The sequence below is a fragment of the Xenopus laevis genome, chromosome 9_10S, assembly GCF_017654675.1.
Source record: "Xenopus laevis strain J_2021 chromosome 9_10S, Xenopus_laevis_v10.1, whole genome shotgun sequence".
NCBI classification, from domain to species: Eukaryota; Metazoa; Chordata; class Amphibia; order Anura; family Pipidae; genus Xenopus; species Xenopus laevis.
In genome coordinates, this window is record NC_054388.1 from 4,764,967 (window position 1) to 4,907,546 (window position 142,580).

A 142,580-nucleotide genomic window follows, 5' to 3' on the forward strand; every position below is an offset into this window, starting at 1 on the left:
CCACCCCTAATTTGCATATGCAAATTAGAATTTTGGTCCCTCCAGCCATAATACCCTCTTCCAGGGGCGTAACTATAGAGGAATCAGACCCTGCGGCTGCAGGGGGCCCAGGAGATATAGGTGCCTCATGATGCCCTAATTCATATACAATTTCAATAAATATTGGTAAAACAAGTCAACCTCTAGACATTTAGGGGGCCTGAAATATAATATTCTGTAGGGCCCAGTAATATCTAGTTATGCTGCTGCCCTCTTCCTCCTGACTATATGTAACTATACCCTATATATATAACTATAACCCAAAATGGAACTATGTGTAACTATATATCTACACAAAATGGAACTATATATGTACTCAAAATGGAACTATGTGTAACTATATATCTACACAAAATGGAACTATATGTAACTATATATGTACCCAAAATGTAACTTTCCAATCCACTGGCTGCATTAGGCCCACATTTTTGGGAGCTATCATTCTAAAAAAAATATTAAAAGAAAACAAGTTCATACAAAATCCCATTTAAGAGTGAGCTACTATCAGCTGCTGCTCTCTCCTTGTGTCATATAATGGGACTGTTGAATGTGAAATTCCTCCTCTGTTCTGGCTCATTTTGTCTGTCAGTTCCAATAAGCAGACCCAGCTGGTTCACATCCAGTAGGAACATGTGTGTGTGGATAAGAGAGGAGTAAGCTGTGACTGGTGAATGAGGAAGGCATGCAATGGTTAATAGAGCAGAGACTCAGTATCATACTGAACCTGTATGTTATCAGTTATAGGTACAGAAATACCCAGTTGCATTTGCTTAAAATTAACCAGGATCTAGGATTCCTACTCATGTTACAGGTTCCTATAAACAAGTCTGACCATGTAATATAGCACTTCATTTGTTACAGTACCATGAGCACCCTGCTGTGTTGTTTAAAATCCTCTCTCCAACCTGAACGTCCCTTTAAAAAAAAGAGCAGAAGACAGAAGGGAGAAAGCCAGACAGCTATTCTTCATACATTTACCACCATACATAAGAGCATGATCTCCCGTCAGCTGGTGCCTTTAGGAGAATGCAGGTTGTTGTAGTTTAACAGCAGTTAGAATTCATCCTAAAGTTCTTAATGATATATATAAGCTAAGAGTGTGAACTGAATATTTCTTCTCTACTACGTACCCATCGAAAAGACCCGATTGAATAGACTGTGACCTACCTCAGAAAGGATCCAATCCTGATAGGGTTGCCATCTTTTCCGGAAAAAAATACCGGCCTTCCTATATATTTATCTTTTTTCCCTATTAATGACATTTGGATCAACCATAATTTTTACCGGTAAAATACCGGCTAGGTGGCAACCCTAATTCCTGATGATGGAGGGAATCCTGAATAGGTAAATGTCTCTGTTGGATATTCTCCTCTTTTGGTGTAAGAGACACTTAATCCCACTTCTCCATCTGAATATTCCCATATGGTGGATCATGTGGTTTCCTAAATAGGAGGACAAGAATTGCCAGACTGTAAGTGTGAAAATGCCAGAGGCTATGGCGAACTGTGATATTTTAAATAAAATCTACACCCCCCCCCCCCAAAAATGAACTGATTTAAAACTACAGAAAATTACAGAAAAGTTGTCTCCCATGGATGCCATTTTAATCAAATAATCCAAATTTTTAAAAAGAATTCCCTTTCTCTCTGTAATAATAAAACAGTAACTTGTACTTGATCCCAACTAAGATATAATTAATCCTTATTGGAAACAAAAGCAGCCTATTGGGTTTATTTAATATGTATATAATTTTTTTTCGCAGACAAAGTATGAAGATCCAAATTACGGAAAGATCCTTTAACCCGGAAAACCCCAGGTCCCGAGCATTCTGGATAACAGGTCCTGAGCATTCTGGATAACAGGTCCCATACCTGTTATTTACTTGACCAGCTGCACAAAAGGTGGCAAGACTAGTTGATGTGTTGCTGTGGTTGTGGAAGAGCGATAGAGCAAATGTTCTTACCTTTTCGCTGCACATTTATGGTGTCAAAACTCTGCTACACAGGACTCTGAGGGCTGGAACTTCACAGCTACAATTACAAGAGAAAAAAATATATTTATAAATACAAACCATAATCTTAAGGCTTGCCACCACACCTCACATTTCCTAGCACCCCTGTCCTCTTAAAAAAAAAAAAAAAAAAACATCTCTAAGACCATAAACTTTGATTTTTCACTAGATTCATACAGTGTAAAGTATCTGGAAACGGGGAACTTTATACAGATTTTGAAGGATGTGTGTCTTGATCTGTAAAGAGGTCTCCCCAACATAGAGGAGGCCACAAGGAGAGGCCAAGACATTCATTGCAAAAATGTTGTAAAACGTGTTTGATACCACCTTATCCTCAGGGCGGTGTTTACCATACAGGCACTCAAGTAGACGTGCCTAGGGCAGCAGTTGTAGGCTAGGGTCACAGTTTTAGGCTAAAATCCACAGGCCGATTTAAACCCTTACCGCTGGCAGCAGCCTCCTTCTCCTTTTGCGTCTGGAACCATTGTGTCAGCTCCAGGACAAACACACTCAGTGGATATATATATATATATATAAGGGGTCAATGAAGTTCCTTTGAAGAGCATGAACCTGAAATGTAAGGCGAGCTATTACTAACAGAAAGTAAATGAAATTCTATTTATATTTCCATGAACCAGGGTTGTTCCTGTTCATCCCAGTAGGAAGCTGCATGTGACTCATGATCCCTGTGGCAAAACAAGTAAAATATGAGGTTGGGCAGCGGCGAGTAGAGGCAATGCAGCGGGTGGATCTCACGTGAAAGGCTCATGGGCCGCACACCCGCCACACCCCGGGGACCGCTCCCCTGAGCACCTCTTGTCAATTTCCTTTCACTCTGAGTCAAATGAAGGTTTAGGAGGAAGGATTGGGCCCAGTGTGAGGCAGGTCCGGACTGAGAATTAAAATAGGCCCTGGCATTTCAGGTACATAGAGGCCCAAACATCTCCCACCAGCCGACTAAATACTGACTTTCTATGGGACCTTATAGCAGCCCCTCTGGCATTTGCCAGAACCCACAGTTTGCCAGTCCGGCCTGGTGTCAGGGAAGAAAGTGAACTTTGTAGCTGTAAAGCCTGTGCCATGGTACAACTCCCTCAGATATTGTGTAAGTTGGGGCCAGAAACCCATGTCTCAATAAAGGCATTTTAAACAGCATAATCATAATCTATGGCTGGTGCTGTCGACATCTGTAAATTGCAACTCCCTCAGATATATCAGCTGTCATAGGATTCTGGGAGTTTGAGTTTCACCAGAGGGGGGGGGAGAGAGAGAGAGAGAGAGTGTGTGTGTGACACAATTGTCACACAAGTCATGTTTTATCAGGACTGACTCCTCACTCCTACGGAACGCATTTTAGGACATCATGCGTCTACTTACGTTTGCGTCATGCGTCGTCCTATGCCTTCTCCGTTGCGCATCGCTTGCCTTTGAAGTCACGGATCATCCAAATGTGCAGTCGCACCTCCGCTCTGTAGCCTCCCTCCTCAGACGTCGCTCATCAACGCTCCGCCCTCAGACTTCCTCCTTGAGCTGTCAGACGTCGTCCATCAGGAATCAGTCGTCCTCCATCAGGCATCCTCCATCTGGCATCAGGAATCCTCCATCAGGCGTCCTCCATCAGGAATCCTTCATCAGGCGTCCTCCATCAGGAATCCTCCATCAGGCATCAGGCGTCAGGAATCCACCATCAGGCGTCAGGATCAGGCATCAGGCGTCAGCATCAGGCATCAGGCGTCAGGATCAGGTATCAGGCGTCAGGATCAGGCATCAGGCGACTCTCTGTCCTGGGCTGCTGTATTCATTTTTTTTTTTACTTCCGGTTTTACATTTGGCGCATTTTTTCCCCAGCCAATAGGAGTCTTAGGTTTCGACCAATTAAATTAAAGCTGCCACTTGTAGGCGTCGCCATTTCGTCCCACAGACATTGTTTGGCAAGGCACGCTGTCTGGCTCCGTTCATCTACCCCCGCATGATTTGTGCTGGTAATTAGATAATTAATTAACTGAAATGTGGCATATACTTTAATTAGTTCGTGTTTATGTTGTTTTTTTTATTTATTTTTTTTAAATCATTTAGCTTGCTGCTTACAAATAATTTACACTGCACAAGAGAGAGCAGGTTTCTCTGTACTTTAATTACCTTCCATGGCTTTGTGTTTTAGTTTAATATTTTAGAATATATAATATTTTTCTGGTTTTATTGCATTAATTTTATTTATTTTATACGTTTTTTTTATTTTATTTATTTTATTGCTATTATTGTCATTACAGGTATTTACCATAGCTTTGCAGCTTGCTCGTTTGTTTGTTTTATAAACCAGTTTTTACCCATGTTTGTTTTACTTGTCCTTTAGCTTCTATTTTTTTTTTTTGCTCTATTCTAACTTTATACTGACCACATCTAAAAAAAACATGCTCTGTAAGGCTACAAATGCATTGCAAAGGCTGCGTTTCGATTACTCCTTTTCCTATTCAGGCATCTCCTATTGATTTCCCACCTTTTACAATGCATGGTTGCTAGGTGTATTTGTACCCTAGCAACCAGATGGTTGCAATAGCAAACTGGAGAGCTTCAGAATTAAAATCTACATAACCAAAAAAATAAATAAAAAACACGATTAAAAAATGTAAACAAATTGTCCCAGAACATAACACCCTACATTATACAGCTATAGGATCCCATATCCGGAAACCCGATATCCAGAAAGCAACTAATTACGGAATCGCTGTCTCCCATAGACTCCATTTTATCCAAATAATCCAATTTTTTCAGAATGATTTCCTTTTTCTGTGTAATAATAAAACAGTAGCTTGTACTTGATCCCAACTAAGATATAATTAATCCTTATTGGAAGCAAAACCAGCCTATTGGGTTTATTTAATGTTTAAATTAATTTCTAGGAGACATAAGGCACGAAGACCCAAATTACGGAAAGATCCGTTATCCGGAAAACCCCAGGTCCCGAGCATTCTGGATAACAGGTCCAATACCTGTACTAAAATTTAAATTAAAGGTGAACAATCCATTTAAGATATTGTAGTGTCCAGGCCCTGACTGGCAATCTGTGGGTTCTTGCAAATGCCAGAGTGGCTGCTGCAAGGTGCCATAGAAAGTCAGTATTTGGTGGCCTGGTGGGGGCTCTTTGTGCTTCTGTGTGGGCTGAATTGGTCTCTGCATACCGGAAATGCCGGTAGAATTTTTTTTATTTGATTTATTTTATTGCCATTATTGTCATTACAGGTATTTACCATAGCTTTGCAGCTTGCTCCTTTGTTTTATAAACCAGTTTTTACCCATGTTTGATTTACTTGTCCTTTAGCTTCTATTTTTTTTTTGCTCTATTCTAACTTTATACTGACCACATCTAAAAAAAACATGCTCTGTAAGGCTACAAATGCATTGCAAAGGCTGCGTTTCGATTACTCCTTTTCCTATTCAGGCATTTTACAATGCATGGTTGCTAGGTGTATTTGTACCCTAGCAACCAGATGGTTGCAATAGCAAACTGGAGAGCTTCAGAATTAAAATCTACATAACCAAAATAGTTTTATAGTTTTTGGATTATTTGCTGCCTTCTTCGGACTCTTTCCAGCTTTCAAATGGGGGTCACTGACCCCATCTAAAAAAACAAATGCTCTGTAAGGCTACAAATGTATTGTTATTGCTACTTTTTATTGCTCCTCTTTCTATTCAGGCCTCTAATATTCATATTCCAGTCTCTTATTTAAATCAATGCATGGTTGCTAGGGGAATTTAGACCCTAACAAACTGGTAAGCTGCTGAATAAAAAGCTAAATAACTCAAAACCCACAAATAATAAAACATTAAAACCAATTGCAAATTGTCTCAGAATATCACTCTTTACATCATACTAAAAGTTAACACAAAGGTGAACAACCTTTAACAAAATTATATCGGGGGGTCTTTTTACAGTTTGGGGGTCTTACGGCACATAACACACAGTTGGGGATCTGTACAAGTGAGAAATCTCCATAAAACTATATACATTTGGTATCGCTGCGTTCAGGAGACATTTTTTTCATTTTATTAGACACTTAGAAGCCTATTTTTTTTTTTTTATTTTTTTTTTTTACAGAAGTAGAATAACGCCGAAATTCTTACATATTTTCAAAGCTCAGGTTGTCTTGGAAAAAAAAACTATATTATTTTCCTGGGTAAACTAAAACCAGGAAAGGCCCTTAAAGTGAAAGAGTACAAAATGTCTAAAAACTTCTTGCCAGTAGAGGTTTTCAGCTAGGACAGAATGGCTGGCAGGGAAAAGGTTAACTTATGCAAGTTAGGTAACATTGTCTAAACAATATATATGATCATTGGCAGAGGACTGCATTAGGTCTCCTTTTTTCTCTAATATGTTTAATAAGGTGCAGTTCTAATTTACATTTTTTCATTTAGTATATTCACTTCTATATATAAATTAAGTGCTATGCATGCTGTGTTCATAAAGATACTGAGAGTGTAATTAACTGTATCATGAACAATTGTTTTAGTAAAATATAAAGCTTTGTTCATTTATTGCATTTTGTTATCTATCATTTATTTTGTCCTTGGTTAGTGTCAATTTACATTAATCTTTAAAGGTTTATTTATGTTAAACAATCTTACATATTTTTATTGAACAAATTGTTCAATCTTTGTTCTGTATTAACATTTTCCGATAATTTTTTTTTAATGTTTTATACATATATTTACAGATTATACATGAAACTTCAGACATGGAAAGTAAGTGTTTATATTTGTTTGTATTTGTTTAATTGTCTGTACCTTTTACTTATCAACACTTATTTTTATTTGTAGGAGAAGAGATCATCAGAGGCCTATTTTGCAATGGACACACACAGAAAGAAATCATTTGGATACTAGACAAAGTTTACAGCTACAGAATATCGTTAGTAATAACTGTGTGTCTGTGTATGTATGTGTATATATATATATATATATATATGTGTGTATTTATATATATATATATATATATATATATATATATATATATATATATATATATATATATATATAATCACACACACAATTTTGTTGTTTTTAGTCAAATCTAGATATTCATATATTCATATATTTAAAATTTTTCTACATCTGTTTAAAGTGACCGTCATTTACGCCGAATTTTAAAATCTTATTCCTTGTGTCGTCGTGCACTCAATAGAGACCATCAATCTATTTTTAATGCTGTTAAAGTAAGTACTTATTTTTGCACACATTTACTATATCTTTATCACAAATCATTTATAATCACTTTATAAATCCGCTACCGATGACTATAAATACTATATTTTAGATTAGTAAAGTTAAACTTTTCCCCCACCTCCTATTAATTTTTACAATTAATTTTCACATTTTCTTTCTGTCAGCCCTATTTTGCTATTTTATAGTTAATAGGAGAAGTGATTCATGTCTTCAATTGCTTCAGGTGTTCAAGAGTGCTTCTGTATAGCTGTGCTTCGTTTATCAATCAATATATTGCAAATATCTAACTAGAACTGTGCTGCAGTTTGTAGAGTAAGTTGTCCTGGCAACCAAAGACATGCGCTCATATATGAATACATCCGATATGTCACTGCACTCCTTAGATTCCCCATCCCGCCATACACTTTTTATAATTGTATAGGCAGGGTACCATGCATGGGCATTAGGTCATCCATTCTGGTGCAGATTTTGGGTTGCTATACAACTTGCATTGTCCACAAAATGACACTTGCCTGCTTACTATGATTCATAATTCCAAGACTGAAGGAAACAAAATTTAAATAATAAATATAGCGTAAGTAAAGTTTATTTTGCTCAATTAAAATTTGAAGTAATTTCTTAGTGACAGGTCCCCTAAGCTTAAAATAGTATCACAACTGAGATGAACTGGACCTTGCATTGTTTACACCTCAGATTCATGCTGTAATTTTTCACACCTGTACTGCTCTCTTTTACACATGCTCACATGTTTACATGTCAGGCAGACTTTATGAGCAGCACTGGCAACGTAGAAACAGAACACACCGGCACAACATGGGTACTGCTAGCAGGTATAACCTTGCTCGTTTATTGCGGATGCAACGTTTTGGGGCGTAACCCCTTTCTCAAACATGCTTGAGAAAGGGGTTACGCCTTGAAACGTTGCATCCGCAATAAACGAGCAAGGTTATACCTGCTAGCAGTACCCATGTTGTGCCGGTGTGTTCTGTTTCTACGTTGCTTCTGAGGTTGCCAAGTTCCTCTATCGCCGAGCACCTGGGATTCGTGTTTGTCTGGATGGCCAGGGTGTGCGAGTGTAAGTTCTTTCTTTCTTTCTACAGCACTGGCATAGTGTCACTGTCCATAGTATACGATGTACTGTTCATGTTAAGGTGGCCATATATGTTAAGATTTTTAAAAGTTCTTTGTTATCCGAAGACAAAGCTTATCTTGAAATTATCTTTGAAATGTATGATTTGTTCATCAACAAAAACAACGATTTCAAGCGATATTGTATATTTCAATCTAGGGGAAACTGTGGGTAGCTGCCTGCTTGGCCCTGCAAACAATAGTACAATGGATACATTTCTCTCACCTAGTTTGGGGGGGGGACACAGGCACCATGGGTATGGAGATACTACAAATTGGAGAGTGGACACTAATAGATAAAGTTGACTCCTGCTCTGGTCTTCATCCCCTGCCTCCTCCTACCCTCTCCAGTTTCTTTTAGTATCCTCAGAGGAGAAGAACATGGACACTCCGTGGCAGGAGCAAATGACCTTAACTACAGCGCAGGTCATGCCACACTTTGGCCAGAGATTAGCTACTCCAGCGCCTCTTCAGCCAGATGTTTTCAGCTGCCTTCCCGCTCCACTGAGGCTGCAAGCAAGAGCTCCCATATCCCTGAGGCTGTTGTTCGCGCTCTACGGAAGACTGAACCAGCCTGATTTTACAGGGAAGTTTCCTCTAAGGCACTAAAACATTGGCTGAATAGGTAGGACACCTTTTTTCCTACCTCCCACCCCATATAGCAGCATAGCAACCCTTGGAGCAAGTGCCCCGTCTTAGGCTCTCTCCCTCCCCCAGTACTCTAATCTGGTGCAGCTGGAGCCTTCTTAGGCGCACCACGACCTTACACAGTCTCTTCCCAGCTGCACTCTTCGCCCCTCTTCAATTCTCCACTGCCATTTTGAACATTGGCACCCTTTGAGAGTGCAGCGACCTTACCCCACAGCACTCAGACATAACTAGCTGGTTGCGTCTCTATGCACCCTTCGCCCACGCTGGTGGCCATGCCTCCCATTGCCATCTTGCGTATCTTCCAGGCTCCACAACGTGGGAATCAGAGCAGATGATTAGGACTTAATCAGGGAAGTCCTATTTTCCTAACGGGATCTCTGCTTATATCATAATACACCCCTAGTCTAGAGATATACACACATATATCTATATATCTCTATCTCTACAGACATGCCTGAGGCACCACACGTCATCAGCACTGATACAGCGGGGACCCACATCTACCCCCTGCCTATCCATCACGCAGATCTCTCTAAGGGAGATTGGCCATGACTGACACAGCGGAGAAGGCAGTTCTAGTCAAACCTACTTTTGATTACCTCATCTTTCTCCTGTGTCCCCCTGTCGACGAGAGAAAATCTATATTTTTGACCAAACATTTCTATTGTGTTTCCCACATAACAATACATCTTATTGTCTTCTTAGAATGAAATTCAAATTTGCTCCCCCATGATTGGTGTAAAAGCAATGCATAGGAAAATCAGAGATCTCAAAGGCATTCGACCATGCTACAGGTTGGTTTTTCTGAAATTATAGTTACTTCTATCTTTCACATTTGTAATCATGTTCTGCTAAGATATTGTCTTGATCAATTCCTTTTGTTTTAATGAAAAGTCCTTCAAATATGATTGAGTTTCTGATTTTTTTATATACAGGTATGGGACCTGTTATCTAGAATGCTTGGGACCTGGGATTTTGGATAACTGATCTTTCCATAATTTGGGTCTGCGTGCCTTATGGCTACTAGAAATTAATTTAAACATTAAATAAACCCAATAGGCTGGTTGTGCTTCCAATAAGGATTAATTATATCTTAGTTGGGATCAAGTACAAGCTACGGTTTTATTATTACATAGAAAAACGAAATCATTTTTAAAAATTTGGATTATTTGGATAAAATGGAGTCTATGGAAGACTTTCCGTAAATCCGAGCTTTGTGGATATCGGGTTTCCGGATAAGGGATCCTATACCTGTACTATAAAATGTTTTAATTTTTTTATTCATGTTTGGGGAAAAATAGATATAAATTTCTTTGCACATCCATGTTTGTGAGATCGAAAATCATATTTATAACAAATTAGTTTCTTTCTTGGATATATTTAACAGTAAATGTTACTGTTGAAGACTGTTGGGGAAGACTAGTAAATATTAAAGTTAGCTGTGATAGAAAATCAGAGCAAGCAAGAGAATTTTTTTTATTGAAGTGTCATTAATTTACAGTTTTAATTAAACCAATAGGAATGATGTATATCAGGTAATGAGAGTGCTCGACCCATATGGACTACAATTTCGGCGTCCAGGACAGTGTCGTATCCCTCGAATTGTTTATAGCTGCAGAGGCCCAAACGATGTCTGGCATATTGATGGTAAAGTGTAAGACATTTTTCACGTTTCACTGTGTACATTAAGGGGCAGATTTATAAGGGTTGAATTTCAAAGTAGAAAAAGCTCCGAAATTCTACCATCGAATTTGAATACTTTGACTTTGAATATCAAAGTCGAAGTTTTTTTACATCAAATTTGGCAATTTGCGGTCGACTTAAAATCGTTCAAACAATTTCATCCATCGTTCGAACGGTTTTTCTTGATTTCCAAAAGCTTAGTAAAGTGCTCTATAAGGTCCCTATAGGCTAACCTAGCACGTCGGCAGGTTTAATTTGGCGAAGTATTGAAGTCGAATTTTTAGTTGGTTCTCTACAAAAGTTCAATTTTGGGTCGGATTTGTAAATTGTAATCATTTTTTCTTAATAATCTTGAAATTTTTTTTTACTGTCATAGCCTGTATAAAAAAAGTACTCCATCTCAAAAATGCAGAAGTCAATGGCAGATTTCCCCTTTACACTTGCAAGATCTGATCGCACTGGGTTTTGTAAAATTTGAAGATATCTTTTTCAGTCAATATTACAGAAAAATCACACAATTCAGATTTTTTTACTCTTAACCTTAGTGATTAACTTATTGATTATATTTATTGATAAATATTGTGCATACGAGTTTGTGCATACGAATTTGCACAAAGTGGTTTTAAGAAACTAGTGAGACATTTTCTGTTTTTAATAAATAACCCCCATAATGTATTTTTATTAAAAAAAACAAAATAACACTACTTAACAAACCTTTATTTCAATATAATTTTTTTACAAAGATTTGTAAAATATTTATAGATCTTTAGTTTATTGTACAGAAAAAGAAGAATAATTAAATATTTTTATTTTAGGAAATGATAAATTAAAGTTCTATGGAATTTGGATTCACTTATGTATTGATGGGTAAGCATGTTATTAACCAAATTTGTAAAGAAATTCATTCTCATATGTATCTCTCTATTTCATTCTGGATGTCCTAAAGTATATTCAAAATCAAAATAATGTATTACAAATATTTTAAGCCACCCCTAATTTATTATAACTTTTACATGTGTAGTGTAACTAATGTTTTAATAAAAGTATTAATGGCCAATTTAATGGATGATCCAGATTAAAAAGGATGGCCCTATTATTTATAACATACAGATTTAAAAATGTAAAGTTAAAATCAAAATATACTGGTATTATTTTTAATTATAGTCATGTAAGGAAAATAAACATGTAAACAGCTATGTACTGCTTCATCTTAATTATGTTTATTTTGATAGTTTTTCCAGACGTGTTATATGGCTTAATGCGGGTACTACTAATAGAAAACCGGACATAATTGGACGATATTTTCTCAATGCCGTTGATAGTGCAAATGGTACAAACCGGTTTACTTTCATATTTGCTTTATAGTGATTAATAATACTATTAATTGTTAATGTTCAGATATTAAAATTGCATCCAAGAACTGAAACAAAATTACATATATTTTTTTAGGTTGTCCAAGACTAGTAAGATCGGATCGTGGGATTGAGAATGTCCTGGTTGCTATATTTCAGACATCTTTTCGGTACTATCATAATGACTCATGTTCTGGTTCCAAGAGTTTTCGCTTTGGAAAATCTGTTCACAATCAGGTAAGCAATCAATGTTGACATTAACGCTGTACGTATGTAATCTGCAAATACAAGTCTTATGACCACTTTATGTCATCAGTGTTAAAAATGCACTGTTAAACAATGTAATGGCAATATATTAATTTCAATAAAATATTTATTTATTTGTAGCGCGCAGAATGTTTTTTTGGCCATCTTAAGAAGTCGTGGATATCTATGTGGCAACAAAATTTTGAGGTACTGCTTTAATTGTAACAAAATTTCACAGTGTAAACTAGATAGGGTACACAGGGCCGTTTCTGTAGTGCCGCCACCCATCACCCACTTAACTATCCTGTGTGGGGGCCGGGGGGAGGCTGCAGCACTTGTACGGAGAGCTTGATTGTGCTCTCACACTAGTAAAGCTGAATTTTCAGTTTTAAAATGGAATTCGGCTCCTGAATTTACCAGGATAAACTTTTTTTCGCACCTTTTTTGTCGCTGATGCCTGAGTAGCGTTTTTCAACTTGCCTCATTGGAGCAGTGTCCCTGATGGTGCACTAGGATTTCAACTAGATAATACAGGTCTGACCTGACCTGAGGCTGCACTGACATATTTTTCAGTCCATGGTGGAGATTTTAAATAATGAATGGCACGTAAGAAAATTGTAGAAAAATGTCATTTAATTCTAACATATTTTTTACATATTTCTGATTTTATATTCCTAATGAGGCAGTACTATTTACAGTTAGGGTGCATGCAGAGAATAAAGTTATAAATAGTATGTGTATATATGACTTAAGCTGAGGGAAGATGGAACATTGGCTCCCCTCGCCAAAAAGTATGGCTTCTGATTGCATACAAGCAAACACAGTGCACTGGAGCAGGTGCTGGCCTTAAACACGATAGCATTTTCTGTGCTGACCTCCATTCTGCGACACGTTCCTGCATACAAGTATATTTTTGACTTTTAATAAATCAACAGATTTGGAGCACGGAGTGGATCCTCTTCTTTTGGCTGCATTAAAAATAGCATTTAAGCCAACAGTCTGTGTGCCCTGGTCCTTGTGGAGCATGTAGAGCTTACATTTTTTCCCTGTGGATTTCCTAAAATCATCATTTTTATGCTTAGCATTACTATAAGATGCCTATGATTAAGGGAGTGATTCCAGAAACGCGTAGGGCGTTGGATCCTTGCAGGAGTACGTAATAAATCTGTATTCTTTTGTTCGGAATGCTGTCCATCTTTTTAGTGCTACACGGATTTCGGGCAGTGGGGACGCTGCAGACAGAGCACCCAACAGGAACAGCAATGGGGGGGTGAACTTTGAGCGGTCCGTTGTTTTCAAGCGACATGAGAGAGAGAGAGAGAGAGAGAGAGAGAGAGAGATGTCTCTACACAAAAAAAAAATTGTGAATTATTAAAGTCCATATATTTTATAATATATATATTATTCAATACACAGCAATATATGTATACTGTTTGCATTTGTGTTCTATATGATGTATTCACAGAATTAATATTTTTTGTTACTGTTGTATTAATAATTTTAAGCCAATTTGTATTCCACATTTTTTCATTAAAAATCATTTAGAATCTAAAATGATTGGTATCTTCCTTCAGATTGTTAGGGGGGTTCTTAAGATTAACAGGATTATTTCATGTATTGTAGTGTACCTTACAATCATTTCTTTCCTGTACATTTATACTTTTTTTATTCCATATTTTTTTAATTTTATGTCTAATTTTTATTTTTTTTCCTGTAGACAATGGTGGCAGCAGAGATACTCGATTTGTCCAATCCAGTTAATATGCAAGTATTTTTTTATTTCTAGTTAACCAGTGCTGTGCCAAGTCAGCCAGGCTTCTGTCACCCCCCTTCTAATGCGTGCAGACGCAGAAACGCACATGCGTATTTGTGTCCAAGCGGACAGCCAGAAGCTGTTTGTGTATGCAGAAGAGCACATGCAGCTTTTGCAGGTGGGGGAACCAATCCCCTGAGCTTGGGGAATGCAACAAAGGTATACAGACCACAGTTTTTTCAGTGTTACCCTGTTTATAGTTCCTGTTATACAAAGGTGCTTTTGTACATTCTTGGTAGTTCCAGGCCCCCAAGGTGGTGTAGCCTGGTCCCCTGGCAGGGCTGACCATTTTTTTTTTCTACTATTCGTGTCCTTTACTCCCAGAAGTTTTTGTTAACCCTTCGGTGCCTGGGTCCAACTTTCGAAGACTATATTCTACATTTCAATAGACCCTATGAGAAAAACCCATCTTCATTATTTTAAATGTTCTTAATTTTTATTTTATAAAACAAACCCATTAAAGTCATTAGATTTCATACCTATTAACTGTTCTTATATTACATAATGGACTGTTGGCCTGGCAAGGTTAAAGGGGTTTGCGTAGGCACACAGGTGTCTTCACTTTCTCCCCTCCACATCCCTCCATTGCAATTCATTTTCCTAATTGTTGGATGGTGTGCATAATTTTTAATTGTGTGCTCAGAGCAGAGCACAGTGTTGTAGTTTTGGGAAAGAAAAGCAGTACTCTTGTACTGTATGTACCAATTATACCAAATTGCTCTTGCATGTGTGTCCCCTGTAAAAGATGCACAATGTACATTGTAAATGTCAAGCATAGTTTCAAGTATAAAAAAAGAACTGTATGTGAGAAACTACACTGTACTTCCTTGACTTACAAAATATTGTTGTTTTTTTTATTGATACAGACATTGTCTCCAGTTCTGTTTTCTTCCTCTAATTGATCAAGAATTGAAATTTGAACAGTGTGAATGGAATGGACACCTAATTAGAAAGCAGAGAGGATTTCACAATTTTTGTGCAAAACCAGATGTGCTTTACTTTGCTCCACCCAACGGTTAGTGACTTACTTATAAAAAAAATAAATGTATATTTTTACAACTGTTATAGTAATATAGAATTTTTTAAAATAGTCCTATCGCATGCATTATTTCTTCATTTGTATACTATATTATGAACTCTATATTAATTTTTTTGGCTACAGTTCACTCATGAAAAACTATAATAAAACAGTGGCGTGTTTCATATAAGTTTGTCATGTTGCTCACAGTTTAGTACATGTCACAAAAGAACATGGATAAAGTTTTGTTTTAGCATAGGATGCAAATGTTAGGCACCTCCAGTGAAAGAAATATTAAATTCTTTTCATAGGGGCTCTCATTGAACTTCTCGTGTTAAAAATTAACCACCCATGTATTAAAAATCATGTTGAATTTTAGTGAACTAGTTCAGAGCACTGACACTATGGAGTTGAGAGCACTGACACTATGGAGTTGATTTATCAAGTGTGAGATTAAAATTAGAGAGAAAAACTTTCTATTCATTCGTATATGATAAAAAAAATCCCCTAGGAATGAATACAAAGTAAGTGAGTTTGATTTTGATGAGTTATAATCTCACAATTTAATAAAGCTGCCCTTATATTTTCAATAGAAGAAACGTATCAGTTTACTCTACTATAAATCCAACAATTATTTTTAAAGGAGAAGGAAAGGTAATTTTTAATAGCTATTCTAAACTGTTGGTTGCATGCCCCCCTCCTGAAACGCCATACTTGAATTTCCCAATTCGAGGTGGATTTCTTGTACTTACAGAAGTAAATCCCAGATGCTGAGTTTATAGCCGTCATTTTGATGTATGCGTCACATCCTGTGCCTATGTTCCGAAAGTATGCATGCGCAAAATTTATTCCTCCCCCGCGTCAACTCGCGTCATGCTTTCAAAGCTCCTGTACGCTTGCCTGGGGGATATACAGAAACTGTTTGTACATGCGCAGGGCTTGGATGATTGATTCTGTGCATGTGCAAGCCCTTAGAATATTTGGATTGGCAGAGGGATGTCTTCTATTTTATTAGCACTTTACAATATTTTTGACATATCTCTTGGAATACAGCTAAAGGGGAAATCATATAGCAGCAGCATTTCCGTAAGTAGCTCTTCACTCAAGGCGCAATATATATAACTGTATTTGTATTTTACCTTTCCTTCTCCTTTAATTAAAAAAATGGCACTCCTATTATTTTTCAACTGTCAGGTTTAGTATTCTATTAAAAGCCCTTTGCAAAACATATAAATATTACTAATATTTGAGATGTTTACATTTTAAAGTTTAATTTAATGTGAACTAGATTTCACACATGCAGATTACATTAAACTTAACACGATCTTGTAATGCACATCCACATTAAAGAAAATACTTATGAAGTGGCAGCAGAGACATCTTATCTGTGAGGGTTGGTAGGGGTGACCCCTATGTGCCTCACGCATTTACCCCTTAAAGGGGAAGGAAACCTAGTTGTCGCAAAAACCCTCCCCCCCCCCCCGGCCTACCCGTCCCGCTGGGCAAATGCCCCTAACTTGTTACTTACCCTTCTGCACAGGTCAAGTCCAGGGAGTTCACAGGCGACATCTTCTTCCACGCGATCTTCTTACTGCTTTGACCGGCGCATGCGCAGTAGGAGCATTTCGCCGGCACGATCTACTGCCGCATGTGCCAAAAGTACATTGTGACTTCTGGCGCATGTGCAGTAGATCAGTACCGGCGAAAGGCTCCTACTGCGCATGCGCCAAAACAGGAAGAAGATCGCGTGGAAGAAGATGGCGTCTGTGAACTCCCTGGACTGGACCTGCGCAGAAGGGTAAGTAACAAGTTAGGGGCATTGCCCAGCGGGACGGGTAGGCCGGGGGGGGGGAGGGTTTTTGCGACAACTAGGTTTCCTTCCCTTTAACAATACAGACCTACACAACTTGTCCTATTGTTTTAGGTAAGGGAGCCTCAGATCTCCATTCTCTAGTGTAATTTGTTTATGTTCACCATGTGGTTATTGTCAATAACATAATTTAAATGTTTATAATGCAATTAGTTCAATAACATTTGTTTTCTCTTTTTTTATTTAGGGAAGAAAACAATATTTGTTTGTTAGATCCAGAACTGAGAAATTATGCTGAAAACTTTGCAGCAGTAGCGGACAACATCTTCTTGTAGCCAGTGAAGAGTTTAGAAATTTATCTTGCCAATTTTTGCTCCAGCGTGGATATACTATGCCAAAGACACGTAGTCAAGCTTTGACTGTTATCAAATACTTTCTGCATCTTTTGACTTCATTATAAATAGATTGCAAACTGTGTCCACCCCAAACTTTTGTGCAAGCTATTGATGTCTATCATACTATCTTTCATTCATTTTATTGATATGATTGGTCTCTGACATCTAAAGGCTGCTATTCAACTATTCCTACTATATAATCAATAGTGTTGAATCCTGTCAAATATTTATCTTACAATTATTGCTCTCTTTAATGTAGAGGGATTTTGTATTCACCGCAAATTCCCCTTTCTAGTAGTCCCAAACTGTAAGTGCAGACATTAGTGGTCTTGTCTTCATTTACCTCTGGAGGCACTACAGAGAATTAATTTTTTTCTTGTACCTCCTGGTCCCTCACACTGTGTATATATAGTTAAGTCTCTACCTCCTCATATCCTTTCCGTTGTCAAGCTCAAGATAGAAAGATGTCCTGTGGCCAGACTAAAAATCAGCCTGGGTGGGACTTACTGCACTCAAAGTTTGTGCCTACTAAAAACGTTTTTTTCTGGTGAGAACAAAATTCCGTTTTATATAGTCGACCCTACTGTCAATACAGATGTTAATGGCGATCCAAAATGCTGTCTTCGGTAGTTAATTTTAATTTGTGGTTGGATTTATGTTTATGTGCCACTGTCACAAGTCAGGTCCAAATAGGGACTCTCCTGTGAAATTAAGAGAAGTCTAAAGCTGGCCATAGACGCAAAGATCTCATTGTACGAATCAAGGATTCGTACGTTTTTCTTAACGTGTGTGGAGAGTCCCGACATTTTTCGTCCGGCTGAGATCAGACAGGTTAGAAAATTTCTGTCGGCTGTGGGGTAATATCTCCGTATGTATTGCCGATCATACAATTTTCAGTGGGAGACTCAGTAGCTTGTCTATCGTACGATTGCTGTCAGGGGCAGAACATCGGCTGATCTGTTCTAAACTACTGTTTTTTTGGTCGGAATGGTAAGACTTTGATCTGAATGGTTAGTGGCAGGTCGGGAGATGGGAAAGTCCAATTGTACATTGATTCATAAGATCGGATCTTTGCGTCTGTGGCCAGCTTTAGTTTGGATGCGGTTTCTCCTGCCCAGTGTCTTAGACACAGGGCTCCTGATGCCACCCACATTTGCTTTGGTTTAGGCTAGCAGTTTGGTGACCTCCATTGCGGCCTCTGCTAGAAATGTTAAGACAGCAGATAGCTTTGCTACCTCGTTTTGTAGTTGCTGTGTCGGTGGACATTGGGCTAACTCTTGCACCCAATATCTGCTTCTGCGGGTTAAGCCAATCCCACTTCTTTTGTTGTTCCTCGGGTTCCAGATACGTTTCAAAAGAATTTCTTTGTCAAAGCGATCCTGTGTTCTGGTTGTGACCACTCTGTCAATCGCATGAGTGATGGAGTTCAAAATTTGAAAGGCTTGTTTTTTTTCTGAACTCCTAGAAGTCTGGCTGCCCTTGACAGTGCAGCTGTCTCGTCCTTCATCTCTAGCGTCTGCATCATCTCCCTTTAGTAGCCTTTTAGACACCTCAGGGGTTGCCACTGCAGTACCCCTCCCTCCTCTTCCTGTCTGTCTGAGTCTGTTTGGAAGTACTGTTGTTCTGAACTATCTGTATCCTGATCTGTATCTGCCCCTGCTGTAGAAGCCAGTCCCTTTTCAGATTCTGAGGAAAGAGTGAGTGTGGTTGTAGCCCTGTGTTTCACATTATCGCACTCTGCTTTGGGCCCTCCTTTTCATAACCCATTGGAGAAATTTACCTTGTCTGATGTTTGGAAAATCGGATCAGTCTACCAGGCTATTGTTATAGGGCTCTCATCTATAGGCCTCTGGGGGGCGTTTTGTGATGAGGCCAACTCCTGTCAAGGCTGTGTCTGAGTAGTATGTGGTGAAAGTACAGGAGGCTCTGGTATGGTTGCTTCCTTTGGAGTATGTTGCAATGAGGGCAATAATTATGTTTTGATTTTTTGGGGGAATGTCTGCACACCCTACATGTAGTTAGCTTATTATGTTTCTCTTGCTTTTTAGCTGACTGTACTAACTCCATGCTGTCTTTTTGTGAGTCTGTCTCCTCCAGGGTTTGACATGTTGCCCAGCAATGTTTGCCCAGCAACACGATTGTGTAGTTTTGGCATTTTCACACCACGTGTCTCTAGACTACGAGCTTTCTTTACTTATTTACCGCTTCCTGTGCATTCTTTAATGCATCTGGTGTCAGTACCACCTATGTTTTATATTACAAATATTTTCCTAGTGGACAGCTCTTTCTGTCCATGACCGTCCAGGGTGTCTTATTCCACTCGCTCTTATGGATACAGTTCTAGTAGCACAGCTCTGCGTGCCCTTCACTCAATCCCACACTCTCTAAGTACTCCATTATGGGATAGGTGCTATTAAGACAGTTCGGCATGTCCCTAGTACCCAGGGAAGGTCTCAATCCCTTCATGATCCTGACTCTGTTATGAAGTAAACTTCTGCTTGTCCCCTGTCTGAAGTCCTTTTTGTGCCAGCAGACACTTGTTTTAAAAAGGTCAGCACTGTGTGACACTGAACAAGTCCTTGTTAAAGGAAATTATGAAAAGAAAAAATTACTGTCCTTTGCCTCTAAAACAAGACAAAGCACTTATGAGGCGTTGCAGACTAACTATATTTACAGTGTGAGGTATCAAAACTCAATTGTCTGTCCTTCCTACAGAGGTGAATGAAAAACAAACACCTAACATCTGGACTGACACTAGGGCAGACAAGAGAAAGCTGTGCACCTCTAACATTGTCTTAAAATAGATCTCCATGCATTAAATTAATGAAAATTTGTTTAACACAATAGTATGAATTTCTGTATAAGGATAAATACATTATTCTAATTGAGTATGCAGTGATGGAAGCAATATGCACTGAGATACTAGTATGTGATATGTAGATGCCCCAAAATGTACCTTGTGCATACTAATTTAATGGGTCACATCTACCCTGCTCCATAAAGACAACACCTGATCCACGTGTGGTAAAAGCCCAAAAAAAGTACTGCAAACTATTTTAGTAAAACATTTTTTGTATACTTGTAAGAGTTGGTTTACAGTGTGTATAAGTATGTGTTTAAATGTACATAATGAAAAAAAAGAAATATTTAAAATAAAGTCAACTTAGACCATTCCTGGAGCAGGAGTTACAATTGCATCGGCAACAGGGTCATGGATGTCCATGAGTGCAAAGCTGCTGTTTGAGATTAGGCCTGCAAATATTAAGTTGCAGGACATACATGACAGCCACCAGACTCGTTGACAAGGATGCAGTCACTGCTGTTTCCTCGGCGGCTGAAGCCACCAATGAAGAGAGAAACACTCATCTGAGTGAGAACATTAATAGTACGTTCTTGCCATATAGACCACCAGCCTGTCAGCAAGTTGTGCTTGGCAGTAAAAACTATAAATTGAATGTAACAGCAAATACAATCCCTCATTCTAATTTACTACTTATAAAGAAACCACTTCTCTGTAGAACAGATGTTACATTGGCAGGAAAAGATTGTTCATGATAATTTCGGGTTTGATATTTCACAGAAAAAACAACCACCCCTCTTTCCCAGGCTTGCAAAATACTGCATGACTTCATTCTGTGCAGAGCAGCTGGATGCCATCTACAGAAACTCTGCAGCATTCAGAGGAAGTAAGGGAAGGAGAACCAAAAGTAAAACAACTTAATTTTAAAAAAAAAAGTCTAGAAGACTGGGTTTATTTATAGGTTGAAAATTAGAAAATGGGGATTTTTCTCTTTACTTAGTCTTCAAAAGGTACAGCTGCAATTAAGCTGTAGCAACTGTATCAGTAGTGTTGCTAACACAAATGCATTCATTTCCTTTTGATATTCTTGCATAAAAGGATTTTGCGTTTCAACTCTAGCCTCAAAAATGTTCCTGGGTCGTGCTAAATAAGTGCTTTTATTAGGCCATGTAGGAGCTCCTATGTGGAATTGCAGCCTACAGGAGGCTTTATTTGACAGTACACCTATACACAACAAATACTTGACACCAAGCCTGTAAAGTCTTAGAGATCATACAAATAATTGCTGAGAAAAATGTTACAATCCACTGGCTGCAGAATTGTTTTAGATGAGGACTGTTTTATGCAATATAAATTTATATAGACCTACATTTTAAGGGTACTTATCTGTGCTGAAATTTTGTTGTCAAACAGTCTTTATGGATTGTACTACCACTTTTCAAGATAATTGAGGCAAATCAGCTACAGTACGGATCTATTCAAAGTTGGTACCTAACACTGGTTTCCTTTCTGTCATTTTGTTAGTGACATCATTATGAAGGGTATGCTCTATATCAAGGCATGAAAAGACTCCCCCAAAGCACCAGCTTTTTTAATGTAAAATTTCAGTAACATTTTTAAAATATTAATCAACATTAGTGCTAATTGTTGTATTACCACATTTAAACGGTCAGATGCTCTAAATCCATTATTTTTGAATGTGTTCTATGTTTGACAGTAATCCTATACATGTAGTGGTAACTAAAACATATAGTAACATGCTAACTAAAATTGTGCTCTCACCGCAATTTTTTTTAGACCAGTTAATCATCATCTAATCGTATATGATAGGGAACTGAAACCAGTATAAAGCTTTTGTAAATGCAGGTGTATATTCCAGTGATATTGCATGTATATCGTCTTGCATCAGACCACTGACCAATGCAACATGTAGCTGTACACTGGCTTATCTACCATGACCGGTAATCATTCATCCCCATTTACAGTGATTGGGTTGTTTTAACCAGTGTGCACACTTCTTTTTTTGTTCTTGAAACTCTGTATTTGTATATTTCCACAAACAAAGTACATCAGTTTGTTAAATTAACTAACTGCATGTCTATTTATATTAGTGGCACATACAGAAAGGATTATTATACTACATCTGACATGAGAAAAAAAAGGCACAGCAGACCATGTTGCTTTTTACTTCACAAAGCTAACTGAACATTTTCTCTTTCCTTCACACATTTAACATTCCAAATATTTTAAGGAATGACTTGCAAATAATATGGTTAATTATAAGCAACTTTTCAATGGCGATAGAGGTGGGCTGGGCAGCTTTATGTGGTGGGTGAATTTTTACCTGTGCTGTCCCCTGATCCTGGACTACCCAGGAGCGCAGGACTATATTGGTTCAATAGGCCTGAGGCCAGCCCTGATTATTCAAATGCAAAGCAAGTAACTTTCACTCTACATCATACAAAAAGTTAATGCAAATGTTAAATATCACTTTATTAAATCTAAGCTTAAAATAAGTTTGTACAAGACCTTTAATGAAACATTTTGGATACGGAATATTATAATTGAAAGTTTAAGAAAAATCACAACAACTCTTATCCAAAAAGAATAACTCAAATGACAACTTTAAACTATTCATCACTTTTCTGATGCATTTATTGAAAAAAAATGTTTGCAATTTTGAACCATACCATTCTCATGTTACAAAATATGACTTGTACAGGTAATTCGGTGATAAAATGCTTCTACAGGCAATGTTAAAACTGTTAAATATGAATACAAATCACATCATGTTTTTGTCCATAAAAAAAAAGTTCAATTTAAAATTTTATATCAAAGATTTCACAATAGTTTTTTTTCGAACAGGACATGTACCCCTGTATCCCATAGTGGATGTATAGTTTTCCATCAGGACAGGACTATGCAAAGACGGTCATTTGCTTTAGCTAGTACTCGTACTTCTGTGCCCTTTGTTTTTTTTTTTTTTTTTTTCATATAGTCTGTTTACGTTGATCAACTTGCTCTGTGAAGCAAGTCTGTTTCTCGATTGGATTGGAAGGGGTATAAGCTGTAGAGGTTATGAGTTTGTTCTTTCCTAGTGTGCTGCCTTTGGTGATGGGAAGCTATATGTAAAAAAAATTAGTGGGCATGTTCAGTGTTATAAAAAAACATCACTGCTAAGTTTATGTGAAACACATAACTTACGTCTTAAAAATTCTTAAAATGGCTAAAATTAAAAGCTAAAGGCATTTATTCTTTTACGTAGACTTCCTTCGCCACCTCAGACCAGGCGAAGCGCAATAAGAGTAGATAGGCATTGCTTCAAAAAAAGTGAACATTTTTTCTAAGTCCGAAAAAACGCTGGCGTGTTTTCTATATTATGGGTGATAAAAAAAGAAAAAGATTGAAAACATTTTTGGGGCTCCCCTCCTTCATTTCCTAACTTATGGCAACTTAACTATACAGTGGGCACATGTGTAGGGCAAAATAATCATTTTATTTGAAGTTTTGAAGGTTTTCTAGGCATTTGTAGTGCTGATACGTACAGTATTCCTCCATTGAAATTAGAATTTGGCGCCATATGCAAATTAACCATCGCTAGCGAAACTTCGCTTGCCGAATTAACGCTAGCGCAACTTCGCAAACTTACGCTACCCATGTGCGCAACTTCGGATTTTAGTGAATTTGCGGAGCGCTGGCGAAACTACGCCTGGCGAAGTGCAGCGAATTTGCGCATGGCGCAACTACGATTCTTAGTGCATTTGCCCCTAAGTGTCTAATAAAATGAAAAAAAAAAAAACATGTTTACAAAGAACAATCACATATGTCGGAAACATTTATTTTATCTACAAGCCAATTGGGAAAGGTCTATGTCTCCTGAACACGGCAATACCAAATGTATATAGTTTTACGGAGATTTCTTACTTGTATAGACCAAAATCTATACAAGTGAGAGCCCCAACTGTGTGTTATGTGCCGTAAGACCCCCAAACTGTAAAAAGACCCCCCGATATAATTTTGTTAAAGGTTGTTCACCTTTGTGTTAACTTTTAGTATGATGTAAAGAGTGATATTCTGAGACAATTTGCAATTGGTTTTAATGTTTTATTATTTGTGGGTTTTGAGTTATTTAGCTTTTTATTCAGCAGCTTACCAGTTTGTTAGGGTCTAAATTCCCCTAGCAACCATGCATTGATTTAAATAAGAGACTGGAATATGAATATTAGAGGCCTGAATAGAAAGAGGAGCAATAAAAAGTAGCAATAACAATACATTTGTAGCCTTACAGAGCATTTGTTTTTTTAGATGGGGTCAGTGACCCCCATTTGAAAGCTGGAAAGAGTCCGAAGAAGGCAGCAAATAATCCAAAAACTATAAAACTATTTTGGTTATGTAGATTTTAATTCTGAAGCTCTCCAGTTTGCTATTGCAACCATCTGGTTGCTAGGGTACAAATACACCTAGCAACCATGCATTGTAAAATGCCTGAATAGGAAAAGGAGTAATCGAAACGCAGCCTTTGCAATGCATTTGTAGCCTTACAGAGCATGTTTTTTTTAGATGTGGTCAGTATAAAGTTAGAATAGAGCAAAAAAAAAATAGAAGCTAAAGGACAAGTAAATCAAACATGGGTAAAAAACTGGTTTATAAAACAAAGGAGCAAGCTGCAAAGCTATGGTAAATACCTGTAATGACAATAATGGCAATAAAATAAATCAAATAAAAAAAATTCTACCGGCATTTCCGGTATGCAGAGACCAATTCAGCCCACACAGAAGCACAAAGAGCCCCCACCAGGCCACCAAATACTGACTTTCTATGGCACCTTGCAGCAGCCACTCTGGCATTTGCAAGAACCCACAGATTGCCAGTCAGGGCCTGGACACTACAATATCTTAAATGGATTGTTCACCTTTAATTTAAATTTTAGTACAGGTATTGGACCTGTTATCCAGAATGCTCGGGACCTGGGGTTTTCCGGATAACGGATCTTTCCGTAATTTGGGTCTTCGTGCCTTATGTCTCCTAGAAATTAATTTAAACATTAAATAAACCCAATAGGCTGGTTTTGCTTCCAATAAGGATTAATTATATCTTAGTTGGGATCAAGTACAAGCTACTGTTTTATTATTACACAGAAAAAGGAAATCATTCTGAAAAAATTGGATTATTTGGATAAAATGGAGTCTATGGGAGACAGCGATTCCGTAATTAGTTGCTTTCTGGATATCGGGTTTCCGGATATGGGATCCTATAGCTGTATAATGTAGGGTGTTATGTTCTGGGACAATTTGTTTACATTTTTTAATCGTGTTTTTTATTTATTTTTTTGGTTATGTAGATTTTAATTCTGAAGCTCTCCAGTTTGCTATTGCAACCATCTGGTTGCTAGGGTACAAATACACCTAGCAACCATGCATTGTAAAAGGTGGGAAATCAATAGGAGATGCCTGAATAGGAAAAGGAGTAATCGAAACGCAGCCTTTGCAATGCATTTGTAGCCTTACAGAGCATGTTTTTTTAGATGTGGTCAGTATAAAGTTAGAATAGAGCAAAAAAAAAAAAATAGAAGCTAAAGGACAAGTAAAACAAACATGGGTAAAAACTGGTTTATAAAACAAACAAACGAGCAAGCTGCAAAGCTATGGTAAATACCTGTAATGACAATAATAGCAATAAAATAAATAAAATAAAAAAACGTATAAAATAAATAAAATTAATGCAATAAAACCAGAAAAATATTATATATTCTAAAATATTAAACTAAAACACAAAGCCATGGAAGGTAATTAAAGTACAGAGAAACCTGCTCTCTCTTGTGCAGTGTAAATTATTTGTAAGCAGCAAGCTAAATGATTTAAAAAAAATAAATAAAAAAAACAACATAAACACGAACTAATTAAAGTATATGCCACATTTCAGTTAATTAATTATCTAATTACCAGCACAAATCATGCGGGGGTAGATGAACGGAGCCAGACAGCGTGCCTTGCCAAACAATGTCTGTGGGACGAAATGGCGACGCCTACAAGTGGCAGCTTTAATTTAATTGGTCGAAACCTAAGACTCCTATTGGCTGGGGAAAAAATGCGCCAAATGTAAAACCGGAAGTAAAAAAAAAAATGAATACAGCAGCCCAGGACAGAGAGTCGCCTGATGCCTGATCCTGACGCCTGATACCTGATCCTGACGCCTGATGCTGACGCCTGATGCCTGATCCTGACGCCTGATGGTGGATTCCTGACGCCTGATGGAGGATTCCTGACGCCTGATGCCTGATGGAGGATTCCTGATGGAGGACGCCTGATGAAGGATTCCTGATGGAGGACGCCTGATGGAGGATTCCTGATGCCAGATGGAGGATGCCTGATGGAGGACGACTGATTCCTGATGGACGACGTCTGACAGCTCAAGGAGGAAGTCTGAGGGCGGAGCGTTGATGAGCGACGTCTGAGGAGGGAGGCTACAGAGCGGAGGTGCGACTGCACATTTGGATGATCCGTGACTTCAAAGGCAAGCGATGCGCAACGGAGAAGGCATAGGACGACGCATGACGCAAACGTAAGTAGACGCATGATGTCCTAAAATGCGTTCCGTACACTCCCCCTTGTTCCTGTGTCCACTTTATTATTCACAATCTCCTGAGGTAAAAATCTAACACTCACACAAACAACCTCCCGCACCTGCGCACTTTGTCTCCCGCCCCAAGGCAAACTGGGAAACCGGGGGGCGGGGTTTCCTGTGCGTCTGGGCGTGTCTTTAGTATTGAGTGACATGTTGTTTGTGATCTAAGACCGGTTTCTCCCAGAGCGGTCAGACAGAGATGTGGCCCCTAGGAACGGGGGATCCGGGACCCCAAACTCCCCAACAGCGGGACAGAGGGTAGGACACCATTAGCTTCATGTTATTCCTTATAGTCATGTGCGGCTGCCTGTGCGGAGGGATACGGACTCCTAGGGACTTGTTTGTGTGCGGGGATGGATATTCACTTATATCTGTTTCTAGTCATCATCTGTTCTGTCTGTGTGTAACTAGTGAATATAGTTCCCTCTCTATACACTGTATATAGTACTGTCTGTATATTACACTGTATATAGTACTGTCTGTATATTACACTGAATCCAGGACTGTCTGATCTCTCTGCTCTTGTCTCTTCTCTGCCTTCTGTCTCTCTAGTGTCTTATCTTTAGTACTGTCTGTATTGTGTCACACTCACTCACTCACTCACTGTACTGACTGTCAGACTGTGTCAGACTAAGTGACTGTCAGACTAAATGTGTGAGGCTGAGTGTGGTACTGAGTGAGTGTGAGACTGAGTGTGAGGCTGAGTGAGTGTGAGACTGAGTGAGTGTGAGACTGAGTGAGTGAGGCTGAGTGTGTGTGGGACTGAGTGAGTGTGAGACTCAATGAGTGTGAGGCTGAGTGAGTGAGGCTGAGTGAGTGTGGGACTAAATGAGTGTGAGGCTGAGTGAGTGCGTGAGACTGAGTGAGGGTGAGACTGAGTGAGGGTGAGACTAAATGAGTGAGGCTGAATGAGTGTGAGACTAAATGAGTGTGAGTGTGTGAGGCTGAGTGAGTGTGAGACTGAGTGAGTGTAAGACTGAGTGAGTGAGTGTGCTACTGTATATGGCAGCCCCTGCCTTGTGCCCTATTGTGTGAATATTGTGTAATTTCCCTGTTGCTGTTGGGATGTCATTATGTTGACATTGTGTAGTTGCATCTGTGTCAGTGAGTGGCTGTTGTAGTTGTGTGTCTGTGTGTAATTCTTGTGGTTTATGGCATTGTGTGTGAGTGTGTGTGTGTGTGTGTGTAGGGCAGTGTGTCATTATCAGGCTGTACCACAATGCAGAAGTGTGTTGTGTAACTCTGGGCTGCAGCTGTAGTATCTGTTCTTATATAAACATGTCCTGGTGTAGTAGTGGCAGCAGTAGTAGTAGTAGTGGCAGTAGTAGTAGCGGCAGTAGTAGTAGTGGCAGTAGTAGTAGCGGCAGTAGTAGTAGCGGCAGTAGTAGTAGCGGCAGTAGTAGTAGCGGCAGTAGTAGTAGCGGCAGTAGTAGTAGCGGCAGTAGTAGTAGCGGCAGTAGTAGTAGCAGCAGTAGTAGTGCTCTGTGCTCTCTCAGGCCCTTCCGTCTGCTATAATGAAAAAACGCCTGCGGCATGGTACTAGCGGCGTTTAGTTTTCCGAAGTTGCCTCACGAGGAAACTTTGGAAAACGAAGTACCGCGAGTGCCATGCCGCAGGCGTTTTTTCATTATAGCAGGTCTGTTATCCGGAAACCCCCAGGTCCCGAGCATTCTGGATAACCGGTCCCATACCTGTATATTATGTGTTTGTGTATTGTTTTGTATGTACATTTATAGGGAGATATGGGCTGTGTAATCCCATAATTCAGTGTAATAACACAGAACTGGCTGAACTACAGCTCCCAGCATCCCACTAAGAGCTGAAGGTGGTTTGGAGGCAGCCAGAGGCTGGATATGTTGTGTATAATGATTATACTGGGGGTTATTCAGGGGATATGGCAGTTTGTGTGGCTGAAATGGAACACAAGACGCCAGTTGATGCCATTGAGGCTCGGATGTTGTTGCTACGTCTTTTCCCCGGGGTAGTTACCGACTAAACAAAATCCTTTGCTTTGACAGATCTGGTAATTTCACTTCATATATTGTAATAAAAGGAGTAGTTCACCTTTAGTATATTCTACAATGGCCAACTTTTCAATTGGTCTTCATTGTTTTGTTTTTTTATTTGCCTGACTCTTTCCACCTTTCAAATTGGGGTCACTGACCCCAGCAACCCAAAAACAAACCCTATTGTTCTTGTTACTTTTTTTCATTACTTATCTTTGTGCTGAAAATATAAATGGTCCTGAATCCGTTAAGCTGCTAAGCATGACATTTTCTTTCATCTGGCACTGGGTTTGTGTCCCCTTTAAAGCAGTGAGCGAGAGGCACCAGTTATTGATTGCAGGAGTTGTGTTACCTCTGGACTGGCCATTGGGATCAGTTATATCCCCTATGTAAACTCCTATGTAAACTCCTATATAAACTCCTATGTAAACTCCTATATAAACTCCTATATAAACTCCTATATAAACTCCTATATAAACTCCTATGTAAACTCGTACATATGTTGGCTACACACAGGAAGATATAGCGCCACCCAGTGTTCAGCAGCACTTACTGCACCACCAGATTTGATGATTTCTCAGCATTTATAGTGTCTTTTTTTTCCCCCTGGTCCTACACAGACAAGCTGTGGGGTCTTTTTTATTTATTTCCAGGATTTTACCTTATTTTGACACTGTTTTTAATATGCGTAACATTTTGTATTTTTGGCCAGCAGGTTCCCTGGGGATGTGGTTTGCTGCCACCTGGCTTCCAAGAGAATGGAGATCTGAGGGCACTTTCAGCAGGTAATAAAGAGGCCATTGCAGTTCAGGCTGGTTATCAGGGGGCCAGAAACACTGCGCCTGCTTTAGGGAGGGAAGAGATAAGCGGGGCGGGTGGGGAAAGCTGGGCTGCGGGTGGGAGCTGTGTGGTTTATGTATGTTACACAATGTAATCCCTTTTCCTCTCTACTTTGTCCCTTCTTTTTTGCTTGGACTTTCCCTTCTTTTTCCCGTCCCGCTGGCTCCTCCCCCTCATTATCTCATTACAGGTATGGCTGCAGAGGAACCCGGCTCGTCCCCAGGTGGGATCTCTCCCCTGCAGCAGATTTTGGCCTCTGGTACCGGAGCCCTCCTCACCTCCCTCTTTGGTACGGCTCACGGGCTTTGGAGTATTTGGAGGGGAGTGAGGAGACTGGGGTGGGGGGTGACCTGTCTAACAATTGATTCTTCTTCTATCTGCAGTGACCCCTCTGGATGTTGTGAAGATAAGATTGCAGGCGCAGAGGAAACCTCTCTCTAAAGGTAAAACCCAATGTCCCTTTGCCTCTGTTTATGGCTTGGCACTATCTGCTGCTCAGCCCTACAGCATAAACGCTGTGCATTATTAGTCTGCATTACATACATACATACATACATACATACATACATACATACATACATACTAGATATTTGTGACTTTGGTATATGTATATTCCTCACATACTGTTCTCTCTCCTTAATATTTTCCTGTTGTGTTGCAGTTTTGTCTGTAAAGCCTCTTCCCTGGGCACTCCCCGTGCGCCATCCCAAATGTGAGTACACAACACCCGGGCATGTCTTTATTATCAATAAACAAATTTTGTTGACCACCCACTCGACCCCAAAATAAACAATGACAAGCCTATCATTTATGTATCTGATTCTGTTCCCCTGCATGTTACCATATCCCATGAACACACCCTGGTTCTCCCTCTAATGCAGTGATCGGGCAGATGTCGATCGGGTAGCGGTAGAAATCTCGTCGGATCGTGGACCGCGTCTGTTTGTTGATGCGGTCCTGTGATCCGACCGCCTGTGTTCCATTCCTTTCATTATAGGCCTAAGGCCCACCATTGGATCAGCCCGATATCGCCCACCTCAAGGTGGGCATATCAGGTAGAGATCCGCTCGTTTGATCTATGTGTATGGCCACCTTAAAGGATAAGTAAACCTTTAAAATAAGTGAATGTGAAACTGATGAGGGGACTATTCTAAGCACTTTTGTAATTTGCATTCATTATTTATTTTCTTTTAATTCCAAGATATTAAGGGATACATGTACTGTTAAAAGGAATGAATTATGTTACAACAGCGCCACCTGCTGGTCAGTTTCCCACCAGTCTGACCAGCAAGTAGTCAAGGAAGTTGTCAGGAGAAAGGAAGAGGCTGCTCTGATGTTCTTCTGCTTAGGAAAGATGTGATAAAGGTTTCTAATTTTATTCCTAAGCAGAAGAACATCAGAGCAGCCTCTTTCTTTCTCCTGACAACTTCCTTGACTACTTGTTGGTCAGACTGGTGGGAAACTGACCAGCAGGTGGCGCTGTTGTAACATAATTCATTCATTTTAACAGTACATGTATCCCTTAATATCTTCGAACTAAAAGAAAATAAACAATGAATGCAAATTACAAAAGTGCTTAGAATAGCCCCCTCGTCAGTTTCACATTCACTTATTTTAAAGGTTTCCTTATCCTTTAAAAACGTGCAAATAGTTGAAAGGTTGAATTTGATGGACGTGTTTTTTTTCAACCTTACTTACTATGTCACTGTTCTTGTCACTGAGAGACATACCCCATCTGCATTTTCCATCTTGCTTAAAGGACCAGTAACAGCAAAAAAACATTTTTGAAGCAGCGTTTCGTCAAGTAATTTCTTAATAAAGGCTTAGCGACTTTAAAGTTTAAAATGTGTTGGAGTCTTTTTTTTTTTTCGTAACTTTTTTTTAGAAAATGTTTGCTGTTATTGGTCCATTAATAAGACCATCAACCCTCTCGTACACTGATTATGTGGGGCGCCAGCTCCCGCTTGCACAACTATCACACTACCGCCTGCAAAATGATTGGGGTACTGGTTCCCGGTTGCACAAAGAAACTGTGGTACTTCCCTTCCCCTGCACAATGATTGTGTAGGACAGTAAGACTGTGGAGCACTGGGGATCCAGCCCATTCTTGCACATTGAGTGCTTTTGTATGACCCTTCACCTCAAAGGTGCTACATATCTTGAAGGACAAGATAAAGTGTATAAAGTACCCCCTCTTGTAAATTATAAGGATATTATAAGTTACCGAGGAGTTTCATGACCACATAAAAACATGAGGCTGAAGGTCATGGAACTCCGAGGTAACTTCTAATATCCTCATAGTTTGCAACTGGGGGTACTTTATTTATTATAATACACAAAGATTCAGTGAGTCATGTGACAGAAATGACATCACTACTCACTGTTTATAAGGATATAATTTACAGGATATTCATGGCTTTAGTGTATTATATCGATTATACAGCATGTCACCCAAATAATAGTCTTCTTCAATGGTGAATCACCCCCCTTGCAGGTATTCTGTGTGGCTTTTATCCTTCCCATTACTAAATTCCCTTCACTCTTTCTCTCTAACGTGCCCTTTCCTCCCAGTCTCTCCTATTTTTGTAACCCTTTCCTGCCGGTTCCTTTCTCATGTTTTCTCCCCTTTCTCAGGGCGCTGCTTCCTGTATTGTAATGGACTGATGGATCATCTTTTTGTGTGTCAACATGCCACGGCGTGCAGCACCTGGTACCGAGCACCCACATACTTCAATGGCACCCTGGTGAGGAGACTCGAGAGAGAGTGGGAGAGCAGTGCAAGTAGAAAGACAGGAAGGAAGGGGAAGTGGTCAGAGAAATGTCTTTGTTGTCTTGCAGTTTAAACAACCATTGGGTGACTTTAGTTTTGTTTTATTCTACGTCCCAGCTCATTCTCCCACTGACCTTCCTCTTACGTTATTATGTGCTACTTCTTTCACCCAATAGGATGCATTTGTGAAAATTACAAGGCACGAAGGCTTAACATCACTATGGAGTGGGCTGCCCCCGACATTGTAAGTCATTGCATTGTGAGATCTATAATGGGAATGTTAACAGTTCAGTTCAAAAATAAAAACTAGGTGAATAAGCTGTGCAAAATAAAAGACATTTTCAATATAGTTAGTTTTAATGTAATGTATAAAGGGTGTAGTGACTGGATGTGTAACATAATAGCCAGAACACTACTTCCTGCTTTGCAGCTCTCTTGCTTTCCACTGATTGGTTACCAGGCAATAACCAATCAGAGACTTGAGAGGTGGCCACATGGGTCATAACTGTTGCTTTTGAATCTGAGCTGAATGCTGAGGATCAATTACAAACTCACTGAACAGTTATGTCCCATGTGGCCCCCCTTATAGTCACTGACTAACTCAGAGTTAGAGAGCTGAAAAGCAGGAAGTAGTATTCTGGCTATTATGTTACACATCCAGTCACTCCAGCCTTTATACATTACATTAATGGCTAACTACCTAGTTTTTATTTTTACACAGAACTGTTCCCTTAAAAGATATGGCATTGCTTATCTGGGCAGATATTTGGAAATCAGGACCTTTGTTTCTCAGAATTATGTAAGTCCCGCATAGCAACCGTATTGTATATTAATATTTCTTTATAGGGTAATGGCTGTGCCTGCTACCATCATATATTTCACATGTTACGATCAGTTGAGAGATTTCCTGTGTTATGGGCTGAGCTATCATGGCAACCACATTCCCCTCATAGCCGGAGCTCTTGCTCGCTGTAAGTCTGTCTTTCATGCTCGCTGTAAGTCTGTCTCTCATGCTCGCTGTAAGTCTGCCTCTCATGCTCGCTGTAAGTCTGTCTCTCATGCTCGCTGTAAGTCTGCCTCTCATGCTCGCTGTAAGTCTGTCTCTCATGCTCGCTGTAAGTCTGCCTCTCATGCTCGCTGTAAGTCTGTCTCTCACGCTCGCTGTAAGTCTGTCTCTCACGCTCGCTGTAAGTCTGTCTCTCATGCTCGCTGTAAGTCTGTCTCTCACGCTCGCTGTAAGTCTGTCTCTCATGCTCGCTGTAAGTCTGTCTCTCATGCTCGCTGTAAGTCTGCCTCTCATGCTCGCTGTAAGTCTGTCTCTCATGCTCGCTGTAAGTCTGTCTCTCATGCTCGCTGTAAGTCTGTCTCTCATGCTCGCTGTAAGTCTGTCTCTCATGCTCGCTGTAAGTCTGTCTCTCATGCTCGCTGTAAGTCTGTCTCTCATGCTCGCTGTAAGTCTGTCTCTCATGCTCGCTGTAAGTCTGCCTCTCATGCTCGCTGTAAGTCTGTCTCTCATGCTCGCTGTAAGTCTGCCTCTCATGCTCGCTGTAAGTCTGTCTCTCATGCTCGCTGTAAGTCTGTCTCTCATGCTCGCTGTAAGTCTGCCTCTCATGCTCGCTGTAAAGTCTGTCTCTCATGCTCGCTGTAAGTCTGCCTCTCATGCTCGCTGTAAGTCTGCCTCTCATGCTCGCTGTAAGTCTGTCTCTCATGCTCGCTGTAAGTCTGTCTCTCATGCTCGCTGTAAGTCTGTCTCTCATGCTCGCTGTAAGTCTGTCTCTCATGCTCGCTGTAAGTCTGTCTCTCATGCTCGCTGTAAGTGTCTCCCAGGATCTGTTTGTTCCTTGGCTTTTCCTGCACAACTCGCTTTTGGTGCCAGTCTCAGTCTGATTGTTTCATTTACAGTGGGAGCAGTCACAGTTATCAGCCCACTTGAACTGATTCGCACCAAGATGCAGTCTCGGCAGCTCTCTTACATGGAGCTGGGTGTGTGTCTGCGCTCTGCAGTTTCTCGGGATGGATGGCTGTCTCTCTGGAAAGGATGGGGCCCAACCGTGCTTAGAGATGTCCCATTCTCAGGTAATCAATAGCTCATCCAATTATAGCTCTGCCTTTCAGTAAATCATCATTTTGTTTTTGTGCATACTCCATGCTGCCTACAATATGGAGTACCTACAATATGTCCGATTTTACAGCACCGGCCTTTTAGCCAGTCACAACCTGAAAGTGTTTTCAGAAGAAACACCTGGCAACCCATAGACCTCATGAGACATACGATTCATATATATCATATTGTTCTGTTTTTTACTATTCTTCCATATAACCTTTTACTATAACAACTCCTGTTTCTTCATGTAACCCACCCTTTCTTATTGCTCCACATAACCCACCCTATAACTGTCCTATTACCTCTCTTGCTTCTTGATATAACCCTCACTACTATCTTCTCCTGGTGTTCCAATACATGTCTATACATCTTATACAGTGTTACTTTTATACACAGTGCTGTACATTTTACAGACATCATATATTATTATTATTATTTTCTCTCTCTCTATAGCTCTCTACTGGTTTAATTACGAACTTGTGAAGAGGAAGATGAGCAACACCAAAGCAGCTGCAGAAAGCCCATTCCTAGTCAGCTTCAGTGCCGGTGCTGTGTCTGGAGCGGTGAGTTATTCCATTTCATTACTTCCTTCAATGCTAATTACCTATTCTTTGTTATAATCCCCTCTACATTGTTTGAAGGTGCCATTAACCTGCATAATATCCCTCTATGATTTATTTTGTGTCACCCATATTAAGAACACATACCAGTTCCATCTGCCAATTCTACATTGTCCCACTGCCTGATGTTTGCCCTGCTCCCCTCTCTCTAGGTGGCCGCCATCCTCACTCTGCCGTTTGATGTAGTGAAAACCCAGAGACAGATCGAGTTGGGTAACCTGGAACCTGGTGAGCAGGAATGGGAAACAATGTGCCTTTCTGTGCGGATGTATAAAGAGCTTTACTCACTTATTCAACAAGGAAGTGATCTTCCGCCATTTTTGTAACAAGTGTAGATATCAAAGCCTTATGTTCTCCTTCTCTGGATCCAGGCTGTATTTTCAGTCCATAGAGGTTGGCTATGCCATATCCCTAAAGATGAGAAAGAGACACAATCAGTATTAGTATTACATTATCATCTATTTTTAGGAGCAGTTATCATACAGACATGAACAATCATCCATAGCAGACGTTTATTGCAGAGATGCTTGCTGCACTTATAGATCAGACAGTAAATCAGAGAACCTGTTAAATAGGAAACTGCAGATATTGGAAACTGAGACTGTTGGTAGTGTTCTACATCCATTATATTGAGCTTTTTTACTGTGCAAAGATGCATCTGCTGTTTCAGTGTAGGACAGTGATAGACTAGGGGATCCCTTAAATAATGAGGGACACGTATAATAAATTTTTTTAACGTGGTCTGGTACCTTTATGGTGGACCAGCATACATTTTCTTCGGCACACCACTTACTTTCTCTCCATAGGGTGCATTCAACTCCTCCAGCTACTTCCAAGCCAATTTTCATACAAGAATTCCCATAGGGAAGAAGCACACCAGACACTTGGCTTTGCCTTTAAGAGCATTTATTCAGCAGAGTTGGCGCAAGCTTTCGGGGTCAACCCCTTCCTCAGGTGCAATAAAAATCAAGTGAACACAATTGCATTAAATACCTTTTAACACCATGTGACACAATTTAACTGTTTAGTGCTTGATCCCATTCATCATGATGTAGTGATTTATATGTATCCCACAATTCGTGAAGGGAAAAATCCCTTTAAGAAAATTCATTGCCTGCAATATAACAATAAATACTATAAATAACTTATTTAAGACATACTTGTATCAAGCATTATTTGTAACAATATTAACACTTTACAAAACAGTTTAAAAACTATCCTTCAACCAGTAACGCTACAATTGCAATCTAATAGAAAAACTGTTACATATTATAAGAACTTGTTAAAACTTTCATTCAATCCCATAGGTGTTAGGGAATCCAATCTTTTTATCCACACTGCTTCTCGCTGTAGCAACCGGTTTCTTATATTACCTCCCCTCTCAGTAGTTACTTGTTCCAATAAATTCCATCTTAATTGGGCTACCGTATGTTTATTATGAAAAAAATGTTTTGCCACCGACATTTCAGATCAATTTTTTTCTCTATATCTGGTGTATAATTTCGAATACTACTTTTATGTTCATTTAATCTGGTTTTTATAGATCTACTTGTCTGTGCCACATAGGTAAGGCCGCATGGGCATTTTATCATATAAATGACTCCTGTACTATTACAGGTAAAATGCCCATTCAATTTTATTGGAAAGCCCTTAGAGGGATGTGCTATAATGTCACCTTTCAGAATACCATTACAATGTGCACATTCACCACATCTAAATGGGCCACTTTATGGTGGACCCACATCTCCTGCTTTGTTTGCCAGTTATTTGTCTCATATTTGTAGCAGAGATAAACCTGTTCATGTTTCCCTGTATTTGGGATTTCTGTTTATCAGGTCCATCGAGAGGACAGAGATCTTCCACCTGGGGAGCCATGCGCAGGATTCGAGCAGAATCTGGAACTAGAGGCCTATTTGCAGGTAATTACCCTTCATTTCTTTTCTCTTTTCTGCTTTCTCTCTCCTCCCTACATATTCCTTCGGCGATTATATAAAGTGTCCCATTTCGGCAGGTTTTCTCCCGCGGGTCATTAAAGTGGCTCCTGCCTGCGCCATAATGATCAGCTCATATGAGTTCGGAAAGAGCTTCTTCCAGCAACGTAACAAGATGAAAGAACAGAACCATTGAGACGGAAGATTTAAACCGAGGGGGAAAGCAACGAAACAAGCTAAACAGAACAGAACCTTTGAGACCGATGATTAGGTGCAACAAAAAAAAATTAAAAAAAAAGAAAAAAGAAACGACCCTTATGCAAAGCACAACCTTTGTAGCTGTAAAGATGCATCAAATCCTAAGGCTGCGACAGATGCATCTACTGTGATCAGAGCCTGTGATTCTGAAAGGAATATTTCTATTCAAATAACCCACAAGGAGCTATGAAGCGAGGTTAATAATAGAAGGCTGGGCATTTCAGGTAACGCAACTGAAAAAGTGGTGATTGTAGATAACGGGGAGCTTGTAACTGACAATGGCACACAAGTCTGGGAGTAGTGATTATCTACTGCAGCCCCCCAGCTCTAATTAGAATATATTCTATAGATCTAAGGCTCTGTGGTTTAGCAATGCCTCCTGTCCATGTCCGGCAGATAATAATCAAAAGCAAACGTCTTGGATTAGAATTGTTCTTAAAGCGGAACTATCGCAAAAATGTTTAATAGAAGCTTCCTCATACTGAAGTAAGAAACTTTCTAAATACAATCAATTAAATATTCTGCATTGTTTCTGAAATAATCAAGTTTATCTTCACTATTCCTCTCTCAGCATCTGTTTCTCTTTATTCTCTCTTCATGCGGCAATTGGGTGTCAGATGTTCACTGACAGTTACATCCAATATATCTTATAGGGGGGCTCCTTTCCTAGCAGATGAATTAGAGCTCACTCAAAAAACTGATTCCAGTACAAACAATAACTGCCTTTTGCACAAATCCTGCATGTAGAGAGACATGATGTCTGGTGAGTTTAATAGAGTGACCTCTAATACATCTTCTAGGCAAAAGGAGCCCCCCCTATAAGATATATTGGATCTAACTGTCAATGAATATCTGACACCCAACTGCTGCATGAAGACAGAATGAAGAGAAACAGATGCTGAGAGATGAATAGTGAAGATAAACTTGATTATTTCAGGAGATTCTATTTAGAAGGTTTCTTATTTCAGTATGCTGAAGCTTATATGAAATTTTTATTTTCGTGATAGTTCCCCTTTAAACATTTACGTGCACTTCTGCCATCTTTGCAAAATATGGCTGTAGCTATTAACAAACCAAAATTGTTCACTTCCACTTTACCACTAAACGACATGAAATGAGACAATCATTGTACATAAACGAATTACGGCATTATTTCATTATCTCAAGCGCATGATCTAAAGCAGCTCCAAGCAGTAAGGGCTAGTCCAGATGAGGAGATTTTGTCGCCTGGCGACTAATCGCCTCGTCTTTTCAGCGACTATCTCCCCAAACTGCCTCAGCTTTTTTTCCCCCATAGGTTGCAATGAAAAGTCGCCTGCGCTAATGCACATGTGGCGATGCGTTTTCAATAGTCGCCCGAAGTTGCCTCACTGAGGCAACTTTGGGCGAGTATTGAAAATGCATCGCCGCTCAAAAGACGAGCCGATTATTCGCCAGGCGACAAAATCTCCCCGGATCTCCTCGTGTGGCCTTACCCTTAACTCTTGAAGCAACAATAAGGAGGACACGTTGTAGAAAGCATCAAGGAACACCCAGAGGTGCCACGGAGAAATGCATTGAGCTCAAGACTATGGATTTATATTGAATAACTACTCTGAGGAAAAGGACTCAAATAGGAATGTGGATAAGAACAATGCGGGACTAATTTTTATTTTATTTTGAATCCACGTTCTTGAAGTTAAATGGATCCCTGCATACTGGACATTCTTATGCGGACATGGGATTTACATTTTATATTCTAAATGAGCAACATGCATGTCCTACAAAGTGCCTGCACCCTTATTTGAAGTTGCAGCTGCCCCCATTCAACCCGCAGAGGATTTAAATGCGTCTGGACTACGCCCTTTTTCCAGTTCTAATTTTGTTACTGCTGGTGCAGTACTTACTGGATACATGTTAGAATTGATATATTTCCTCTTCACAGCAGATGCACCTGATACAATGTGTATCCATTGTGAAAAGCATTTTCATAGAAAAAAAACCATGTCCATGTAAGTGGCCCTTACTGAGAGCCACATGGTGCTACCAGGTTAAGGGAGGCAGCACAATGGCAACTGAGCTGTATCTAAGGCCAGTCCAGTTACGAATAATTCCCCGTGCATTGTGTTAAAGCAGCTGTACAGTGAAAATGATCGGCATTGGCAGCTGAATGCTGGGAGTTGTTTGCCACTGGATGCTGGGAGTTGTTTGCCACTGGATGCTGGGAGTTAGCAGCAAGTGCATTCCTCTGGGGATGGTAACCCTACTTTAAGGATTACCACTAGCATTTTCTAAATTATGTTGTAATATATTTTGTCTACGTTCCCATATAGTGATTAAAAGCACAGACCTGTAGTAGACATTACACGTGCAGGCTCAGGGTGTGCGCGGCACTTACCTCTGTGCTTTTTACTCTCCGTGACCTTTAATGTGCCCATGGGGTTAATCTGTAGCAATGGGAGACGCCCCATTTTTGGTTTGGCCAACCACAGAGTAAAGGTGGCCATACATGGTAGTGATGTGCGGGTTGGGATTTCCCAGGGAGGCCACTCATCCTCCCTCCCTCCACCCGCACCCACCTGACTTCTGGGTTCCTTTTATAGCTCTGCTCCGCCAATGATGTCATAAAAGGGGCGGGGCGAGCAGGTATAGCGTCTATAAAACATGAAGCCGGCATTTGATGGTGGCGGGCGGGAGAGCAGGAGAGCAGGAGAAGAGCTCAACCAACACCTGCAAAACGGATTGCGAGGTCGGCCCGACCATCGGATATTGGCCAACCCACACATCACTAATTCACGGGACGATAAACAGACGGAGTCAGCAGTTTATTGGCCCGTGTATGGAGCCCTCCAATGGGCTTTGACCAGATGTTGATAGGGCAGGGCTAAAAATTCAGTCAGATCGTGAACCGCATCTTTTCGTTTATGCGCTTATGCGGTCCCGCAATCCGACCGCCTGTATTCGGAGCAGCCCGATATCGCCCTCCTCAAGGTGGGCTTATCGGGGAGAAATCCAGTTGTCTTCTTTAATGAGGACAGGTAACTAAGCCATACAACTAGAAAGATATATTTCTACTGACCCAGAGGGGGTAGAGAGTCTGCAAATGATTTTCCTCTGTTTGTAGCACTTCTATCATTGTTGACTCTACTTACCTTTCATGGGTGCTGCTCATTGTTTCCCTGGGTAATGATAGCACTTTATGTGTTGTGCATCCCCTCACTTTAATCTCTACATGATGTCTTTCCAGAACCCTAGTGATTCTCACCAGTTGTTTTAAATAATTCTTTATCTCCTCACCGAGTTCCACTCGCTTTACCCGGCCCTCAGTAGCATTTGAAAAGGAGATGCCAAGCCAATCGTATCATTTGGACTCTATTCCTATGGGAGTCTATATAACAAACCTGTAACGACTGCTCTGCGGTCACAGCGTTAAGTGCTTTTTCTGTAATTGTATAAAAAGAGAGAGAGAGAGCATGGAGCATTTTTGAAACTGTCTATGGATTAGCAAAAAGGCTGGAGCATTGAGTAAGATGGGTAGTACAGGGATGGTACCCCCCACATGGAGCACTTAACAAGCACAGAAGCCATGGACCAGCAAATCACACAGCAACAGTTTTATATAGTGCCTTGATTTGTACCCTGTCTCTACCAGTGCTCAGCCCCCCCCCCCCCAATCCATTAATTTTTGTGTATTATGATGAAACCCAATATTTCACTTCTGTAATACCACTGCCCCCATTCACCGGCAGATGAGTCTGCAACGCACAACTCCAGATTAACCACGCACAACTGAAAATAAAATCAGCACTTGGTGCATAATACACATCTTATTGCCTCCGTTATGCCTGTACTTTAAGAGAGAAATGCTTTCTGGCAGGCTGCTGTTTTTCCTTCTCAATGTAACTGAATGTGTCTCAGTGGGACCTGGATTTTACTATTGAGTGTTGTTCTTAGATCTACCAGGCAGCTGTTATCTTGTGTTAGGGAGCTGTTATCTGGTTACCTTCCCATTGTTCTTTTGTTTGGCTGCTGGGAGGAAAAAGGGAGGGGGTGATATCACTCCAACTTGCAGGACAGCAGTAAAGAGTGATTAAAGTTTATCAGAGCACAAGTCACATGACCAGGGGCAACTGGGAAATTGACAAAATGTCTAGCCCCATGTCAGATTTCGAAATTGAATATAAAAAAATCTGTTTGCTCTTTTGAGAAATGGATTTCAGTGCAAAATTCTGCCGGAGCAGCACTATTAACTGATTCATTTTGGAAAAAAAAATGTTTTCCCATGACAGTATCCCTTTAATTGTCAGCCCATTGTCTGAGAATATACACCCTAAGGCCTATAGAGAATGTTTCTGCAGATTTGTCCATGGAACTTCCTATTGTTTTTGTGATGTGATCTCTGGTGATTCAAGACAGTTCCGCTCTAGGGCAAATATCACATGGACAAAAGCAGCCTGTACCATTGGCGTAAGGTAGTTTCCGTTAGTTGACGACAGCACAAGGTGTTTTTGGATGTTTTGCTGGTGGAGAAACGGACCCATGTGACTTCAGCCTAAGGAGAACAGATACCCAAAATAAAAGTAGAGTTTATCTTCCACTTAAACCCCTGGAGTGCATGCCACTCCCCCTTTTGTGTAATGTAAATGTAAACAACTGCCCAACCCATCCCCACAAATACAACCAATTCAGCCGACCAGATCAGCATTTAATAATAATAATAATAATGGGTAAGGTGGAGCAGCATCTTCCTGAAGGCGGTTTTCATGACTACCAATGTTTATTCCATGGACAATAAGTTACACAACACATTATGGTTTGATACTGAGGTGGTCCAATGTGCCTCCAGCAGGAGTAATGATCATGAGGGTCACTGTCCAAGGAGCTATTGAATGGAGATCTGAGCTAAGGTCAAAGCCATCGTATGTGATAGAGACTAGAGAGGAGCATTGCAAGTTCTACATCTTATCACTGGATCATTTTGATTCAAACGTAAGTGTGCTCTTGCCAAAGGCACAACCTTGAGAGATGTTGGTGCTGATTTGGTGGGTGTCTTTAGGCTGATCACAGAGGAAACCAAAACCCTTCAGTGGAAGGTTATAAGCCACAGTTAACAGGCCACGCTTAATGGTAGGCTGTCAGTGGTCATGTTTCTGGCCCTCCTTATTGTGTGAAAATGGTTTTAGCAACACTTTTAACAGGGGTTCTGGGATCTAAGATCCTTCTGCCCGTGTTGGCATGTAATGGATTCTGGTTGTGCTGGGTGGACTCCTCCATGTCTTGTAAGTGATGCATTGATATTGGATTTCCCTTGTTGGAGCCCAGTTCCACTGTTATTAAGGGTTAGGGCGCCTGGGCTCTTTCGGTTGAGGCAAAAAGGCGTGGTGGGCAAATAATCTCAGCTTAGGCTCCCGGTTGGGCTGGTCTCGCTGCTGTTGCTGACAAGGCATTCATTGGACTTTAGACTTGGCAGAGATTTACAGCTGGGGATAGAGGCCAAAGAACCACATAGGCCCAACATGGAGGGTGTTGGGTCCTTGCCTGGAGTCATGAAAGACATATATTAATCATGGTATCTTGTTAGTTTAAGTTCACAAAGCACACCATGCAACAAGCTATTTCTAGTTGTAGACTTGTCCACTGGAAAGAACCAGTAGACAAGTCTACTGGGTTTTCATTTGGAGGGGTTGAACTTGATGGACTTTGTCTTTATTTCAAACCAATTTAACTATGTAACAACACAAAATTTCCTGATTTTTGAAGGCATTTGTATGTTTTCACTCTACCTCCTACCACAGAACCATCTCTCTTACCAATAGGCCCCCAGGGCTCTCCATCTTGTTTTCCATCCAACCTCTGGGATTCAGAGCTCAGGCTAAGCTCGGTGGAGAGGTGTTCCGTGCTCAAGAAGCTGTGCCTGTGGGAACAAAACTCCGAATCAGCACGCTAGCGACCGAGAAAAGTCAACAGAAGATGGTGCAAGGATGGAATGTGTGAGGAGATGGAATGTGGGTTACAGAAGGTGCTACAGTCAGCATCTTGATACTGTAGTTGTAACAGCAACGTTCATGCTCATTAATGGGTTACTGAAGTTGCTTTTATATTGAAAAATATGCTTGCTATTTTGTCAGTAATTTGTGAAGGGTTAGGAATCAATTGAGGAGCCTTCTGCTTCTGCTGTGGTGTTGCAGAACCTTCTGTTGGCCAAACTGTTGGTCTACTGAGACTTTTTAATTGGGCAAGCCTGAGTTTCTTTCTATACAGCCATTATGTAAGCATGAACAAGATGATCAATAGAAGGGTGCACTATGAAGGGTGGGTTAAGGAGAAATGTTGCAGGGTTAGGAACATAAAAGACTGATGGAAACATTATAATGCGATAGATACTAAGCCAAGCTACCCCACTACAAAGACTAACTACTAAGTTACTCCCACTCATGTCCGTTGTGAGGTTATGCGTCTTACCTCCTGTACAGCGATGGATTAACAGACGCCTCATTATCATTAAGAGTGCTCAGCGAGGGCCACTGGTTAACGAGAGGGGCCCCAAGGCTTGGGGTGAACTGTTTGATTGGGGCAGATTCAGAAGGGAGAAGGCCAGTGCTGGAATCACAGGGAAAGAGCACTGCATTATGAAACACACTCGGTAGAGGCTGTCTATACAGTCATACATCAAGCACCCCAGTGCATGATGGTCATATCCTGCTGAGGCCCCGGGGTATTTGGTGGATGCTCGTTAGTTGTGTATCTAGTAAGTGGATGGCACTATGTTGTACTGTGTGGTTTGGGAATGCTACAATCAAGTGATGGGGTGGTTGGCATTCTTATTGACGCAGAGGAGCTTTTTTATTGAAATTTAAGATTGGGTGGTAGTGTGTATAATTAGTGGGACCAAGCATATTCCTTTGACTTATGGTTTGTGTGTTGGGTTATGTGGTTCTTACATGGGGTCATACAGTTATGAGGCTCTTCAATAGATAGGAGGATGCCTGTGTCTCTTCTTTATCAACAATATGGAATCCTGCTTTAATTCACCCCAAGACTTCCTGAACCATCTTCTGACCTCCTGCATGGATGACTAGAGATTCTATTCAAAGATCATGTCACAAAACCTTAAATACATGTGGCTGGATGACATGGTGGACATGGACCAACTCAACTGCTGCAGGAATACCTTAATGCATTGACCAATGCACAAGTTCCACCATTTAAAACTGAAGTCCAACGTCATGAGAATCCCAAAACACAGAAATATGCACGAGGTATATGGGAATCAAGAAGGTTCTTCTTCTGTTCCACACAATGTGGTATAAACCATCCCAAGCCTATTTCCCTTTATCTTTATCTACTTCCTTTCTGTATACAAACAACATTATCAAATGCTGCTTTCACCTGGCAAGACATAGACCTCTTCAAATCCAGTAGCCAAAAAGAGGATCAAGAGCCATTTTGATAACACGCAGAGGGCCAAATTAGTCATGAAAGTCCTAGATCAGGAACACAAAGTCCTAGCTGTAGAACCCATTTGGCTGGTGACCATTTTTTCTCATGCCCAACTGGAACTTGCTTTTCAGCCACAAAGTGGTCTTGTTCTATTCCTACACAAGAGATGTCCAGACAGTTTTGTTTTCTAGAACCTACACTAAATCAGCCCGTTGAACCCCTGCCTCCATCCTGATGACCCGTGAGCCTTTTGGTGCAAGCCCAGAGATATCACAGATCATTTTAGACCATATTTCGAAGATTGGAAAGGTTTCTACTCACTACAACAACCTACACTTGGACAAGAGGATACAAATTATCTCTATTTCACAGAAGTGACAAAACCACATTCATAGAACACTAACCTCTTTAGAGGACACATAAATATAATTGATAAGACCTACTATTGAAAAGGCACCACCCACAAATTTTCCACATCGCCATCCTCTCTCAACCCAAAATTTTTGTTTTCCTGCTGCAATGAACTCAGTCCTGCTTTTAGGGAAGGAAGATTCCAAATGAATCAAACGTTGCTACTGAATGCAGTATCTGTGTTGACGTATCCTTTAAGTGCTGATAAGGGGTGATGTTAATGGCTCATAGGTCTGGTTTCTAGGCCAGTGTATTTATTTCTGGGGGTGGGTGAGTATGTGGCTGTTGGTATGGGGGAGACTAGGTGGCATAATGTAAGTATAGGGGTACAGAGGTGGTGGGGGTATCCTATGTATTGCAAGGTGCTTGTCTGATGGGTGCATGTACTGTTGACAGGTGAGTTCTTGGCTGATGGTTGGGTGTCATTATGGATTGGGGGTGCTAGTTAATGGGTGGGTGTGCTGTGCCTAACTGCCAAGTGTCCCCCACGCTCACAGCTGCTCTTGTAGCTCCAGAATGACTCCCTCAAGCTGTTGCTTTTCCTGCAGACTCTGCTCCGCCTGCTCAGTGAGCCTCTGGGTCAGCCTCTTGTTTTCAGCCTCCAGGTTCTTCAGCTGAGATTCCCTCAGACGGACCAGTTCTTCTAGGTAACCCTGAATGGGGAGAGTGATCAGCGCAGGTGGGAACAGATAAGGCAAGGACAGTGAACATTGGGAACCCGTTCAAAGCCGATTCAATTAACATTTGTAAATCGGGCAAAATCAGCAGCAAGGAGTCAGGACTGTCTATAGCGGTGGCAAAAAGAGATTTTGTGGAGCCCCTTGACTTGTATAAAGTGGAGGCTGTTTCCAACGTGAGTCCCTTCAGTTAATATTGACCTACAACTCCAAAGTGATAACCTTTTGTTATTGGTTGGACCCCCAGTGGAGAGTCAATGGAAGCAAACAATCTTTCTGTGCCTATGACTAAGTGTCTTGGGGACACGAAACGCGCAAGGCTTGAGATGATTGTTTGAATAAAGAATTTTTTTTACTTTCTAAACCAACGTTTTTTGGTCTGATCTATATGTGGCTTCCTAGAGTGCCCTAAATTTTTCTTACATTACATTGCACACAAATCTTTCTGTCCCACCCCAGGCCCTCCAGTCCCAAGGTCCATGCCAGAAGAGCAATGAAGTCTGTTCAATTAGACCACCAGCCTCCCCACAAAGACAACTATGGAGATTCCCATATATACAGGCACCTACAGATGTCTTAATGCAGGTAGACCCAATCAGTCCAGATGTTTACGGACTATACAGGGGAACCATGGTCTAAAATCCGCAAACAGTCTTTGCACTAATCCTAAAATTGTCATTTAGTAATGTGTCTGTGCATCTTTATTGCATCTGCATCTTCCTGTTGCACCTGATGTATAACCAACTGGCTGTCTAGGAAGAATATAGCTGTCGTCCTGCACATCTGACTGCAGATTAAGATCAGGCCCTCATTAATATTTCATACGATTCAGCCAAATTTGGTAAGAACTTGGCCGCACATCCTTCCATCAATCTCCGTTGCTACTGCACCAGTGTTTATAGGCCAAAAAACCCTGGGCTCGATACAGGGCCACTAAGAAAACAATCAATACAATAGGGAGATCACATTCCTAATGATCTACTTCCTCTCACTGTCAGGTTCTAGTTAAACTACATGAAAAGTTGAAATCACTAGGCAACTCCACACTGAGCCTTTAATGCTCAGGATACTTGGCTGGGGAGCATACAATCACCTACTTTTTCCTTATGAGGTAGTCCTTGTGTTAAGCTGCGGTGCATGTTCAGTACGCTTAGAGGGGTGGTTTATATATCCAGGAGGTGTGAGTGCTAGGGGCGCATGAGCATGCCCCTCTTACTAACAAGCACTGACACCCCAGAGAAACCTCCACTCTGCTCCCCACCCAGTCCAAGGAATCACTGGGACATAAATGGGCCCTGTATAATCCAACGTCTGTACATTAATGAGGGGCTACAACGCCGGGTGGGGTTTCTGAGACAGAATATAAACCTTTATTGTGAAATGCTGGGAGTTGTAACATAGAAGCTACAGAGGTATCGTTCATGAAGTTGCGCATGTATTCTCTCCCTACCTTTTGTGCATAGACGATACGGAATTTCTGCTCCATCTTGCGCCACTTGCAGTACCAGCTCTCCTCGTCGGTGAGCAAAGGCAAATAGGGGTGCTCCGGGGAGCTGTCCTCACTGCTACTGCCACCCACACTCTCCCTGTCGTCATCCTCACTCAGGTAATCGTAACTGGACGAAAGAACGGGACATGAAGCTCTCCGGACATTTAGATCCACATATTCCTATAATATACTGCCCTCATCCATCTTACTTAAAGTATATCAGTATGGCAGGTCCTACTTACAAGAATAAAAACACATTAGGGAAGAATAATCGCTGCCAATAAAATAAAGCTTCCACTATAACAGACCCCGCTGAGATGAATCACGTCCTCAGGCAATTTAATTCTCTATGTAGACTTCACGTATGGGAAAAAATGGCGGCCTACCTTAGCTCAATCACCCTCCCAAGTCTAGAACTCCAACATATGCTCCTGTTAGATAACCCTATTTCTTAAAGGGGACCTGCCACCCACATGTGGAAATCTGTATAATAAAAGCCCTTTTAAAATGAAACCAGGAAACCCGAATTCTTTTATTTAAGCGACCATACTGGATAAAAACTCATTTAAAACTCTCAGCTGTCAATCATATATTACTTGCCCCGCCTCTATGCCTTAGGCAGGGAATTACTTTCACTTTCCATTGTGCAATTCCGAGGTGTCACTGCTCTCCCCACATTCCCCCTCCATCTTCAACATTTAATTTTGTAGCCAGTGCACGGCATGGGCATCCGGTGCCCCATTTTGGTGCATAAACAAGATTTTGGCAAAATTTTTAACTTGCCTTAATAACAGTGTCCACAAAAATGGCTACTGCCTGTTTGATTTGATTGTGATTTACAAGACTAAAAGAAAGAAGTTTGAAATCGTGTATATAGTGCAAATGAAGGTTATTTTGCTTGACTAACACCATAAAACAGGATTTGGGATTATTTTTTAGGGTGACAGGTCCCCTTTAATCAGAACTACTGGAAGCAATCTACTCCTTAGCCCTTGGGAAAACCCCTGGACTAGATGGTCTTCCAAATGACTTACCTCAAACACGGGGAACACCTAGTACCATCTGTTCCCCAAATTTAGTAAAGCCTATTCCCTTTGGGTTCTCCTCCCACCCCATTCCACTCACCTTTGTGTAAACTTCAAGTAAGGGGTATAATCTATCACTGCTGGGGTCTTTCCATCAATGCCTTCCCCTTTCAGGCAAAAACTGAAATACAATACAAAGTAGAAAAAAAGGTATAAACCGGCAGTAAACACATAGTGGGTGGTCTATGACTATTTGCATGTCTGTGATTTGGGCAGTTTTTGGATACCAATAAATGATATATTTAAATGAGGACTAAACCCTAAAAATGAAAAGGCCAAAAATGCCATATTTTATATAGTGAACTTATTGCACGAGGCTAAAGTTTCAGCTTGTCAATAGCAGCAATGATCCAGGACTTCAAACTTGTCACAGGGGGTCACCATCTTGGAAAGTGTCTGTGACACTCACATGCTCAGTGGGCTCTGATTGGCTGTTGAGAAGCTAAGCTTAGGGCTCGTCACTAATTATCCAGCAGAAAATGAGCTTCCCTGGCTGTAATATAAGCTGATGCTACAGGTTTGCTGATTATTCAATTCTGATGCTAATTACACTGGTTTCTGTGCTGCCATGTAGTAATTATGTGTATTAATTACTAATCAGCCTTATATTGTGACATTTCTATTCTATGTGTACTGTATATTGTGAGTGGCTCCCTAAGCTCAGTAAGTGACAGCAGCACAGAGCATGTGCAGTGAATCAGCAGAAAAGAAGATGGGGAGCTACTGGGGCATCTTTGGAGACACAGATCTTTACTGCTAAAGGGCTGTGGTTGCCTTGGGCTGGTACAGAAGCACAAAACATCATGTACAACATTTCTAGCTACTTCTTTAGTTAGGCTTTAGTTCTCCTTTAATGTGTATGAGCCTGGGCAGATAAAGGTGGATGGGAGAGTGCAGCAATAGGAGACGGTGCAGATATTGGGATACACTAATCCTCACCTAAAGTCAATGGCACTTAGACCTATCAGCATTCCAGTGAGCACAGAGGATTCCTCTCTCAGCAGGATGGCTCCATCATCATAGAAGCGCCTGGAGGAAGACAGGGAACAATGGAGTGTGAGCAACCGGCGAATGTGAGAGAAGGGATTCCAGTCTGACTAAAGGGATGTGCTGAATGGAGACATTAAAGGGAGTCTGGAAAAAGTATTGAGAGAGCACGACACCCAGGGTTGTCTTTAGGAAGGCTGCAAGGATGGTGCCCTTTTTTTAGCCATGGGCCCTTCCCCATTAAAGACAGTTGCGGTGCAACCAAGGACAATAAACAGAAGCTGTGGAAAAAGGAAGGGGCATTTGTCTCCTCACCTGGTGGTCCTGGTGTCCCTTAAAGCCGTCACTATATATTCTGATAGTCGCTTCTCCATAAGAGCCAGACGTATCCAGGCCCGGCCCTGCAACACAGCAACGAATGGACCACATTAACTACAGCTCTCTTGTTGCTAGCCTTGAAAATAACCTAGCAACCAGAAATCAGATTGGAAGATGACTAACAGACAGCCATAACAGATTTTAGATTTGAGTGACTCTTTGAGGGACCTTATCCCAAGCCATGGACCTAGAAGCAGCATTAGAGCTTTCTCCTGCCCCTCTTGCACTTGGAAGATTTCTTGCACCCCCCCAAAGATCAGTGATCCACATGCTTTAATACCTCATTGCAATTTTTGCCGAAGCTTATCCCTTATTCATCTTCCATTCTGACTTTTCCACCATTGCCCAGAGATGAGGGTCACTGACCCCTTCAAAAAGAAAGAATGATTGCTGATGATGTAAGATTTTTATTGTTTACACCACCGATTCTGGTTTGCAGAATTAAAAAAAAAATGTCATTCTAAGCAGCTTCACTAAATACGTTCCATTAGAATATTCGTGGTTTTAAAGGGGTTGTTAAGTTTTAGTATAGGGATGCACCGAATCCAGGATTCAGTTCGGGATTCGGCCAGGATTCGCCCCTTTTATAGCAGGATTTGGATTCGGCCGAATCCTTCTGCCAGGCTGAACCAAATCCAAAGCCTAATTTGCATATGCAAAAATTGGTTTCCTCTTCCCACCCCTAATTTGCATGTGCAAATTAGGATTTGGTTCGAAAAGGATTCGAGGGTTCGGCTGAATCCAAAATAGTGGATTCGGTGCATCTCTATTTTAGTATGATGTAAAGAGGGATATTCTGAGACAATTTGCAATGCGTTTTCCTTTATTATTTGTGGTTTTTGAGTTATTTCGTTTTTTATTCAGCAGCTCTTCAGGTCGCAGTTGCAGCCATCTTGATGCTAGGGTCCGAATTACCCTAGCAACCATGCACTGAGATTTATCAACAGGGCAGGGTCTGAATAGAAAGATGAGTCATAAAAAGTAGCAATAACAATACGTTTGTAGCCTTACAGAGCATTTGTTTTTAGATGGGGTCAGTGACCCCCCCCCATTTGAAAGTTGGAGAGAGTCAGAAAAAAAAGTTAATTATTAATAATAAATAAATAATGAAGACCAATAGAAAAGTTGCATAGAATTAGCCATTCTATAACATACTAAAGGGTGAACCACCATTCGAAAATGTACTGCAATTGCTATAGAAACCAGCCTGAGTTTAACCCTTTGTGTTCTCTGGTTCTGACTCTTGAAACATTGTATTAAATGATTAACAGACCTACAGGTGACACTAGCTTTATATCCTCGTGACCCAGTAAAACAGCCTGAAGCCTCGTCCCAAGCCCTCTGTCCCACCACAGCTCACCTTTGCCCTGGCACTGCTAATGTTCTCCATGTTTTCAATGCTGCTGATGCAGTTGTTTGTCACTTTGCTGCAGGCAATGCGAATATAATCCCAGAATCCTCTCTGGCCATCTGTGCTAAACCAGCTGACATGACCTGGAGCAAGAAAGGAACAGGGTCAGGTTGGGAAGAAGTAGGCAGGGCCCAATTATAGAACTTTCCTTAGATACTTGGCTGCCATAGGGCTGTTTATCATTGATTTCTCTTTGTATGACCTTTGAATCGATGGCTTAGGATGTGCTCCAATATGGCAGCAAAGTTCACAAACTCCTCTGATGAATCATCTATGGGCTCCGCGGTGTATTTCTCCAGCAGGGTCTTCACAGAGAACCTGGGGGGGAAGAAGTGGAGAACGTGAGAATGGACATTGAGGGGCAGAAGGAGATGAGACAGGACAGAACAATGGAGTGGAAAAGGCAAATGAATGTGCAAGAGGCTAGAAAAGAGCAGGGAAGGTATGAGAAAGCGTTGGAAGGAAGGAATGTAGGCTAGGACACAGAAATAGAACAGCTTGGCACCACTATTAGGGAGATGGATGAGAAAAGAGACAGGGGAAAGTAAAGTCACGGGATATGATTCAGTGTGATAATTGCACTCTCCTCTCATTCTATTGACGACTGTATGGAAATAACATGAGCCATAAAGGCACCTTTCCCGTATTTGCTAAATGTGAATGGCGTGAGCTCAGACTGTATTTCTATTTCTATGATTTGTAGTCAGTCCCAGGGCCAGAAATAATAACCAGTGTCCAACCGTTACATCTCCAGCTCTTGCTAAACTACATTTCTACTCTCCCTCTGACAGCAGGTGCTGGGAGTTGTTGTCAGAAAGGAACCAAATGAACATCTCCTGGGAGCGCTTTGTTTTCCGAAGCTGCCTCATGAGGAAACTTCAGGCGACTTTGGAAAACGAAGCGCTCCGAGTGGCATCCCGCCGACGATTTTCATTGTAGCCGGCGGTAAGACAGTTTGGGGGAGATCAGTCGCCCCGAAGAAGAGGAGATTTGTCCTCCCCGAATCTATGTGTGTGTTTATACCGTTATGTTTAATGCACATGTATTGTGAGAAATGGTTACTAAGTGATGGGAGTTGCAGTTCAGCAACAGCTGGGAGGATGCTGATTGGGCGTCTCTGATAACAAACATGTCTGGTGCCTGTGTTGTGTTTCCCTTGTACTGAGGTTACAATGGCTCTCGTGGGAAATCCCAAATGCCCCTGAACAAGCAGTGTTTCTCCTGAGAGCCAGACAATAGGCAAAGGGCTGGGGTGAGACAGGGGAGGGCCCAGGCCACTATAAAGGGATAGGGGTAAAGGGCACAATAACAGGGAGGCTCATGAATTGGGTCACATATTAAATAGGCCAGGTCTATAGTTGTGAGGTGAATTGATTTTGTTTGACTCATTGATTTCTTTTGCCACAAAACACAGGCCACACCCTCTAACCCCCCAACACAGAGGCCACACCCTGTAACCCCCAAACCACAGGCCACACCCTCTAACCCCCAAGACACAGGCCACACCCTCTAACCCCAAACAAAGAGGCCACACCCTCTAGCCCCCCAGTGCCCCAGAGCAGTTCCCATGTCTGCCCCAGTCACAGCCTTTTCCCATGATCCTCTCCTTCTCCCATAATTCCCCGGGTCTCACCGGCACACGGTCAGCAGGTTCTTTCTCTCCACAGTGATGTTCCTGGAGGAGACCTTCTTGCTCGTCAGTCCCAGAGCCATGGCCGAGTGGATGAAGGTCGATTCCATACACAGATCCTGCCGGCCTTCCTCCCAGCTCCCCTCCCCGCCGCCTCCCGCGGGCCTCCAGGCTGACTATGTCCCTCTCGTGTGAGGAGAGCGGCCCGTGAGGCGCAGGAAGGAGAGAGGCCGCGGCTGCTGCTGTCCTTGGTGCTGAAGCTGAGGCTGTGACGTCACTGGGACTGAGCGGGAGGAGGAGGGAGGGGAGGAGCTGAGTATCCGGGGAATCTGCTCCACAGTCTGTGACCCCTCAGCTCCTCATATCATTTACTGCTGCTGCTTTTATACTGTCTAATATCATATGTGTAACACCTTCTACTTGTACTACTCATTCATCAGCTCCTCCTCCTCTACATTTCTTATACTTCTGCCTTTTGTAAACAATATAGGGAGGGGTATATGGAGCAATAGGAGGAGTTATAGGGAGGGGTATATGGAGCAATAGGAGGAGTTATAGGGAGGGGTATATGGAGCAATAGGAGGAGTTATAGGGAGGGGTATATGGAGCAGTAGGAGGAGTTATAGGGAGGGGTTATATGGAGCAGTAGGAGGAGTTATAGGGAGGGGTATATGGAGCAATAGGAGGAGTTATAGGGAGGGCATATGGAGCAGTAGGAAGAGTTATAGGGAGGGGTATATGGAGCAATAGGAGGAGTTATAGGGAGGGTTATATGGAGCAATAGGAGGAGTTATAGGGAGGAGTATATGGAGCAATAGGAGGAGTTATGGGGAGGGGTATATGGAGCAATAGGAGGAGTTATAGGGAGGGGTAAAAGGAGCAATAGGAGGAGTTATAGGGAGGGGTATATGGAGCAATAGGAGGAGTTATAGGGAGGGGTATATGGAGCAGTAGGAGGAGTTATAGGGAGGGGTTATATGGAGCAGTAGGAGGAGTTATAGGGAGGGGTATATGGAGCAATAGGAGGAGTTATAGGGAGGGCATATGGAGCAGTAGGAGGAGTTATAGGGAGGGGTATATGGAGCAATAGGAGGAGTTATAAGGAGGGGTATATGGAGCAATAGGAGGAGTTATAGGGAGGGGTATATGGAGCAACAAGAAAAGTTATAGGGTGAGATTTAGGCTATGAGGAAACACAGAGAGCAATGAATTTTTTTGTTTTCTAGCAGAGGCCTCCTCTTAGACTCTCCTACTCAGGCCCGGATTTGTGGCGAGGCCACAAACGCCCAGGACTAGGGCGGCACATTTTTAGGGGCACCGTGCCACCCAGCCACATTAATACATCTCACAGGGAGAAGCAGAGCTCTGAGTGGAGGAGCTGGTAGAACAGTAAAACGCCGCGCGCAGGTCATGGGAGGGGGCGCAAGGAGCAGCTGGCCACAGGGGGCAGGCCCGGACTGGCAATCTGTGGGTTCTGGATATGCCAGAGTGGCTGCTATAAGGTCCCATAGAAAGTCAGTATTTAGTGGGCTGGTGGGGGCTGTGTGGGCTGATTGGGCCTCTGTGTACCTGAAATGCCAGGGCCTATTTTAATGCTCAGTCCGGACCTGACAGGGGGCATGGTTTGGAAATCCGGCGCTGCTTCTACTCCCCGGCAGGTGAAGCAATTTCTGGACCCGGCAGCACTAGAAACATCTAATTCACTGGTCTTGAGGCGCCTGATTACGTAGTTGTTTGAGGTTCAAGTTGATGGCAGCCCTGGTTATACAGACATTACATTTTTGGATCAAATGGTTACGACATATATAAGGGATGTAGCATTAGTGTTTGTGTCAAAAGTACGACGTGGTATTTACCTATACATATACCCCTGCTTTGTCCATATACCCCTCTGTCACATATATAACTATAATTATGTGAAGTGTAAATAGAAATAGTTCTGGGATGCGAGTGACATTTATTAGAGAAATAATAACAATATTAGGAAACGTGTATCTGAGCAGGGATGTCACTGCCTGATTATCATTGCAGCCTCTCAGCTGGAGGCGACTGATAACAGTACAGGCTCCCTGGATCCAATCACAATCTGCACTTGACTCAAACTGGCCAATTGCAATCTTCCTTTTTTTTTTTTTTTTTGAGTTTGAAAGGAAACAAGCAAAGCTCCAATGCGGCATAGAGGTAAGCCGTGGTTAAAGGGGAACTATCGCTAAAATGAAAATTTAATATAAGCTTCCTCATACTGAAGGAAGAAACTTTCTAAATACAATCAAATTAAATATTCGGTACCGTTTCTGAAATAATCAAGTTTATCTTCCTCTCTCAGCTGTTTCAAAACCGACTCTGGAAGGGAGAAAAGAAACTGTTAGCAAAAAGTCCATTGGATTTGGACAATAAAACTACAATAAACTGCAATAATGTTTTCCTGCAATTGCCCCTTCATATCCCAAAACCCTAGGCAGGTTCTTCTACTGCTTGATCCCCTAGTACTGGCCCTACTAGTGGGTACAGTGACAGAGCTCTCTATACCAGAGATTGGCATTAGCAATATAGCAAATATACCATTGACACATGTGCAATATATAATAAAAACAGAATTCAGGGGTTCCTGCATGTTCCAGAAAGTTTTGTCTGTACTTTGCAGGCTTTGCACGTCCTTGTCTGCAGCTTCTGGAAATAAGGGTCAGGGGTTCAGGGTGGCATTTTCTTAATGACTGAATCGGAAAATATGAAAAACTGGTAAACAACCACATGACTTATCAGAGTGACAGGGCTTCTATCTGCCAACACAGGCAAGGGATCCCTGATAAGACTTGGGGAAGCCTATGGGGACCTGAATATCTGATGTCACTTTTTCCATAGCGCAACCTTACTATAATAATACTAATTTGCCATCTTCTGTACCCCCATAATATATCCACTTGGGACCCAGGGCACTCTAAATGAGGGGGTTCAGGGTTGCATTTTCTTAATGACAGAGCTGAAAATATGAAATACTGATAAACAACCCCCCCCCCAAAAAAAAGGAACATGTCTTAACAGTGACAGGGCCCTATCAGACAACACAGACGGGGGAATCCTGAACAGATAGAACCCTGATAAGGCTTGGGGAAGCCCATGGGGACCGGAATATCTGACATCACATTTTCCATAGCAAAGCCTTACTAATCAGCTTTTGCAGTCTTCAATGTACCCTCCAATGAATCCACTTGGGACCAGGGGCTTACTGGATGAGGGCTTTTTTTTAATGATTTAAAGCTATACACTATTTCATTTATATAGTGATCTAAGTTAATGATCCAAAACAACAACGCAGACACTTGCACCTGGATTTTTGTGAGACTGTAGTCCCAGGATTTTATGTCCTAAGGGTGGCACTGTAGAAATTGAGAACAATTGCCAGTAACCCTCTTACAAGAACCCTATTAGTACAAATTCTCACCTTTTCCTTTACCAACTGCATCATCCTCACTGCCCTCAAGTAAACTAGACCCCCAACATCAATGTCGCTCACAAGGTAAGGGTCCATTTTTAAATTGCTGGCTTGTTATAGAGTTATAGAGGCATAAAGACTACTATTTTTATTTTAAACAGAACTTCTCGCAGGCTAGTAGTCCACATGGGACAAATATCAGAGCCATTACCAAGGATCGTGGTGCTCCCCAACAGTTTTCTTGCATTTGAGTATTGTTTACGGGTAACAAAGGTTGGGGACGCCTGTTCTATCTGTACATGTAGTTTTGCATCAGGTCTAGTAGCCCACTGCAACCAAATAAGCATCTAGCATTTTGCCATTGGTTGCTATAGGTTACTAGGCTGGGTGCAAATTTTGCAACTTTAATTACAGCTGAGAGAGGGAGACATAGATGCATGCTGTTTTTAACTGCAACTTGTTTATCACTTTCTCACAGGTAGGAGCATTACAGCACAGCTGTGGGAATTTAAATAAAGGATGCCTGTCAGGTGATCCAGGACAATGCAAGGATATACTATTAATGAGCTCAGTTAATAGAATACTAAAGGATCTGCTCTGATTCCTTGGATGGGCAGGTGAAGGTAGTGGATTGTGTGTATCTGTGCAATGAGCAAAAATACAGAAAGAGGTACAGCTGAGAGGAGGAATTCAGTAAGGAAACTGTGATAGAAGTGGTCAGTAAGAGAAATAGAGACTTTTTAGAAAGAATGAATTGGAGTTGAGACAATGTACGAGCAACAGAAAGAGGAATTGTGCTTAGAGGAATAGTATAGGACTTTCAGATAGAGGAATAGTAGAGACCTTTCAGAAAGAGGAATAGTAGAGGAATTTCAGATAGAGGAATAGTAGAGACTTATCAGATAGAGGAATAGAAGAGAACTTTCAGATAGAGGAATAGTAAAGGACTTTCAGATAGAGGAATAGTAGAGAACTTTCAGATAGAGGAATAGTAAAGGACTTTCAGATAGAGGAATAGTAGAGAACTTTCAGATAGAGGAATAGTAAAGGACTTTCAGATAGACGAATAGTAGAGGACTTTCAGATAGAGGAATAGTAAAGGACTTTCAGATAGACGAATAGTAGAGGACTTTCAGATAGATGAATAGTAGAGAACTTTCAGATAGATGAATAGTAGAGGACTTTCAGATAGAGGAATAGTAGAGGACTTTCAGATAAATGAATGTTAGAGAACTTTCAGATAAACGAATATTAGAGAACTTTCAGATAGAGTACTTTCAGATAGACGAATAGCAGAGAACTTTCAGATAGAGGAATAGTAGAGAACTTTCAGATAAACGGATAGTAGAGGACTTTCAGATAGACGAATATTAGAGGACTTTCAGATAGAGGAATAGTAGAGGACTTTCAGATAAATGAATATTAGAGAACTTTCAGGTAGAGTACTTTCAGGAGAGAATAAACCAAATGAAGGTTGTATGGCAAGAAAGAAATAGAGGACAAATCTAGATCAAGTTAGAGGGGGGTGTTTAAGAGAAAGACCAGGCATGGATGTATTTCCCAATGCAAGGATTTCTGTACAGGATTGTGCCATTGCTCAAGAATTATACTTTAGTATTTTGTTGACTTAAATCTTGCAACTGTAAATTTCTCATTGCTCATTTCCAGTCCAACCTCCTACCAAGGCCACAGCCCCCCCACAAATTACGCATTCTTGGCCAGGGAATCCCCCTTTCTAAGCTCCTTCATCAATGGGGGGGAGCAAAAGAGGTTGATGGAAAATATACATGGAGATATCTGAATATAACGAAGGAGGGGAGAGGTTCAAGAAGGCATGTGGAGAGAAAGATAAGGTGAGCGTTGGCAGAGGGAGGAGATTAAGAGACTTTGGTGACTCAGGGTTTTGGAAAGAGCACAGAAGAGTAAGATCTAGAGGAGGACAGAAACCTTGTGACAAGACTCACTGGACATCCAGGTAAGTGGTGCTGAATTTTGTGATTAAGACAAAAAGCAAAGATGGGAATATGAAATACCTAGAAGTTGTTGAATTTGTTTTAATTGCATTAGTATTCACTCTCATGCTCAAGAAAGGCCAACAACCTAATTTAAGATTATTTCTTCTTAAATTCATCATCAAGGTTAAGAGAACTGAGCATTTGCAACTGAATGAAAGTCTTCTTCATAGCTAGGGGTGTCATAAAACCTCTGGGCAGTTAGCCTTGTCAATGGTGGGGGTCTCTACCCTTCAAAAGATTGAACTTTGAAGGACTGTCCTCAATGCTTCAAGATTAAACATATTTCTCGATCTTGTAGCTCATGGTTCTAGGTCTAAACAATACCTGGATTTTTTGCTTGTGGGATGGACACATGGGCAGATTGGTGGCACACGTGGAACTTGCCACATGTTTAAAGTTTTTGTGTTTTTGGTTAATTGAAATTTGATGGCATCCAACGTGTTTCTACTGTTTTTAGCTGTATCTAATCCTGAGTCTCAAGACCCAGGATCTCTTTACTCAGAATGCAGGTTCCTTGTTTGAATATGATCTGATGATTCTATAATTTAGCTTTTGGTGTTGATGGGACTGGGCTCTCCTGTGCTGATTAGAATCTTACATTTATATTTTTGCACCAGTTCACAGATTGAGATCAAATGCCTATGGTCTCCCGATTTCATAACCCTACTAGGGATGAAGTTGCTGGGGGCATTTTTTAATTGGAAAAATATATTTAGTATGGTCTGATGATGATTTATATTATTATGTGTTGTTGGTTGCTGGAGTTGAAGGTTACTACTGCCATCTTGCCCTGTGGTTAGCATTTACATCTTTACTTTACTTACTTTTCATGGAAGGTAATTTAGTCCAGAATAAAGCTGTTCTTACTTGTGCTTCAATCAATTTAACTTTAACCATTTAAACAATTAAATGCATCATTGTCAAAGGTCTTTAAATACTCTTCCTCTGTTTTGGCCATTATGTTATTAGCATGATATTTGTCACTGCCAATAGGTTAGATGGTTCTTATGAGAGTTAACTATATAATATGAAAGGAGGAAGAATGTGGAATAATGATAAGGGCTTTAATCCATTGAACATAACAGGTTGGTTGGAGATCAGTTATAGGATTGACCAACATCTACCTATCAGCCCACCATGCATTTTCCATGAATGCATTTCAAAAGCCGTTACATTTCTAAGGGAGGGGTAACAGGAGAAAAATTGCTGAACAGTAAAGTATGAGAAAGAGTTTAAAGAGGTTACTGGGTGGGGAGAGTTACTTTTTTCAGTCTTATCTATTGTATGTATTCATGTATTACTGAGTTTTCTGTAGGACTTGAACCTTATCAGAAGAAACAGGAAAAGGCTCAAGGCTTACTGTTCCACTAATCTATATACTTGAGGCGGCCCTATGTCAAATGTAGGAAAGGATGCACAGTGATACCCAATATTAAGACTAGAACATCATTTGACCATAACAATATTATTAAACAAATGTTCTGCATTAGGATTTCAGTCAGGTGCAAGGAGCAAGTAAGGTCCCAGCCCATGGCTTCACTGGGGAGCAGTAGTTACAGGTATGAATAAATGATAGCAGATATAGCAGAAGAAGGTGGTGATAGTAGGGCAAAGTGGAGATTTTCTAATATACTTTGCATAAGTGTTGCAATTCAACATCAGTTCAAGGGTCATTATTTATAAATATTAAGGTGGTCTTCAGCAGAGATGAATTCTGAAGAACTTTCTCCTAAACATTGGGTCATGGGATAGTAGCTCAGAGTCAATTGAAGAACCACAATAGCAAGAGCAATCAAGAGCTGTTCATGTCATAGAATTGACAAGAGTTGACTTTTTATGACTTTTGACTCCTTATCCCACCATGTACAGGTTTGAGTACTTGTCTGATGTTAATGCCTGGCTGGGCACTGGGACAGAGAGGGGAGTAATCACTAGAAGACAACATGGCATCTAAAGATCAAGTGAGTCATCCTAATGTCCATGGTTACCATTAAATCAATTTATAGCATTCCAGATTATTGACTTGATTTTACCAGACATGCCAAGTTCTGAAACTGATGCAAAATCAAGCTAACATTGACTCAAAATGCTCCTTTGTAACTTGTGGTGAGAACCAATATTCCTACCCAGCCTCCTCTAATGAATTGCATGGATGCAAGGGATCCCTTGAATTACCAGGAGCCTGGACCTGATAGTAATTCCAGGGTAATTCCAGAGTCTGTAATGAATTAAACGCTAATGCTGTTATTAAAGGGCAGCAACTTGCCCATCATGTACAACAATGGGGGCTTATTTCCATCCATAATGGTGCATTGTTGTGGCAGATGTTTCTTCACAGGTGCCTGGTATTACACTGGAATTTTGGGGAAAAATACTGAAAATAAATGGCAATGTGCATTCAAATATTGCAGCATAATAGTATTTTATCTGGCTGCTCTGCCCCTAAAACCACATTGATGCAAGCCTCTCCAGATGGGTCTCCCTGGGACCTCGTTATGATCCCATCTTTGACCTGGAGGCCAAATGAACGGAGCATTTTGATTTGGCCTTGGGTATTTGTGGCTAAAGCAGAAAAAGACCTCAACAAGCAAGAGGATTAAATAATGATCTTAAAACAATTTGAGGGGAGCCTCAATGAGGGAATATATAGAATTGATCTGTATCATGCCCTGTGATATTATGAACACCAGATGCAGAGTGAATTCTGCATAAGGACAATTACATATTATTTTTATGTCATTATTATACCCTACAGTCTGACTATGACATGGATATAGAGAAAGCCTTGGAACAAGTGGACTTCGATGATCCAGAACCAGCCCCATACACTGAGAGTAAGTGCTGCTCAATACATTGTTTGCTAATACATACATATACTGATAACTAGGGCTGCCTTATAGCCTGTATATTACTGGTCAAAATGGTACTTGATGCCAACATTATTAAGGATCGACAGCTTCTAACTTTTTCCTAAAATCTTTTTTTAAAAGGGGGGAGGTTGCAATTCTAATCACCATCTCTGCCAGAAAAAATGTTGCATTAAAAGTTTCTTTTGGTGGTCCTTGTTATGGTGTCAGGGAATGTATCTCTGCTTTATGTAGGCCAAAGTGATGATGAACAGAAGAGGAGATCTACTCTGTACAAATTCCTTAGGTGAGTCGGTGCTCACACTTACCCCTCTTCTTAGAACTGTTGGGCTGGAACCATGGCAATAGGGGCTCATCCAGAAGGGCAGTCAGGTGAGGTTTGGGATGAATACCTGTTTGCTCCTGTAGATGGTCATGGAAACTTGGTCATGGAAACTTAGCATGAAGGTCAACTAGAATGGGATATAGAGTTGAACACTCACATGTTATTGCTCATTGATCTTCTTCTAGTAGACATTAGTTCTTGCATACACCATCAATACATCCAAATCTTTAGCTACATCTAAAGGCATAGATCTGAGTTAAGGTGTTTCTTCCGGTACAAAGTGGTTAAGCAAGATTGGCTGGTTGAACTCTCTTTTCCAGGATCAGTTGCATTCAGACATGGGGGCCTGATCACTCTTCTTATAAAAGCCAAAGCAGAATGTGTGCGAGTGATATACTGGTGCACAAGAGCAAAAATTCACACTGCATGCTTGTGATAATTGACCCCTTAACATGCCAGAATGTTAGTTATTTGTAACAGCATGTGCTGGTTTTGTACAGGGCACGGGGCCTGCCATTTACCTTTGCCTTGATTTCTAAGCAACTTCTGAGCCTTGTTTCTTCAGAAGGAGTGAAATGACTCGAGCAAAGGCAAAATAGCTTTTCCGGTGCCCAATGAAACCCAGCATGTGCTATCTCAGATGGTTCAACAAGGTATGACAAGTTTTACAGATATATATATTAACATTAATTGTATCTTTTCATATAACTTAATATTAATATAGCATGAGATTGCAACCCATGAGGCCTATGCACTTGCTGCACCTAGGGCAATGGTTTCTGCCATTATCAGGTGGTACTGGGCTAAATAAAACCTTGTGTGCATTGGAGGTCCTTAGCTTAAGCATCTGTATGATGTCCACAATCACCCCCAGTCTGTGACCCATGAATTCATCTGGAGGGTGCAACCCACAGTTCAAAGTGCAAAAAACATGGTGATTACCTACTCCAAAATACAATACTACAATTCTATATAGAGGGTTTAGCTTGAACGTAACAGGAGGGATGGGTTAAAAGGACGATTTCCCTCGTTTTTCTCCTCCTTGCGTGTCTGTTTTTCAGACAATCTGCATTTTGGGAGATCCGGGGATCATATAATCTGAACAGGAGGAGGCGAATGAAGGATGAAAGGCAGGGTGGACAATATCGTGTCAAGCAAAGTAGGTGGCACGTGTCACTCTATCCATGATGTATAAAGGTGCTGATTGAGTTATCAGGGACAGTCATAGGAAGTAGGGTTGTATCTGTAGTCGTTCTGAGTTGGTATGTTGAGTTTCTGAGGATTATTATAAGAATAGATCAGGGATTTTATGCAGGGATGTCTTCATGGGTCAGGGCTCCTCTAAGAGTTAGAGCAGTCCAATCAATGGGGCAGTAGTAGTGTCTGAACTACTCAATGACAAGTCAAGGTAAGGGTCACATTGTCCTCCAACAGATAACGATATCAGGAGGCCTGAGGCACCGGTTCTCTACTCTTCGTTGACTCCCCTTTGGCAGCTTAAAGCTGTTACTACCAGATAAACCAGAGGACAGGGAGCAGCCTGGGGATCCAAGTGTGCATGCAAAACTGTCCCCACGCACACAGAGAATGTAATCTATTGGAACAACTGGTGCTTGAGCAATTTATCCCCTTCCTCTGACACCTTGAGGTGGCCCTACATGGGTGGATAAAAACTGCCAACTGGGCCCCTCCAGGTTAAGTTGGCAGCTTATTAAGCCATGTATGGGCCCTGCACCACCAATGTCTTGCTGAAAACTGTCCAGCCATCTTTTGGGTAGGTTTGAGGACTATATTGGCTGAGGCACGACGATTGCTTCCAGGCAGAGATGTCACCAAAACAAAGTGTATTCTATAGATACAATTCCACCAGGCTTCATTTCTTTGTTTTGCTTATTTTTCATTAATAACATTGGCATCAAATATCATTGCAATATAACAGGCAAGCCTCTTTGTGGGGCCCAATTTCTCTGCTGCCCTAGAGGGCCCCACAGTATGGGGCCAGGCATCTCTGCTGCTCAGTTTCAATTACTAATTATTTCATAACGTAAAGGTAAAAGAAGCCTCTTTTCTAAAAGCAATATTAATTTCCAATAAATACCTCCAACTTGTAGCTCTTTAGTTGGACTACAACTCCCAGTATCCCCCCACAACCAGGTCAAGGAAAGCAATAGCCACTGCACCCCCCCCCCCAAATATCTTCCATTAATCACTCGCCTTCTCCTCCTTTATAAGTGGCTGAAAATTCTGTTCTGTTATAAGTAAACACTGAGCAGGTGAGGGAAAGCCTACAATGTTAGAGGGGGCTCATAAGGTAAGTATGCGCACAGACAAAGTGCTCTCCGGTGTTTTATATTCATGAGTTTAGAGGACTAAAGAGATTTAGCACCGGCCTGGTGGGCAGAGAGAGACAGGGAATTCCGAAGGTGTGAGTATAGGGGTCAGGATACAACTCCCGACTGTAATCAAAACTGTTTTACTCCATATAGAACATGTTTTAAAAACATAGCAATGTCATAAAATGTGCAAAGTGTGCACCAGGTCATGTATCCCATAGCATCCAATCAGCTGTTAGTATGTGGTGGTCAGCTGACATCTCAATGGTTGCTGTGGGTTACTAGACCTGGTATAAACTTTGCACTGTGTAGTAAAAGTTTGATCCTTCCCACTAACAGTAACTAATCAGGTGCACTTGGTATTGTATATTCATATATCAAGACAAATGAGTCTTACTGCTGATTGGTTGACGGCTTGTCCTTTAAGGGGTGGGCAAGTGAATGATAAAGTGTCTATATATGTCATATTGCACCCCCACGGTGCCCAATGTCGGCCCATTGGCTTCCTATCCCGACTCAAAGGGTTAAAAAGAATCACAAACCCTCCAGTTCAGTTTATGTGTTTACAGTCAGCAAGGATAGAGTGCTCCATAATTTAGTGTAAACAGAGAGCGAATTGCTGACACGGTGACTTAGTTATGGGGACAACTCAGGGATGGAAGATGATTGGTCAGTCCTGGTGGGTTATTAGATGTGTCAGTTAATAAAGGGCTTAAATTGGGACACCCTGACTTTTCCGATCCCCTTGCAAGGACGAGAGGTGAGAGCTGTGTGTTGTGCGTATACCGGCTAATTCCCTATCCCTACTCTTCGGTTATGTACCTGCTGCTTCGCTAAAGGGTAATGGTCAATTTCAATTTCAAAGGCAGATATTTGCTGTTTCCCCACCTATGATATTACAGTCTTTTGCTTGTTTTCTCTCTCCCCTTTTTAATTTTTGTATTTCTTAAAAATAGGGGCAGAAAGGGAACTTGACATAGACTCCCAGTCTTAGAGGAGACCCTTTTCCTATTGTCTGTTGAACCCCTGAAGTCCTTGTACAATGCTTTAGAGCATTATAGGAATATGTTTTTTTAGATAACTTTATTTATTGACCCCGATAACGTAAACATTTTCCGGTTCCTTGTCTTTGCCCATCAGCAATCAATCCAGTCTTCCAGTTCTACTTTGTAAGACACGGGACAATGGATAATTTTATTCACCCTCAACATTTCTTTCTAGCAAGAAAAATCCAAATGGGAAAAGACTTTGCTCTTTGAGCAAACGTCATAATTCAAATAGACAGAACAAAGTTATATAATGGTCCCAACCCAGGGAACCCCCAGCCCAAGGGTAAGCAATCGTTGAAGGGAGTATAAGAAAAATTCCAATGGGAAAATACCCACTACTAATAAAGCAGTAGCCAAAAAGTTATAAAATTAAAAAAATCTAGGACATGTATTAGCCTAACGCGTTTCGTGCCTAAATGGGCACTTACTCATAGGGACTCATAGGCACTTATTCATAGAGCCTATGAGTAAGTGCCCATTTAGGCACGAAGCGCGTTACGCTAATACATGTCCTAGGTTTTTTAATTTTATAACTTTTTGGCTACTGCTTTACTATTAGTGGGTATTTTCCCATTTGAATTTTTCTTATACTCCCTCCAACGATTGGTGGGGGTTCCCTGGGTTGGGACCATTATATAACTTTTTTCTGTTTATTTGATTTATGATTTTTGCTCAAAGAGCAGAGCCACACACCACTGTTTATCTATTTCTTTCTAGCAACCCTCTAGCAGAACTGGGAAAATACCCTTTTCATGTTGCACCCTGTGTCATGCTCTGGGCTTTTGTGCTCTTGTAGAAATCATCATGATGGAGTTCATGCACAGATAACCCAACTTCATATTTCCTACACCAAAGGAAGAGCAACTTTGGAGTAGATCTCTTCTTCTTATTATATGGTTTCAAACTGTAAATCTATATAACTACGCTGAGTGTGTTAAACCTCTGTTCACCCTCAAGCCTTTTTACAGAGGTCATATCAACCTAGATGCCACCCATTTTGATTGATATCTTGGAAAGTTTGTAATGACTCCTTCACTAGATCACAGAGCAGAGTGGACATCACTATTTTGTAATGCTTGTAATCTTACCTGGAAAGATAGGACTCTTTTACTAATCCAGCCTTAGCCTCATCTTCTGGAGACAAGTCAACTTAAGCAAGACCAGGTACAGAGGACAGCAGCCCAGCAGTCTTTATCCATGTGATTTGCTTTATGGCAATGTAGTCCTCAAAGCATATTCTGCAAGAAGAAACCTGGTTGTATGGAAACAAATAGTCACCTTGATGAAGACTTGTGGGTGGTGGTTTCTTGTCTATCCTACTATAGTTATGGTGGCCACCTGGAATTTTACAGTTTGCGTTGTAATAGGTGTAAAAGTTGATCACATTGAAATGTTTAAACTAAATCTCTGGCTCTGGTGAATAATCTAGCCAGAGAACCAAACACAGGGAAATGGGGTTATTATAGGGTGGAGGCAAACTGGGGCAATCTAGCACTGAACTACAACTCCCAGAATTCCTTAGCTAGCTCAACGGCAGGGATGAGATTTGTAGTTCTGAAACAGTAAAGGGAAGTATTCCTAATCTGTACTGCAGTCATTTTATTGTTCTGTACTGTAGATGTGAATACTAGAGACTGAATTGGCTGTCTTTGTGTATATAATAACAGTGTTTGGTATATATATATATATATATATATATATATATATATATATATATATATATATATATATAATTCATGCATTCCACATAAAACCTAAAGTAGTAAAACCCTAAGGGAGTGGTTCCCAAACTGTGGGGCTTGCACTGCTGGGGTGCTTGGGCTGAAGGTCAGTTAGGGCGATGTCTGGTGAGAATAGCCATTTGCTCTCCTAGATACACCTGAAAGTCCAGTTAGGATGAATATATATCTTGCTGCTCTAGATATTCTTGGAACAAGATATTTTCCTATATCTGTACCAAATTCATAAGCCAAGGGGGGCTCTGACCAAAGATGGTCCTTCAAAGGTCCCGTGGTCAAAGCTTGGACCTTCCACGGCTCTAAAGCAAGCATGGTAATGGAATGACCCTATAGCTATTTTAAACTACAATTCCCAGCATCCTCAGCTATCCAGCAGCCACAAATATCCAAATGACCAGAGCACTAAGATCAGTTCACTCTAAATTCCAAACGTGCTATGGCTGAATATGGGTGATTAACGCCTAACCAATATCTCACACATTTACTGTTCTATAATTATTTCAGGTCATCCAAATAAAGCTGATTAGAGAGTAATATATAATATATTTATGCACTTTCTCTCCATAGAGCCATTTGAAGAAGAAGAAGAAGAGGCTTCTGCACCAGATTTCCCTCCTCTTGCCCCAGCCTTTATCCCACCCAGACACGCAACAGACGAGGTGAGAGCCCAAATAAAGACGAAGGGGGCTAATGTAATAACAGCTACCTACTTATGTTCTTGTAACCCATAGCAACCAGCTAGAAACATTTGCTGCTGTGAATTACTAGACTTTGAGCATCTTTGTTGCCTTTATAGTTTCTCCTTCCAGTGGCTTATATAACACATTATTGATCCAATTTTCTAACATGGCCAAGCACAACTAGAATTGCCCAATAAACAGGGGTACCCGTCTTCCCATATTAATAAATTCTGCCATTCCTCATTAAAGATGGAAAGTAATATAATATGCCAAAAATGCCCAATGCCTCCCTTTCTCTTCCTCTCCTCTTTCCAATTCTTTTCTACTCTCCCCCTTTACTATCAACTTACCCCTCCTCTCCCTACAGGGTGTGTGTACATAGGGCAGGCTGTGTTTGTAGATAAAACATTTCCATAGATTGTCACTCATCCCTTTAACCTGCAGTTAAAAACCAGAGCCATCTGCCCGGCCTCTGTTCTACAAGGAGCAGCAATGCCCTTAGTGTTATCTTTACAACTTCCCATAAACACTCCATATAGTTTATAGTTTGTATATGTTTTCACAGTCTTATCTTAAATACCCCACTTATCACTGCCCTTAGGTCCCTTTCCTTTAACCACTGACTGGCCAAATGGCAGCCCACTATTACCGGATTCCATTGTTCCTACGATAAAGTTGCAGTCGTAGCCAGTGTAGCTTGACCAATAGAAAACAGTGAAACATAGTTAGCTACACTTGTATTTAGACAGAATTTGCCCTGTACCATAAAGGGTTGAGCTCACAGAATCCATAGAAGCCTATTCAACCTTTCTTCAATTCGTTCTTTTCATTGGCTCTCTAGGGTGATGTATAATGTTACCAGATCATGTGAAAAAGGCTGCACTGATTGCATTCAATTTAAATGCATCGCAACAACTTATTATCATGAATTAGGCATGGCCCTAACTTTCCAAATGATCTGGTGTCTAAGGGCTCTTACTCACGCGCGTTATTACCTGCGCTCCCCTGCGTTCCGTTTTTCGGCGTTCAGCCGCAGGGGAGCGCAGGAATAGACGCATTTCATTATTTCAAATGGGGCTGTACTCACACAGGCGCGTGTAGGCGCAGAACGCAGGAAAAATGCAGCATGTTGCGTCTCAACCTGAGTTCGGCGCCTACATGCGCCTGTGTGAGTACAGCCCCATTTGAAATAATGAAATGCGTCTATTCCTGCGCAGGTAAAAACGTGCGTGAGTAAGAGCCCTTAACCTCATTTATCATCTCCCCCTCTCTTTCTCTGTGTAAGAAGGTGGAGGAACCAGAGTTGCCACCTCACCCCTTTGAACCCAAAAATGAAAGCGACAATCTACCTGGTTAACATTTTATTGCAAGTCGTGTGGCAACCCAGAAACGCATGCATCTTATTGAATTGCCAATATAGCAGTGGATTCACTAGACTTACACATGGGCGTTTTTTTTGCTGTGCTCCCCTGCGTTCCGCTTTCTTCCGTTCAGCCGCAGGGGAGCGCAGGAGTAAACGCACTCAATTATTGTCAAGGGGCTGTAGTCACACAGACGCATGTATGTGCCAAACGCATGTTTCATTCCACCTGCATTTGGCGCTTACATGCGTCTGTGTGAGTACAGTGAGTACTGCAGGTGCAATGGATAAGCTTGTGCCCTTATGAGCCATGCAGAATGGGGTTATTATAGTTATGCAACGGTAAAGGTATAATAAGTCAATATTGTCCTGCCCCAAGTGAAATCCTGATCCAGCCACTGCAAAACCATGTTCTGCCATTGAGAGACTTAGGGGCACATTAAATATTATTATTATTATTATTATTACTACTATATTCGACCATCGAAGTTAAATCCTTCGACTTCGAATATCGAAGTCGAAGGATTTACTGCATTTCGTTTGATCAAACAATCGAAGGAAAAATTGTTCGATCGAACGATTAAATCCTTCGAATCGTTCGATTCCAAGGATTTCAATCCATCAATCAAAGGATTTTCCTTTGATCAAAAAAAGCTTAGACAGTTTATGGGGACCTTCCCCATAGGCTAACATTGGTGCTCGGTAGGTTTTAGGTGGCGAAGTAGGTAGTCAAAGTTTTTTTTAAAGAGAGATTACTTCGACTATTGAATGGTCAAATAGTCGAACGATTTTTAGTTTGAATCGTTCGATTCGAAGGTCGAAGTAGCCAAAAAAAACCTTCGAAATTCAAAGTTTTTTTCCTTCTAATCCTTCACTCGAATGTAATGCTAGGCTCGTCGCTTATGGTGGAATTCACGAACCTGTAGGGGTAGGAACCCAAAGAAATCAATTAGCACGCTGTAGTCGTGGGTTAATTGTCCCGAGTATAGTTCCCAACTGTATTTGGAATTCACCCCATGTGCACCCTCAGCCCTGAACACATAAAGTTGGTGGCTGAAATCTAATGTCACAAAAGCGGAGTACGGATGAACTTGGAATTAAACTGGAGCAAAATGTTTTGTTTACAGCAGAAAATACTTTAACAACTAATTTATAATCATCTGAATGCCAAGTTTTAATATAATGCCCTCCTGTGGCAAAATGTTTCTTTCTTGGGGTAAAGAAATCTTGACAGGTTAACGCCAACTTTCTGAATGTGTGGTTATGAATAGCAGCAAATACAATATAATACGCCATCCATCAGACCCACATATTTCAGGCAGGCCTACACTTTACTTTTGGGTAATGTGTAATACTGGGTAAACAATACTAAGAAAAATTTCATTATTATGGGATATACAGGTATGGGATCCATTATCTGCAATCTAATGATGTGCAGGCCAGCCCAATACTCGCGGGACCTGTGGGTTCGGGTCTACGAACTGCACTGTTTGCAGGTCGGGGCGACTTTGCACTGCCGACTTCCAGCTTCCCGTTTTATAGGTGCGTGCCTGTTCCGCCCCTTTTTTGACATCATTGAAGGGGCATTTGGCATGGATCTATAAATGGAAGTCGGGTTTGGGTCGGGTGCGAGTCGAGTTTTTCTCTACCCGCGCATCACTACTGGAAACCCATTATACCGAAAGCTCTGAATTACACAAATGCCATCTCGCATATGACTCCATTAAAATCAAATAATCCACATTTTTAAAAAATGATTTCCTTTTTCTGTGTAATAATAAAACAGTCACTTGTACTTGATCCCAACTAAGATATAATTAATCCTTATTGGAGGCAAAACCAGCCTATTGGCTTTACTTAAAGTTTACATCATTCTCTAGTAGACTTAGGGGCCGATTCACTAACTTCGAGTGAAGGATTCGAAGTAAAAAAAACTTTCGAATTTCGAAGTGTTTTTTGGGCTACTTCGACCATCGAATGGGCTACTACGACCTTTGACTACGACTACGACTTCGAATCGAACTATTCAAACTAAAAATCGTTCGACCATTCGATAGTCGAAGTACTGTCTCTTTAAGAAAAAACTTCGACCCCCTAGTTCGCCATCTAAAAGCTACCGAAGTCAATGTTAGCCTATGGGGAAGGTCCCCATAGGCTTGGCTAACTTTTTTTGATCGAAGGATATTCCTTCGATCGTTGGATTTAAATCCTTCGAATCGTTCGATTCGAAGGATTTTATCATTCGATTGAAGGAATAATCCTTCGATCGCACTATTTGCGCTAAAATCCTTCGACTTCGATATTCGAAGTCGAAGGATTTTAATTCCCAGTTAATTAACCCTTGATATTCTACCCTTTGTGAATCAGCCCCTTAAGGTTCGAAGATCCAAATCACGGACATATCCGTTATCCGGAAAACCTCAGGTCCAGAGCATTCTGGATAACATGTCCCATACCTGTATATATAAATATGTAAGGGTCTGTGCAGAAATCTCTGCTATCCAGCATGTAGCACATCCATAACGGTGTAATCAAAACCAATGTTCTCACTGTACCTGGAGCATTAAAGAGCGTTTGGCACATACCTCAAAGTGTAAAGTGCAGTGTTGGAGGGATAAGTATATGTCTGGGTCAAACTGTACACATTGCTGTTATTAACTTTCATCTTGCCATGACTTTGTAGTCAAAAAATCACTGAAATAGAGACATTATCACATCCTGTAGGTCTGAGAACTGAATTACATGTTAAGCCAGAATATCATTTAAAAAAGCCTGGTGGAAGAGGTACCTGCAAGAGGTGACACCGTTCTTAAAGGGATACTGTCATGGGGAAAAAAAATGTTTCAAAATGAATCAGTTAATAGTGCTGCTCCAGCAGAATTCTACCCTGAAATCCATTTTCCAGATTTTTTTATATTCAATTTTGAAATCTGACATGGGGCTAGACATATTGTCAATTTCCCAGCTGCCCCAAGTCATGTGACTTGTGCTCTGATAAACTTCAATCTCTCTTTACTGCTGTACTGCAAGTTGGAGTGATATCACCCCCTCCCTTTTCCCCCCAGCAGCCAAACAACAGAACAATGGGAAGGTAACCAGATAGCAGCTCCCTAACACAAAGTAACAGCAGCCTGGTAGATCTAAGAACAACACTCAATAGTAAAATCCAGGTCCCACTGAGACACATTCAGTTACATTGAGAAGGAAAAAAAAACAGCAGCCTGCCAGAAAGCATTTCTCTTCTATAGTGCAGGTACAAGTCACATGACCAGGGGCAGCTGGGAAATTGACAAAATGTCTAGCCCCATGTCAGATTGCAAAATTGAATATACAAAAATCTGTTTGCTCTTTTGAGAAATGGATTTCAGGGTGGATCCCTTTAACTTACCCCCTCCTCTCCCTACAGGCTGTGTGTACACATAGTGTACATAAAATGGGTTTTGGGCAATTTTTTTCTCTGCTCAGCCGTTTTGTTGATACAGACCCACATTGTTGGATCAATAACGACTTGTGTTGGAGTGATTACTGGTTAGAAGAAAGATCCAACATGCTCCTGGGCCCAGCAGAGGTTTTCCTGGTTGCGTCCAGTTGCGGAAAACATGATTAGACAATGGTAGCGCCACACTTTTCTCATTTACATGATTCAATTAGTTGTAACATCTGAATTAAGTAGCAGGAGGCAAGCGAGGGAGAGCTATTTCTCAGCAGGTAAGCACAATGAGATACAGGGACTCCAGTTAAGATAAAACAAAGGCTTTGCCTTAAGGCTACACAAAATGTAATTTTTGTAGCTCTGACCCCAGGTCATGAGAGAGGGTGCCAGCCAAACTTGCTTTACCACCTTGGGGTGGGGTTATTATGTTCCACCCCCTGTTGCTGGAATGTTGTCTTTCTTGGCTCTCACAAAGACCGTCCTTCCAGAAGTAGAAACTTTGCAGACAGGACCTGAGCTCCAGCAGATCATTATGTTGGCTTGGAGGAATGACCATTTGCAGCTTGACTTTAGCCCACCATGGGACAGGCTGCAACTTCAGCCCACTATCCTAGGAAGGCAAAGCTTGATACGAGAGTGAGTGACAAGGGAATGGCAGACCAGTGGAGTAAGTAATTCTGCACTCCAATCAGATCACCCAAGTAAACCAGGTTGCTAAGTAAGGATTTTCAATAACTTTTAAACTTCTCTTGGAGAAGCCTCTCATCATTGTGCTGTGTGTGTCTGAATTGTATGTTAAGTTCTAATTCCTGCTGTGCTCCTCAAAAAAATGTATTGCGTCAACATTTCACCACTGTGCTAAGTGCCTTCCTCAGAGGCTGATGAAGACATGTTGCAGATTTTCAAAGGTTTAGCATTTTTGTACTCATGGCCATGGAACCTTGGGACTAACAAGAACATCATTATTGGTTTGCCTTCTAGGGAGATTATTATCGTACCTCTATTATTTATTCATTACTGTCCTTGACTCTGTGGCCACTTCTCTTCTCCTTTGGTTCTTTACAGATGCTAGTGTCCTCCTTCTTGTAAATGCTTTCTCTCTCAATCATTTCCATCTTTCATTCTCAAATAATTAGTCTTCATTTACTGCCTCATATTTCCCTACACTCAGATCTTATTCCTTAATTTTTTTTCTTAACCTTCTTTTGCCATTTTGCTCATTTTACAGGTCTACATAGAGCTGCATGAGTTGACAATGGATGCTCACAATGAGATGCGTTGGGTAGAGGCTGCCCGCTGGTTGAAGGTGGAGGAGGATTATCAGGATGATATCCGGCAATGGGGTAAACCTCAGATCTCCTATCTCACCTTTCACAGTCTTTTGGAGGTACATCGTGCATTCCAGAAAGGTGAGGGATTAATGATCATCTAAGGCCATATTTTCCTGGCATCAAAGTACTATTAATCTAATGTATCCCTGGCATTTCCTCTGTAGGGACTGTACTTCTGGACCTTGCTGAGAAGACTCTTCCTGGGATATCCAGCCAAGTCATTGACCAGATGATTTATGAAGACCGCCTAAAGCCTCAGAACAGAGATGAGGTCCTGAGAGCCCTTCTTCTACAACACAGGTAGGGTATATGAAAACAATAATCAAATAATAACCTGTATTAAAAGTGTGGGATCAGCCTTAAAGAGTAATGAATTCCATTCAGAAGTTTAAGGCAAGGTCATCTACACTCATCTATGCTTAAGGCAAGGTCATCTAAACTAAGCAGTTCAAACATGTCCCACCCAACTGGAATGAATGTTCTTCTGGATACTCATTATCTACTCATGGTGACTCTAAGAAAGGCGTTTTTACTTATCTGTATCTTTACTTCTCCCAGCCGTCCTGATGAAGAAATTGTAAAAGGAGGGGACCCAGAAAGTGGGCAGCATCTGCTACATTCATTAGAGATGAAAACCGTGCCAGAAAAGGTGAGGACTTGTCTTGAAACATTTTTTAAATGATTCTAATATATTAATCCACATTTACTGAGCCACTATGCATCTGTGGTTTTTTGTAGGACAACTTTCTCTCTAGAGGCCTTCACCTCAAAATATGTAACTGACTGCAGGGTTAGATTGGAGTTTTTCCTAGCAATACCCACTCAAGTCGCTCCCACTGCTGGCTTCCTTCTGTAACAATATATAGTTTTTAATTGGCATAAGTAAATGCTGTAGTAAGAGATTTTTCCAGGAAATGGAAACCAGAAGTGGGCAAAGTTGGCTTTGGTATTTATTAGGTTTTTTTTCAAGACCTGGTGGTCTACAGTTGTAGGATTCTTCTTTGTCCTTTTTCTGACTGCACATGGAATTCAATGGGGTCTTTTTCATTTTTGTATTGTTTTTACTTTTTTGGGGGAATACCCAACAGGAAGAGAAGAAAAGTCCGCTAGCTGAACGGGTGCCAGAAAACGCAGAAGCCTCCATTGTTCTGGTGGGTAAGTAAACATCCTATGCTGTCGGTTTTATATCTTGAGTGAGAATTGATAAGCAAGTGAGTACATAGGAGTTGGAAGGAGGTGGTATTTATTTATAGGTGTTTATTGGGCATACACTGTCAATAAAAAACATCCCATTTTAATTATAACTAGCAGCACTATCCAGCAGCCCCATATTAGCAATCTGTAGATTCTGCCAGGGCCTGTTTTCACTCTCATTCCAGACATCCAGAACCCTATGATGCTTCTATCCCATGCGCTCTTGTAATTTTTTAAAATGTATTTCTCTGCTCTCATTTGTCTCCACAATTATATCTGTCCCTCTCCTGTAGGATGTGTCTCTTTCTTGGAACAACCAACCCTTGCATTTGTGCGTCTAAAAGAAGCAGTCTACCTAGACTCTGTCCTGGAGGTTTCTCTACCTATTAGATTTCTATTTGTCCTTCTGGGCCCTGATAACTCAAACATCAGCTACCATGAAGTCGGAAGGGCAGTGTCCAGTATGATGGCTGAGAGGGTAAGCAGTGGACTCTCAACACGACCTATGGTTCTATATGACATATCCATAGAAGAATTATTTAAGCTCTACAAGATGTCCATCCCTCACATCCCTCTATTTTATACCTTCTTGGCCACTTCATGTTGTTTATTTTAGTTTCTCCAACTGCTCTGCATAACATTCCTAGTTTTTCTACTACTGTTTAAATAACCCGGCCCACAATGCCTTCTGTTGCTCTTTATAACTTCTACTCCTGTTCATCCCAATAACACTTGTTATTGCTCCTTATAACCTGTCCCTCATGTTGCTCTATAAACATGTTACTCAGGTCTTCCGCAATGATATGTACCTTGCTGAGGGGCGTCAGGATCTCATTAAGTCTCTGGAGGATTTCCTGGAATATAGTATAGTTCTACCCCCCTGTGACTCTACTGATGAGCAGCTTCTGAAGGACCTGGCACCAGTGCAAAAGAACCTGCTCAGGAAACGATACCAGATAGAAAAGGTGCTTGGGAGAAGCAGACCAGGTACTGGGCAGAAGAGATATTTACATATCTATGGCTTCCTCATTCACCTCAGTGTTTATGTTCCCTTCATTTATGTTCATTCTCCTCTCTCAGCTCGTCTTCTTGTCTACCCAATTGATCCAACAATAACTGTTCCTTCCTCTGTGTGACATCTGGTCACTTTTCATTGCCATTAAAAACCTTTCTTGGACATCAGAAAGAATTAGAATGAGTAAAAGCTTATCCATAAGCAATCAATTTGATTTTAGTTTTACTATGCAAGTGCAAGCTAAATTCTGATTGGTTGCTATTGGTGACCAGCCAGGACTGGACTGTAACCATGTTACTAGGTCTCACTTTACTCATTGTTCCATCACTACAACAGAAATCCCTGCTGAACCACCTGAGGACCCCTTGCGTCGAACTGGAAAGATATTTGGGGGTCTAGCACGTGACATACGCCGGAGATATCCCAAGTATTTGAGTGACATCACAGACGCCTTCAACCCCCAGTGTTTGGCAGCTGTCATCTTCATCTACTTTGCCGCCCTCTCCCCGGCTATCACATTTGGGGGGTTAATGGGTAAATAACCAATTATACCTTTTAGCCATTCTAGTTCTAACTTTAGTTGATCGGCATTGTAAGGCACATAGATACCCGGCTTCAATAGAAGTCTCCTTGTGAGTAGGGTATATGTATGTATTCATATTTCTGGCCATAACTGTATAACTGCACATTATCATAGCAAAGTTCTGTGATTTCATTTCAGTAAATGGATACCTTAATTATACTGGGAAAATGATAATGAGAACATCCTAAGTGGCAGCTCTCAGTACTTTACACCAGTGTCTAGACACTATATAATTAGATATTGCAGGAGCTGGATTACTAGTGTATTGGCTTCTTCTAAGCATTGGCTCTCAGAGCATTGTGTACTGTTTCTTAATTCTATTAATGTAGAGTATGTCTATCCTCTTGCTTTCTTACTGTCTCCATCTCTTCCAATACCTTATTGGTTGAATGACTTTCTCTCTCTACTAGTGTATATTGCTGCAACTCTCTCATGACCGATTACCCATGATATTTCCTCATGATATTTATTTGACTAGTTCTCTCTGCCTTTTCCCATTCTTTGCTTAGCTGAGAAGACAGACAGATGGATGGGTGTATCGGAATTGCTGGTTTCCACGGCTTTGCAGGGTGTTGTGTTCTGCATTTTAGGAGCTCAGCCCCTTCTCATCCTTGGCTTCTCTGGACCACTGCTTGTCTTCGAAGAGGCCTTTTTTAATGTAAGTTTTTCTTTTATGTAAATTTGAGGCATTTGGAGATCGGGGCTGATTTAGTAATGCTATGATGATGGTGGGGGATATAGAAATGGTGCAGACAATATCCATAGAATTGGCTTCCCAGAAGAAATAATGAATGGACAATGGTTGGAAGATTGTGTATATTTAATAATCTTTCCTTCTTTTTTTTTTAATTTCAGTTCTGTGAGAGCCAAGGAATTGAGTACATTGTCGGACGTGTATGGATTGGATTCTGGCTAATCCTCATTGTGATTATTGTGGTGGCCTTTGAAGGAAGCTTCCTTGTCCGGTTTATCTCCAGATTCACACAGGAAATATTTTCCTTTTTGATATCTCTCATTTTCATCTACGAGACGTTCGCTAAGTTGGTTACAGTGAGTATCCAAATAGGAATGAATTAGGTTCACCTCAACGGGTAACTGGTGTGGGAGAAAAGAACAAAGGTCAAGAAAATTTTGAACATTATTCTTCACATTTCATGGTTCTCTAATACACACAAATGCATGTATACAAGGGTCCTGCCCACAGTGTGTAGCTCCACCCATGAGAATTGAAGACTAAGTCTAAGCAGGCCATGGATAGTCAAGGCTCGGTGGAGAAGAGACAGGATTTTAAAAGAGCTTAAAGGGGACCTAGAACGTTATCCATCACATATATAACGGGTGCCCTCGATCAAGGTGCATTGAAGGCTTTTTGAATGTTCATGTACCCAGCTGAAAAAGCATGAGTTTTTTTGCATTATTAATACATATCTTATATGGTGAGGATGTGTTCCACTGTCCATCCAATAGTTGTGTTGGTAGGACTTGATCTTGCACTGCACAGCGCCTACATAGTCATGGGCATTAACTGTAGGTAGGATGATTAGAAATGTCGTAAAATCACCATTTTTTTTAGAGAAAAGTTTTTGTATTGAATTCTTTGACAAAAGCAAGAAGGAATGTACCCATACTGCAGGGTAGGAAAGTTCTGTGCATGGAATAAGCTTTGTTTGCATACTTGATTGAATAGGAGACAACCCTCTACAAAAATAGCTTTGCCAAAAACTGAGCCTGTTGTGCTTCATTACAGATTTTCAATAAACATCCGCTACAAGGTCACTACAACCAGACAAGTAAGATTGATCTTACCAAGAACCCCCAACCCAACACTGCTCTGCTGTCTCTCGTGTTGATGTTTGGAGCTTTCCTTATTGCATTCTTCCTGCGTCAGTTCAAAAACAGTGGCTTCTTTCCCGGAAAGGTGAGATCCCATTGGCTGTCACTTGGGGTGAAGCATATTGATACTGTGCAAGGGGCAGATGTAAAGGGGCAGAGTTTTCAAAGGTCTAGTTACCCATAGCAACCAATCAGGTATTTGTTTACAGTAAAAAGCTACCTGCTGGGGACTATAATATAGAAACCTTTATGAAAAGTGTTCTTCCAACAGTCCCACATGCAGACTTTCTCATATATGTTTCTGTTACAGCTGCGTCGTATCATTGGAGATTTTGGGGTGCCCATTTCCATTCTTCTAATGGTGGTGGCCGATTACTTTATTAAAGACACTTACACACAGGTGAGGATTCATTTGAAGTTGTTTTGCTTTCTCCATTCTGGCCACTTTCTGTTCCTTTTGATGTCGATCACCTGTTGCTGCTCCATCTCATAAGTATTTTATAATTTCTGCAGAAACTCAGCCTTCCCAAGGGCCTCAGCGTTTCCAGACCTGAAAACCGTAGTTGGTTTATCCCACCTCTTGGATTCAACACGGTTGACCATCCCTTTCCCATCTGGCTGATGTTTGCCTCAGTTGTCCCAGCAGTGCTGGTATTTATCCTCATCTTCATGGAGTCTCAGATAACCACGTAAGGAGATTTGCGTTTTAAAAGGAAGGTTCTACAGATGTTTAAGGGGTCATAAGGTCTACATTTAACTTGAAATGATAGAATATTTCATTATGCGGTTGAAGATAAGTATATGTCTCATTGTTGCTCAAGGGGATATATATGGTATTTTTGTAAAAGTTTATATTCAGCTCATCCTTATACTCCACATCAAGAACAAAGTCATTGGCATTGATCAAATGTGTTTTCTCTCCCACAGGCTAATTGTCAGTAAGCCGGAAAGGAAAACAGTAAAGGGTTCTGGCTTCCATCTGGACCTCCTCCTGATCGTAGGCATGGGAGGGGTGTGTGCACTTTTTGGGATGCCCTGGCTTAGTGCCACCACAGTGCGTACTGTAACCCATGCCAATGCCCTCACCATCACCACCAAAGGGGATAAACCTCAGATAGATCGGGTTATTGAGCAGAGGATCAGTGGTTTCCTGGTGGCCATCCTTGTCGGTGAGTGCAATTACTTAGTCAATTTGAATTTCAATATACTGGAGTTCAGTATATCTCCAATACCTGCCCAACTAGAGCCCTTTCCCATTGTCCGTGGATTGCTCTTTCACCTTTTCAGACACACTGGTGCTATTACAGTTAACATTCTGCAAATGGCAGCTAAGGCATATTAGACAGATGCTCCATTGAAAACATTTTTTCATTTAAAAATAAAGACACTTTGGGAACCTTACTGGTGGCTTATTGAAGTATCTCTAGATGTTCTCTTAGATGTATCCTATTGTCATAGTTATGATTTTTCTTTTGTAACAAATGCTCCACTTATATTGTTGTGCATGTCCTTCCCTATTCAGGACTGTCCATCCTCATGGAGCCTATCCTCACCCTCATTCCCTTGGCTGTCCTATTTGGAATATTCCTGTACATGGGTGTGACCTCCCTGAATGGAATCCAGTTGTTCGATCGCATCTTACTCACCCTGAAACCACCAAAATATCACCCAAAAGAGTCATATGTCACAAGGGTAAGAGAAGGAGAGGACCAGTGAGACTGCAAATCATGAGAGGAGGGTGGGCAAAGAGCTTGGTGGATAATAGAAAAAATATGGGTGAGCTCTAAGTCATGGAAGTAGAATTGATGAAGGGAGTAGAGAGGCAGGGGCAAGGAGAAGACATATCTATAGGAAGTATTTGAGACAAAAAGACAGTGGTCAAGCATACTACAATGGACAATATATATTATGAAGTTAGACATTCGCATGGAATATGGATGATAGAGGCCGAGAGGTTGATGTCTCTGTTGGGTTGAAAACCATGATTATTTTATTATATATTATGATCTAAGAGATCTAAGTCATGGAGGTAGAATTTATGAGTAAAGTAGAGAGGCAGGGGCAAGGAGAAGACATATCTATAGGAAGCATTTGAGGCAAAAATACCGTGTTCGAGAATACTACAATGGACAATATAAATGATGAAGTTAGACATTCTCGTGGATCATAGAGGCCAAGAAGTTGATGTCTCTATTGGGTTGAAAACCATGATTATTTTATAATATATTATCTTGATGATTATAAGTGATGAGGAGTTTGGCTAGTGATGATATGCAAAAGAAAGAATTGTGCAGGATCCCTTATGTGCACAAGGTAGAAGGCAGCTCAACAATTAACACACAAAGTAGGGTTGACCATCCTGGGCAAAAAGGAAACTGAATAAATGAATGAATGAAAAAAACACCACCCGTGAAGTAGAGGTGGAGGAGAACATTACATGGATGGAGCTCACTGGTGCTCTAATGAAAAATACAGAGATTAGCTGCTACACAAGCCACCAGCTTGATCTCCCTCAACACCTGGGCAATGTTTCTTTGATATCTGACAACAGTTGACCAATGTGATTTCTCAAGGGTGCAGTAGATCTGGGTACTAGTGACCTCCATCCACGGGTGATGATACAACCTGGAAACTATGGCAGGTGGTGTGTAAAAATGATATCAGGCTTGGTGGACAATGTTAGTGTTAGCTGTGAAGAGGTTTTGTTGGGTGAAGACGCAGGTGGTGGGGTACGGGGAGATGTTTTGAAACTGAGTATATGTTGGGGTATAATGAAGTGTCTCCGTCCACTTAGGTTAAGACCTGGCGTATGCATATCTTCACACTGATTCAGACCCTGTGCCTGGCCGTCTGCTTTGCTGTGATGTTCACCCCAGCTTCCCTGGCACTTCCCTTCATCCTGATCCTGACTGTGCCAGTCCGCATGTTCCTTATGCCCTTAATCTTTAATAAATTGGAACTCAAATGTGTAAGTATCAGAGTTCGGTGGGGGGTTTTGATGAATATACTGGGGGAATTATCTTGCCTTTATCTAATATCTCCACCTTCTTCAATCTCTAGCTGGACTCTGACGATGCATCTGTGAACCTGGAGGAGGAAGAAGGCCAGGATGTCTACAATGAGGTCCAGATGCCCATTTAAAGGACCCAAGTTGCTCTTAGAATATTACCTTTAACAGGAGGTCACCTTAAACTGAGCTGATGGAGGCAATAGGTGGCTCCACTCTAGTGATAGTATATATATGCTTTTAGTAATGTATTACCTCAAAGACTTTGGGGTTCTGTCATACCCCTGTAACCCTTAGCAACCAATCAGTTTTTTTTAATTATTATTATAACTGCCTTAGTCCATTAGTATATGCTAACTACTGATTGGTGGCTATGGATTACTAAACCATGGGCATAAGTTTCTATAGTTTTTGAAGTCTACTGCCCACCACCGGACTTCAATCCTTCTTTGGGGGCATTTGATTGGCTCAAACCCACCCTACCTGCGTGTAACCCTATGGAAAACCGTTTAGTTTCCCTGCTCAGTTGTATTGCCCTTGTCACAGTGATTACAAAACAGAGGAGGAAAGTGCCAAGAAATGCTTCTCGCTTCAGTAAACTGCCAGTATCATCAATGTGAAACCAGAGCGCCGCCTGATGTTTGGCTGGGGCAACGACCAGACAGAACAACCAGTGAAGTTAAATTAATTGAAGCAGGAAGCATCTTTTGATGCTTCCCTGCTCGGTTCTATCGCTCCAGCCACAAAAAGCTGTAGAACTGAGCAGAGAAGCGCCAAGAGATGCTTCCCTTTATAGTTCTGCTTGGCCCTTGTTGTGAAAACTGCTAATGTTGTGAAATCTAGAGAAAGTTAGTGTATATTGTAAAAGTGCTTAGAGGAGAATTTTTAAATGAGGTTAAGTGGTAGGATATATCCCCTTTTAAAAAACATTTCCAGATCATTTCGCTTTTATTTTTATACTTTTTTAAATCCAACGCTGGTTGCGCTTGATCCTCCCCCGTGTAAATATACCTCAAATCTTATATATTGCGCTAGATTCTAAAATATTATAAATAAAGTTTAAAAAAAAAAAGAATTGCAAATAGAATTATATCTATATATTTTTTTTAATTTTCAATCACTGATATTTTTGACGGGATATAGAAATTTTTTTTTCTGAGGTTTTGTTTTTTGTTTTTTTTTAAATAATTTGTCTTATGTGCCTTCCAATTTTTAAACATCAGAAGCCGTAGGGGGATTATTTGGTTTGCATTGAATTCAATAATGAATTGGTATCGTAAAATTGCCATTGAAGTGTCAATGTTAAAGCTTTGCAATAATAATAATAATAATAATAATGTTAGAATTTTCTAGATATTCGTAAATGTAACATTTTTTAAAATTGATAAAATCCCTTTTTTTGAAATGTGGTGATTGTGTTTTGTATAAATCTGAGACCCAAATGAACCCTATTATGGTTTTGGGGCCCGGTTATTTCTAGGCAAACCACTGCTAGAAGGGCCTTTTACTAACTTAAAGGGTAACTATAGCGAAAATGAAAATTTAAAGGGATACTGTCATGGGAAAACATGTTTTTTTCAAAACACGTCAGTCAATGTTGCTCCAGCAGAATTCTGCGCTGAAATCCTTTTTTAAACAGAGCTAACAGATTTTTTTTTATATTCAATTTTATAATCTGACATGGGGCATATAGACAGATTGCCAGTTTCCCAGCTGCCCCCAGTCATGTGGCTTGTGCTCTGATAAACTTCAGTCACTCTTTAATGCTGTACTGCAAGTTGGAGTGATATCACCCCCTCCCTTTCCCCCCAGCAGCCAAACAAAAGAACAATGGGAAGGTAACCAGATAGCAGCTCCCTAACACAAGATAACAGCTGCCTGGTAGATCAAAGAACAACACTCAATAGTAAAATCCAGGTCCCACTGTGACTCCTTCAGTTACATTGAGTAGGAGAAATAACAGCCTGCCAGAAAGCAGTTCCATCCTAAAGTGCAGGCACAAGTCACATGACTGGGGGCAGCTGGGAAACTGACAATATGTCTAGCCTCATGTCAGATTTCAAAATTAAATATAAAAAAATCTGTTTGCTCTTTTGAGAAATGGATTTCAGTGCAGAATTCTGCTGAAGTAGCACTATTAACTGATGCGTTTTGAAAAAACATGTTTTCCCATGACAGTATCCCTTTAATATAACCTTCCTTATACTGAGGTAAGAAACTTTCTAAATACAATTAATTAAAAATGGTGCATTGTTTAGGAAAAAATCAAGTTTATCTTCACTATCCCTCTCTCAGCATCTGTTTCTCTTCATTCTGTCTTCATGCAGCAGTTGGGTGTCAGATATTCATTGACAGTTAGATCCAATATATCTTATAGGGGGGCTCCTTTCCTAGCAGATGTATTAGAGCTCACTCAAATAACTGATTCCAGTACAAACAAAATCTAACAAACTGCCTTTTGTACAAATCCTGCATGTAGAGACATAGGGGCAGATTCATTAAGGGTCGAATTTCGAAGTAAAAAATACTTCGAAATTCGACCCTCGAATTGAAATCCTTCGACTTCTAATATCGAAGTCGAAGGATTTAGCGCTAAACGTTCGTTCGATCGATCGATTTTTCGTTCGATCGAACGATTAAATCCTTCGAATCGAACGATTCGAAGGATTTTAATCCAACGATCGAAGGAAAATCCTTCGATCAAAAAAAGGTTAGCAAACCTATGGGGACCTTCCCCATAGGCTAACATTGACTTCGGTAGGTTTTATCTGCCGAAGTAGGGGGTCGAAGTTTTTTTTAAAGGGAAAGTACTTCGACTATCGAATGGTCGAATAGTCGAACGATTTTTCGTTCGAATCGTTCGAATCGAAGTCGAAGGTCGTAGACGAAGGTCGAAGTAGCCCATTCGATGGTCGAAGTACCCAAAAAATACTTCGAAATTCGAAGTATTTTTCATTCGAATCCTTCACTCGAGCTTAGTGAATCGGCCCCATGATGTCTGGTGAGTTTAATAGAGTGAGCTCTAATACATCTTCTAGGCAAAAGGAGCCCCCCTATAAGATATATTGGATCTAACTGTCAATGAATATCTGACACCCAACTGCCGCATGAAGACAGAATGAAGAGAAACAGATGCTGAGAGAGGAATAGCTGATTATTTCAGAAATGTTACATTATGTTAATTGATTATATTTAGAAAGTTTCTTATTTCAGTATGCTGAAGCTAATATTACATTTTGCTGATAGTTCCCCTTTAAATGAGTTTGTGGTCAGTGTCGCCAGCCAATGAGCTTTAGCACCAGAGCTAGTGATCCCCCAAATGAACGTTTTGCTGTTGTTGCAGTACAAGCGCTGGCCTCTAGGTGGAAGCAAACACCACACGTAGGATATAATAATCATTTGCATAGGAATGGACACACATCAAAGCTTGCGCAGTCTGCTGCAATCTCCTCCTCTGGATATAATGCACAGACACACTCTCATTTATTTATTTCATTCTTCAATATATTATTGGTGAAGCTTATTGCTCCCTGGCTCACTCAATGTTCCTGTTCTCTCACCCAAATAAAGCAAATAGATTAGAGGGGAGTGGAGAGATGGAAGCTCCACCCCTGTTTTTACAGGTAGAGGACACACCCCCTCCTGCTGGGCTTCATCTCCCAGTGCTTCTTAGTTCCTCTATGTGCAGACAGTAACCCTTCCAACACTTTCCTCTTGTCTCTGTCTCCCTACAGAAATAGGGATTGGTAACACTAGATATATACCTAATATATAGAGACAAGAGGAAAGTGTTGGAAGGGTTACTGTCTGCTCTCTCTCATTTCCCTACAGAAATAGGGATTGGTAACACTAGATAGGTACCTACTATATAGAGACAAGAGGAAAGTGTTGGAAGGGTAACTGTCACTCTGCTATAGTTCCAGGGGTACCCAGGGCACAAATAAGCACTCACCCCAAATCTCCCCCTAACTGACCTTCAGACTGGGCCCCCTTAGCTCATAACAAGGTTACACATATATAGAAACATTGGGGTAACAGTCACCCTGCTATAGTTCCAGGGGTACCCAGGGCACAAATAAGCACTCACCCCAAATCTCCCCCTAACTGGCCTTCAGACTGGGCCCCCTTAGCTCATAACAAGGTTACAGATATATAGAAACATTGGGGTAACAGTCACCCTGCTATAGTTCCAGGGGTACCCAGGGCACAAATAAACACTCACCCCAAATCTCCCCCTAACTGACCTTCAGACTGGGCCCCCTTAGCTCATAACAAGGTTACAGATATATAGAAACATTGGGGTAACAGTCACCCTGCTATAGTTCCAGGGGTACCCAGGGCACAAATAAACACTCACCCCAAATCTCCCCCTAACTGACCTTCAGGCTGGGCCCCCTTAGTTTATAACAAGGTTACAGATATATAGAAACATTGGGGTAACAGTACCCAGGTTAGTAAAGAAACTTTATCCCCTAATACCTGTAGGGCAAATAGCCCTAATCTGTGTCCCAGTAACATGTAGGGGGGCAGTGGGACACCCCAAACCTGCACTTGGACCTAAGGAGCTATCGGGGTGCCACTAATTGTAGATTTTGGTGCAGTTGCTCCTGGGCTGTGTATAAGAGGGTATAAGGGGGGTGCATTGGCTTCAGTATAAGAGGGGTGAAGTACAAGAGGGGGTGCAGTAGAAGAGGGGGTGCAGTATTAGAGGTGAAGTATAAGAGGGGGTGCAGTATAAGAGGGGGTGCAGTAGAAGAGGGGGTGCAGTGGAAGAGGGGGTGCAGTAGAAGAGGGGGTGCAGTAGAGGAGGGGGTGCAGTAGAAGAGGGGGTGCAGTAGAGGAGGGGGTGCAGTGGAAGAGGGGGTGCAGTAGAAGAGGGGGTGCAGTGGCTGCAGATCATTAAGACTTTATTGCTGATCTTCATGTAAAACAGAGGGAGCAGAAACCCTCCTTGATGTATCAGGAAAGCTGCTCTCTGATTGGTTCTCTCCCTCTGACGCTCCAACAACAAAGGAGGAGTCAAACAAAATTAGGTAAAAAAAAAAGGCGATAAATAAGAAGAGTCGGAGAGGAAGATGATGATAAATAGGGAATAAAATGCAGTTGTGGGTTTATCTTGTGTCTGCCGGTGAGAGGCCGAGTCGTGGTGTTGTTGGACTACAGCTCCCAGAATCCCCGCTCAGTCTCACTCTGGGAGTTGCAGTTGAACAAGAGCCGCGGGGCAGGACTGGAGCTTCCCCGGTAATGGGCATGAGAGTGCGGCGGGGCTGGAGGGAGTCTGTACAGGCGGGGGGAGCTCTGGGTCTGACCGTCACTCAAGCGCCGCTTCCCTCGGTCACAGGAGGAGCCCGGGCTGATCTCACTGACTCTGGGACTGACTCTGGGACTGACACTGGGAGCTCCATACAAGTCTCTCTCGGAGCTGGCGAGGCCCCCCTGCCGGGCTGTGTAGGAGCAGCAGCAGCGGGAGGAGGAGGAGGCGGCTCCCCTTGCTCAGTGTGCCCGGCTGTGCTGCAGAGACGCTGGGCGGGGAGAAGGAGCAGCCAGTGTCCCCCCTCCCCCGGACCTCTCGCCATTATCCACGGGCTGCCGCAGCCGCTTTGTCTCCCACATCCGAAGCAGCACATTCCTGACCCAGCGTCGCCGGGAGAGACAGCGGGTGAGGGGTCGGGGGAAAGCGGGTGAGGGGTCGGGGGAAAAGCGGGTGAGGGGTCGGGGGGAAAAGCGGGTGAGGGGTCGGGGGGAAAAGCGGGTGAGGGGTCGGGGGGAAAAGCGGGTGAGGGGTCGGGGGGAAAAGCGGGTGAGGGGTCGGGGAAAAGCGGGTGTGGGGTCGGGGGAAAAGCGGGTGTGGGGTCGGGGGGAAAAGCGGGTGTGGGGTCGGGGGAGAGCGGGATAAGCGGCCGGTTGAGAGCGGTGAGGGGCCGGCGGTACAGGGAGACGTCGAAGCGTTGGGTGAAATACACGGGGGGATTTGTAGGAACCAAAGGGCGTAACGTGCGGGGAAACCCGGGGGAAAATGTCAGCGAGACGTAGCGGCACGGGTCAGGCGGAGATGCCGAGAAACAGGCGCTTGTCTCGGTCACTTTGCGCGACTCGCCCCGGTGGTGTCGGCGGGTGGAAGGCGCTTCTCTTGCTCCAGTTTCTCCGGCCGGACTCCCCCGGGGGACGAGCTTGTGGCTGCGGGAAGGCGCTGCGTGTGCCGGGGGCTCAGATCTCGGGGCTTTCCCGCTGCGCCTCTCCCCGGCTCCCTCCCCCCGGGCTTCGCCTTGTTTTTCTCGGACACAGGCTGCTAGTTCCGCGCTGCGGCTGCTGAGGTCGCTCTCCCCGAGTCTCCGGCTCCTCCTCCCCCATTGGCCGGAAGGTGAGACGCGGCGGCAGCAGCTGGAAGAGACGAGGGAAGGAGAGAGACGAGGAGAGAGCGCGGGGCGGAGGGAAGTAGAGAGGAGACGGCTCGGAGCAGGGAGGGAGCACGAGGCAGAGCTGACCGGGGCTTCGGCTGCACATTGCGGGGAGACACGAGGGGAGTCCGGCGGGTGCTGTTGCGAGGCTTCCGGGCGCGACACGTGGGCTGCAGGGTCTCGGGCTGAGCGGTGAGTAGAGGCGGGTCCGTGCGGGACAAGGTGACCCTGGGAGAGGAGGGAGGCTGCGAGGAACAAGGCCCCGAGTTACTGGGAAACAAAGACACGTCCCCGTGTAAGAGCGACACATTGTGGGGAAAGGATCCCGCGGCTGCATCGGCCAACGGTTCCGCATTGTGTGTTCCGCTGTAGCCGAGTCTTTCCTCCTGCGTCGGTACAAAGGGTCGGAGCTGTCCGGCGAGGCTTCCGCGGAATGGGAAAGAGCGATCAGGCGCAGACTCCCCCCTAGCTCGGGGAATGGGCTGATCGGACTCTCAGCGGCAGGGAAGGAGCGGACGCTGGAACTCTGCATGTTCCATACTAAGAGGGGGAGTCATTGATGCCTGGTGTTCGCCAGTTGTGCGGCGGCCAGTGACTCTCTGTCCGGGAGAAGGAGCTCGAGTGGCTCCTATTCACCCCCCGCTACTGTGCGGACTCCCCGGGATACACTTCATAGGAGAATAGCGGCGGGTGAGCGGCAGTGCTGAGCTCGACTTGTGCTCCTGGGACTGGCGCTTTATCTCTCTCCCACCGTAACCGCCACTAGCGCTTCCCTCACACCCGACTCCCACCGCTACTTCCTCCCTCTGCGCCTGGTCTCGTCCCTCCCCGAGCGGCTGCTCCTGAGAGAGGAGATCCTGCAGCCAACTCTGAGTATCACTCATGTATTATAAGGGATAATGTACCCCCTACTGTAAATGATAAGGATATTAGAAGTCACTGAGGGGTTGTTCTGTGACCATATAAAGGCACAAGGCTGCAGACTGAGTTATACAGGGAACTCTGAGTATCATTCATGTATTATAAGGGATAATGTACCCCCTACTGTAAATGATAAGGATATTAGAAGTCACTGAGGGGTTGTTCTGTGACCATATAAAGGCACAAGGCTGCAGGTTGAGTTATACAGGGAGCTCTGAGTATCACTCATGTATTATAAGGGATAATGTACCCCCTACTGTAAATGATAAGGATATTAGAAGTCACTGAGGGGTTGTTCTGTGACCATATAAAGGCACAAGGCTGCAGGCTGAGTTATACAGGGAACTCTGAGTTTCACTCATGTATTATAAGGGATAATGTACCCCCTACTGTAAATGATAAGGATATTAGAAGTCACTGAGGGGTTGTTCTGTGACCATTAGGGATGCACCAAATCCAGGATTCGGCCTTTTTCAGCAGGATTGGATTTGGCTGAATCCTTCTGTCCGGCCGAATCCTAATTTGCATATGCAAATTAGGGGTGGGGAGGGAAATTGAGTGACTTTTTTGTCACAATACAAGGAAGTTAAAAATGTCCACCCCTAAAATGTTTTTCTGCTCTTTTTGCCCATGTAGAGAGCCCCAGGCTGGTGTTAAGGGTCTGCTCAGCAGAGGATGAACGGAGCTGCTGGGGGTGATACACAAGGAAAAATGACTGCCCCAAAGGATCAAGGTAAGATGGTGGAAGAGCCTGAGATGTAGAAGTCATGTATGGGGTTGGGCTGGTTTTAAAAATGTTGCTGGTCATGAAAACTCTGGGGTGGCCTTTTCCCATTTGCCTACACTCAGTCCATTCCACTTTCTCTCCCCCAGATCAATGGTCCCAGGAGGACATGCTGACTCTCCTCCAGACCATGAAGACTCTCCTCCCTGGCCAGGACAACTCCAAGTTTAAGACCACCGAGTCCCACCTGGACTGGAACAAACTGGCCTTCAAACATTATTCTGGTTCCATGTGTCGCCAGAAGTGGATGGAGATTTCCAACGAGGTACAGTGGGTGGGGCGAGTATTTGCCAATCTATGGAATCCTTTCCACAGCAATATATGAGCTTTATTTGGGGTTTTATTTATTAACAGGTAAGGAAGTTCCGGACTCTGACAGAGTTGATCCTGGATGCAGACGAACACGTGAGACATCCCTACAAAGGCAAGAAGCTGAAGGTAACTCTATGTGGGGTCCGTTTGGGGTTGGAAGTAGCCATAGCAATATGAATATCACATGGGCTAATGGAATATTTGCCTCCACCTGCTCAGAAACACCCAGAGTTCCCCAAGAAGCCGCTCACCCCTTACTTCCGCTTCTTCATGGAGAAGAGAGCTAAATATGCCAAGCTGCACCCCGAGATGAGTAATCTGGATCTCACCAAGATTCTGTCCAAGAAATACAAAGAGCTGCCGGAGAAGAAAAAGGTGGGTGAAGAACGAGAGGCGGGACATGGGCAGAGGACAACTAGAAGGACGTTAAGGAAAGTTGCACCAGGACTAAGGGGGTGGAGGGGCTGAAGGTGTATAATATAATGAAATTGCCAGGCCTGGATTTGTGGAAAGGCGGAGGCAGAATTTTAAGGCCGGCAGAGGTTTAGGGGTGGCAGAATTTTAGGAATTTTAAGGGAGGCAGAGCTTTAGGGGCGGCAGAATTGTCAGCCACATCACAATGGGTGCAGAAGCACTAGGGACATGTAGACCGAGATCTTCAAATCTCCTGGGCACCAATCCCGATGCTCTGGACCCAACAAGACTTTGGGTGTGCATATGAAGGAGGGAGGGAAATGGGGCGACAAGTGGTCCCGGGTGCTCTTGGTTAGTGGCTTCTTGACAGTTCTCTTTCTTCTCCAGATGAAATACATCCAGGACTTCCAGAGGGAGAAGCAGGACTTTGAGAGGAACATGGCTAAATTCAGGTAACTGCCTGTATTTACGTGTTCAGGAACCATAAAATATTGGCACGGAACAATGCCCATCTTACTGCTTCCTGTTGTCCCCGTCTTGTAGGGAGGAGCATCCTGATCTCATGCAAAATCCAAAGAAATCTGATGTCCCGGAGAAGCCCAAGACCCCTCAGCAGCTGTGGTACAACCATGAGAGGAAGGTCTACCTGAAACTGCATGCTGACGTGAGTGCTCAATAGGGCTCGTCGCTGGTGGGTTATTGGGGGGGGTATAACCTACTTATAAACCCACTGCTGTGATTTCAGGCCAGCACAAAAGACATTAAAGATGCATTAGGGAAGCAGTGGTCCCAGTTACCCGATAAGAAGCGCCTGAAATGGATCCATAAGGCACTGGAACAACGCAAGCAATATGAGGTGAGTACACGCTCAGGCTGTGGTCTTCAGCAATGTAGAGCTGATGTTCTATCTCCGTTCCATTGGTCCTGCTCTAGAGATTAGTGTCCTTCCCTATTTCCATGTGCTAAACATTGTGATTGGTGGGGTTCAGCACCATAGAAAGATCCAGCAGAGAATGCACTTCGGACCTGGACTGAGGTGTTACTGCTTGGCTATAACCCACTGTCCTCTTGCTCTCTGACCAACAGGGTGTAATGAGAGAATACATGCAGAAGCATCCGGAACTGAACATCACAGAAGAGGGCATCACTCGCTCCACTCTCACTAAGGCTGAGCGCCAGCTGAAGGACAAGTTTGATGGTCGGCCAACCAAGCCTCCACCGTAAGTGCGAGATCCGTGTGGATGTTAACCAAGCAGTAGGCGTGTCTTTATCATTCGGTCCTACTACTATGTACACAGGGTATAGGGAACCTCCTGCTGGGGTATGCATGGGAGTTGCATTTCTGCAGAATCTGGGCCGAAGAAGATAGGAACCTAAAGTTAAGTGGATGAGGTGCTATAGGAAAACAAAGTCTGACCCTTGATTAGGAATGACGTGATTTGGGTAGATCTACATTTTTTTTTTACTCTGAAAGCTGCTGAGAGATGTAGTTTGGCTTTTTTATTCCCCTTAGGAACAGTTACTCGATGTACTGTGCAGAACTGATGGCCAATATGAAGGACGTTCCCAGCACGGAGCGCATGGTCCTCTGCAGCCAAAGGTGGAAGCTGCTCTCCCAGAAGGAGAAGGACGCCTACCACAAGAAGTGCGAGCAGGTAATGTACATAATGAGCCTCTTGATCTCTCTCATAATTATGGACATCGGGTTTTAGTCAAACTACTGGATGTTGTCTTAACCTTGTACAACTCTTTGCTTGTTAAAGGAGAAGGAAAGATTAAAACCAAGTGAGCTTTATCAGAAAGGTCTATATAAATATACCAGTAAACCCTCAAAGTAATGTTGCTCTGAGTCCTCTGTCAAAAGAAACAGCACATTTCTTTCCTTCTATTGTGTACTCATGGGCTTCTGTATCAGACTAACTGTTTTCAGCTTAAACCTCCAGGGCTAGGGCTTGAGCATGCTCAGTTTGCTCCCCTCCCTGCTGTAATCTGGCCCAGAGCTATGAGTGAGCAGGGAGAGACTCAGGCAGGAAGTGATGTCACACCAAGCTAATATGGCAGCTGCTATCCTAAACAAACAGAGTTCTAGAGCTGTTTACTCGAGTATGGTAAAGCATTCTGCATAGTAAATATAGTCTTATAGCTTGCACTATTGTGGCTAATCTATTGCCAATAAACTGTTTGTGTAGCTTTTCTTCTTCTTTAAAGGAGAATTAAACCCCTGCGATGTTAAGTCCCCACTGCCCCCCCCCTCCCTGCCTCCCCTCTGCACAGTCTTACCCCAGAATTCTGTCCCCTCTTCAATCAGTGACTGCACATGCCGAATGAGCGCATTGGAGCTCACAGGCGCCATCTTCTTCTCTTCGGTAATCTTCGTGAAGTGATGGCGTAATGTTGCATTCGCCGAAATTGCCAAAGGGGAGGAAGGAGACACAAAGATTAAAGAAGATGGTGCCTGTGAGCTCCACTGCGCTCACTTGGGGGGCCAGTGGGGACTTAACATTGTGGGGGGTTTAGTTCTCCTCTAAGGTGATTTGATTGTCCTATGTAGTTTCTGTACAGCCTATAATCTAATGGTGCTTCTTTATATAGTCCCCAACGGCGTTGGGACTGGGGTCCTGTGGCCCACCAGGACCACTACTCCAGGGGCTTCCACACCCCTGGGCCACTGCTCCATCCATACAACCCACCAACACATACCTTCTTACAGCCCCAATCAGGCCTGCACCTCCCCAGCCGCAAAACCCATCAGACCCCAACCTTAACCATCCCGTGGGCCCCCACCACAACTCCCACCTCCCTGTGCGTACCTTACTACAGGGAGTGGATCTGGGAGCCAGCTCAGTCCCACTGCTGACATGATGTATGTTAAAGGGGAAGTAAAGTGTAAAATAGAATAAGGCTAAAAATGCTGTATTTTGTACACTAAACCTAAACATGAACTTACTGCACCACAAGCCTAATCAAACAAATGATTTATACTTTCAAAGTTGGCCACAGATCCAAGACCAAGACTGTGCACATGCTCAGTGTGGTCTGGGCTGCTTAGGGATCGTCATAAATGATCAAAACAGCACAAGTCAAATAATATCTGCCAGAAGCCGATACAGCAAGACTGATTAATAATCAGAATATACAGACTGCACTGGGTCCTGTGTTGTCATGTAATCTAATGTGGATTTTATAGTTTTTGTATTGTTTAATACAAACTTTCTCCAACTCTGCAGAACCAGTGGCTGCAGCAAAATAATCCTCCAAATAGAATCCCAGTTTATCTGTTTAAATCTGGCTCCATGATCTTTGTCCCTGCAGCTGGAGTTGGAAACAGTAAAGGGGATGTAAAGGCAAAAATAAAATCCAATACAAATCTCGACACAGTCGCCGACTGCTCTACAGGGAAACAAACAAAGCTGCTTGAGTTCTGCATGGCTGGGAAGTAAGGCGGGGGCTCCCCCTGCTGTACATAAGTATGATTGTTTCCCTGCAGAGCAGTTAGGGACCGTCTGACAATTCCTATCCACAGCAGTAAATGAAGGGAGAATTTCACTGCATACAGTCAGGTTTCTTATAAAAACGGTACATTTTTTTTAATTAAAGTATATTGGAGTTTCTTTTTCATTTAAGAAAGTAAAAATAGGATTTTATTTTTTTGCCTTTACATGCCCTTTAACCAGTCCCAGTGCTGACATGATATATGTTAATCACCCCCCCTATATGCAAGAGCACTTTCACTAGGCCATTCCCTGATTCTATGTTGTAAGGACCTTATTGAGATTGTCAGAAGGACTATGGGCTGTAATACGAGGGGTCTGGAGAGTAACAATGGCTACTTAGTGAAAGGAAGAATCTGCAAACTGTGTTTGTTAGACCTTAAAAATTTTAGGCCAGGCCTCCAAAAAAACATTCAGCTAAACCCACTATATTTTTTTTGGCAGAGAAAGAAAGACTATGAAGTGGAGTTGATGCGTTTCCTTGAGGTAAGTCATGTGCCTAGAGTGACAAGATGTATTTAACCGTTAACGTACAACTCTGTAGGGCTCATTCTATTAAAGGGGTTGTTCACCTTTTTTTTTTCAGTTTTCAAATTATTCACCATAAATTGACATGCGTTTTTCAGCATGTAGGTTTCTTTTCCAACATGCACTTCTCATTGTTCTCGTTCCCTATAATTCCGCTGGCTTTGGAGGAAGACATCTCGGAAGTTAAGCTTTTTACATGCAAAATGGAGCAAGAAAGAAAGAGGCTGCTTTGATGTTCGTCTGCTTAGAAACCTTTCTCAGAAGGAAGAACATCAGAGCAGTCTTTCTTTCTCCTGACAACTTCCTTGACTACTTGCTGGTCAGACTGGTGGGAAACTGACCAGCAGGTGGCGCTGTTGTAACAAAATTCATTCATATTAACAGCACATGTATCCCTTAATATCTTGGAATAAAAAGAAAATAAATAATGAATGCAAATTACAAAAGTGCTTAGAATAGCCCCCTCATCAATTATACATTCAATTATTTTATAGGTTGACTTATCCTTTAAAGTTTAAAGATCAATCTTTGTGTATAGTGTTTCAGTCTGGCAGCTCAGTGATACAGTAGCAGATACTGAACTGTTACAATTTGCTGATCTATTTAGTTGATCCATTTCTCAGCAGCATCTCTGGAGTATTGGCAACTATTGTATCAATTCTAACAGCTGCCTTTGAAACTCAGGGATTCTGACTAAATGTATCAATTTAGAGCAGTTAAATAGTCGGCGACCCTTTATACTTCTATATTAGAAAAACTGTCACAAATAAAAAGTAGTTGGAAAAAGTCTTTAATTTGCTGGTGAACAATCTAAAACCAATTGAACTGAACAACTGAAGGCGAATAACCCCTTTAATGCCGGGTAAGTGTTCCCAGTGCCATCACCTGTATCAACCAATTAGAGATTTTTTTTTTTTTTATCTGCTTATGGTTTGCTATAAGTGACTGTACTGCTGTAGACTTGCTCAGTGTTGGTAAATGATGCCCTGTGTTCTCTTATACATGAAGTTGTATCATAACAAGTCACCTGTTCAATACAGTAGAGTCACACTTAACTTTGATTGGACGGTGATCCCTGCTCCAAAGCAAAATGAGCCAATAAGAATGACGTTGGATAAAGTGATGTTACCTTGTATGTTTGACATGTCCACTGAAGTCTCCCTTCTGTGTGTTTCAGAATCTCCCAGAAGAGGAGCAGCAGAGGGTTCTGGCGGAAGAAAAGATGGTGGGTATGAAAAGAAAAAGAACTAACACCCCAGCATCAAAGATGGCCACCGAAGATGCTGCAAAGGTGACATTTGTTGCGTCTTACTAAGGGTCACCAAGTGTTTTCATAGATCAGTCGCACAGAGATGTGATCACAATAAAATCTGTCTAGTGCTGATGTTACTGTAGTTGGGTGATCCATTTATTCTGTCAATGTGTGCAGGTAAAGAGCAGGTCTGGCCAGGCAGACAAGAAGAAAGCGGCAGAGGAGAGGGCTAAACTGCCAGAGACCCCCAAAACTGCCGAAGAAATCTGGCAGCAAAGTGTGATTGGAGACTATCTTGCTCGATTTAAGGTATGCAAGGAATTGTGTTTGTCTGAGCAAAATGCGCTTGGTTTCTTTATTGGTCTCATTTAGTTTCTCTTTTTTTTTATATTTTCCTCGTTCAGAATGATCGCGCTAAAGCCCTGAAGGTCATGGAGGCCACATGGTTAAATATGGAGAAGAAGGAGAAAATCATGTGGATAAAGAAGGCCGCCGAGGACCAGAAACGCTACGAGGTACTCCTTTTTAACTCTTTCACTCCCAGAATCCGATACAGGTGCCATGAAAGGAGATGGCGGTGCGTTTTCCCCCTGATTAGTTGGTTGTTGTTAAAGGGGTTGTTCACTTTAAAGGAGAAGGAAAGTTAAACTAAAGAAGTAGGTAGATGATGTTTTGTGCTTCTGTACCAGCCCAAGGCAACCACAGCCCATAGCAGTAAAGATCTGTGTCTCCAAAGATGCCCCAGTAGCTCCCCATCTTCTTTTCTGCTGATTCACTGCACATGCTCTGTGCTGCTGTCACTTACTGAGCTTAGGGAGCCACTCACAATATACAGTACACATAGAATAGAAATGTCACAATATAAGGCTGATTAGTAATTAATACACATAATTACTACATGGCAGCACAGAAACCAGTGCAATTAGCATCAGAATTGAATAATCAGCAAACCTGTAGCATAAGCTTATATTACAGCCAGGGAAGCTCATTTTCTGCTGGATAATTAGTGACGAGCCCTAAGCTTAGCTTCTCAACAGCCAATCAGAGCCCACTGAGCATGTGAGTGTCACAGACACTTTCCAAGATGGTGACCCCCTGTGACAAGTTTGAAGTCCTGGATCATTGCTGCTATTGACAAGCTCAAACTTTAGCCTCGTGCAATAAGTTCACTATATAAAATAGGACATTTTCAGGGTTTAGTTCTCCTTTAATACTAACGGTTAGTATGATGCAGAGAGTGATATTCTAAGACCAATTGGTTTTCAATTTTTATCATTTGTGGTTTTTGAGTTATTTAGCTTTTTATTCAGCAGCTCTCCAGTTTTTCAGCAATCTAGTTGCTAGGGTCCAAATTACCATAGCAACCATGATTCGCGTTGAATAAGAGACTGGAATATGAATAGGAGAGGCCTGAATAGAAAAAAAGAGTATTACAAAGTAACAATAACAATACATTTGTAGCCTTACAGAGCATTTGGTTTTTTTGAAAGCTGTAAAAAGGCAAATAATAAAAAGACTATAAAAATTAACTAATGAAGACTTTCTTAGAATTGATTATTCTATAAAATGCTACAAAGTTAACATAAAGGTGAACCACCCCTTTAATATTATAATTATTATTAAACCCTGCTTATATTATGTGCCCCTTCTTTAGAGAGAACTAAGTGATATGCGCTCTACTCCAGCCCCAACGACAGCAGGAAAAAAGGTCAAGTTTTTGGGAGAACCCAAGAAAGCGCCTATGTGAGTATAATTAGTTCTTAGCCGTACTCCTGTCTCCTAGTCCTGGGATTTTCCGCTTCTTTATGCTGTTCTTCTCCCACGTGTAACATTAGGAATGGCTACCAGAAGTTCTCTCAGGAGCTCCTGTCCAACGGAGAACTCAATCACCTCCCCCTTAAGGAACGTATGGTAGAAATTGGAAGCCGGTGGCACAGGATTTCTCCCACTCAGAAGGATTATTACAAGAAGCTGGCAGAGGACCAACAGAGGCTCTATCGTACTCAGTTTGACACCTGGATGAAGGTAAACGTCACCTACACGTTCTGACAGATTTAAAGGGATGATTTTTATGATGTTATTTATTTTTCTAAATGACACTGTTTACATTGCAAATAATTCACTGTACAATATAAAATGTCATTCCTGAAGCAGCAAGTGTATTTAGTTGTAATATTGGTGTGTAGGTTCATCTCAGCTCATTTTGCCTGGTCATGTGATTTCAGAAAGAGCCAGCACTTTAGGATGGAACTGCTTTCTGGCAGGCTGTTGTTTCTCCTACTCAATGTAACTGAATGTGTCTCAGTGGGACCTGGATTTTACTATTGAGTGCTGTTCTTAGATCTACCAGGCAGCTGTTATCTTGTGTTAGGGAGCTGTTATCTGGTTACCTTCCCATTGTTCTTTTGTTTGGCTGCTGGGGGTGATATCACTCCAACTTGCAGTACAGCAGTAAAGAGTGACAGAGCACATGTCACATGACTGGGGGCAGCTGGGAAACTGACAATATGTCTAACCCCATGTCAAAAACATATTTCTCTAGTGTATGCTTGGGGGACACAGGGAACCATGGGGTATAGCTGATGCCATTAGGAGGTAGGACACAACAACTGAAAAATTAGCTCCTCCTCCGCTGGCTATACCCCCCAGCAGGCGGAGCCTACTCCAGTTTTTTGTTGTGTCCTCAGGAGGTCAGGACATGTCATGGTTTCCCTCAAGAAACTTTTATTTTTATTCTATTGTACAAGGAGTTATACCAGTCACCTACACTGTGTAGGATGCCTTGGCATATTTCTCCCATCGTGGGAAGTGTCTCTGGGGTAATTGCTGCACAGCTACTTCCATCCAGTTTTTCTTATCACCCTCTCTCATTGTGCAGGAGGAGTGAACTGGCCAGGACACAGAAGGCTTCGGGACCCTGGGGGAGGGTAAGTATACATGTTATGTCCCCTGGTCCCAGGTGTATTATAACAGTAAGAGCCTTCTTCCCTCCCCCCTATGACTGGAGGGGGGAGCGGACCGTCGCCCTTCTCCTCATAGCGTCGCTGGGATGCGGCAGGCAGGGAGAGGACAGCGGGCAAAGACAGGCGGTTTATCCCACTAATGGATAGGGGAGCATGACCGCAGGTTCTGGGGGCCTCTTGTTTAATATGCGCGTCCTCTCCTTCTAGCGCACGGAGAGGAACAGCGCACATACGCGTACTAGCGCATTACTCTAGCGCTTCCGGGTTTCGGCCGCCGCACACCACGTGATGCGCACTGGCGCGAAACTACCAACCGGAACGGCGCATTCTCTTCAGGGGGACTGTCGCTTACTGAACAGCGCAGCACGAGCAGGGAACTGTGCAATTACAGGACACGGTGACTAGAAATACTAGCCTCCTTCCCTGACTTTCCCCCTGGCTCTATTAGAGCGACCTGTACTCCTATTTGGCTTTTCCTTACCAACCATGTCTGAGGAAAACAGTGAGGCCATTTTTTCCAGGGGGAAGACAGCCTCGGTAAGATACCTTGCATGTGCCAAGTGCCGCAAAAAGCTCCCCTCAGGGCAAAAAGAGCCTATTTGCTCTAAGTGTAAAACAGCTGAGCCTGAGAAAGAACTCCCAGGCCCTGCTCCTATTCAAACAGAACAAAATCCTCAAACACCTACTGTGACTGTCACAGATGTACCTAATCCAATTCAGACAGTAATTCCAGATTGGGCAGCCCAGTTAGCTACTGGCATACCAAAATTAGCATCATCTTTGGATAAAATCCTGTCAAGACTAGATAAACCCAGACATAGGGGTTCAAAACGTAGAGCACCCTCGTCTTCGGACGAAGAGAGTGACAATTGTTCCAGAGATTCCTCACCTGTACCAGGCAGGGAGGAGACCCTTGGTTTATCAGAGGGGGAGTTATCTTGCAGTTCTGACATGTTAGATGAGGAACCTTCAAAATTCTCTGCTGAAGCGATAGATGATTTAATTACTTCCGTTCTGGAGACTCTTAACATACAGGAACCAGAGACCAGTACAGATAAGTCTAAAATACTGTTTAAAAGAAGTAGTAGATCTGCACCTACTTTCCCTTCTCATGCACAACTTGAGCAAATAATCCAACAGGAGTGGAACAAGCCGGAAAGTCGTTTCCAACCAAACCGCAGATTCCTAAAACTCTATCCATTTTCTGCAGATACCACAGAGAAATGGTCTTCTCCTCCTTCAGTGGACGCTCCAGTTTCACGCTTATCCAAAAACACAGCTCTTCCAGTACCAGATGCCTCGTCCTTTAAGGACCAGATGGACAAGAAAATGGACGGGTTACTACGTTCCCTTTTCTCAGCCTCAGGCACGGCCCTTCGCCCTATCCTGGCTACAGCATGGGTTAGCAGGGCAGTACAAACATGGTCTGAATCCCTTGTTCAGGCAATTCTCTCGGGAGTGCCAAGACAAGAACTTTCGCAGCTGGCGACACAAATCAAAGACGCAAATGAATATATTTGCGAGGCGGCCTTAGACGCAACACAGGCAGTTAGCAGAGCTTCAGCGCTTTCTATAGCCACTCGGCGGTCACTCTGGATGAAGTTATGGTCTGCTGATTTGTCATCCAAAAAGTCTCTTACATCATTGCCATTCAAGGGAAAACTCCTTTTCGGTCCAGATCTGGACAAGATCATTAGTCAAGCCACAGGAGGAAAGAGCACGCTACTTCCTCAACCAAAAGCCCGTTCTTCCTTTCGGAGAGGGAGGTTTTTTCGCCCTTCACAAAACAAGAGCTCTAGACACTCGCCACCACGGCATACAACCTCCAACAGAGGACGCTTCACGGGTAAGCCCAGAACCTCATGGCAGGCTCGCAAACCCTCTACCAGGACGTCGGACAAGCCCTCCACCGCATGACGGGAGGCCTCCGGCACTCGAAACGCCTCTGGGGGGAAGGCTACTCCACTTTTCTCAAAGGTGGCTAGAAATCACATCAGATTCTTGGATACAAGAGGTGGTAACTCAAGGTTATCACCTAGAATTCGATTTGTTGCCCCCTCGCCAATTTTTCATGTCAAGAATCCCAAAAGAACCAGCAAAGTTCAAGGCCTTCCAAAACGTGCTGTCTACCCTTTTACAAGCAGAGGTCATCTCCTCGGTTCCTCCAAAGGAACTCTTCAGGGGATACTATTCCAATCTGTTTGTAGTTCCCAAAAAAGACGGATCGGTACGTCCAGTACTAGATCTAAAGGGACTAAACAAATTTGTTCGTCCAAGAAAGTTCAAAATGGAATCTCTACGCTCCATCATTGCAGCAATGACCCCAGGCCAATTCATGACGTCCCTAGACATAAAGGACGCCTACCTGCATGTGCCAATTTTCCCTTCTCATCAAAAGTACTTACGTTTCGCCATACAAAACCGCCACTACCAATTCAGAGCACTCCCTTTTGGCCTCACTTCGGCACCAAGGGTGTTCACAAAAATCATGGCAGTAGCCACTGCAGAGATACGGCAGTTAGGTATATCCATAACCCCGTATCTCGACGACCTGTTAATCAAAGCACCCTCTTTAGCAGAAGCACAACGAGCAACCCATCTTGCTATGAACAAACTACAAGATCTCGGATGGTCTATCAATCTAGAAAAATCATCCACAACACCCAGACAGTCTATGGTTTTTCTAGGACTACTGTTCGACACACGGACACAAAGAGTGTCCCTAACTCAGGAAAAGATTGTTCATCTCAAAGCTCTAATACGTTCCTTACTGGCCAAAACAAGTCATTCAATCAGATTCTGTATGAAAGTACTGGGGGTCATGGTATCAACAATAGAAGCGGTTCCATTCGCCCAAATTCACATGCGGGAACTTCAATGGAACATTCTTACATTATGGAAAAGAAAACAATTGACTCAAGAGATCCGTCTTTCTCACAGGACGCGAGTATCCCTGACCTGGTGGCTACGAACACAGTGCATTTCCAAGGGAAAACCTCTCGGAGAACCACAATGGAGACTAATGACAACAGATGCGAGCCTGTCGGGTTGGGGAGCAGTACTAGAGGGCAGATCCGCACAGGGTCTGTGGACTCAAGTGGAAAGCCGCTTACCCATAAATCTTCTGGAGATCAGGGCTATTCGTCTAGGACTCAGTCACTGGCAAACAGAATTATCAGGCCAACCGATAAAGATACAGTCAGACAACTCGACAGCGGTGGCTTATATAAACCACCAGGGGGCACAAGAAGCAAGGCGGCCTTACAAGAAGTCAGACACATTTTCCGGTGGGCGGAACAGAACAACGCCAGACTATCGGCCATCTTCATCCCAGGCCTGCAAAACTGGGAAGCAGACTTCCTAAGCCGCCAAACATTAGACCCAGGAGAATGGGCGCTAAAGGAGGAGATTTTTCAAGAAATAACCGCAAGATGGGGCTTGCCGGAAGTAGACCTAATGGCTTCTCGCCACAACCGACAGGTACCAACCTTCCTTGCTCGGTGCCGGGACCCTCTGGCACTAGCAGCAGACGCTCTCACAGCCCCGTGGGATTTTCAACTAGCCTACGCATTTCCTCCAATTCCCCTGATACCCAGAACAATCAAAAAGGCACAAAGAGAGAACACCACTCTCATCCTCATAGCTCCGAACTGGCCTCGAAGGTCTTGGTTCTCGGACCTCGTAAACATGTCAATAGAGGATCCGTGGATTCTGCCAAACGTATCAGACCTACTACATCAGGGCCCAATTCTACACCCGAAGCCTCACAGCCTCAACTTGACTGCGTGGCTCTTGAGACCAGCATTCTGAAGCAGAAGGGATTTTCGGATGCTGTAATTCAAACCATGCGAGCAGCGCGAAAGCCTTCCTCAGCCAGATCATACTATCGGGTATGGAATAATTACAGACAATGGTGCTACAGACATAATGTAAACTTTAGATCTTTTTCAATGTCAAAACTGTTAGAATTCCTCCAGGAAGGTGTGTCTCTAGGATTATCACTCGGTTCCCTCAAATCACAGATTTCTGCTTTGTCTATTTTATTCCAAAAAAGGTTAGCCCTTCTATCGGATGTCAAAACATTTTTACAGGGGGTAGCACATGTGGTTCCTCCTTTCCGTAAATCAGTACCTACATGGGATCTTACCTTGGTTCTTAAAGCACTACAGAGAGCTCCCTTTGAACCAATGGCATCAATACCATTACATTGGGTAACATTAAAGACTGTGTTCCTATTCGCAATTACCTCAGCAAAACGAGTGTCCGAAATCAGTGCACTATCCTGCAAATCTCCGTTTCTCACTTTTCAGCATGACAGAGCAGTGCTTCGTACGGTACCTTCCTTCCTGCCTAAGGTGGTATCGGCATTTCACATCAACCAGGAAATAACTATTCCTACCTTCTGCCCCTCACCAAAAAATCCCAAGGAAGCAGCTCTTCATACTTTGGATCCAGTACGTGCTTTAAAATTCTATCTACATAGAGTACAGGATGTACGAAAGACTGACTCTCTTTTCGTGTTAACCTCAGGTCCACTAAAAGGATCTCCAGCCACTAAGGCTTCCATATCCAGATGGGTCAAGCAGACGATTCAAAGAGCTTATGTGGCACAAGGGTTAACACCACCGGAGAAAGTGAAAGCGCATTCCACAAGGGGAATGAGCACGACCTGGGCTTTTCGGAATCAGGCCTCAGCAGAGCAGTTGTGCAAAGCAGCTACGTGGACTTCTATCCACCCCTTTGCAAAATTCTATCATTTTGATTCATTTGCGGCACATGACACACGCTTTGGCAGAAAGGTGCTTCAGGCCGCAGTGGAAAAATCCAGTTAGGGCCTCTCCCACCCTACTACTGGGGGACAGCTTTGGTACGTCCCCATGGTTCCCTGTGTCCCCCAAGCATACACTAGAGAAAATGAGATTTTGTGTACTCACCGTAAAATCTTTTTCTCTCTGGTAGCTTGGGGGACACAGGGCTTCCCTCCCTTAGTGGAGGCCTCTTCTGTTTTTCTCAGTAACATGTGTGATAAGTTTTCAAGTTAATTGTTGAAGTTTAAAATTATAAAAACTCCTTCGTTCCTTCTTTGGGACAAACTGGAGTAGGCTCCGCCTGCTGGGGGTATAGCCAGCGGAGGAGGAGCTAATTTTTCAGTTGTTGTGTCCTACCTCCTAATGGCATCAGCTATACCCCATGGTTCCCTGTGTCCCCCAAGCTACCAGAGAGAAAAAGATTTTACGGTGAGTACACAAAATCTCATTTTTCCAATTACAGTATCCCTTTAAAGGAGAATTCAACTTGCAATTAAAAAAAAAACCCGCCCCCCCCCCCTGGGCAAATGCCCCTAATTTTTTACTCGCCCCTCTGTGCAGATTCAGGCCTCAGAGTTCACAGCAGCCATCTTCTTTCTTCGGTCTTTTTCGGAAGTTTCGGCGCATGAGCAGTTGGAGTAAATTTGCGGTCCCGAACCACTGCGCATGCGCTGAAAGTCATGAAAATTTCCGTGACTTTCGGCGCATGCGCAGTTGTTAGGAACCGGAAATTCACTCCAACTGCGCATGCGCCGATAATTCCGTCAATACTTGAAGATTACCGGAGAAAAAGAAGATGGCTGCCGTGAACTCTACACGGAGGAGTGAGTAAAAAATTAGGGGCATTTGCCCAGTGGGGGGGCTGGTAGGCTGGGGGGGAGGAGGGAGGGTCTACCTAGGGTAGGAGGGGAGGGTTTTTTTAAACTATACGTTGAATCCTCCTTTAAGGGCACCCATTATATTTGTTGGTTTCTCTAGCAGCCAATTAACTGAAAAAACTCAAGCCTTTCTAAATACAGACCCTTCTTATTTATTCTAATCTCCTTCTATCCATGGGAGCAGTTAGGGAACTGTGTTTTATCCAGTTGGTGCACTTTCTAGAGAAGTCCCTAAACACCATGACTTTAGCCATTTGCTTATTCTTAATGTTAATCCTTCCATTCTCATTTCTTTATAGGGGTTATCGACACAAGACCGTGCAGCATACAAGGAACAGAATACAAATGTAAGCCAGGGGGAATATAATGTATAACGTGTTTATAGAGCATTCAGTTAAAGGGGTTGTTCACTTTCCAAACACTTTGTTTTCCAGTTCAGTTGTTTTCAGATTGTTCACCATAAACAAAGACTTTTTCCAATTGCTTTCCATCTTTTATTTTTTATTCTTTTCCAAAAATTGAAGTCCAAAGTTGAATGTTCCTGTCTATGTGGTCTCAGTGTGGCAGCTCAGTGATCCAGGAGCATCTGAACGGTTTCTATTTGCTACATTTAGTTGCTACATTTAGTTCATACAATTAGGGTAAGGTCACACTGGGACATTCGGGGAGATTTAGTCACCCGGCGAATTATCGCCTTTTCTTTGGGGCGACTAATCTCCCCATAAGGCAGGGTAAAGCAGTTCGGGGAGATTAGTCGCCCCAAAGAAGAGGCGTTTAGTTGGCGGGCGACTAAATCTCCCCTAATTTCCCAGTGTGACCTTACCTTTAGTTGATACAGTTAGTTGCTACATTTCTCAGCAGCATTTGTTGGAATATCAGCAACTATTGTATCAATTCTAACAACTGCCTTTATTTTTGGTGAACTGTCTGAAACCAAATGAAATGAAAAAAAGTGTTTATCTGTGAACAACCCCGTTTATCCCGTTTATCCAATTGAAATGCTTTACTTTCACCCAAACGCACACAATGTTACTATTTGGGTTGACTAAATCTATCTATCTATCTATCTATCTATCTCTATATATATATATATATATATATACATTTTTATTTTTTTTAATTTATTTATTTATTTATTTTTTTGGGCAGAAACGCAAAAGTACAACAAAAATACAGGCTCCTAGCAGCAAATCCAAATTAGTAATTCAGAGCAAATCGGTGAGTATCTATTATTCGTTGTGTCTGTATCTGTAGAAATACTCTCAAAATGTGCCAAAGATCGTCTAAAAAAAGTATACTATTCCTTTTTAATTACCCACTTGATACAGGGCTATTATTAATACCATTTAACCCTTTGAGTACTGAGGGGGAGGAGATAAGTCCAGTATGAATATTTGATATATCTGCCCCTGGGCAGTAAACCATATCAACCAATTAAGTGTTTGCTTTCATTGTTCTACCTGCAGCTGGTTGAAAAGTGGTAATTGGCGGTTGCTATGGGTTACTGCCCAGGGGCAGATATGTCCACTATTCATATTTTCCATATATTTCCCAGTGTCGGTATTGGCCCACTTTGTTGCATAGACCATAAACCCAGAACCATAGAATCGACAGCGTTGGCCCAATGGTATATGTATGATGGATTAGTGATACACCGAATCCACTATTTTGGATCAGCTGAACCCCCCGAATCCTTTGCGAAAGATTTGACCGAATCCTAATTTGCTTAGGGGTGGGAAGGGGGAAACATTTTTTACTTCCTTGTTTTGTTACAAAAAGTCATGCAATTTCCTGCCCCGTCCCTAATTTTCATATGCAAATTCAGATTCGGGTTTGGTTAGGCACAAGGATTCGGCCATATCTGAATCCTGCTGAAAAAGGAATCCTAGATTAGGTGCATCCCTATTATGGATAGTTGGTTGGCATGTAAAGGAAAGAATAAGTTCTCTTTACCTTGTGGCTGCCCCTTGTAGGATGATGACGAAGATGATGAGGATGATGAGGATGAAGAAGACGATGATGACGACGATGATGAAGATAAGGAGGACTCATCTGAAGACGGAGATTCTTCAGATTCTAGCAGTGATGAGGACAGCGAGGAAGGCGAAGAGGTGAGTAAACTTCAGGAGGTTTGGGGGGCTCCTGAGACTTGACAACACTCCATTCCTGATCCACATTTCTGCTCTCCCCCTGTAGAATGAAGATGAAGAAGATGAGGAGGAAGATGATGAGGACAACGAAGAGGACGATGATGACAATGAATCCGGATCCAGCTCTTCTTCATCCTCTTCTGCCGACTCTTCTGACTCGGACTCAAACTGAATACACGAGACTTGGGGATGGCTTTGGAAATGTAAAAAAAAAAAAAGAGGGAGGGGCAATATTTTTTACCCTATCGAGGGTTGTTCTAGTCTGGCTTGTGGGATCTTTGCCACCATGTAGGTAGGGATGGCTTACAGGGTCAAGTTGTTGGGAGAGGGACGGCACATTCCCTTTGTGGGCTCAAGAGGATTCTCCTTTACCTGGTGCCGTATTGTCACTCATTTTCCCTACTGTTGTGTTCCGTTCTCTGTATCAGAATGTTCCCTGTACTGTTTCGGGTTATTGGACTCCTGTAGTTATCCCCCATCCCTTCTATGTCTTCCTATGTGTGGGGCCCGGGGCCCTTATATAGCACTGTCCTTCTATTGCCAGCACTCTCTCCTGTACCAATCCTGCCCACTTCATGCTTTATTTTCTGCAGGTTCAAGTGAGAGCCACAATTGTGTTCTGTTTTATATCACCACGGACAATATGGAGCTTTACGTATTGACCGACGCAGCCTCGCGTTATTCTGTGGTCTATATTGGGCCTTGCCTGCCCTCTCTTATCATTTCCCTACTTATTGCCATCATCTCCTATATTTAAAGGGGAACTATCGCTGAAATGAAAAGTTAATATAAGCTCCAGCAAGAAACTTTCTAAATACAATCAATTAAAAATAAATAATATTCCTCTCTCAGCATCTGTTTCTCTTCATTCTGTCTTCATGCGGCAGTTGGGTGTCAGATATTCATTGACAGTTAGATCCAATATATCTTATAGGGGGGCTCCTTTTGCCTAGAAGATGTATTAGAGCTCACTCTATTAAACTCACCAGACATCATGTCTCTCTACATGCAGGATTTGTGCAAAAGGCAGTTATTTTGTTAGATTTTGTTTATACTGGAATCCGTTATTTGAATGAGATCTAATACACCTGCTAGGAAAGCAGATGAATTCTATAAGATATATTGGATCATTCATCCGACACCCAACTGCCGCATGAAGACAGATTGAAGATAGACAGATGCTGAGAGAGGAATAGTGAAGATAAACTTGATTATTTGCAGAAACAATGCAGAATATTTAATTGATTGTATTTAGAAATGTTCTTACTTATATTAAAGGGGTGGTTCACCTTTAAATAAATGTTTAGTATGTAATAGAATGGCCAATTCTAAGCAACTTTTCCATTGGTTTTCATTATTTATTTTTGATAGTTTTCTTCTGACTCTCCAGCTTTTAGATGAGCGTCGCTGACCCCATCTAAAAAGCAAATGCTCTGTAAGGCTGCATACACACTTATTATTACTGCTACTTTTTATTGCTCGTCTTTCTAGTAAGGTCCTCTCCTATTCGTATTCCAGGCTTTTACTCCAATCGATGCATGGTTGCTGGGAGAATTTGCACCCTAGCTACCAGAACCTTAAATAATAAAAAATGAAAACCAATTGCAAATTGTCTCAGAATATCACGCTCTACATCAGTGATCCCCAACCAGTGGCTCGTGAGTAACATGGTGCTTTCCGATCCCTTGGATGTTGCTCCTCCAAGCAGGTGCTTGTTTTTTGAATCTTTCCTTAAAGGCAGGGTTTATTTGCATAAAAAACATGTCTACTGCCAAACAGAGCCTCTTATTGGCTTGCAAGTCCACATAGGAGCTGCCAATACCCAATCACAGCCTTTACAGTCTTTTTGCATGCTCTCCAACATTATTTTACACTTGAATGTGGCTTACGGGTTAAACAGTTTGGGGACCCCTGCTCTACATCATACTAACAGTTAACTCAAACCCTTTAAATTTTTATTTTTGCCTTTGTTCCCCTTTAACCTTGCTCCCCCCCCCCACCTGGGCTGAAATCACTATGTAATATAATTGTGGGTGGGGTTTTGGCATGTTTTGGGTGGGGTGTAACCCATACATAGGCAGTCACATGACAGGGAGGCCTTCATACGGTAGAGATGGGATGCAATTTCCCCAGGGCCTCAAGGAAAAAGAAATACAAAAACCTTGTTCACCGGTGATTTTTTTTTTGTTTTTTCTTCGTGGGCAAGTGGGCTGTTTAATTTTTTGCTTGTACCTAAAACAATTGTTGTATTTTAGCAGAACCGTTTTAGTATCTTTTTTTTTTTTTTTCTTTTTGATATTTTCTCTTTTTGGGGAAATGTAGATTCTTACGGTGCGATACGAACGCACGGTGAGAGGTTAAAAAAAAACCTTTTAGTGCATTTTCAGCACTGCGGAAAAAAAAATAGGATGTGAGCCGCGTTACAAAAAAAAAAAAAGTTTTTTTTTTTTCTGTGTCGACAATATTTAAAACACAAAAAGCGCTTTTTTGTAGTTTAAAATTAAAAATGACCAAAAAAACTAAAAAAAAAATGTGTTTTGTAACATCCATTGATTTAGTGTAGGCAGTTTCAGAATTGCGTGCTTTCTCATTTTTGTTTTGTAAAAAGAGGGCGGGGAAAGGTTTTCTGTTCAGGACTCTGGAAAATAAAAAGAGAACTTTAGGGAAAACTTGTGGCCTGTTTCATTCCTTTCATCGACGAAAAAAGGGAACTCTCGACAGACTACTGGTTGTACTCGGACCCTGTGTATGTTACACAGTAGATAACAGATAAGTGCCAAAGTATACAATGGGATTCTACAAAATGTATCTTTATCTACTGTGTATCCTGTGCTTGAATGACTGCCCCCATGGCTACACAGCAGCTTGTTTATAGAAACTATAGTAGTACTTATCTGTTATCTACTGTGTATCCTGTGCTTGAATGGCTGCCCCCATGGCTACACAGCAGCTTGTTTATATAAACTATAGTAGTACTTATCTGTTATCTACTGTGTATCCTGTGCTTGAATGGCTGCCCCCATGGCTACACAGCAGCTTGTTTATATAAACTATATTAGTACTTATCTGTTATCTACTGTGTATCCTGTGCTTGAATGGCTGCCCCCATGGCTACACAGCAGCTTGTTTATATAAACTATATTAGTACTTATCTGTTATCTACTGTGTATCCTGTGCTTGAATGGCTGCCCCCATGGCTACACAGATGCTTGTTTATATAAACTATAGTAGTACTTATCTGTTATCTACTGTGTATCCTGTGCTTGAATGGCTGCCCCCATGGCTACACAGCAGCTTGTTTATATAAACTATAGTAGTACTTATCTGTTATCTACTGTGTATCCTGTGCTTGAATGGCTGCCCCATGACTACACAGCAGCTTGTTTATATAAACTATAGTAGTACTTATCTGTTATCTACTGTGTATCCTGTGCTTGAATTGCTGCCCCATGACTACACAGCAGCTTGTTTATATAAACTATAGTAGTACTTATCTGTTATCTACTGTGTATCCTGTGCTTGAATGGCTGCCCCCATGGCTACACAGCAGCTTGTTTATATAAACTATAGTAGTACTTATGTTATCTACTGAGTATCCTGTGCTTGAATGGCTGCCCCCATGACTACACAGCAGCTTGTTTATATAAACTATAGTAGTGTTTCTGAAGCAAACACACCCGTTTTACCAGTGCAGAACAACAGTATATTATATTTCCATTCGTTTAAAACATTATCATTTTTTGGTGTTACTGATCCTTTAAATATTTAAGGCTATCCACTTTGCACCTTTATGTTATTAGGTGCCCACCTCAGGACTACTTTTAACTTTGAGGACCCTCGCCATTTTGTGTGCCCCTACCTAAAAGGTTTACATATACTCTAAACTGTTCATACTAAATCATTATAGTATTATAGTATATGAGCAGGCTGTTCCTGCTTAACTGTGCTTAGAAAAGGGGCATCTCATACAAACTATGGGCAGCTAAAAGTGGCCTTGCATTCATAGGCAGAGACTAATTATATTTAGCACCCCCCCATCAAAAAAGAGACCAACTGCCATTACTTAGTGTACAGTATTAGTTGGGGCTGATGGCCAAAATAAATGAAATTGGGGGGAAAAAAAGTGGGAGCTGCAGCCTCTGACATATTTTCAGTCCTGACAGACCAAAGGCTCTCTGATTGGCTCATAATACATTATACACCCCAGTATGACAAATAAGTAGATGGCCAGGCAATAAGCCAAGTGATATTACTCCAGCTTTGAAATAATGGCACAGGCAGCAATTAAGGGCATTTTGCTGCCAAAGCATTAAGCAAATTTGTGTGGCACCAGATGACTGCCTTTATATTACCCAAAATAACTTCCCGTTCACTTCAAACTTCACCAGTGGAGCTGCTGAACACTTGGGAGAGATACGTTTGTCAGAATAGCTGTGGGGTTTCATTGTCCTAAGGAGGTTAATCATCCAAATGCAATAGATTAAAACATCAAAGCAGTTGATAAAGTTTGTAGCAATTCTTACCAACTTAGTAAAGGTTATGGTCCATTGACTTCCAGGGGTACCCAGGGCACAAATAAACACTCACCCCAAATCTCCCCCTAACTGGCCTTCAGACTGGGCCCTCTTAGCTCATAACAAGGTTACAGATATATAGAAACATTGGGGTGTCACCCTGCTATAGTTCCAGGGGTACCCAGGGTACAAATAAACACTCACCCCAAATCTCCCCCTAACTGACCTTCAGACTGGGCCCCCTTAGCTCATAACAAGGTTACAGATATATAGAAACATTGGGGTGTCACCCTGCTATAGTTCCAGGGGTACCCAGGGTACAAATAAGCGCTCACCCCAAATCTCCCCCTAACTGACCTTCAGACTGGGCCCCCTTAGCTCATAACAAGGTTACAGATATATAGAAACATTGGGGTGTCACCCTGCTATAGTTCCAGGGGTACCCAGGGCACAAATAAACACTCACCCCAAATCTCCCCCTAACTGACCTTCAGACTGGGCCCCCTTAGCTCATAACAAGGTTACAGATATATAGAAACATTGGGGTGTCACCCTGCTATAGTTCCAGGGGTACCCACGGTACAAATAAGCACTCACCCCAAATCTCCCCCTAACTGACCTTCAGACTGGGCCCCCTTAGCTCATAACAAGGTTACAGATATATAGAAACATTGGGGTAACAGTCACCCTGCTATAGTTCCAGGGGTACCCAGGGTACAAATAAACACTCACCCCAAATGTCCCCCTAACTGGCCTTCAGACTGGGCCCCCTTAGCTCATAACAAGGTTACAGATATATAGAAACATTGGGGTGTCACCCTGCTATAGTTCCAGGGGTACCCAGGGTACAAATAATCACTCACCCCAAATCTCCCCCTAACTGGCCTTCAGACTGGGCCCCCTTAGCTCATAACAAGGTGACAGAAACATTGGGGTGTCAGGGCTGCTCAGTTTATACAAGGGGAAGACATTCTTGGGACCCCACAATCTGGAGGAGTGTCTCTGCTGAAGGCCAGCAGGTTATGTGGGCATTAGGAAAGAGCTCATTGTAGAAGAGGAAGGCTCAGAGTCCCTCCTACTACAACAAAGAGTAAAAACAAAAATAATTTCTGTTCAGGAAACATTTCACCTCAGCTCTGTCGCCATGACAACAAACTATTAAAACCCTCCCACCGCGCCGTCTGATAGGCGCTTCCTGCGTAATCTCAGCCCCGGGCGCTTTCTGATTCGCGCCTTTGCTTTTCCGGTCTTTTTTTCTGATTTGATTGGCCGAGCCTGGGCCTTTGCGCCTCTCGCGATTGATTGGTCAAGTCCGCCCCTGTTGCTAAACTCCCTCCTCTCGTAGGCTGGGTTCGAGGTTTTTGACTTGCGGTGACAAATGACTGCCACGCCCAACATGGGAGGGAGAGAGAGACAGGGGGTGGGTCGATGTTTTCTGCCGGCGATTGAGATTGTCTGGTGGAGGAAAATGGCGGCGGCTGCGGAGAGCTGAGGAGATGGGAGCGAGAGAGAGTGCATCATGTATGGATGTTTGTGTATTTATATGCAGTCAGACATAATGGAGCTTCCCTGTCTTCTATCCAACATTAAGCTCTGCCTGTGGCTCCCCTGTTCCTGGGAAATGACAGGCTCCAGTGCTGAGGCATTCTGGGAATTGTAGTTCAGTAACAAAGGGCCATAACTTGCTTTGTGTGGGGCTGGGACAGTGCACTCACCCAGGTAGGGGGGGACTGATCTCTGTTGGTTTATTCCTCTCTCTCTCTTTCTCTCTATATATTTATATAATTATTATTGTGTAACTCTCCTCAGATTTCTAGGAATGTTTTTCTCCTGTGTGTTACAGGTAGGACCGGTGCCCACCCTTTATCTGCCTGAGTGGCCTCTTCCCAGTCGCGCCTGCCAATGAAAATGGAAGACATGTCTCTGTGTGGCCTGGATAACAGCAAACTGGAGGTAAGGAGCCAATCCCGGCCCTTTATAGTCCCTGCGGCGGAATACAGAGTAATAAGATAATAGATCCGGCACTTTGTACGTAAGGAAAGGAGTTCTTGTGAGGAGCTGAGTGGTTCCTATGGGACGAGGCCATTTAAAGGAGACATAATATGTCAATAAATAAGAATGTGCCAGCGCATTATTCAATAGAAGGAATATGCTTTAAAAAGGCAGATTTATTGCTCTCCCTTCCCAGGCTGTGCAGGGGAGCCGGCAGCACAATGCACTGTGGGATAGGAACCAATCAGCAGCTAGGCTGACCTGATAGGGGACTGAACTGGGACTGCAGGGCTGTGATCTAATTATGTGCAGGTTAAAAAGAAATTTGACCTGCACCCAACCTTAACCCTCCGCTACAGACCTACGCTTAACCTGCCCGCTATAGACCTGAGTCTGATCTTAACCTGCCCGATTCAATCCTGCACCTAAGCTTAGCCCGCCTGCTACAGACCTGCCCCCGACCTGAAATGCCCACTACAGACCTGCCCCCGACCTTAACTGCCCACTACAGACCTGCCCCCGACATTAGCCTGCCCGCTACAGACCTTCGCCTGATCTTAACCCGCCCACTACAGACCCAGACCCGACCTTAAACCGCCCACTGCATACTGAGTCCGACCTTATATAAAGCATAAAAGTTGGCGCAGGGCACGCTGGTAAACTCACGTATTGATCAGACCAGAAAAATAGTAGATTAAAAATTGAAGCTTTATTATATAGTCATCTCTCGCCTGACGCGTTTCGTGTCACTGGGACACTTAATCAAAGATCAAGAGTCTGACCTTAACCCGCCCACTATAGACCTACACCCAACCTTAAAGGAGAATTCAACCCTAACGTTAAAAAACCCACTTCTATATTTAAAAGTGTATAATATACTGGCACATTCTTGTTTTACACTGTTTCTCAAAACCGTAGGCTCATGGCTTGCTCTAGTGCCTTCTCTTTCTCCCGGAGCTGCATAACACCGTCCCTTCGTCTCTCTCAGGCCATTGCTCATGAAATATACACAGACCTGATAGAGGACACATGTCTGGGGCTCAGCTTTGAGGTCCATCGTGCTGCTAAATGTGGATATTTCTTGCTGGACGAAACGGACCCGGACAGTGTAAAGGATTTTGGTGAGTAGCTTTTGCCACCTTTTTATGTGATTCTCTCTAGTAAATCCTATTCAGGCTCAGAATCCATCTGTGATAGCTGTGGTCAGTGGCGGAACTATAGAGGAAGCAGAGCCCACAGGGGTTCCCGGGGAACAGTGGAGCGCGGACTCTGGTCTGCTTCCTTTATACTAAATAAAAAAGAAACCCCCCTCCCCAGCCGTTCTCATACCTGCGACGAGGAAGGGGGATGCAATTCGGGCGGGGAATGGTCGGGGCAGGGAATGGTCAGGAAATGGTCGGGCGGGGAAGGGAATGGTCGGGGCAGGGAATAGTTGGGGCGGGAAATGGTCAGGAAATGGGAGGGGCAGGGAAGGGAGTGTTCGGAGCAGAGAGTGTTCGGGGCAGGGAGTGTTCGGGGCAGGGAGTGTTCGGGGCAGGGAGTGTTCGGGGCAGGGAGTGTTCGGGGCAGGGAGTGTTCGGGGCAGGGAGTGTTCGGGCGGGGAATGGTTGGGGCAGGGAATAGGAGGGATGGGAAGTGGGTGGGAGGATAGGGAGTGCGCCGGGCCTCTCTGAAGATTTCGTTTTTACAGGCGGGCCCAGCGCTCTAAACACGCCACTAGTTGTGGTCTGAATATTTACTTATAGACATGACATGAATCTCTGCCATAAAGCATCACAGTACTGTTTTTTTGTGACAGAAAGGATGGAGGCATCGTTGTTTGATTACTTTTCCACCATTCTGCTGCTTTGTTAGGCTTGCGGGATACGACCCTTCCCCCCCCCCCCCTTTCTCTTAATCTTTCCATTTTTTCTTTTATTGCCATTCACAGAAATAATAGACCAGCCGGGGGTGGATATCTTCGGTCAGGTTTACAACCAGTGGAAAAGCAAAGAATGCGTGTGTCCTAACTGTAACCGTAGTATCGCTGCATCCAGGTTTGCCCCTCACCTCGAGAAGTGTCTGGGTATGGGCCGGAACAGCAGCCGCATCGCTAACCGCAGGTAATGGGAAAACTCTAGTGCAGTTTTTATCTGCTCTTAAGCCTTAATATCTGCCACATTTATTTACCCTGACACATGTCTTTAAAGCAACACCACTAGGCCCCTTTCTTCCTTAAAGGAGAACTAAAGCCTAAATAAAGAAGTAGGTAGAAATGTTGTACATGATGTTTTGTGCTTCTGTACCAGCCCAAGGCAACCACAGCCCTTTAGCAGTAAAGATCTGTGTCTCCAAAGATGCCCCAGTAGCTCCCCATCTTCTTTTCTGCTGATTCACTGATTCACATGCTGCTGTCACTTACTGAGCTTATATGATACGGTGGACGTTCCTATAAACATATCAATAAAGAGCAAACAACAAACGCTCTTATGGGGAGAAAGCCAAACCAGCCAATCAGAACAGCAAAACAAGATGAGATCAAGTTGCCATTGTCACTCCTATAAGCACGACGACATTAACGTTAAAGAAACTGACGTCATTCCCCAAATCGCTATAGAAATACAAGTGCTTGTTATGAATAAACCAATCACGACGGCCCTTTCGGAACATTATTTCTGCTTGTATCTGTTTATTTCCTTTACGGAACACCCACGCACCAACTGCCGTTTTCTTGGATGTGCTGCCATCTGATGGATTTTTAGGGATAGCGTTGGCTGGCTGACCAGGATCTACTGCAGATTCTACATAGGCAGGACTAGTATTATTATTCTCCTGTATTTATCTAATCACAAACATAAAAAGAGAGTTTACATCCAACATAACTCATTCCCATGTGCCATTCATAATGCTTCACTCCCAAGAATCCAGTATAAGGAGGATCATTTATTCTGCTTTATGAATTCAACTATTAGGGATAGGGAAGTCCGGATTATCTGTCCCAAATCAAAGAGCAATTCCTCTGACATCGACGCAGGTCCATGTAAGCACGCTTTTCCTGGAAACGCCATGTATCCAAGGTCGGGATACACCAAATCCAGGATTCGGCCTTTTTTCAGCAGGATTCGGCTGATTCCTTCTGCCCAGCCAAACCGAATCCTAATTTGCATATGCAAATTAGGGGTGGGGAGGGAAATCGTGTGACTTATTGTAGAGTCCTGCACGAAACCAATTTGTTAAACCCGAACCCGCATACTTACCCGATTGGACCCGCTACCAGACCCGCAAGTGCTGTCATAAACCGGAAGTGCGCGTGATCAGAAAAAAGGAGTAAAACGGGAAGTGCTGTCGTTGTGAACCAGAAGTGACATCAATGGAAGTAGGCGTGATCAAAAAAAAGTAAAACTTGCTATTGAGAAGACCCGCAAACCCGGAGAACCTCTGACCAGGGTCTATACCTGCTCCCGAAACTCCTCCCTGCAACCCGCAGGGTACTGCAGGTTTTTGCAGGTTCCCGACCTGCTGCAGGACTCTAACTTATTGTCACAAAACAAGGAGGTAAGAAATGTTTTCCCCTTCCCACCCCTAATTTGCATATGCAAATTAGGATTTGGTTCGGTATTCAGACGGATCTTTCGCGAAGGATTCGGGGGTTCGGCTGAATCCAAAATAGTGGATTCGGTGCATCCCTAATGCAATTTCAACTGTTTCCGTGACTTCGGGTCTTTTGGGCACTTCAAGACTTCATTTTCGGCTGTTTCCGTGACTTTGGGTCTTTTTGCCGCTTCAGGACTTCATTTTCGGCTGTTTCCGTGACTTTGGGTCTTTTTGCCGCTTCAGGACTTCAATTTCGGCTGTTTCCGTGACTTCGGGTCTTTTTGCCGCTTCAGGACTTCAATTTCGACTGTTTCCGTGACTTCGGGTCTTTATGCCGCTTCAGGACTTCAATTTCGGCTGTTTCCGTGACTTCGGGTCTTTTTGCCGCTTCAGGACTTCAATTTCGACTGTTTCCGTGACTTCGGGTCTTTTCGGCGCTTCAGGACTTCAATTTCGGCTGTTTCCGTGACTTCAGGTCATTTCGCGCTTCAGGACGTCAATTTCGACTGTTTCCGTGACTTCAGGTCATTTCGCCGCTTCAGGACTTCAATTTCGGCTGTTTTCATGACTTTGGCTCTTTTTGCTGCTCCAGGACTTAGATTTCGTCTGTTTCGGTGACTACGGGTCTTTTCACCACTTCGGCTGTTCCGGCACTTCTGCATTTCAGCTGGGACTTCGTAAGGAGGTGGCACGGCTACGGCGATGTCAAGGGGGGTCCGGCTCTTTGAAAGTGCAGCATTGTCGGGTCCCCCTTCAGCCCCAGTACACTTGTAGCCCCTGTGCCCCCCTGATGGCGGCCCTGTATAGACTCTTCCACTAATCCAACGGCACATTGAAACTCAGAGAGGTGTGATCCTGTGGGGTTTCTGTGATAGGATTACCAAGGTCACGCCCCTGATCAGAGGTCCACCTGTCGACACCACATTTTAAGTAGCGCGCATGTTGCTGCAACTCCCAGCACCCCACAGCTAAGCGCTATATTGACTGACGACCCTCCTGTAGGTATTCACCGTTTTTTTTTATCTTTTCCCCAGAATCGCAAGCAGTAACAACATGAACAAGTCGGAGAGTGACCAGGAAGATAACGACGATGTTAATGATAACGATTGGTCCTATGGATCGGAGAAGAAAGGTGCGTTTAATGCGTCTGGAGGTAACTAATCTGCGCTGAGCCGAAATTCCTGCTTGGTTACTATTGTGATTGTTCCACCCGGGCTAAACCTTTTTCTCTTGTCTCCCCTTCCTCTTCTTGTCACGTTTCTTATTTTTTCTAATTTGCTTTTTATTTGCTTTAATCCCTTGTTTCCCCGTTGTTTCATGCTCCCGTACCCCTTTTACCTTCTCCCCTTCTTTCTTTCTGCTGTTTTCTTCCCTCTCTTTCCTACTTGCCTCTCCTGCACTTTTAGCAAAGAAGAGAAAAGCAGAGAAGGTAAGTCATTTTACATTACAGGCTGTTATTTAGCAGCACTCTTTCAGAACTGGGCCCAGTATCAAGACTCCGCCCTTCCATTCATTCATTGCTTAAAGGGTTAATTGTCTTACGCGCCATCCCTATTATGTACCCACATTATAAACAATACGATTGGTTATGTTTGTATTTTATTACTCTGGAATTTCTTAAAATAATAGTAATTATCGGTAATCGGCGGGGCTTGCCACAATAAACCTTTTTTACTTTGTTTCATTTAAATTTTTCAGCTTGCCAAACCTTCCCTAGATTCTTGTACTTGCATCTTAAAGGAACAGTAACACCAAAAAAACACCCTGCACTGGTAAAACTAATGTGTTTGCTTCAGAAACACTACTATAGTTTATATAAACAAGTTGCTGTGTAGCCATGGGGACAGCCATTCAAGCACAGGATACACAGTAGATAACAGATACGTACTACTATAGTTTATATAAACAAGCTGCTGTGTAGCCATGGGGGCAGCCATTCAAGCACAGGATACACAGTAGATAACAGATAAGTACTACTATAGTTTATATAAACAAGCTGCTGTGTAGCCATGGGGGCAGCCATTCAAGCACAGGATACACAGTAAATAACAGATAAGTACTACTATAGTTTATATAAATCAGCTGCTGTGTAGCAATGGGGGCAGCCATTCAAAGGAGAAAAGGCTCAGGTTACACAGCAGATAAGCTCTGTAGAACATAATGGTGTTATCTGTTATCCACTATTTAACCTGTGCCATATAGAGTTTTTTCAATTTTCACCATTGCTACACAGCAGCTTGTTGATATAAACTATACAATATCCTTTAGGTTGGCCATACATGTGCAATTCTCCTCATTTGCAACTCAGAGGTGGGTGAAATTGGGGTGCTAAATATATGTTGTTTTTTAATTTCCACTTCAATACTGAGGTGCCCACTCGCCTCCTTTATTTTTTGTGTATCATATGTGTGTACTAATAAAGTACTTGAAATCCCGTTTCAGAACCCAAATTCTCCTCGCAGATCAAAGTCCCTAAAACACAAAAACGGTGAGTGACACTGGATATCCTTTTAATTCTCATTTAGAACATAACTGTGTCAGCTCCGGGTTACAAACAAGGGGGTGGCAGTTGGAATCCGTGCGGGGGCCTCGTCTCATACTTGCGGTGCCACCTGCAGTTCATCTACTATGGGAACCTCTCCTCGCTTTTTGAGATGTTCCCACAAATTCGGCTCTTTAGCTACTTGTTCCAGATTAAAACGTAGTTGGATTCAGTCTTCACATTAAAGGGATTCTGTCATGATTTTTATATTGTAGTTTTTATTTCTAAACGACACTGCAAATAATTCCCTCTACAATATAAAATGTCATTCCTGAACCAGCAAGTGTATTTAGTTGTAATATTGGTGTGTAGGTGCATCTCAGGTCATTTTGCCTGGTCATGTGATTTCAGAAAGAGCCAGCACTTTAGGATGGAACTGATTTCTGGCAGCCTGTTGTTTCTCCTACTCAATGGAACTGAATGTGTCTCAGTGGGACCTGGATTTTACTATTGAGTGTTGTTCTTAGATCTACCAGGCAGCTGGTATCTTGTGTTAGGGAGCTGTTATCTGGTTACCTTCCCATTGTTCTGTTGTTAGGCTGCTGGGGGGAAGGGGAGGGGGTGATATCACTCCAACTTGCAGTACAGCAGTGAAGAGTGACTGAAGTTTATCAGAGCACAAGTCACATGACTGGGGGCACCTGGGAAACTGACAATATGTCTTATCAGATTTTAAAATTAAATATAAAAAAATCTGTTTGCTCTTTTGAGAATTGGATTTCAGTGCAGAATTCTGCTGGAACAGCACTATTAACTGATGTGTTTTGAAAAAAAAAACATGTTTTCCCATGACAGGATCCCATTAAAGGTTTTCTAACACCGCGTTAAATATTTCCTCTTACAGGAGATCTCTCTGTTAACTCTGACCCGTTTAAGGTAAGACGAGGCACTACAGCGACACCTTACAAGAGCTGACAGAGGGAAAAGAATGGCTCTTTCGTTTTCTCATCAACGTTTTTGGATCTACGAAGTTGATTGGTCACCTTTGTATTCTGAATGCCCGAAACTGAATGAATCCACTTACCCTGCTGCTGTTTGATCCATTTCAGATTGAAGCATTACTTACTGTTTCCTGCTTCTATTTTTATCCTTTATTCTAGACCGGGAGCTTGGTAAAATAGAAGAAGGCTATTACAGGTATGGGACCTGTTATCCAGAATGCTCAGGACCTGAGGTTGTCCGGATAACAAATCTTTCCGTGATTTGGATGTTCATTCCTTAAGGCTACTAGAAAATCATGGAAACAATAAATAAACCCAATAGCCTGGTTTTGCTTCCAATAAGGATTAATTATATCTTAGTTGGGATCAAGTACAAGCGACTGTTTTATTATTACTCGGGATGCACCGAATCCACTTTTTTGGATTCGGCCGAACCCCTGGATCCTTTGCGAAAGATTCGGCTGCATACCTAACCGAATTTCCATATGCAAATTAGGGGTGGCCCCTAATTTGCATATTTGGGTTTCGCTGGTCAGAAGGATTTGGCCGAATCTGAATCCTGCTGAAAAAGGCCGACTCCCGAACCGAATCCTAGATTCGTTGCATCCCTAATTATTACACAGAAAAAGGAAATCAATTTTAAAAATCTGGATTATTTAATTATAATTGAATCTATGAGAGACTGCCTTTCCGTAATTCCGGGGCCTTCTGGATAACGGTTTCCGGATAATTGATCCGATACCTGTAGTAGTACCGCTGGAATGAGGCTGGCTGTTAGGAGTAGAATGAATACTCTACAAGCTTCTGTAACACTTCCCATTTCCTACTGTTTTATAATCCCATTGCAAAAACAATTGGGCCCGGTACTAGACTATAGAGTCCTGCAGTGGGTCGGGTACCTGCGGGTTACCCTCAAAAAAAGCGGGCACCCTGCAGAATGAGGGGAGGATTTTCAGGTGCGGGTATAGCCGCGGGTCTCATCTAAATTTATCTTATGTAATATTGTCTATATTTTACTCCTTTTAAAGTTTTACAAAACGTTTCTGTCCCGCCCTCTTGTGATGATGTCACTTCCGGTTTGCATCACCATCACTTCCTGTTTGATGGTGGTTGCAGGTCCGGTTGCGTATAAGACAGTTGCGGGTCCGGTAGCGGATCAAAGTGGGTAAATATGCGGGTCTTAGAAATCGGTTCCGCGCAGGACTCTACTAGACTTTAGATATATAATGTGCTTCCCCGCCTGCACCGCCACTAACAATTGTTTCCCTTTTCAGTATAATAGCAGTTCAGGGATTAGTTATGAGAACCTTGGCCCAGATGAGCTTCAAACACTTCTAACCACGGTAAGGTCGGGGGAGTAATGCGACAATTTAAGTTGAATACTAAAAAATTAAGACATTCCAGTCCCTTTCAATAACGCCAACGTGTTTATGGAATCATGGGGGATGGAGAGGTGGGCGGCGGCATTGTTTTTGGAATGCGTTTACTGTGGTTAACAAATCGGCCTTAGGGGTATGTATGGGTGCTGCCATTTCAATCATTATGGTATCGGTGTAGCACATCGTTCTCTACAAGGTGTATATGAAATACCCATAGTAATTTTGCTACTTCAGGATAGTTCAGCGACATCCAATGGGAATGCTGTTAGTATTTCACCTGTTGTGTTCTTTCCGTAGCAATGTGGGGTTATATCGGAGCACACTAAGAAGATGTGTACCAGGTCAGTCATTGAGATACTGGTGGGAGGTGTATTGCATTACTACCTCATTAAACCAAAGACTTTGCTGCTTTCTCCTCATCGCTCCCTGTTTCCCCCTCAGATCACATCGTTGCCCCCAGCACACCGATGACCAGCGCCGATCAGTGAGGGTCTATTTGCTGGGCTCCTCTGCGTAAGTGGCAACATAAATAACTATTAGGAGCACGGACAATAGGATGCTTAGCAGTATATCCCTTTCTTCTCGCTACTTCTAGGACTGGACACTTCCCAGCTTTACTTAGGGCTTCTTGATGACAGTTTTAGGGTACAGTCCCCTCTGGCATGGAATCCTGAATGAGGTTCCTTCATGCTTTTCCCATTTTGGATTCTTTAGCAACACACATTGCAGCCTTTTCTCCTTCATGACATTGGAGGCTGCTTGCTTCTAGCCCATACCTATAGGACTGCCCAGGGCAAAGGACACACAACCTGTTTCTAAGGCTAAGCATTACAGACCGTGCTCTCCCCACCAGCTCTCTTCCCGAGGCTGACGGCAGTACGGACAACGACAGCTTCGATGTGGTGGAGGGACAGGTGCTGATGAGTCGGCTTCAATGGGACGGATCCTCGGACATTTCTCCTTCTGATTCTGCGTCCTCCAAAGCCAGTAAGAGACCCAAGATCTCATGTCATTGACACTTTGTTTTATTGATAAATCTGGAGCTTAGGGTCTCCAAGTAGAAAGTGATTACTCGCCACATATAGGAAGAGGCCCAAGTGTGCCGCCCTTAGCATGGGGAGCGGACAAACCGAAATAACCTTTGGAGCAGGCACTCAAAGAAGGCAAATTTCCACCACGCAGATAAATTCAAAGCAAAGAGTAGGGATGGGCAAATTTGACCCGTGTCGGAAAAATTCGCCACCTGCGAAATGTTGTCGACGCCCATAAATTAAAGTCTCGCAGTGAAATTTTTTTGACGCACAACGCCATCCAAGTCTATGGGCATAATTTTTGCAGTGAAAATATTCACCCATCCCCAGTGAAGAGTTTATTGTGTGCACAGCCTTACGCGTTTCGTGTCATAAACACTTAAAGGGCATGTAAAGGCAAAAAAATAAAATTCCATACCCTTTAATGTAAAGAACCCTATCTCCAATATACTTTAATTAAAAAATATGTACCGTTTTTATAAGAAACCTGACTGTATGCAGTGAAATTCTCCCTTCATTTAGCTGTGGATAGGAATTGTCAGACGGTCCCTAACTGCTCTGCAGGGAATCAATCATACTTATGAACAGCAGGGGGAGCCCCCGCCTTACTTCCCAGCCATGCAGAACTCAAGCAGCTTTGTTTGTTTCCCTGTAGAGCAGTCGGCGACTGTGTAGAGATTTGTATTGGATTTTATTTTTGCCTTTACATCCCCTTTACTGTTTCCAACTCCAGCTGCAGGGACAAAGATCATGGAGCCAGATTTAAACAGATAAACTGGGATTCTATTTGGAGGATTATTTTGCTGCAGCCACTGGTTCTGCAGAGTTGGAGAAAGTTTGTATTAAACAATACAAAAACTATAAAATCCACATTAGATTACATGACAACACAGGACCCAGTGCAGTCTGTATATTCTGATTATTAATCAGTCTTGCTGTATCGGCTTCTGGCAAATATTATTTGACTTGTGCTGTTTTGATCATTTATGACGATCCCTAAGCAGCCCAGACCACACTGAGCATGTGCACAGTCTTGGTCTTGCAGAGATGTATAACAAAGTTACAAGATGGTGACCCCCTGTGGCCAACTTTAAAAGCATAAATCGTTTGTTTAATTAGGATTGTGGTGCAGTAAGTTTTTGTTTAGTATACAAAATACAGCATTTCTAGCCTTATTCTATTTTAGATTTTACTTCCCCTTTAATCATAGACTATTATTATAACCCACTGTCATTCTTGTTGGTTGCAGATGCTTTACACGTGTGTAGTATTACGACTCATCTGTGTGCTTTTCCTTCCTTCCCTATTATTCTTTCCTTGCCCCTCCCTAGGTACAAATAACTCGGACACTCGCAAACCTAAGAAAAAGAAGCCAAGTCACGTCAGCCTGGCGAGTGGAGGCGGCACAAGCAAGAAGAAGAAACCGAAACCTCCTGCCCCTCTGACCCCGGGGTTGTACGACCTCAATTGAACACCGCGGACCAAGGACGTCAGACCGGGCGCCCGTTTTTCTACACGCACTCTCGACTCTCCGGGATATTTCGATTTATCCTTTGGAGACAAAAATGGGTCTAATGCTAAATAATAAACCCTTGAATGTGAATATGATCAGGACTGGTAAGAACTACATTAAAAAAAAACCAAAAAAAAAGAGGATTGAAAATATACCTCACCCAATGCGGTTTATTCCTTTCCGCAAGATAAATACTGGACCCGGTTTTGCCGTATTTACAGTCTCTTCCTGTCCAGTCATATATATACAGTATATATATATATATATATGATCTCATGGAATCCTCAGGTCAGCCTGGATCTTTCTTCCGTATCAAGAGGCTGTTTGCTGCTTCCTCTATGGACAATGGATCTCGCCATCGGAAGACGACTTTCCTGAGAGGACTGAGGCGTCAACTTCCTGAAAATGGGACTCTGATTAGTGAGGCACCAGGAAGTTATAACATGAACATAGGCATGGTGTGTGCTGCTTCTGGTATCATTTCTGTTACGTAGTAATTGGGTGCAGGCCGCCTGCAAGTACCTCCGGCAGCAAATAATTAACTCGCACGTTTAATGAATTTATACTCCGTATTTCATCAGGCACAGATTTACTTAATCTTACAGAACAAAGTCCTATCGGGGGGGGGGGGTTTATAGAGCCAGAAACACCAAAAAGGGAAAAGTCTTTGTGTGTGTGTGTGTGTGTGTATATATTGAAAAATGTGGTTTTTTTTGTATCATGCATTTTGATTTTCTTAATGAGCGTGTTGTTGATTTTGTGGGAGATCATTGCTAAAATGATTGGAATTCTGTGGATCTGACCAATCAGAATCCTAAGGGCAGGGAGGAGTCACATCATGGACTGTAAGGGTGTCCAATCAGGACCTGCTTGAACTAAAATTCCCAGAATCCTGCTGAGAGTTTTAGGGTTGGACTTTTTTTTTTTTTACTTGGTTTTAAAGCTTTTTCTTTTTTGATGTTGCTGGTCTTTTTTTTTTTGTTTAAAAAAGGGGTCAATCTTAGGAGCAAAGTGACCGAACGACTGTGCCCTTAGTTCATTTAGTAAATGTTTAACAGAGACAAGCAGGCCTGGACACAGTATTCTAGCCAGTGAACTCGTGTCTGGGTGAATCCCATTGAGGAGGCTAGTGACCAAAAAAAACAAAAAAATTTCCTATCGGATCAAAGGTTGTTCTGGATCGGGCTCTTTGGAGCGGCACCTGCTTTCCTCTGGTCACTTTACTCCCTAACAGGGCTGGCCCTGCAACCTCGCATTGTGAACTGTATAGGAATGTTATGAATTGTATATCAGGGTCTTCACTAACGTGTCCTTTTCCTTCTTAATATAGGGGAAAAAAATCTTTAAAAAAAAAAAATGAATGCCAATATGCATCTGTACATTGTGTGTGGAATAAAGCCTGTGCTGGTTAAGAACCTGCTGTTGGTTTTCTGTAACTGTCTTGGCACTAGGGAGGCACCAAATCCACTTTTTGGGATTCGCCCGAATCCTTCTTCAAAGATTCGACCAAATACCGAACCCGCATATGCAAATTTCCACAGGAAAGGAAACCGTGGAAAAAAATCCAAGTGATTTCCCTTCCCGACCCTTATTTGTATATGTAAATTAGGATTCAGTTTGGCCAGGTACAAGGATTCGGTTGAATCCTGCTGGAAAAGGCCGAATCTAGGATTTTGGTGCATCCCTACTTGGCACAAGCCATTTGGGCAGAGATGAGCAAGAATCACATTACTGCTCACTTGGGGCCCCCCTATGATGGAGTGGCCAGCCCAGGGCACCCCCATCCCAGAATATTCACTATCCTTGTCGTTTCAAGTGACAATTGATGCATTTTTGCAGCAGTCGGAAAGTGCCGATAACGGCAGCAGTGCAATTTAGCGCCTGTGTTAATAGATGAATCCCGTGATGTCTTTCCCTCCATGACTGTTTCAGACACAATTTTAAAGAGGCATGCAGGTACAGCGAACCCCAGCAAACGTTCCCAGCATCGTCAGCTGGAAGCAGTCATTCACTTCCACTTCAGTTGCTTGGGAATCAAAAGCCCGGTACATTGAGAAGCAAGATGACTTTATTTGTTTAGAAACACCCACACTGTGGATCCCTCTCAGAGGACAGTAAAAGGATACGGAGAGTCACCCTGTCCTTTTTAAACCAGAAAAATCCAACTACGGCGTTCAGCCCAAACGATGAAGCAATTGTACAACCCCGTGGAAAAGTCTGCAAGATATACAGATCCCGATGCTTCACCAGGAGCCCCCGCTGGAAAATATTGCTGGGCAATTGTGCAAACATAGGAGCACGACTTCCATTCTAGCAGCCTTATTGGATGGCCAAGACCAGTGCGGAGTAGGGGCTGAGCAAACTTTTTTTGCCTGATCTGATGCAGTTTTGCGCTTGCATTTTGCAGACAGTCTGCATCAAGACTGACGCAGCTCTGGCTAGCGTTTTAGTTCAATCATTCCTGCTTGAGTATGACCCGGCTCATTATCTACCAACCCCACCCGATTATCCCATCTAACCTGGATATGACCAGTCCTGTTTGGTTCTTCGCTTGTTTCTGTAACCCAGTAGCAGTTCCCTTGCTCACTGTCAGTAGCCAGTCCTTGCAATGTTCTCCGGCAGTTTCGTTCACGGTTAGCACTTCAGCTTTGGTCGTGACCAAACAGAAGAAGTCCATCTTAGACGTAACTGGGCACAACGTTTTATAGTTTAAACCCCCGCCCCCATTGCTTAAACGGCTTTAGTGCACCCAGACAAGGTTACAATTGCACAGAGCATTTTTAAACAAGAGAACGTGCTGTACATCTCGGTTCTGCGCAGGGATATCTACACTCTCTTTACCCGAAATCCACTTGCCATGAAATCAAGGCATATTTTATTCTCAAAGCGATACCAGAATACAGAATTATCTTGATTATAGGATTCCTTGCCATTGTCTAGGCCATCAATCTCTGCGGTGGCTGATGTTGATCTTCAATCATGTCTATATGGTGATCCCTAACCCACCCACCCACACACAGACACATACAGCTTTTGGTCAGGACCAATTTGGCTTATTGTTTATTAAATCTTGCCCAGGGTGTGCCGATAGTCTCACTCTTTGGCTGGAACATACTGTGCAAACGGGATTCTTATTAAACGCCAGGAGAAGCCATCTCTGTTTATTCATTTAAAGTTCTGTGAGGGGGGTACGGGGAGTTCATAGGATTAGTTTATCCCAATCAGCGTCCGAGAACCCTGCGATACAGCATGATTAAGCCCACAAATTATTGGTTAGCTGAAGCAGCATACAAAAGGGGAGCCATCTTTTTTCAGTACAGGTTTCAGCATCCACACCCCTTCCTGTAGAGCTCATGCGTCTCTGTCTTTTATCGTCCGTACATGCCAAAGACCAAAAAACTGAAAAATACAGTAACTCCGACCAATGAGACAGTTGCTGGCGCAGTAAAGAACTGGCGGTAGTTGATTCGGAAGTACCAGATTAATGCTAACATGACCACAAAGACAGGGATCATCAGGTTTCCAATAGGGGGTGTGAGGCTGGCGTGATCTTGGGAGCTGCCTCCAGACTCTGGGCTTGACGAGGAGGAGGCTGGGCTAGTGGCTTGAGAGCGGTGGCAGTGGATAACACAGTTGTCTGTAATGTGAAGAGAGCACAGGGTCTGAGAAGAGTCATGGAGGAGCTGTCCCTGGAAAATCAGCTTCATTTGTTGCTCTTGGCCGGGGAAGTATTTGCTGTTGCAACATCCGTCACGTGAGTTGCAGAAGAATAAGATGAGAAGATGCAGGAGAGAAAGGGAGAGAGAACAAGGAGTCATCAGATATAGCAAGATTTATATATATATATATAAAACACAAAAGCCATGAATATCTTGTAAATGATATCCTTATAAACGGCGAGTTCTGATGTCATCAGTTATAAACGGTGAGTAGTGATGTCATTTCTGTCACATGACTGACCAAAACTTGTGTATTATAATAAATAAAGTACCCCCTGTTGCAAAATATGAGGATATTAGAAGTTACCTCGGAGTTCCATGACCTGTATAAAAACACTCTGCTTTCGGCCTCGTGTTTTTATATGGTCATGAAACTCCTCGGTAACTTATAATATCCTTATATTTTACATGAGGGGGTACTTTATTCACTATATATCTCCCTAGTACTGAAGCTTGATAATGAAGTTGTATACACATCCCCAGATGAAGCAGACCTTCTAGTATATATATACCTATGGGCAATGGCTTGCACTGCCTACTGCAGTTAATATAAAGGAAGGAAGTGTCTGATTGGATGCTGATCCATACGGAACCTACGTATGTATGTGTGAAAGGATCCCGGTGGATGTAATCTTCCGGTAGGGATAAGCCACACATTCAACTTGCAACCCTGCAGCTACTGTTGGAATACACCTGCCAAGTGCAGCCGGACACATTGGGAGTTGTAGTTACACAATTAGCTTCGCTGACTAGGCAAAAATTGCACCGATGGGCTGACCAGATACACAGTGATTAGCCTTAAAGGAGATGTAAAGGCAAAAAACTACATCCCATTTTTACTTTCCTTAATGAAAAAGAAACCTATCTCCAATATACTTTAATTAAAATATCTACCATTTTTATAAGAAACCGGACTATGCGGTGAATTTCTCCCTTCATTTACTTGCTCTGACTGTTGTGGATAGGAAACTTTCCCCAACTGCTCTGCAGGGAAAAAAAAAAATCATACTTTCAAACAGCAAGTGGAGGGCCCCTCACCTTACTTCCCAGAACTCGAGCAGCTTTGTTTGTTTCCCTGTAGAGCAGTCGGCGACTGTGTAGAGATTTGTATTGGATTTTATTTTTGCCTTTACATCCCCTTTACTGTTTCCAACTCCAGCTGCAGGGACAAAGATCATGGAGCCAGATTTAAACAGATAAACTGGGATTCTATTTGGAGGATTATTTTGCTGCAGCCACTGGTTCTGCAGAGTTGGAGAAAGATTGTATTAAACAATACAAAAACTATAAAATCCACATTAGATTACATGACAACACAGGACCCAGTGCAGTCTGCATGTTCTGATTATTAAAGGGATACTGTCATGGAGAAACGTTTTTTCCAAAACACATCAGTTAATAGTGCTGCTCCAGCAGAATTCTGCACTGAAATCTGTTTTTCAAAAGAGCAAACAGAATGTTATATATTCAATTTTTAAATCTGACATGGGACTAGACATTTTGTCAGTTTCCCAGCTCCCCCCAGTCATATGACTTGTGCCTGCACTTTAGGATGGAATTACTTTCTGGCAGGCTGTTATTTCTCCTACTTGATGTAACTGAATGTGTCTCAGTGGGACTTGGATTTTACTATTGAGCGTTGTTCTCAGATCTACCAGGCAGCTGTTATCTTGTGTTAGGGAGCTGCTATCTGGTTACCTTCCCATTGTTCTGTTGTTAGGCTGCTGGGGGAGGGATATCACTCCAACTTGCAGTAAAGAGTGACTGCAGTTTATCACACCACAAGTCACATGGCTGGGGGCACCTGGGATAATGACTATGTCTATACCCATGCCAGATTTCAAAAATGAATATAACAAAATCTGTTTGCTCTTTTGAAAAATGGATCTCAGTGCAGAATTTTGCTGGAACAGCACTATTAACTGATGCGTTGTGAAAATAACATGTTTTCCCATGTCAGTATCCCTTTAATCAGTCTTGCTGTATCGGCTTCTGGCAGATATTATTTGACTTGTGCTGTTTTGATGATTTATGACGATCCCTAAGCAGCCCAGACCACACTGAGCATGTGCACAGTCTTGGTCTTGCAAAGATGTATAACAAAGTTACAAGATGGTGACCCCCTGTGGCCAACTTTGAAAGCATAAATCATTTGTTTGATTAGACTTGTGGTGCAGTAAGTTCATGTTTATGTTTAGTATACAAAATACAGCATTTCTAGCCTTATTCTATTTTAGACTTCAGTTCCCCTTTAAACTGGCCAGGCATGTTGGAAACTACTCACTGTAGTGAGACCTACAGAGACACAATGGAGGAGGGTCTGTATCAATTTATATATCGACTTATATGGTCCTAGTCCAATGGGATTTTACAAACCAACAGTCTCCTAATGTGCCAATAAGCTGCCAACTTGATCTTGAGGGACTGATTTCGGCAGCTTTTATCGGCCACCTTAGCCGTTACTTCTATTCTTTATCTGTATCCCAGTTAGGGATGCACTGAATCCACTATTTTGGATTCGGCCGAAACCCCCGGATCCTTCGCGAAAGATTCGGCCGAATACCAAACTGAATCTGCATATGCAAATTAGGGGTGGGAAGGGGAAAACTTTTTTTTACTTCATTGTTTTTTGACAACAAGTCACGCGATTTCCCTCTCACCCCTAATTTGCAAATTCAGATTCAGTTCGCCCCGGGCAGATGGAATCCTGGATTCGGTGCATCCCTAATCCCATTCCCTCACCAGACCCTCCCGTCTCACCTTTTCAACATCCCGATGGTGTCGTCTGGCCTGACCATTGCCACCTCCTCTGTTTCATTTAAGAACTTCAGCCTGACTGTCATGAGTCCTTCCTCAGGCAGAGTCTGCTCCCGAGTCACCTCCTCTTTTGCAAGTGGTTTGTTATCTTCTTGCTCTACCTTCCGACCCACAATAAGAGGTTTCTCGGCCTCTTTGCCCTCCTCCTGTGCCACATCAAGCTCTGTTCCATCCTCCTCTCCCAGGGACCCCACAGCTTGGCTGCGCTTGGGCACCCCTTGAATATCCAGCATCTGATCCAGGTTAGCATTCTCACTCTCAGCTTCCTGCTCTCCGCCTGGATCCTGCTCTCCTTCTTCGGGTTTCTCCGCTTGGGCTTCCACCGGCCGCTGTGGTTCGGGATTGGCGGGTACCGGATTACTGAGTACCAGGAGACGGTCCCTGCGCCCGGCCGGCATTAAGCTTCCTAAAAGCGGGTCACTTCCCTCAGCGACGTAGGTAGAAAGCCACGCCAGGGTGATGGCCAGGAGTAAGATAAAAAGACCAACTGCTACTGTTACCTCATCTCCGAGACCCTCAATCATGGTTGGCGGGGGCGACTCCATGCCCATTTCCTAAAGCAGCGACAGAGGGAGACCGGTTACATGAAAGGCACCAAATATTAACCAATATAAACGGTGTGTGTAGACTCAGCCTATGAGTAAGTGCCCACAAAATGCGTTAGGCTGCTACCCTTTAACAGGTTGACTTTTTTTTGATGATCCCTTGCATTGAAGCTCCATTTGAGAGGCATGAATCCCCACCCCAGGTCTTGCGAGGGGCTATGAGCACATAGGTCAAAGTATATTTTAAAGGGGAACTATCGTGAAAATGAAAATTTAATATAAGCTTCCTCATACTGAAATAAGAAACTTTCTAAATGCAATCAATCAAAAATTCTGCACTGTTTCTGAAATAATCAAGTTTATCTTCACTATTCCTCTCTCAGCATCTGTTTCTCTTCATTCTCTCTTCATTCCGGAGTCGGGTGTCAGATATTCACGGACAGTTAGATCCAATATATCTTATAGGGGGGCTCCTTTCCTAGCTAGATGTATTAGAGCTCACTCAAATAACGGATTCCAGTACAAACAAAATAACTGCTTTTTGCACAAATCCTGCATGTAGAGAGACATGATGTCTGGTGAGTTTAATAGAGTGAGCTCTAATACATCTTCTAGGCAAAAGGAGCCCCCCTATAAGATATATTGGATCTAACTGTCAATGAATATCTGACACCCAACTGCTGCATGAAGAGAGAATGAAGAGAAACAGATGCTGAGAGAGGGATAGTGACGATAAACTTGATTATTTCAGAAATGGTACAACATTTTTTATTGATTGTATTTAGAAAGTTTCTTACTTCAGTGTGGGGAAGCTTACGGTATATAAAATTTTCATTTTCACAATAGTTCCCCTTTAAAGGAGGAACTTAATAAAAAACACCCTACCCCCTATCCTACATAGACCCCCTCCCCCCCAGCCTAGCTGCCCCCCTGGCTAATGGCCATAACTTTTTACTTACCCCCTCCGTGCAGATTCGGTCCAGTGGAGTTCACGGGCGCCATCTTCAGCCGCTTTGATAATCTTCGGAATTTTCGTGAGCTTCGGCGTAATCGCAGTTGTCGCAAAACAGAAAATTGCTCCAAATGCGCATGCGCCGCTTTGCGGGTCTCATTCCGAAGAAGAAGATGGCGCCCGCTGGACAGAATGTGCATGGAGGGCTATGTAAAGAGTTAGGGGCATTTGCTCAGGGGGGCAGCTAGGCTGGGGGGGGAGGAGGGACTATATATATTTATATAGGAATGTGTCAGTATCACTTTAAGGGTTTGCTTCTCCTTTAATGGCCATGGGCAAGCAGTTGTCATTGAACAGCAGCAGGAGACGGGGTCGGGCTGGGCCGGCGGGATACCAAGGAAAAACCCAATGGGTCCCGGCAATTCACACAGTATTATATTCAGTAATAACAGACTCAGGGCCTCAGTATTATATTCAGTAATAACAGACTCAGGGCCTCAGTATTATATTCAGCAATAACAGACTCAGGGCCTCAGTATTATATTCAGTAATAACAGACTCAGGGCCTCAGTATTATATTCAGTAATAACAGACTCAGGGCCTCAGTATTATATTCAGCAATAACAGACTCAGGGCCTCAGTATTATATTCAGCAATAACAGACTCAGGGCCTCAGTATTATATTCAGCAATAACAGACTCAGGGCCTCAGTATTATATTCAGTAATAACAGACTCAGGGCCTCAGTATTATATTCAGCAATAGACTCAGGGCCTCAGTATTATATTCAGTAATAACAGACTCAGGGCCTCAGTATTATATTCAGCAATAGACTCAGGGCCTCAGTATTATATTCAGTAATAACAGACTCAGGGCCTCAGTATTATATTCAGCAATAACAGACTCAGGGCCTCAGTATTATATTCAGCAATAACAGACTCAGGGCCTCAGTATTATATTCAGTAATAACAGACTCAGGGCCTCAGTATTATATTCAGCAATAACAGACTCAGGGCCTCAGTATTATATTCAGTAATAACAGACTCAGGGCCTCAGTATTATATTCAGTAATAACAGACTCAGGGCCTCAGTATTATATTCAATAATAACAGACTCAGGGCCTCAGTATTATATTCAGTAATAACAGACTCAGGGCCTCAGTATTATATTCAGCAATAACAGACCCAGGGCCTCAGTATTATATTCAGCAATAACAGACTCAGGGCCTCAGTATTATATTCAATAATAACAGACTCAGGGCCTCAGTATTATATTCAGTAATAACAGACTCAGGGCCTCAGTATTATATTCAGTAATAACAGACTCAGGGCCTCAGTATTATATTCAATAATAACAGACTCAGGGCCTCAGTATTATATTCAGCAATAACAGACTCAGGGCCTCAGTATTATATTCAGTAATAACAGACTCAGGGCCTCAGTATTATATTCAGTAATAACAGACTCAGGGCCTCAGTATTATATTCAGTAATAACAGACTCAGGGCCTCAGTATTATATTCAGCAATAACAGACTCAGTAATAGACTCAGGGCCTCAGTATTATATTCAGTAATAGACTCAGGGCCTCAGTATTATATTCAGTAATAGACTCAGGGCCTCAGTATTATATTCAGCAATAACAGACTCAGGGCCTCAGTATTATATTCAGTAATAACAGACTCAGGGCCTCAGTATTATATTCAGCAATAACAGACTCAGGGCCTCAGTATTATATTCAGCAATAACAGACTCAGGGCCTCAGTATTATATTCAGTAATAACAGACTCAGGGCCTCAGTATTATATTCAGTAATAGACTCAGGGCCTCAGTATTATATTCAGTAATAGACTCAGGGCCTCAGTATTATATTCAGCAATAACAGACTCAGGGCCTCAGTATTATATTCAATAATAACAGACTCAGGGCCTCAGTATTATATTCAATAATAGACTCAGGGCCTCAGTATTATATTCAGTAATAGACTCAGGGCCTCAGTATTATATTCAGTAATAACAGACTCAGGGCCTCAGTATTATATTCAGTAATAACAGACTCAGGGCCTCAGTATTATATTCAGACTCAGGGCCTCAGTATTATATTCAGTAATAACAGACTCAGGGCCTCAGTATTATATTCAGTAATAGACTCAGGGCCTCAGTATTATATTCAATAATAACAGACTCAGGGCCTCAGTATTATATTCAGTAATAGACTCAGGGCCTCAGTATTATATTCAATAATAACAGACTCAGGGCCTCAGTATTATATTCAGTAATAGACTCAGGGCCTCAGTATTATATTCAGTAATAACAGACTCAGGGCCTCAGTATTATATTCAGCAATAACAGACTCAGGGCCTCAGTATTATATTCAGTAATAACAGACTCAGGGCCTCAGTATTATATTCAGTAACAGACTCAGGGCCTCAGTATTATATTCAGTAATAACAGACTCAGGGCCTCAGTATTATATTCAGTAATAACAGACTCAGGGCCTCAGTATTATATTCAGTAACAGACTCAGGGCCTCAGTATTATATTCAGCAATAACAGACTCAGGGCCTCAGTATTATATTCAGCAATAACAGACTCAGGGCCTCAGTATTATATTCAGTAATAACAGACTCAGGGCCTCAGTATTATATTCAGCAATAACAGACCCATGGCCTCAGTATTATATTCAGTAACAGACTCAGGGCCTCAGTATTATATTCAGCAATAACAGACTCAGGGCCTCAGTATTATATTCAGCAATAACAGACTCAGGGCCTCAGTATTATATTCAGCAATAACAGACTCAGTAATAGACTCAGGGCCTCAGTATTATATTCAGTAATAACAGACTCAGGGCCTCAGTATTATATTCAGTAATAACAGACCCAGGGCCTCAGTATTATATTCAGCAATAACAGACTCAGGGCCTCAGTATTATATTCAGCAATAACAGACTCAGGGCCTCAGTATTATATTCAGCAATAACAGACTCAGGGCCTCAGTATTATATTCAGCAATAACAGACTCAGTAATAGACTCAGGGCCTCAGTATTATATTCAGTAATAGACTCAGGGCCTCAGTATTATATTCAGTAATAACAGACTCAGGGCCTCAGTATTATATTCAATAATAACAGACTCAGGGCCTCAGTATTATATTCAGTAATAACAGACTCAGGGCCTCAGTATTATATTCAGTAATAGACTCAGGGCCTCAGTATTATATTCAATAATAACAGACTCAGGGCCTCAGTATTATATTCAGTAATAACAGACTCAGGGCCTCAGTATTATATTCAGTAATAGACTCAGGGCCTCAGTATTATATTCAGTAATAACAGACTCAGGGCCTCAGTATTATATTCAGTAATAACAGACTCAGGGCCTCAGTATTATATTCAGCAATAACAGACTCAGGGCCTCAGTATTATATTCAGTAATAACAGACTCAGGGCCTCAGTATTATATTCAATAATAGACTCAGGGCCTCAGTATTATATTCAGTAATAGACTCAGGGCCTCAGTATTATATTCAATAATAACAGACTCAGGGCCTCAGTATTATATTCAGTAATAACAGACTCAGGGCCTCAGTATTATATTCAGTAATAGACTCAGGGCCTCAGTATTATATTCAGTAATAACAGACCCAGGGCCTCAGTATTATATTCAGTAATAACAGATTTAGGGCCTCAGAGAAATGACTTGGGCCCCTAGAGTGGCTCCTTCCAGCCAATAGCAGAGCAGCAGCAGCCACACAGGCCTCTCAGTTGTGGAACATCACAAACACTGGGACAAAAGGAATTTCCTGTCAACTGCAAGTAAATGGCATAAAGAGGAGCCAATAGGACGGTAGAAATCCAGTCAGACGCAGCAAACACAGACTTCCTGTCACAGATAAAACACCGCTCGGCTCTGATGATGTCACACAAGGGGGCTGAGGTCACGGCTTGTGCCCGACACAACTGAGCGAGGCGGAATATGACGTGAGGAGTTTGTTACTTACCGCCCGAATCCCTCTGTGCCCGGAGTTCACCTGCACCGCCCGTATCTGGCAAGGGCTTGCGTCACCAGCTACGCGCCGGGGGGTGGGAGGCGTCACCAAGCGGCGTCACTTTCACTGGCCGGAAATAGGAAGTACGAGGAGAGTTGCCATTGGTTAGTGAGAGTTTAGATAGGGTGAGCAAGAGTGGATGACAGGTTGTTTTCTAGCCAAATTGGGCTGCTAATTTAAAGCCCAGGCGGGGTTTGAAAGTACAAACTAGCCAAGGTACAGATTTGGGCTACTTCTTGGGCCTTTGCCTGGTTTGTACCAGCTTGGGTTGCTACCTTTTCTGGAAAAAATACCAGCCTTCCTATATATTTATCTTTATTCCCTATTAATAACATTGGGATCACTGGCCTTCCTATATATTTATCTTTATTCCATATTAATAACATTGGGATCACTGACCTTCCCATATATTTATCTTTATTCCCTATTAATAACATTGGGATCACTGACCTTCCTATATATTTATCTTTATTCCTATTAATAACATTGGGATAACTGACCTTCCTATATATTTATCTTTATTCCCTATTAATAACATTGGGATCACTGACCTTCCCATATATTTATCTTTATTCCCTATTAATAACATTGGGATCACTGGCCTTCCTATATATTTATCTTTATTCCCTATTAATAACATTGGGATCACTGACCTTCCTATATATTTATCTTTATTCCCTATTAATAACATTGGGATCACTGACCTTCCTATATATTTATCTTTATTCCCTATTAATAACATTGGGATCACTGACCTTCCTATATATTTATCTTTATTCTCTATTAATAACATTGGGATCACTGACCTTCCTATATATTTATCTTTATTCCCTATTAATAACATTGGGATCACTGACCTTCCCATATATTTATCTTTATTCCCTATTAATAACATTGGGATCACTGACCTTCCCATATATTTATCTTTATTCCCTATTAATAACATTGGGATCACTGACCTTCCTATATATTTATCTTTATTCCCTATTAATAACATTGGGATCACTGACCTTCCTATATATTTATCTTTATTCCCTATTAATAACATTGGGATCACTGACCTTCCTATATATTTATCTTTATTCCCTATTAATAACATTGGGATCACTGACCTTCCTATATATTTATCTTTATTCCCTATTAGTAACATTGGGATCACTGACCTTCCTATATATTTATCTTTATTCCCTATTAATAACATTGGGATCACTGACCTTCCTATATATTTATCTTTATTCCCTATTAATAACATTGGGATCACTGACCTTCCTATATATTTATCTTTATTCCCTATTAATAACATTGGGATCATTGACCTTCCTATATATTTATCTTTATTCCCTATTAATAACATCGGGATCATATCACTGACCTTCCTATATATTTATCTTTATTCCCTATTAATAACATTGGGATCATTGACCTTCCTATATATTTATCTTTATTCCCTATTAATAACATTGGGATCACTGACCTTCCTATATATTTATCTTTATTCCCTATTAATAACATTGGGATCACTGACCTTCCTATATATTTATCTTTATTCCCTATTAATAACATTGGGATCACTGACCTTCCTATATATTTATCTTTTTTCCCTATTAATAACATTGGGATCACTGACCTTCCTATGTATTAATTTTTTTTCCTTATTAATAACATTGGGATCACTGGCCTTCCTATATATTTATCTTTATTCCCTATTAATAACATCGGGATCATATCACTGACCTTCCTATATATTTATCTTTATTCCCTATTAATAACATTGGGATCATTGACCTTCCTATATATTTATCTTTATTCCCTATTAATAACATTGGGATCACTGACCTTCCTATATATTTATCTTTATTCCCTATTAATAACATTGGGATCACTGACCTTCCTATATATTTATCTTTATTCCTTATTAATAACATTGGGATCACTGACCTTCCTATATATTTATCTTTATTCCCTATTAATAACATTGGGATCACTGACCTTCCTATATATTTATCTTTATTCCCTATTAATAACATTGGGATCACTGACCTTCCTATATATTTATCTTTATTCCCTATTAATAACATTGGGATCACTGACCTTCCTATATATTTATCTTTATTCCCTATTAATAACATTGGGATCACTGACCTTCCTATATATTTATCTTTTTTCCCTATTAATAACATTGGGATCAACCATAATTTTTACTTGACAGGCCGATAAAATACTGGCCAGATGGCAACCCTATTCTTGGTACATTGTAGTATAGTCTATAAACCTAGAATATTACATGATATTTTGTCTCCTGTTAAGCGTTTGCCTATATCTCCTGCACTACTAACAGCAGTTTGTCAGGAAGTTAAAATGGCCAAACACGAGGGGCTCCGGACTACTATTACAAGGTGCCTCTCTCTGGTCAACTGAGTACAGACTTTTGTTCCCTACTCGTCACTGTGCCCTAATTGGTATTTTCAGTAAAGAATGTTAAAAGTTTAAAAAGCCAAATGAACTCCAGGAAACTTTCTACGTTTCAGTTAAAAAGTAGAAAGTTTCCTGGGGTAGTTTGCCTTTAAAGGAGACATTGTGTAAAAAAACAATGTACCAGTGCATTATACTCATGTAGATATAGAAGAATTGTGATTAAAAAGTAGTGTTTCAGGCAAAAACTAATAATCCCTCCCTTCTCTTCCACTTGCTGCTCCCTGAATTCCCAGGCTGTGCACTCAGCTCACTGCACTGTAGGACAGGAACCAATCAGCAGCTAGCAGGACCTGATAGGGAACTGAAGCCTGTCTGTGCTTGTGTGACTGCAGGGCTGTGATTGGCTGTCCCCATTATGAAACAGGGACCAGAGAACATCTATAGGGAGCTCCAATAAAGGGGCTATTTTTAAACATAATATTAATTTTTAGCAAATTGTAAAAGGAAATCAGTTTTATAATTTTTCAATTCTTTGGATAAAATGGAGTCTATGGGGTATATTTATCAAAGAGTGAAGTTAGAGATCTCCACAGTCCGCTAGAGTGAAATTCCGCCGCTCTCCATTTATTTCTATGGGATTTTGCAAGGCAAATTTATTAAAGGGTGAACTTTCATTTTCACCCATTGATAAATACTCTTTTTAAAATCCCATAGAAATGAATGGAGAGTGGCGGCATTTCAATCTAGTGGACTGTGGAGATCTCTAACTTTAATCTTTGATAAATATAACCATATGGTAGAAGGCCTTTCCATAATTTTGAGCTTTCTGGATAATTTCCGGATAACAGGTCCAATACCTGTACGGGGGTTTGAAAGTGCACTGACTTCTCCGAATATCCCATATCACAGGCTAAAGAAGGCAACTTTGTAGCATTGTAAGATTATGCAACATGGAGTCTTGCCTCATTCGTATGATGATTCAATGAGGTTTCACAACTCTGAACACCCTGCTGTCAATCTACAAGAGCTTTCAGACTGAGCTTGGTTGGGGAGTTTCACAACTCTGAACACCCTGCTGCGAATCTACAAGAGCTTTCAGACTGAGCTTGGTTGGGGAGTTTCACAACTCTGAACACCCTGCTGCGAATCTACAAGAGCTTTCAGACTGAGCTTGGTTGGGGAGTTTCACAACTCTGAACACCCTGCTGTCAATCTACAAGAGCTTTCAGACTGAGCTTGGTTGGGTTGTTTCACAACTCTGAACACCCTGCTGTCAATCTACAAGAGCTTTCAGACTGAGCTTGGTTGGGGAGTAGCCCTTCCTCCCAGCAAAAGAGGCTTGGGAAATGTTTTGCTCTATTAGGCATTATGGGACATTTTGGGCAGTACAAGTGACCATTGCTCACAATGCCGTCTACTCACAACCAACTGCCCCAGAGGTGCAATAATCCCTGCCCACTGACCAGCAGCTAGAGTCGGGCGCAGAACCAATTTGTTAAACCTGAACCCGAGCCGCAACCTGCATACTTATCCGCTTGTACCTGCTACCCAACCCGACTCGCAATTACCTTATCCGCTACCTGATCTACGACCCACTGACCATCAAGAAACAGGAAGTGCTGTCATTGTAAACCGGAAGTGACATCATTAGAAGAAGGCGTGATCAGAAAAAAACTCACTATTGAGAAGACACCTGACCCGCAAACCCGGAGAACCACCGACCCACGTCTATACCCGCTCCCAAAACTTCTATGTGCAACCTGAAGGTTTTTGCTGGTAACCCACGGGTACCCGACCCGCAGCAGCATCCAATTCCCGGCTACCAAAGAGTAAACACCAGTAGCAGGTCAACAGGTTGCTCAAGAATGCATTATGGTGGGGGCAGGGGCATAACTACAGAGGAAGCAGACCCTATGGCTGCCGAGGGGTATAGGGGAGGGGCCATGAAATGAATGAGCAATTTCAACTAGGGATGCACCAAATCCAGTTTTGGATTCGGCTGAACCCTTGAATCCTTCGCGAAAGATTTGGGTGAATAACGAATCCTAATTTGCATATGCAAATTAGGGGTGGGAGGGGGAAAACATTTTTTGCTTCCTTGTTTTGTGACAGTCACATGATTTCTCTCCCCGCCCCTAATTTTGCATATGGAAATTAGGATTCGGTTTGGCTGTGCAGAAGGATTCGGTCAAATCCTGCTGAAAAAGGCCGAATCCTGGATTCAGTTCAACCCTAATTTCAACATATATTGGTAAAACAGGAAAACCTGAAATGAATTTGCTGTGGGGCCCAGTAAATCTTTTACACAACTGGGTGGGGGGAGGGACGACATGTAGTTGCCATTGATAATATCAGAGCGAGAGCCCTGGATCTCAGCCCACCGTTGCATCTCAAGGAAACTTATTTATTTTTATGAACTTCAATATACAGAAACAGAAATATACACAGTCAGTTATACAAAAGCATGTTATTCAGTCTAGTTAAGAGTTCTGCTTTTAAATAGCAGTTTTAAGTTTTTTCCATGATAACCTTTTACAGGGGTCGGCACACACCACCAGACAGGGGCCCCTTGTAGTTGTCATTCACATAACAGTATAACTTCCGCTGTACAGTTTCAAGCCCTTTACTATATTTACATTTTTCTTTCTAATGAACACCTGCAGTGCCTGATGGGATATCCTATACAGTAAGTAACACTGCAGTACGGGCATTATAATAAAGCAAATCTGCTCAGCCAGAGCTTAGTGTTTATATGTTAAGACACATTCTCTAGTGGATCTATAGGAGTTATGTGAGATCCACAAATAGGCCCCAGATACCAGGAGAGCAACATTCATTTCGGGAGTGCTCCATCCTGCTAATGGGGTGATCACACTAAAGGGCAGGTCATGTTAGAGTGGATTCAGTCCCAGTATCCTCGGGAAGGTCACAGAGGAGAGAATCCAGGTCATCTGCAAGGACAGAACAAAGTGCATGATGGGTAATATTAGAGCACATAAGGTAAGAGCAGTATATACATAAAGAGAAGGAGTGTGCATCATACTACTGCATAATAGTGAGGTGAGGATGCAGCTGGACAGGCCAGTGTGTGTCTGTCTGTCTGCGTGCGTCTGTCTGTCTGTCTGTGTCTGCGTGCGTCTGTCTGTCTGTTTGTCTGTGTCTGCGTGCGTCTGCCTGCCTGCGTGCGTCTGCCTGCGTGCGTGCGTCTGTCTCTGTGCGCGTGTCTGTGTTATGGCTCTCTTGTGTAATCCTCACCCATATCCCATTCTTCAAGTGATAATGGCTGTGGGTCTCCAGCTGTTCTTATAGAGACTGATGGACAAGCTGGGGTCCCAACATGATTACTGTTCAAATCAGTCTGCTCACTTGACCCTGGTGGAGCTTCTATCTAAGGGATAAAAAAAAAGACAATTTGCTTTCACTCATTAAAAAAAAACTGATCGGCTTGAGTCACTGGATATTAATAGTAAAGGGAAGATAGGTCATCAATGACCTGCTGGTCAGTTTCCCACCAGTCTGACCAGCAAGTAGTCAAGGAAGTTGTCAAGAGAAAGAAAGAGGCTGATGTTCTTCTTAGGAATAAAATTAGAAACCTTTCTCACATCTTTCCTAAGCAAAAGAACATCAGCCTCTTTCTTTCTCCTGACAACTTCCTTGACTACTTGCTGGTCAGACTGGTGGGAAACTGACCAGCAGGTGGCGCTGTTGTAACACAATTAATTCATATTAACAGTACACGTATCTTGGAAAAAAATAAATAAATAAGGAATGTAAGTAAAAAAAGTTCTTAGAACAGAACCCTCATCAATTTCACACTCACTTATTTTAAAGGTTTACTTATCCTTTAAACTACATATTACCGATGTATGGGGGCCTTCCTCCTCCGGGGGGTAGATTTTCACCAGGTTGTTAGGGGTCACATTGAGATAGTGGTTGCGATGAGATGGGGAGAAGACTCCGACCTGCAGAAGAAAGATGATTACCAAGCTGTCTGTAAAGCACCTGCAGCCATTTAATTGGTGTTCGTGCATTTGAATTTGGAGGAAAAAAAAAAAAGATACCTGTTGTAATAAAAGGACACTGCCGACCTTCAGGTCACTTTCTTTCTCCTCCAGTAATAGGTGGTGGACAGTGCCCTGAATATCACCTGAAATGGGAGTAGGAGGAGAGATCAGCCAATTGCACGACACAAAGACAAAACCAATGATAAATGTCATACAGCTCTATGGTAGAAACAAGAAAGGGCTGATGGGAATTGTGGTTGGCTGGGGCCCACTGGGTCATCCTCTGATACTGGGAAAGATCAGATGAGCTAATAAGAGATTGATAAGATGCAGAAAGTTATGAGGAGGAGAAAGCTTAAGCATCACTCACCTGTGTGGTCTCTGAATACGGCACTAGCATCGCCATTGGCTGGAGTAAGGGATTTGAGAGCCACGGCCATTTGTGGGACCTTGTTTTTTGGGAGCTGCTTCAGAGCCGCCTGTCAAAGCAAAGAAGCATTTAACATTGGAGTTGCAATAACGATTAGGATTTTCGGGAACAGATACGCCAATGCAGGAACAAAGCTGCTACATTATTTATTTAACACCATGTAGCCGCTTAGTTCGTGCATCGGCGTATCGGTTCCCGAAAATACTAATCGTTATTGCAATTTCACTTTGTCTGAGGACAAAGTTTGGGAACCGGATTAAATAAG

At 42.3% G+C, this 142,580-nt stretch overlaps 7 protein-coding genes and 1 pseudogene across 26 annotated transcripts in view; 5 read left to right on the forward strand and 3 right to left on the reverse strand.

The window, feature by feature from the left end:
* The first annotated feature begins 3,413 nt into the window (after nt 1–3,413).
* LOC108711600 lies at nt 3,414–15,153 on the forward strand. The gene is made up of 12 exons (XM_041579074.1): nt 3,414–3,794; nt 6,763–6,790; nt 6,866–6,956; nt 7,170–7,260; nt 9,755–9,843; nt 10,569–10,696; nt 11,548–11,599; nt 11,965–12,062; nt 12,182–12,321; nt 12,472–12,537; nt 14,117–14,302; nt 15,010–15,153. Exons 1-12 carry the CDS (start codon nt 3,414–3,416, stop codon nt 15,043–15,045), a joined length of 1,386 nt encoding a protein of 461 aa, XP_041435008.1. The 3' UTR covers nt 15,046–15,153.
* A 10,915-nt stretch (nt 15,154–26,068) lies between these two features.
* On the forward strand, nt 26,069–37,844 carry MGC131348 (uncharacterized protein). Of its 6 annotated transcripts, none has more exons than XM_041577871.1 (14): nt 26,069–26,727; nt 29,509–29,581; nt 29,827–29,925; nt 30,020–30,079; nt 30,298–30,348; nt 32,271–32,380; nt 32,583–32,650; nt 33,253–33,377; nt 34,309–34,482; nt 34,964–35,073; nt 35,283–35,358; nt 35,937–36,084; nt 36,966–37,049; nt 37,142–37,281. In XM_041577871.1, exons 3-13 carry the CDS (start codon nt 29,829–29,831, stop codon nt 37,033–37,035), a joined length of 1,089 nt encoding a protein of 362 aa, XP_041433805.1. In that variant the 5' UTR covers nt 26,069–26,727; nt 29,509–29,581; nt 29,827–29,828; the 3' UTR covers nt 37,036–37,049; nt 37,142–37,281.
* A 4,138-nt stretch (nt 37,845–41,982) lies between these two features.
* Nucleotides 41,983–53,177, reverse strand: rundc3a.S (RUN domain containing 3A S homeolog). 2 transcript variants are annotated; one of them, XM_018238057.2, is made up of 11 exons: nt 52,810–53,172; nt 51,379–51,494; nt 51,126–51,259; nt 49,703–49,788; nt 49,340–49,429; nt 48,441–48,521; nt 47,277–47,442; nt 45,645–45,802; nt 43,761–43,898; nt 43,109–43,212; nt 41,983–42,836 (listed from the first exon to the last, which is right to left on the reverse strand). In XM_018238057.2, the coding sequence occupies exons 1-11, from the start codon at nt 52,914–52,916 to the stop codon at nt 42,694–42,696; spliced, it is 1,323 nt and encodes a 440-aa protein (XP_018093546.1). In that variant the 5' UTR covers nt 52,917–53,172; the 3' UTR covers nt 41,983–42,693. The 2 variants fall into 2 exon arrangements, with proteins under 2 accessions (XP_018093546.1, XP_018093547.1); XM_018238058.2 differs by lacking the exon at nt 43,761–43,898 and having other exon boundaries at nt 52,810–53,177.
* Nucleotides 53,178–58,116: 4,939 nt separating this feature from the next.
* Nucleotides 58,117–82,047, forward strand: slc4a1.S (solute carrier family 4 member 1 (Diego blood group)S homeolog). Of its 6 annotated transcripts, XM_018238064.2 has the most exons (22): nt 58,117–58,214; nt 60,124–60,215; nt 61,010–61,088; nt 61,356–61,407; nt 62,508–62,605; nt 67,135–67,226; nt 73,269–73,449; nt 73,536–73,671; nt 73,930–74,020; nt 74,460–74,526; nt 74,859–75,043; nt 75,354–75,552; nt 75,917–76,114; nt 76,673–76,821; nt 77,019–77,213; nt 77,911–78,081; nt 78,307–78,396; nt 78,510–78,685; nt 78,924–79,165; nt 79,519–79,688; nt 80,791–80,964; nt 81,057–82,047. In XM_018238064.2, exons 2-22 carry the CDS (start codon nt 60,198–60,200, stop codon nt 81,135–81,137), a joined length of 2,844 nt encoding a protein of 947 aa, XP_018093553.1. In that variant the 5' UTR covers nt 58,117–58,214; nt 60,124–60,197; the 3' UTR covers nt 81,138–82,047. The 6 variants fall into 6 exon arrangements, with proteins under 6 accessions (XP_018093553.1, XP_018093548.1, XP_041434297.1 ...); XM_018238059.2 differs by lacking the exons at nt 61,356–61,407; nt 62,508–62,605; XM_041578363.1 differs by lacking the exons at nt 58,117–58,214; nt 62,508–62,605 and having other exon boundaries at nt 60,127–60,215.
* Nucleotides 82,048–86,074: 4,027 nt separating this feature from the next.
* ubtf.S (upstream binding transcription factor S homeolog) lies at nt 86,075–107,136 on the forward strand. 5 transcript variants are annotated; one of them, XM_018237170.2, is made up of 20 exons: nt 86,075–86,244; nt 88,959–89,055; nt 89,196–89,371; nt 89,461–89,544; nt 89,638–89,793; nt 90,220–90,284; nt 90,376–90,496; nt 90,578–90,688; nt 90,919–91,052; nt 91,346–91,487; nt 93,768–93,809; nt 95,029–95,142; nt 95,281–95,412; nt 95,508–95,618; nt 96,758–96,846; nt 96,939–97,128; nt 104,052–104,099; nt 104,902–104,970; nt 105,726–105,863; nt 105,949–107,136. In XM_018237170.2, the coding sequence occupies exons 2-20, from the start codon at nt 88,998–89,000 to the stop codon at nt 106,072–106,074; spliced, it is 2,106 nt and encodes a 701-aa protein (XP_018092659.1). In that variant the 5' UTR covers nt 86,075–86,244; nt 88,959–88,997; the 3' UTR covers nt 106,075–107,136.
* Nucleotides 107,137–111,782: 4,646 nt separating this feature from the next.
* Nucleotides 111,783–124,802, forward strand: atxn7l3.S (ataxin 7-like 3 S homeolog). 4 transcript variants are annotated; one of them, XM_018238066.2, is made up of 13 exons: nt 111,783–111,937; nt 112,260–112,369; nt 113,397–113,529; nt 114,339–114,510; nt 117,016–117,134; nt 117,388–117,410; nt 118,424–118,469; nt 119,368–119,399; nt 120,739–120,807; nt 121,141–121,184; nt 121,285–121,356; nt 121,697–121,830; nt 123,206–124,802. In XM_018238066.2, exons 2-13 carry the CDS (start codon nt 112,319–112,321, stop codon nt 123,343–123,345), a joined length of 1,035 nt encoding a protein of 344 aa, XP_018093555.1. In that variant the 5' UTR covers nt 111,783–111,937; nt 112,260–112,318; the 3' UTR covers nt 123,346–124,802. The 4 variants fall into 4 exon arrangements, with proteins under 4 accessions (XP_018093555.1, XP_018093557.1, XP_018093554.1 ...); XM_018238068.2 differs by having other exon boundaries at nt 117,016–117,113; XM_018238065.2 differs by having other exon boundaries at nt 111,820–112,135.
* Nucleotides 124,803–125,437: 635 nt separating this feature from the next.
* tmub2.S (transmembrane and ubiquitin-like domain containing 2 S homeolog) lies at nt 125,438–135,563 on the reverse strand. The gene is made up of 3 exons (XM_041578923.1): nt 135,419–135,563; nt 129,867–130,477; nt 125,438–127,122 (listed from the first exon to the last, which is right to left on the reverse strand). The coding sequence occupies exons 2-3, from the start codon at nt 130,472–130,474 to the stop codon at nt 126,756–126,758; spliced, it is 975 nt and encodes a 324-aa protein (XP_041434857.1). The 5' UTR covers nt 130,475–130,477; nt 135,419–135,563; the 3' UTR covers nt 125,438–126,755.
* A 4,708-nt stretch (nt 135,564–140,271) lies between these two features.
* hrob.S overlaps nt 140,272–142,580 on the reverse strand; it is a 10,157-nt pseudogene continuing 7,848 nt past the window's right edge. The window contains exons 6-10 of the transcript XR_005964628.1: nt 142,256–142,364; nt 141,943–142,028; nt 141,742–141,843; nt 141,137–141,269; nt 140,272–140,832 (exon numbers count right to left, since the gene is read on the reverse strand). The product of XR_005964628.1 is annotated as a homologous recombination factor with OB-fold S homeolog (transcript). The remainder of the gene's footprint in view (nt 140,833–141,136; nt 141,270–141,741; nt 141,844–141,942; nt 142,029–142,255; nt 142,365–142,580) is intronic.

Coding starts and splice junctions, on each gene's coding strand:
- MGC131348 (XM_041577871.1), top strand. CDS start 29,829: ATGGCTGCAGAGGAACCCGGCTCGTCCCCAGGTGGGATCTCTCCCCTG. Junction 29,926..30,019: donor CCTCCTCACCTCCCTCTTTG/GTACGGCTCACG, acceptor TTCTATCTGCAG/TGACCCCTCTGGATGTTGTG. Junction 32,651..33,252: donor AGTGGGCTGCCCCCGACATT/GTAAGTCATTGC, acceptor ATTTCTTTATAG/GGTAATGGCTGTGCCTGCTA.
- ubtf.S (XM_018237170.2), top strand. CDS start 88,998: ATGAACGGAGCTGCTGGGGGTGATACACAAGGAAAAATGACTGCCCCA. Junction 93,810..95,028: donor AGTTGATGCGTTTCCTTGAG/GTAAGTCATGTG, acceptor TGTGTGTTTCAG/AATCTCCCAGAAGAGGAGCA. Junction 105,864..105,948: donor ACAGCGAGGAAGGCGAAGAG/GTGAGTAAACTT, acceptor CTCCCCCTGTAG/AATGAAGATGAAGAAGATGA.
- LOC108711600 (XM_041579074.1), top strand. CDS start 3,414: ATGCGTCTACTTACGTTTGCGTCATGCGTCGTCCTATGCCTTCTCCGT. Junction 11,600..11,964: donor ATTCACTTATGTATTGATGG/GTAAGCATGTTA, acceptor TTATTTTGATAG/TTTTTCCAGACGTGTTATAT. Junction 14,303..15,009: donor GCTTGGGGAATGCAACAAAG/GTATACAGACCA, acceptor TTATTGATACAG/ACATTGTCTCCAGTTCTGTT.
- slc4a1.S (XM_018238064.2), top strand. Junction 74,021..74,459: donor TGAAAACCGTGCCAGAAAAG/GTGAGGACTTGT, acceptor AATACCCAACAG/GAAGAGAAGAAAAGTCCGCT. Junction 80,965..81,056: donor ATAAATTGGAACTCAAATGT/GTAAGTATCAGA, acceptor TTCAATCTCTAG/CTGGACTCTGACGATGCATC.
- tmub2.S (XM_041578923.1), bottom strand. CDS start 130,474: ATGGGCATGGAGTCGCCCCCGCCAACCATGATTGAGGGTCTCGGAGAT. Junction 127,123..129,866: donor ACCATCGGGATGTTGAAAAG/GTGAGACGGGAG, acceptor ATGTTGCAACAG/CAAATACTTCCCCGGCCAAG.
- rundc3a.S (XM_018238057.2), bottom strand. CDS start 52,916: ATGGAATCGACCTTCATCCACTCGGCCATGGCTCTGGGACTGACGAGC. Junction 51,260..51,378: donor CCTAAGCCATCGATTCAAAG/GTCATACAAAGA, acceptor TTCTTGCTCCAG/GTCATGTCAGCTGGTTTAGC. Junction 43,213..43,760: donor AATCCATCGCTGTACAGGAG/GTAAGACGCATA, acceptor TTGTTCCCACAG/GCACAGCTTCTTGAGCACGG.
- atxn7l3.S (XM_018238066.2), top strand. CDS start 112,319: ATGAAAATGGAAGACATGTCTCTGTGTGGCCTGGATAACAGCAAACTG. Junction 119,400..120,738: donor TTAACTCTGACCCGTTTAAG/GTAAGACGAGGC, acceptor TTCCCTTTTCAG/TATAATAGCAGTTCAGGGAT. Junction 120,808..121,140: donor TTCAAACACTTCTAACCACG/GTAAGGTCGGGG, acceptor TTCTTTCCGTAG/CAATGTGGGGTTATATCGGA.